Source organism: Pogona vitticeps, chromosome 8 (assembly GCF_051106095.1).
Source record: "Pogona vitticeps strain Pit_001003342236 chromosome 8, PviZW2.1, whole genome shotgun sequence".
NCBI lineage: Eukaryota > Metazoa > Chordata > Lepidosauria > Squamata > Agamidae > Pogona > Pogona vitticeps.
Window position 1 is genome coordinate 432,015 of NC_135790.1, and position 132,251 is coordinate 564,265.

The 132,251-nt window shown below is 55.1% G+C and overlaps 10 protein-coding genes and 1 long non-coding RNA gene across 27 annotated transcripts in view; 4 read left to right on the plus strand and 7 right to left on the minus strand.

The window, feature by feature from the left end:
• Nucleotides 1–2,475: 2,475 nt before the first annotated feature.
• On the minus strand, nt 2,476–5,773 carry LOC144584172 (uncharacterized). Its single transcript, XR_013538265.1, has 2 exons — nt 5,549–5,773; nt 2,476–2,831 (listed from the first exon to the last, which is right to left on the minus strand). It is a non-coding gene; the product is annotated as an uncharacterized LOC144584172 (long non-coding RNA).
• A 6,956-nt stretch (nt 5,774–12,729) lies between these two features.
• DOK2 (docking protein 2) lies at nt 12,730–20,101 on the minus strand. The gene is made up of 5 exons (XM_020780098.3): nt 19,855–20,101; nt 17,878–18,177; nt 17,005–17,110; nt 14,853–15,031; nt 12,730–13,708 (listed from the first exon to the last, which is right to left on the minus strand). The coding sequence occupies exons 1-5, from the start codon at nt 19,915–19,917 to the stop codon at nt 12,869–12,871; spliced, it is 1,488 nt and encodes a 495-aa protein (XP_020635757.3). The 5' UTR covers nt 19,918–20,101; the 3' UTR covers nt 12,730–12,868.
• Nucleotides 20,102–22,830: 2,729 nt separating this feature from the next.
• Nucleotides 22,831–56,944, plus strand: XPO7 (exportin 7). Of its 3 annotated transcripts, none has more exons than XR_012080875.2 (28): nt 22,831–22,968; nt 29,933–30,079; nt 31,946–32,039; nt 32,940–33,106; nt 33,917–34,009; nt 36,548–36,652; nt 37,461–37,626; nt 39,458–39,531; nt 39,843–39,962; nt 41,229–41,375; nt 41,972–42,144; nt 42,268–42,461; nt 42,768–42,873; nt 43,468–43,603; nt 44,367–44,440; nt 45,410–45,490; nt 46,300–46,363; nt 47,511–47,619; nt 47,962–48,068; nt 48,546–48,634; nt 49,235–49,342; nt 50,264–50,346; nt 51,049–51,263; nt 51,971–52,109; nt 54,017–54,112; nt 54,371–54,469; nt 54,613–54,740; nt 55,588–56,944. XR_012080875.2 is itself a non-coding variant. In XM_072979118.2 (28 exons), the coding sequence occupies exons 1-28, from the start codon at nt 22,951–22,953 to the stop codon at nt 55,679–55,681; spliced, it is 3,291 nt and encodes a 1,096-aa protein (XP_072835219.1). In that variant the 5' UTR covers nt 22,831–22,950; the 3' UTR covers nt 55,682–56,944. The 3 variants fall into 3 exon arrangements, 2 of the variants coding, with proteins under 2 accessions (XP_072835219.1, XP_072835220.1); XM_072979118.2 differs by having other exon boundaries at nt 53,952–54,112; XM_072979119.2 differs by having other exon boundaries at nt 33,917–33,982; nt 53,952–54,112.
• Nucleotides 56,945–57,455: 511 nt separating this feature from the next.
• PBDC1 (polysaccharide biosynthesis domain containing 1) lies at nt 57,456–60,242 on the minus strand. The gene is made up of 6 exons (XM_020780099.3): nt 60,110–60,242; nt 59,943–60,008; nt 59,683–59,742; nt 59,223–59,363; nt 59,008–59,119; nt 57,456–58,548 (listed from the first exon to the last, which is right to left on the minus strand). Exons 1-6 carry the CDS (start codon nt 60,146–60,148, stop codon nt 58,430–58,432), a joined length of 537 nt encoding a protein of 178 aa, XP_020635758.2. The 5' UTR covers nt 60,149–60,242; the 3' UTR covers nt 57,456–58,429.
• A 3,370-nt stretch (nt 60,243–63,612) lies between these two features.
• DMTN (dematin actin binding protein) lies at nt 63,613–87,727 on the plus strand. Of its 13 annotated transcripts, XM_072979133.2 has the most exons (17): nt 63,613–63,750; nt 76,295–76,353; nt 77,546–77,602; nt 81,329–81,403; nt 81,612–81,767; nt 82,094–82,138; nt 82,597–82,705; nt 83,417–83,473; nt 83,562–83,732; nt 84,328–84,437; nt 84,651–84,756; nt 85,805–85,872; nt 86,352–86,400; nt 86,612–86,619; nt 86,882–86,941; nt 87,110–87,190; nt 87,341–87,727. In XM_072979133.2, the coding sequence occupies exons 3-17, from the start codon at nt 77,585–77,587 to the stop codon at nt 87,452–87,454; spliced, it is 1,227 nt and encodes a 408-aa protein (XP_072835234.1). In that variant the 5' UTR covers nt 63,613–63,750; nt 76,295–76,353; nt 77,546–77,584; the 3' UTR covers nt 87,455–87,727. The 13 variants fall into 13 exon arrangements, with proteins under 13 accessions (XP_072835234.1, XP_072835225.1, XP_078235843.1 ...); XM_072979124.2 differs by lacking the exons at nt 86,352–86,400; nt 86,612–86,619; XM_072979128.2 differs by lacking the exons at nt 63,613–63,750; nt 86,352–86,400; nt 86,612–86,619 and adding an exon at nt 64,984–65,060.
• Nucleotides 87,728–90,224: 2,497 nt separating this feature from the next.
• On the minus strand, nt 90,225–98,444 carry NDUFA10 (NADH:ubiquinone oxidoreductase subunit A10). Its single transcript, XM_072979134.2, has 10 exons — nt 98,287–98,444; nt 97,345–97,507; nt 96,535–96,750; nt 95,583–95,669; nt 94,206–94,327; nt 93,485–93,564; nt 92,798–92,852; nt 92,324–92,409; nt 91,276–91,384; nt 90,225–90,558 (listed from the first exon to the last, which is right to left on the minus strand). The coding sequence occupies exons 1-10, from the start codon at nt 98,356–98,358 to the stop codon at nt 90,490–90,492; spliced, it is 1,059 nt and encodes a 352-aa protein (XP_072835235.2). The 5' UTR covers nt 98,359–98,444; the 3' UTR covers nt 90,225–90,489.
• A 70-nt stretch (nt 98,445–98,514) lies between these two features.
• Nucleotides 98,515–107,302, plus strand: FHIP2B (FHF complex subunit HOOK interacting protein 2B). 2 transcript variants are annotated; one of them, XM_072979120.2, is made up of 17 exons: nt 98,515–98,716; nt 99,046–99,124; nt 99,501–99,670; nt 100,357–100,461; nt 100,847–100,969; nt 101,374–101,550; nt 101,742–101,938; nt 102,179–102,290; nt 102,476–102,552; nt 102,703–102,895; nt 103,838–104,010; nt 104,283–104,423; nt 104,717–104,807; nt 104,981–105,127; nt 105,378–105,518; nt 105,698–105,801; nt 106,526–107,302. In XM_072979120.2, the coding sequence occupies exons 1-17, from the start codon at nt 98,666–98,668 to the stop codon at nt 106,629–106,631; spliced, it is 2,187 nt and encodes a 728-aa protein (XP_072835221.2). In that variant the 5' UTR covers nt 98,515–98,665; the 3' UTR covers nt 106,632–107,302. The 2 variants fall into 2 exon arrangements, with proteins under 2 accessions (XP_072835221.2, XP_072835222.2); XM_072979121.2 differs by having other exon boundaries at nt 98,516–98,716; nt 104,286–104,423.
• Nucleotides 107,303–107,571: 269 nt separating this feature from the next.
• Nucleotides 107,572–110,503, minus strand: NUDT18 (nudix hydrolase 18). The gene is made up of 3 exons (XM_072979136.2): nt 110,015–110,503; nt 109,648–109,861; nt 107,572–109,162 (listed from the first exon to the last, which is right to left on the minus strand). The coding sequence occupies exons 1-3, from the start codon at nt 110,423–110,425 to the stop codon at nt 108,552–108,554; spliced, it is 1,236 nt and encodes a 411-aa protein (XP_072835237.2). The 5' UTR covers nt 110,426–110,503; the 3' UTR covers nt 107,572–108,551.
• An 814-nt stretch (nt 110,504–111,317) lies between these two features.
• REEP4 (receptor accessory protein 4) lies at nt 111,318–116,101 on the minus strand. Of its 2 annotated transcripts, none has more exons than XM_078379718.1 (8): nt 115,849–116,101; nt 115,127–115,199; nt 114,866–114,942; nt 114,390–114,510; nt 113,981–114,094; nt 113,229–113,385; nt 112,773–112,945; nt 111,318–112,564 (listed from the first exon to the last, which is right to left on the minus strand). In XM_078379718.1, the coding sequence occupies exons 1-8, from the start codon at nt 115,878–115,880 to the stop codon at nt 112,283–112,285; spliced, it is 1,029 nt and encodes a 342-aa protein (XP_078235844.1). In that variant the 5' UTR covers nt 115,881–116,101; the 3' UTR covers nt 111,318–112,282. The 2 variants fall into 2 exon arrangements, with proteins under 2 accessions (XP_078235844.1, XP_072835236.1); XM_072979135.2 differs by having other exon boundaries at nt 112,347–112,539; nt 115,849–116,097.
• Nucleotides 116,102–121,004: 4,903 nt separating this feature from the next.
• SFTPB (surfactant protein B) lies at nt 121,005–128,984 on the plus strand. Its single transcript, XM_072979123.2, has 11 exons — nt 121,005–121,141; nt 122,341–122,474; nt 122,737–122,808; nt 123,450–123,575; nt 124,008–124,160; nt 124,687–124,776; nt 126,267–126,450; nt 127,072–127,250; nt 127,425–127,505; nt 128,207–128,314; nt 128,839–128,984. The coding sequence occupies exons 1-11, from the start codon at nt 121,099–121,101 to the stop codon at nt 128,872–128,874; spliced, it is 1,206 nt and encodes a 401-aa protein (XP_072835224.2). The 5' UTR covers nt 121,005–121,098; the 3' UTR covers nt 128,875–128,984.
• Nucleotides 128,985–129,845: 861 nt separating this feature from the next.
• Nucleotides 129,846–132,251, minus strand: part of USP39 (ubiquitin specific peptidase 39) — a 9,852-nt gene continuing 7,446 nt past the window's right edge. Inside the window, exons 10-13 of the mRNA XM_020780105.3 lie at nt 132,107–132,249; nt 131,026–131,161; nt 130,640–130,726; nt 129,846–130,305 (exon numbers count right to left, since the gene is read on the minus strand). Coding sequence (XP_020635764.3) covers nt 130,255–130,305; nt 130,640–130,726; nt 131,026–131,161; nt 132,107–132,249 — 417 coding nt within the window. The 3' untranslated portion in view covers nt 129,846–130,254. The remainder of the gene's footprint in view (nt 130,306–130,639; nt 130,727–131,025; nt 131,162–132,106; nt 132,250–132,251) is intronic.

Genomic DNA, 132,251 nt, shown 5'->3' on the forward strand with positions numbered 1-132,251 from the left:
CAGGGAGCAACGGGGGGGGGGGGAGTTGGGGGTTAGGGAGGGAGGGAGGGAGAGAGGATGCCTCACACACACACACCATGAAGAAAGAGCTGCAAAATCCCACCAGGGACCAGAGGAGACCTGCTCAGATCAATCAGCGTTGGGGGCAGCGTCTAACGAACTCTAAGAGGTGTTAAACGAGCAGAAAAGGCCAGGAGATCAATGCACAGAGAAGGCAGCACAGCTGGGTCTTGGCAGCAGCCTTGGCAGGAAAAGCCTGGCCCGGGTGTTTATGGACCTCTGGTAATTGCCAATTAATTCCATTCAAGGCACGATAAAGCAGGGGGAGGAAATGGCTGCTTTCAGCAAAGACCCGGGCAGGAGACACCCCCCCCCCCGAAAGAGCCAAGGTAGCAGCAGAGAAGTTTCCCTCCACTCACCAACAAGTGTGTGTGGGGAGGGGGGGGAGAGGGAGGTCCAGGCTTTCTAGAGATACACAGAATTTGGCTTCTAGAAGGTTTGGGGGGGGGCAAAAGAGAACCCTTGGCCCCATGACTGCTACAAAAAGGGAAGGGAATGGATAGGAAAGGAAGGCGGGGATGCAGCATCTAAAAATGCAGTGAGTCCACAGAAATCTTAAGTGGGGAGGGGCGAGATGACCAAGCCCTGTTTTGGCCTGGGCTGACCGTCCCCATGCCTGAGACCCTCGGGTAGCCCCCCCCCCCCGCGTGCCTGCCTGCTCCTTTACTGGTGCTGTCCAGGGACTGGGATCAGGTCCCTCCCCTCCCTTGGAGAAGGAAGGGCCTTGCAGACCATGGAACCCGACACCCAATAAAACTTCCCATTTACCCACCAGGTTCCACAAGACGCTTTGGTTTCACTGCAACTGACTAACGATGCAGCCGGCTGGCCACCTCGAGTGCAAGGGCCACTTTGCTGGTCAAGCACAGGGGTGGACCGTTCTTCTTTTCGAAGCTCTTCCCCTGTGATCTCAGGCTGACCGGGGGTGGGGGTGGCCCAAGGTCCCTGGCCAGAGAGAGGAGGAGGAGGGACCTCCTGGAGGCAGGCTGCCGAAAGCGGGCAGCGAGGACAGGGAGCACCTCTTGCAAACGGGGAGAGCAGCACAGGCCAAGCAAGCAAGGAAGTCCTGGGTGTCCCTGCGCTCGGTGCCCTCTTGTCTTGGTCCCCAGCAGGTGCGGCACCAGAAGCAGCAGCAGGAGGAGGAGGAGGACCTGCCGAATTCTCTGCCAGACTGCTGTAGTTCCTGGACTCTCTCTCTCTCTCTCTCTCTCGATCTCAATCCTTCTTCATCCACAGAGAACTCAAGCCAAGAAAATGTGTCAGTGGGAGACAAGAAGACAAAAACCAGGCCTCCCCAGTTGCCCCATTCTGGGCACGGAGGCCTCCGCAACCCCTCAGATGGTCAGGTTGACTGACATAAATCCCAGCGTCAGGGAGGAGCCTTGTCATTTAGCACCTCTAATACTTCCTGGGTAATGTCATTACTCCCTCCTCATCGAGCCACTAATGTGGTTTGGAGCTGCACTGTGGCTGCGCTCAAGACTTGGCGGCGGCCGCCCAGAGAGCGTGTGTGTGGTAAAGGAGGAGACGCTTAATCTGAGGAGACAGCAGGAGGAGGAGGAGGAGGAGGAGGAGGAGAAGGGGAGCTACACCTTGTGGAAGTGCAGGCAACATGCTCCCACACAAGACTGGACCAAGATGGTGGTTGCCTCTCCCAACAACAACACACACACACATCCCACACACACACACCTTACAAAAGAAGGCGCACCGTTCCCTAAAGCTACGGGGAAAGTCAAGGAACAGTTTCAAAACACCTTAAAAGACCAAAGCCAGGATTTGGCCAGATTTTCCTGTGTGCGCAAGAGCAATTGCACAAGTGATGTTCAGATTTTGTGAGCTGCCTGTTGCATGAGCAGCCAGGAGAGGTCAGCTGTGCAGACGGGACACAACCAGCCACACAATGGACAACCTCCCAAATGGCTTGACGGTTGGCTCTTAGCTGCTTCTGTGGGAACGACTCCCACCCAACATTGGCCTAATATTGTGACCTAAGCGTTCCCAAATCCAAGTCCACCTGCTCAAGGGCACAAGGAAGGCTTGGGAGTCTTGGGATGCCAAACATGTGCTAGTTAGGGCTGCAATCCTAGACACACTTGCATGGGAATGAGGCCCCTGGTTTAGGATTCAGTTGCGTACCTCAAGCCCAGCAGAGGAAAAATACAGTATGTGTGTAATATAGGGACCCATTCTGGCTAGAAGGAGTGGGAGAGAAACTTACTTTGAAAGATAAATCTTCATTAAGTATTCAGATTATAGAAATTTTATCAGCGAAGCACATGTTTCTCATGGCATCCTCTTTGTTATTCTTCTAGTTATTTTGTCCAACAAACCACAGTCTGAGATAACAGCAATTTGACCAAATCTAATCACACAGTTTCCCAAGCGAAGGAAAAGCTTGAGTCCAAGAAGGCGTAGGTTTCAATATCAAACATTTCGAAATGTTGCATAACCACAGAGAATGCATATTAAGCAGCTTTCTTTGCTGCACATGTTATAAATAGTGGATGATGTTGTTAAATAAGCAAGGAACACCTCTAGATAAGGATGGAAACCGAGTCTCCACACAGAGAGCGCTTGGGGCAACTTTTTTGCAAAATGCTCCAGAGTGTCTTCGCCCAGAAACGAGTCCCGCTGGGTCTTGTACCCTTGCTTGCCTAGTTAAACGCGCTTGGTATGTTCCCTGGGCAGGTCATCCCTTCTGCGTTATTCTTCTTGCGCCAGGAATCAAAGGAAGAGCAGACCGACACAGTGGGGTGCAGAAGCGGCATCTGCAGGAGGCGACAGACAGGGCCACATTTCCATTTCATAAACAACAACCACCTTGCCCCCCCTCCACTACTTGCAGTAAAAGTAAGAGCTCCAGATGAAGGAAAGCAGGAGCGAGACAGAAGTCTTCCATTTGCAGGAGAAACAGGCTTCTAAACCTGGAGCCCTGCACCAGCTTGCTGAGGAGTAAGATCGCCAGTATTCAGCAGAGACATACTTTGTACATTTGTGACATGATGGTTGGTTGGTTATTGTCAGGGGTTGGTTTGTCAAAGTGCTGAAGCTCCCTAGGGGCACAGAGGTTAGACACTGACGGGGCAGGGGGAAGGGATCAGAGTAACTCAGACACACACACACACACACACACACACACACACACACACACACACACACACAGAGAGAGAGAGAGAGAGAGAGAGAGAGAGAGAGAGAGAGAGAGAGAAACCATGAACTAGAATGGAATTTTTACTCTAAATTCGTGGGTGTAAGGTTCCAGTGTGCAGGTTGCGCATCCCTCTCCATCAGCATCACACCTCATCCTTCTATTCCAACCCCCTCCAAGTTCTGTGGTCTGGACTTCCCTGATGCCCCTTCATCTGAGCCGCTGTTTGGAACCAACCCAGCCCTTGGAGACGCCCTGAGGATGAATCCAGCCCTTCAGGGCTCCTGCTGAAGGAGGTCCTTCCTTCGGCAACAGAGGCAGGAACAGGAGAAGCTGCCCCCCCCCGCCAAAGCCGCCCCCCCCCAAGCCCTTGCTTTTGCTCTTGTCTTCCCGGCTGAGCCACTCGGCTGACAAATAGCAGTGCAGGGCGTGGAGCTGAGCTAAATCTGTGTTTGGATTAGCCAGGCTCCAAAATGCATTAATCAGGGTAACACAATAACGGTGGGAACTCTCTAATCAGGTTAGTCCCCCCCTCCTTGGAGGGCAGGCAGGCAGGCAGGCAGGCAGCTCCTGTTTGTTCCCCCCCCCCCCCAGGGTCGGTCGGTGGGTCTGTCAGCCTGGTGGCTTCCTTCCCGGCAGCCAGCCAGATGGGCGGCCTTCACAAGGCGGCTAATCAGCCTGGTGGGGCCCTGAGGCCATAAGCATCTGTGGCCCAGGAAACCCTCCTGCTTGCCAAGGTTGCCGGGCCAGGAGCAGTGCGATTGGAGGGGCCAAACCTAAGGGGGGGTCTGGGTGGGGGAATGGGGGGGCCCTTTGTGAGGTCTCGGAGGTGAGACGGTTCCCAAAAGGGGCCTGTCAGCAGCAGCATTCAGGACACGGGGGGGGGGGGCACCAAGGCAGATCCTATCTCCCCCCCCCTTCATCCCTGGCAGAACTAGTGCCCTCTCCCCTCTGGGGAGCACCTGGATGGGGCTTGAGCCCCTCGGCCACCCCCCACATCCTTCCTGCGTCCGTGGCCGAGGGGTCCACAGAACGTCTGGCGTTTGAGGAGGGCCGTTCCCTGGCATGGCTCGGCAGAGCCTGGCTGGCTTGAGGGAACGCTCCCCAGCGCCTGCAGGGTTTTTCCATGTGGGAAAACAACGTTCCTCCTGCTGCTGACAAAGAAGAAGAACACTGGCAGGCGCCACGGAGGGGGTCGGGGGGGTGTTAGAGAGCCCACTTCAGGAGGGGGGGCAAAGCTGAGCTGGGGGGGGAGACAGGAGGACCTGTGGAGAAAGAGCTGCAAGGAGAAGCTCCAAGTGGATAGCAACTCCTTACTGGCAGTAATTAACGACTGACGATGTGTCTGGCATAGATGGTCTTTGGGGCTGAGCCACACGGGGTTTTGGGGGGGGGTCTGTTTTGAGGCAGCAGAATTATCTCTTCCACAGGGTTGTTTCGCTGGTAATTGTTGTAAACCGTGCTGAACATTGCAAACACCCTGGAAGGGTAGGGGATATGGCTTCTTAATGAATTGATTGGTTAATTATTGATAACAAGATCACAGGTTGACTCCATTCATAATTCATGATTAACCATGAAAACACAGAAACCAGGCTTTTTGTCAGAAAGCTGGCAGGGCCAGATGCCGGGGGGGCAAGGGGAGGTTTGCCCCTTCCCACAAGTGACAACCTGCTGGCCCTGAGGGACTGGCCTGCACCTCTTTGGCATCACACAGACACACACACACACACACACTCAAAGTCTGAGCGTGACTGGTTCTGTGTGGGTTGGGACTGCTGCCCCCCTTCTCAGCCCACCTGCCTAGTGTCCTTGGCACCCCCCTTTCCCCGAGCGGCCCCTCTGGGGCACAGCCTTTTCCCCCCTCACCTCACAAGGACCTGCCCCCCCATCACCCCACCCCTCCCTACAGCAGCACCTGCTGCCTCTGAGCTTTCTTGATGGGTGGGGCGGGGGGGGGGGAAGGAAGGATGCAAACCCGAAAAGCCAGGACCTGCTTCTAGCTGCCCCACCTCTCTCGGACGCCCCTCCCGCCCCTCTCCCCCCCCCCCCCAGCCTGGAGTGCTGGTTGCAGCTGGAGCTCCCACCTCTCCCTGGAGCACAGCGGATCAGGCCCCTTCTGCCACTCCAAGTGGAAGTGGGTGAGGGAGCCGGCCAAGGCAGGGAGGGCTGCCTCTTGATCCTTTCACGTGCAAGCCAGCCAGCCAGGCACCCAGCGAAGGACCACCAGTGAGCAAGCCAAGGGCGGCTGTCCCTTGGAGCAGAGGACCCCTCCCAGGCCTGCCCCCCTCCCTCCCCTGCACCTCCCTCCCTCCCTCCGAGGGCACTTCTTCCTACCTGCCAGGACATCAGGGGCCAAAAACCTCTTCACCCTGTGACTTCTGGGCAGATGAGAGGGGGCCCAGCAGCACAACTGGGAGGGCCAGGGGTGGGGTGCAGGGCACTTCAGGAGCCCACCTTCTCTCCCACCAGTGGCCCCCCACTCCCCCCCCCCCATGCCTTGAGCTGGTTCCCTTGCATGGGGATTTCTGCCTCCTTTCTCCACCCATCTGCCACCTCTTCTGTTCAGCCCTAGCAGGTAAGGCATGCCTGAGATGTAAAACTGTCATTTTTTAAAAAATGTACCTGGCCTATAGAATAATCTGGGGGGATAATTAGCATGGATTAACCATGTTGCTATAGAAACAGAATCATTTAACTGGAGCATTTGGGGGGGCATTTCAGGAAGGGGGAAAATCTTTTTCAACACTGGCCTCCTATATTCAAACAACAGGCCCGCCTCTCCCGAAACACACCCTGGCAAGACTCTTCCTCACTCTCTCTCTCTCTCTCTCTCTCTCTCTCTCTCACACACACACACACACACACACACACACACACACAAACACACACACACACACACACCACCGAGATCACGAGAGACCAGTCTCCTGATCGCCCTCCCTTGCATCTGGCCTTTGGAGGGAACTTCCTTCTAAGCCTGGAGATTGTACATCCCCATCAGGGCTTGTCAGCTATGACGCCTTTTCCTCCTGAAATCTGTCCAATCACCTTTTAAAGACATCTAGGCCACATCCTGTGGCAAGGAGTTCCACAGACTAACACCACGCTGGGTAAAGAAGTGGAGGGGTATCAGGAGACAGGGATCTCATGGTCTCTTGTGTGCTCCCAGAGGCATCTGGTGGGGCCCCTGTGAGATACAGGGAGTTGGACTTGAGGGGCCCTTGGCCTGATCCAGCACAGGGCTCTTCGGATATTCTTATGTTCTTGTGTGGCCCCGTTCCACCCACTGCAAAAGCAAAGCAAACAAAAGAAAAGAACAGGGAATGTTTTCACTTCTGTATTGTTTTGTTTCCAACTCAGCCAGGACACTCAGGAATATTTCCTTGTCATCTCCATCCCTCACTGCTGTTCGAGATGAATTAGCCATAGTGGGAATTTTTGGAGAACTTTTCCTGGGGGTGTGGGAGGAAATGCGAAGAAGCAATGATGGTAGCTGGTTGCACAGGAGAAACAAGAGTCTTTGGGCACCTGAAAACCTGCCATGTTTTATTGAGCATGCACCTATGTGAGCTGGTATTGTAGCCACAAGCTACAATATAATCTGACATATGTTGGGAGTTTGATTTTACGCTGTGCTTCCAGGGAGAAAGAGCCAGCCTGTGCAGCCATGAGCAAGCTGCACCGTCCCAGAAGAAGGGAAGGGGAAACCACTTCTGAAGACCCTCTACTAAGAAAACCCTGGAAAGACTTGCCATAAGTTGGAATCGACTTGACGGCACACAATCATTATTGTTATTCTAGCCACAGGAATCTCTGTGGTTTCAGCTGCAGCAGGAGAGCAGGTGTCGTGACTGCTTTGCCATGTGAAGAAATGGCAAAGGTAAATTAGAGAAGGAACTCCTAAGTGGAAGTCGGCATCAGGTGCCACATGGCAGGTGTTCACTGTCTTATCGGCTGCCAGGATAATTTGTCTCTTGTCTTCAGCTGTCCTGTGAATGGCCGGGGCTCATTGCCTGCACTTCCTCTGCATCTCCATTGACTCTGGTCTCAGTAGACACGGTCAGGGCTGGGCTGTAAGCCACCTAGCAAAGGAGTGCATTTGTGAGTCACAATACCTCCGGCCCAGGCTCAAAACAAAGGAGAACTGAATGGGGGCAGGGATCCAGGAACCCCCTGCACAGAAACCTTTCCCCCAGACCTTTCAGGGCTGCAGGAACTGGTTTGGTGGCCAGGGCTCCCCTGTTCCAGTCACCTGCCACAGCATGGATGGGGTAGGAGAGCTGATACCAGCTGCTTTTCCAGCCACAGCAAAACCCCAAATCCCGCAAGGGTTGTTGCATTTTATAGCCAAAGCTTCTGGCTGCAGGAAGGAAACTCAAGATCTCAGCACGACCGAAGTCCCAGCCTCAGTAGGGCTGCTTTAATTGATGAAACAAAAAAATCCACTCAAATGCTGCAGACCCGACTTAAAAGTGGGATGTGGGGGGAGACAATCCTGCTTCTGCACCAGCCCTTGATGCTGAGCTGCCTGGCCTAGAAAGAGCCCCCTGGCTCCCCTTCTCCATGAAGGAAGCCACTGAACTCATGATGATCATAAAGCAAAGTGTTTCATTTATAATTCAGAGGCAGCTGGAAAGTGGTTTTTAAAAAAATGGCTGAGGTGGGCAAAGCAGAGCCTCTTGACATGGATATGCTCTCCAGCAGAGGACAGACAGACAGTCTCTCTCTCTCTCTCTCTCTCTCTCTCTCTCTCTCTCTCTCTCTCTCTCTCACACACACACACACACACACACACACACACACACACACACACACACACACACACTCACTCACTCACTCACTCACTCACTCACTCACTCACTCACTCACTCACTCACTTGCCAAGTGCTGGTCCATGCACAGTCCTCCACCCCAAAGCCCGGTCCCCAGACGGCCTTGCTCAGCTGGAGATTCAATACAGGATGTCTTGTTTATTTGTTTGTTTGTTTATGAATAAATCAATGTATTTGCATTGAGTCGTATGTTTATAAATGCTGAGATCTCAAGAGTTTAAAATGGTGAATTCAGCCTAGGTTGAAAAGAGGTAATAGTGTCATGGGAACATATGAAACGGGCCACCCCGTGGGAGGCTGTGGGGCCCTGACACGACTTGACACGGCTTACGGCCAACGGTCAAGGAAAACTTCTCCCCAAATGGGCTGTTCTTGCTCCCCTTCGCAGCAGGAGCACACCCAGGGTACGTGGTTGGGACTGGAAAGACCCCCACCCCCACCCCACGCTTTAAACCATTTCCTTTTCCTTCCTAGCTTGAAAAAAATCTAGTCAGTGGCATAGGCTGAAAACATAAACTCTGGATTGCAAAACAAAGGTGGAAAAAGACACATTTTGCCCAAACACCATCTCTTTTTGTTTTGTTTGTGAACTTTCCCACATCCCTGCATGGCCTTCTGCATGCACACGTGAAGAGTTCTGGAAGAGTGCCTTCCGAGGAGACGGTGCGAAACGCTTCCAGCACTCAAGAACTGAGATCAATTACTCGGTGATGGGGGAGAGGAGGGCCTGCCCACCTTGTGATCTTAACTCAGGCCAGTTTTCTCCAGATATCGGTTTTACAAATTGTATATTCTATCCACCGGAGACTTTTAAAAACATTTTTAAAAGAAAAAAGAAACAACATGTGGCTTTTGCTATCTGAAGAATGACTTCTTGGCCACTTCCAAGACCTGTGGGCCCAGCCCCCCCCCCACGGTGTCTGCACCCACCAAGAAGGCCCAGCAAGGTCAGCGGGACTCCTGCCGAATACACACGTAAGAGTTCAACCCTAGTTTTGCTGGAAATGTGTGAAGAGACAATCAGAGACCAGAGCTGGCCTTTTAGGCTCCCTCTTTCTCTCCTCTCTCTGGTCTGTTGGTTCCCTGTTGCAAGACAGATGCCCTTTGGGCCACCCGACCTTAGTGCCCCCCCCGGTGAAGCGGCTGCCTCAGCTGGCAGTGCCAGGGAGAGGAGGAGGTGGGGAGCTCTCTGCTCTGGAGCCCTTGGTGCTTCCACAGCCCGTCTGCTTCTCGGGCCGCCTCTCTCAGCCATGCCTGCCTCTAAGAGGACCATGCCCCCAGCATGGCTACCCATGACCACCCACCCACCCTCCCTCTGCCCTCAGGCTCTTTCTGTCTTACTCAGCTCAGGCAAAGTTGTCTGTTAATAATTCTAAAAACAGCAACAACAACTTCTACACAGGCGAACTATTTAAATATCTGTAAGCCAAGGAAAGAGCGAAGGGAAATTTAAATCTATCAGTCCAGGAGTCGGTCCCCTGGTCCTCCCGTCCCCCGATCTAAATGCTGCGGTTCTTGTGTGCCATCAAGCCATTTCCATCTGGTGGTGGGTGACCTAATGAATGAGTGATGTGCAAAATCTCCTGTCATTAACAGCCCTGCTCAGGTCTGGCAAAGCGAAGGCTATGCTTCCCATTATTTAGTCAATCCATCTCATGTTTGGTCTTCCTCTCTTCCTGCTGCCTTCCACTTTTCCAGCATTGTTGTCTTTTACACTGAGGCACTTTTACACAAACAAAGTTATCGAAGATATTAAAGAAACAGAGCCTTTCTGTACAGGTCTCCTCAGCTGCAGTCTGAGAAACCTGGCTCCGAGTAAATTTTGATCACCTCTGAGAAGCCACCGCTTGCTTCCCCTGCAAAAGATGCACATAACTATCCCCACTGGGAAGTGTGAGGCCACAGAGATGGGACCGGCCAGGATGGGGAGGGAAGCCAGCCCAAGAGACATGCAAGCCCCCTCCTGCTGAGCCAGGAAGCCCTGAGGAGGCCCTCTGCTTCTCTCTCTCTCTCTCTCAGCACACGGACTCCCAGCGCCTGGAGACCTGCCAGGTCCAGTTTTTCTCAGCCCTGCTTCTGGTCAGAGCCGGTTCTGGAATGCAGTTCAGTCCGAGCCAGCTAAGGGTCCTGGGCGCTCCACCAGATCCCTAAGGGGGGGGGGGGGAAGCCGCTTTTAATGTCCCGGGGGGGGGGGAGGGAGTAGAGATGGCACCTTGACCTCAGACTTCTTTCTGAGAAATGTTCCCAGCTTGGCTCCTTCCAGGAACTGGGGGATGCCGGGCTGGGATGGGGCCACTTCCTCCCGTCTCTGCCCGTGAAAGGCGGTCAGGGGAGAGTGAGCTGAGAGTGGGACTATGCTGCCCTCCAGTGGCGCTGAGCACCACCGGGCCCAACTTCCCAGCTCTGCTTGACCAACCAAGGCCGCCTCTGATGTCACAGTCCGGCCCCCCTCAGACACACCTGCCGGCACGGAGGCCACCGGGAAGCCGTTGCTGGGGCAGGCGATCTGGGTTCGAATTCCCGCTTGCCCATGGCACTCTTTGGGTGACCTTGGGCCAGTCACACGCCCTTGGCCCCTCCTCCTTGACAGGGTTACCGTGATGGTAAAACTGGGAAAGAGGAGAATCACACAAACCACATAAGCCTCACTGGGAGGGAAATGGGATAAAAATGTAAGCAACCAAATCACTAGGGTAACAGACAAAGTAAGGCAACCCCCCGCAAGGCCTGATGAAAATAGTTGGGGCTCCGTAGACCAGGTTCCAGGAGGAGCCTTTCCCCCACACCCATGTGCATGTCCCAGCTATTCTGCCAATGGCAGCACAGGAACTGAGTAAGTCACACATGAAGCACAAAACACAAGGGGCTGCAGCACCAAGGTGAGCCCCCCTTCTCTCCCCCCCCCCGGGCAACCCACAGCCCCACTAGAGTTCGGGGACTCTCCTCCTCCACGGGAAGGACCGTTTCCAAGCATGGCGCTGGGCAGCAGCTGTCCCAGAGCCAAGCAGGGAGGAGGGCATGGATTGGCTTACCCAGGCGGGAGAAGGTCTCGGGCTGGCCTGGCACCTTGATGAGTTCTTTCTTCTCCTCTTGTTTCCTGCCTTGTTTGCAGGTTCTCTGAAGGAAGAAGTGGGTGATTCTCTCTGTCTGTTTGTGTGTGTGTAAGCATATCTTTTTGTGAGGGCTTCCAGCTCTGGTCATGTTCCCTGTGTCTATGTGCTTCAAAAGCATGCACATATGCTCACACATGCACACGCAAAGTTCTCAAGATGCTCAGTGGAATGCAAATTATTTGCGAAGTACGTAGGGGAAAATGTTTGCTTGTGTGTGTATGTTTTCCTCCACTGTTTTAAATCAGAATGTGGGGACCTGCACAGATTTCATGCGTGAATTCAGTGTCGTAGGCATAGATGGACTCACTGTGGCTTGCTAGTCCCTTCACAGTCTTGATCTGGCCCTGTCTGGGGTGATCCTGGTGGCCCATCTTTTTCTCTGCCCCAGTTTCCTCTCCCACACTGCACTCCACTCACTAATTGCTGTGGCTTTCTTCTGATTCCACCTTTCCCTTCCCATACCCATATCAAGTGGTTAAGGATGCACACACCCTAACTTTGCATTTTCAACACACTTTTTGGAAAAACTCAGGTATTATATAGGCTCACAATTGGACGTTGCTCTGTTCCCTGGAGCAATAAACCAGGCAGAAGCTATTCTTAAAGTAAACTGATTATTATGAACAGCCTGTCCTAGATGCGGTAGAGGACCATTTCTCAGGGGCCAAAGAGAGGAGGGCATAGCCCAACTTCAAGAGGTAGTAATACCTGAAAGTCAGAATTGTCTGGGGGTAAGAAGGCAGGAGGTGGCAAACCTCCAGTTTTTCACAGGGCAAGAGGACAGCCACTGAAAAGGCAGACACAGCCTGCTCTTACTTCCAGATTGCTCCATGAGACATTCATGGGGGGAGGTGCAGCTTCTCAAAGTCTTCCAACACAAGGTACTTGGGGTGAGAAAAGCTCTTCCAGTGTACTCAGACACTTTAAGCAGCTAAAGCACACCCTCCTCTAATGTTGGATCATCTGTAACTTACGTCTCTGATTTAACATACTGCCACATTTTGTGACTGGATAGAGGGCCCCTCTCCACAAAAAAGGTGAAAGGTAGGAGTGAAGACCAAAAAAAGGTAGGAGTGAAGACCACACTCCATGGCTCAGCATTTATTTATTTTGGAAAGGCACAGCCCAACTGCATGAAGTGAATGAAGGCAGAGATCTCCGCATTCAATATGGGCAGATCCAGCACAAACTGGCCTCACCACAGACCCACATCTCAAGGAGGAGCAGGGGCCTTGTTGTCTTGCAGAATAAAAAGAACCGGCAGGGGCCACATGAGGAGGAGGGGAGAAGGTCGCTCCTCCTTCTACAGCTCACCATCGGTCGGACAAGGCAGGAGAGATAATGCTATGCATAATTACAGAATGACAACTTACATCCCTCTTTAAATAAATGACGTCTCAAAAAGAGAGCAGAACAAATGCATCATCTATGATTTAGCGCCTCTTTTTCAAACCTTCAGCAAGCTCTGTGGTCTCCATGAAAGGGAACTCCCAGGCGGGGCTGCTCGGCTGCTGCAGGAAGGGTGGCCCCAAAGCTTCCTCAATGCACCTGAAAGGAGAGCCAGAGCCAGGAGTATCCCGGCATCTTCCAAGGCCAGGTAAGCCACGGCTTCTCCAGCCTGCCTCCTTCCCTCCTGACTCTCTCTCTCTCTCTCTCTCATTCTCCATGTCTGTTCTTCTGATTCACGACCCTCGGGATCCTCTCATCAGTCAGCTTCTCCAAGGCCATTTTCGGTCTGCCCGGGGGGCAGCTATAGGGGATGCCACCATCCTGGGCACAGAGTAGTCATCCAGGCTTGGGTTGTAGGGGTACTCATAGCCCACGGGGTCCTCGGCAGTCGCTTGCAGCTTCCAGGCCTCCCCGTTGTACTCCTGGGGCTCATCATAAATAGCAGGGATGAGACTTTCTGGGTCATCGTAGACGTGATCCAGTCCAGCAGGGCCTGACCTGTGAGTTCTCCCGCAAGAGGCCGTTGGGCTGGGTGCCTCTTCGCCTCTGGGCAAGGGGTAGCTGCCACCCTCAGCGTTCCCAAAGGCCCCGGAGAGGGCATCAAAGGGTCGGGAATACTCCGATTCAGGGGCCGCTTTAGCCAGAGGGCCAGAGGCCTTCCGTGACCCCCCCTCAGCCCTCAGTTCAAGCTGGGGGCCTCGCTTGGGGAGGGACCCGGACAATTGCAGGGAGGGGTCCTTGGCACTGGTAGGCTTGGCCAGGCAGGCCCTCGCCGGCATCATTTTCCAGACGGGCTCTGAGGAGAGGGTTTTGCTCAGCGTGGTTTGGGAGGGGTTCTCCTGCTCCCGGGCTGGGCCTTGGTCTCCCTGGACACCGGCATCAAAGCTGGCCTGGCTGGCGGTGACTCCAGCAGAAAGGGTGGCAGCTCTTGAGGATGGGTCAGGAGAGCCAGCCGGCGGGGGCTCCTTCATCCCGGAGTCCCTCTGCACTTGGATGGCCTCTTCAATGACTCGGATGATCTCACTTCCCTGCTTGGTGGCAAACTCAAAGCTGCCTTCCCCAGAGTCGCACCTCCGCCCAGCTTCAAAGGAGAAGATGACCTGGTGGAAGAGAGACCAGCAGGCCGGAGCTTTGATCCAGGGGATCCGGTGGACCAAGCGCTCGAGCCCACAAGGGCCAGCAGAGGACAGGTGGGGGGGTGGGGGGGAAGGGACCTCCCGCCCACCTGCAGAGATCCAGGGCCGGGATGGAGTGGGGGCTACAGGAAAAGACCAGGGCACGCCTGTCCCTTGGCGAGCAAATCCTTGTTTGCCTCGGCCGCACCCCTGCAGACCAGGAACCATGGCTTTCCTGGGGAGGGGCGACAGGAAGGTGTGGAATAAAGGCAGGCCTGGGATGCAGGGGCCCCCTCCCTCTTGGATCTCAGGCCTGGCTGGGCACCTGGCTTGTTATTCCATAGACCTTTACATCCAGGCTGCACAAACAAGTTCCTCTCAGGTACCCAGGCAGGCAGGCAGGCAGGCAGGGAGGCACCACCAGGCCCTGGGTGTGGCTGACCCCCAAGCTCCCCGCTCTCTCTAACCCACCTGCTCCCCACCCCTCCCAACACAGGGGCCTCCAGGGCAACTTGGGAAGAGCTCCGGCCAAGCAACAGAAGTGGGGCCAAGCAAAGAGAGGGTGCGGCTAAGGGTGTGGGAGTGCAGGAAAGGTATTCACAAGGAGGACGACACACAACAGCCACCCCTGATGCAGAGGAATCTGTGGATTCGGCACCCGGGTGAAGCAAGCAGGAGCTGGACCTGCCTCCTCCATGTGGTCTCTCACACCCTGGAGGTGACCAGGACACAATGTGGCTGACAGAGCAGGGGTGGTCTTTGGCCATCCGGCTGCAAAACTCTGGATCCATCTGCCTGGTCGATTCCTTCCATGGAGGTGGTGGGTCAAATATGCCAGCCCCCCCCCAAGCAAGTAGGAGCCACTGCGACAGGGAGGCCCTTGAGCAAAGATGCCCACCCACCCCACCCCCAACTTTACCCATTTGTGGCAAGATTCTGCCGGCACACCACGGCTGTCCGAAATGGCTGCACCTTTGCTTTGCTTTGGTACTCAGCACCAAGGGCCCCCAACTGGGACAGACGGCCTCGTTCTCCCCCCTCCAGTCCTACTCCCTGTAAAGCTGACTATGGGTGGACAGGTGCAACAGCACTGGAAGGTAAATGATGGAGGAGGAGGAAGCACTGGTACCTTGTCGTGACCGAACCTCCGCAAGAACCTGTACGGCCAGGTGTAGAGCACGGCTCCCCCCGTCATGCCACGCAGCTCCAGGACATCCGGTCTGACCACAAGAAAAAACCTGCCCCACAGGCGGATACGCTCGGAGGCGGGCGTCGCCCTCACCACCACGGGAAACTCCGTCTTGTCGCCTGCAGGGGAACAGCACACCATCGGGCAGCAGAACAAGGCCTGGCCAACGGAAGGCTGGGGTTGCCCTCCTGCTACCGGCACCGACCGGAGTCCCGACCAGTCAACAGCCCACGCAGGAAATGGTCACCACCAGCAGCAGGAAGACTCTTGTGACAACTGCCAACAAAAGGGGCTTGGCTGAGGTCCCCCCCCCCACGCAAACATGTCATGACCGGTGGTTTCTTGCACATCATGCAGAAACCAGACCCAGATTCTAGCGGTGGGCGGGAGGATGCCCAAAGGAAAGCAAGCAAGTGGGAAAGGACCGAGCGGAAGAGGCATCGCTGGTCCCTCTTGAACAAAGCACACCCAGGAACCAAGCCGTGCCTGATCCTGGGGGGGGGGGCACTCCCTCTATCCTTCTCCCCCCCCCCCCATACAGAAGGCAGGTCAGGCCAGGCCTGGGTTGCTTGCAGAGTAAAAGGCCAGTAGAAGCAGGCGACAGGGAGGAAACCGGCCGGCCTGATAAGCAGCCGGGGGCACATCAGGCCGCAGAGAGCTGCCGTTTATCTGCGCAGGGCCTGGGCCTCCAAAACCACAAGGCAGGAAGGCAGCCGACGGGCTCCTGCGGAGGCGAACTTTCCATCCTGCTTTGGTCAGAACAGAGAGCAAAGCTTGTGCCGTGGCCTTTGTGGAGGAAGAGGCTCAGCTCCAAGGGCCTTCCTTTGCAGCCTGGCTCCCAAGGCGCAGGGGACGTGCACCCAGCTCATATCCAGGTCCCCGATGGGAGAGAAGACCCAGGCGTAGCTCTCTGCTGGAGAAGCGCTCTCCAGCTGGATTTGGGCAAGTTGCCCTGAGAGCTGGAAGGCCTGGAGGCCGGTCCTTTCTCCTTGTCTTTCAGGCCTTGGGCAAGGGAGCCATAGGTATGTCCCCCCAAGGAACAAGAATACTGTGTTTTCCCTCCCTTTAGCCAAACCAAGCTTCCTGCTTCCTCCTCCTCTAGAACATATGCACACTACACAGTTCTATCTCTTTGGGAGCACATCCAGGGCTGTGGCCCCAACCCACGCAATCCTGGGGTTTAGAGTTTAACAAGGGCCTTTCCATTCCCTGTCATGGTTCTGGGGAGTGGGCACTAAGAGCGCTCTAGCAGGCCATTCCAAGTCTCCCACTAGACTACAAATCCCAGGATTCCATAGGGCAGAGGCAGGGCAGGGAACATGCTATCAAACTGCTCTCAATGCATAGCAGAGGTACACTCGTGGCCTGAACAGCTGAGGGGCAGCGAGAGTTGATCTGCATTTTGCTCCCCTTTCCCGGCTGACCCAAACCCACAGGGAAAAAAAGCAGGTGGGTGCATGATCCTCCTGATGCGTCCATCTGGGTCTCCCTCTTTGCAGGTGGCACCTCCACCCCCTCCCCGGGAGGCCTCGCCTTCATGTGGACAGCTAAGAAGCCGGCCTGGACTAAAGCTCCCCCCGGGAGGCTCCGGGCTCTCCTCCTGCTGAAAGCCTTTTGGAGTGAGCTGTGCCTAGAACTCCAGTACGTTTAGTAAGCTAAAAGAGGGTGTGTTTGCTAATGTTCTTAAAACATCTGGCACTTTTAAAAGCAGCTGGAAACGCCTGAATCTCCCTCTCTTTAGGCCTTCAACACATGCATCACATTGGACATGGAAGTGAAGGTCCTCTCTGGACGTCGGCTTCACCTACATGCTGATTGGTGAGCAGTGCCAAGGAGGCTCTGAGAAGAGAACAGCCGTGTCCCCACCACTGAGCGTGCCTGGCTCACCGGACGTCTCCAGGAGGGAAGGGCCGACCCCTCAGTGCTTTTCCGAAGCTGGCCAGGGCACCTGCCTCTCTTGCCTCTCTTAAAAGCCCGGGCCATGAAGTCTTTTGGTCGGTCTGCCCACCCTGTCCTCCACCCACAGGTGGGGGAGATGGACGTGGCCTCTCCTCGCCTGCCCGGCCTAGGGTCGCTTTTGCTTTCCTCTTACCTGTGCGGGTGGAGCTGTACAGGGGATTCTCTGCCATGTCCAAAGGCGGCGGCTGGCCTTTCAGGAGATCCTTCCCCAGCATCCCTTGCCAGACTTTATCATCCTTCTAGAAACCAAAGGGGAGAGGATCCGTCGTGAGCAGAAAGCCAGCGGGGAGGGCCTGCATTCAGCTCGGAGAGCTCGCTTTGAGCCCCTCGCTGCCTGGCATAAGGACCTGTAGAGAAGAGACTCGCGACAGACCGCCCTGCGGGGTTGCAGGGAGAGTCCCAGCTGGTTGGGAGGCTGCCCTGCTCTTCTCAAAGCCTGAGTCCTGTTTAACAGGGAAGGGGCCAACTCAGGGAAAGAGCTTGAAGACGCTCCTTCTTAAGACTGACACCCCAAATCCTGCAGCTGGCATGGCCAGGAGTTCTGGGTCAAAAACCTGGTCCAGTTCCCCCACTCTGGTCTCAGGGGTCTCTGTGAGGCTGTCCCACCCAACAGGAACAATTCCAGACCAGTGGTTGGGGGCGGGGGAGTCCTCTGCCCTGCAGAGCGTACCTCACTTCTGTGGGATCCTGAGCAGGCCCTCTCTCCAAATGTTTTGCATATTTCGAGCATTTATCCCATTCCACTCCTCTCTACCCTCTTCACAATCCGGAGAACAATGGCACACAGTAGCCTACCCTCCATCTGTGGGTTGTGTGTGAAGTTTCTCTCCCTTTCAAAGAGATTGTTCATTTTACCCACAGGGGCTGCTTTTCTCCTCAACCTTCTAGGGCTGATACCTTCACCCTGAGCAGTGACAGTGTTTGCTGATATTCCACGACACCACAACAGCTCGTATCCTCATGAGAAGCACCCTCTATGGGATCAAGTGGCCTGTCAGATCCTCACCGCAAAGGCATGTTTGCACAGCTCCAGGATCCAGTCAGCCACGTCATCCGTCTGGGCTGCCAGCAGGTAACACTTCTCCGTGGTCTCAAGGAGGAAGGGAGTGGTCTCCTTAGGGCCGCTGACTTCGCCACAGGCCTTCTCCACATGCACACAGTCAAGGAGGCCAATGAGATGCCTCCTGCTCTTCTCTGCTTTCTTGGCTTTCTCTGCGGATGCAGGCCGAGAGCCCTCAAGGAGCTCCAGGTATGCTGAGGCACCAGTGCTCTCCTCATGCAACACACCCCAGAACTTCCTCCATTTCTAAAAAGAAAGAAGGCAAGCAAATGTTCATCAGTGCCATGGCCCCTTTACTTATTTATTTAAAATATTTTTACCCCACCTTTGTCCTTGAAAGGACCCCAGGCAGCTCCAGCATTGCATACTCTGCTCACTCTGCGCCTGTTGCTCCATTCATTGAACTACTACAGTAAGTGATATTAAGCGACAATCCATTGGGAATCTTCTCTTCCCTTTTGACCTTGGAAGCCCACATTTTCAAATGAGGTAATCAGGAATGGCTCCAAGGAATATACATTTACTTAAAATGCGGTCCACTGATGTTTTCATTGGGACGATTTGATGCAAAAGATTTTGCTCATGCTAAGGTTGGGAAGGAAGGAAGGAAGGAAGGAAGGAAGGAAGGAAGGAAGGAAGGAAGGAAGGAAGGAAGGAAGGAAGGAAGGAAGGAAGGAAGGAAGGAAGGAAGGAAGGAAGGAAGGTGGGCAGCAGAATTCTGTCTCCAGCAATGCCCATTCTCTAGACCCCATAAGCAAGCCGACTAGTCATAAAGGCAGGAGCTCTTAGTGCTGCATTTTGCCCATTTGCCCCCAGGGTTCCAGAGGTGGACTGTTTTGAGCAAGGAAATACTATTCTTTGTTACCACAGCTCTGACGTATCTGAACTTATTTAACCCACTTTGAAATATACCTTTGGAGTAGCTATCGTAATCTCCTCTGTTAATCAATACCTTACACTTCATGAAGCACAAAAGATACCACTCTCCTCTTTGCACACTGATTTAGAACTGATCTGTCAGGTTTTGCTCCACTTTTCTGCCAGTACAACCAAAGCAGCATAATATAGCAAAATCATTTTTATGGAAACAATGGCCAAAATCCTCTTATGTAGTCCCAAAGGATCCGACACCTTCCTACCGGGTACAACTTCCCGGCTGCTGCATGGTGTGGTTAAAGCCACTAAAAGTAAGTGGAAGCTATTGTTTACCATCTTTGGCAATGTGGCTGAGCAGGTTTAGAAGAATGAACGTAGCTAAACTTTGTCATTGAAGTGACGGACATGAATTTGACCCAACTCCGGGAGGCAGTTGAAGACAGGAGGGCCTGGCGTGCTCTGGTCCATGGGGTCATGACGAGTCGGACATGACTTAATGACTAAACAACAACAAACTTTGCCATTCAGGACATATGAAAAATAATTTATCTATTAAAGAAAGCACTGCAGCAAGGCCAGTTCTAAAATGTGATAAAAGCAGGGTTCTCTTGTGGAGGTGCAATTGGATGCTTTGAGCCAAAGATAGAACTCTGAAAATGTTTTTGAGGCATCTCCAAAAAGGGAGGCAGCAAATTAGAGGTGAGCCCCCCTGAGCTAAATGAAGTCCCCCATGCCAGATCACCAGCAAAAGGTGGAGTTCAAGCAATAATTCTCACAGCCCCCTCTTTGTTTTGTTTTTACTCTTCTTATTGTTGTTGCTAAAGTCAGTTCTGACCTTTCCACAGTTTTCTAGGTCTAGAGAATTCAGAAATGATTCACCACTCCCTTCTCCTGAGGTTGCTCTGGGGCAACGGACAGTGCTGCTTGCCCAAGGCTACTCTGGTTGGCTCTTCTGGGATGCACAGTGGGGGACTGAACTCCCAACCTCTGACTCCACAGCCAGGTACCCAACTCAACTGACCTACCCAGACAGTCGTTGAGCCTTACCTTCCCAAAAGTCTGCTGCTGCTGCAGGTAGAGGAAGCCTTCCTTCACCACGGCCCCTTCCATCTTCCTGCAGGAGGCTGAATGTCCCCACTGTCGCTCTACAGCCCTCTTTCTCCAGTCTTGTCTCTCTCTCTTCTTGTCTCCCTGTCTCTCTGTGTGCACTCACACTGCCTCTCCACAACCTCTCTTCTTTCTTCCCCCCTGCCCCCACCTTTCCTGTCTTTCAGCAAAGCATGCTTCACATCTCAGCTTCCTGGAGCTGCGGTATTGCCCAGAAACTAAAAAAGAGAGACATATGTGCAAGCAGACGCCCACTCCATGGGTATATGGAAGCAACCAACAGGCAAAGGGGGCTGGCCCTCTGGAAGGAGGTCCCATCGCCAACAGAAGGCAACTGATCTCCCTCTGTGATTACAGGCCTTGCGGCCTGCTGCTCCTGGCTGCCTCACCCCCTCTCAACATCAACCACCTGGCCTAGGGGGACAGAGAGCTTTCAGGCCGGAGCTGCTCCTGGGACCGCACCAGACCATCGTGCCTACACCCAGAAGGAGCCAAAGACCTGCCGGCCATTAAGAGCCTCGTGGCGCAGTGGTTAAAACGCTGTACTGCAGCTAAAACTGTGCTCACGACCTGGGGTTCAAATCCCAGGTAGCCGGCTCAAGGTTGACTCAGCCTTCCATCCTTCCGAGGTCGGTAAAATGAGTACCCAGCTTGCTGGGGGGGGGCAATGTGTAGCCTTTATAATTAAAATTGTAAACCGCCCGGAGAGTGCTTGTAGCACTATGGGGCGGTATATAAGTCCAATAAATAAATAAATAAACTTATACTGCAAGACAATACTAAAGGTAAAGGCAAAAATCCTTGAGGGTTGAATTCAGACTCTGATAAGGCGTCTGACAAATAATCAGCAGTGCTCTTGGCCACATCAACTTGGGCCCTGAACCTCTGCCTGCCACTATCATGGGAAACAAGAAAAAGGCTGCAACTTTTCATCTCCTTTTCCGCACAGAATAGTGTTAGGATGTGGTGCAACCCTTTCAGAAAGTATTACAAAGGCTAAATTGTAAATAGATATGTAGGTAAAGGATGTTTCATGCTATACACCTTTGGTGCTTTGCAAATGGACCTGCTTGCAAGCTTCTGACAGCAGAACTGGAAAGAATTTGCAGGCTTTGGGGGTCTCTCTTGTGAACAAGTTTGTGAAGCTGCAGATGAATACATGTAGAACTTCTTGTGTAAGAGAAGTCTTTCCATTTGACTGTCATCCCCTATGAAAATGGCAGCAAACATATAAAACACTCAAACTTTCAGGTTAGATGCTGCAGTTTCTGTGAAAGGAAAACCCAAATTAAGAGGAGAAGAATTCACTTCCGTTTTCTCCTCCCTGTTGCTTGGAGATCTGGGGCAATCTGAAAGCAAATGGGCCAATCTGAAGTGTTCCTAGCCCAGCCAACTAGAGAGAGCCAGAATAATAGGCGAACGGATTACGGAGTTAAGCTACAGTATTTGGATTCCAGGTAAAGGATTATTTTAAATAATACATCAAAATGGTGTTATGGAGAAGGCAACTGTCAAAGTCATGATTCCTTCCCTGGAGCACATCAGTTGGATTGTCATTAAGTCGGGTCCGACTCTTCGTGACCCCATGGACCACAGCACGCCAGGCCCTCCTGTCTTCTACTGCCTCTCAGAGTTGGGTCAAATTCATGTTGGAGAGCCTGTCCTAAATCACGTCTCAGGATCAAAACGCTGACATCTCCCTCCCTCCCTGTCCCTAATGTAGCTTGTTTTGCAGAGAAAAGGTAGTAATTTGGGGAGCTGACTCGCTCTCTTTTCCACCAGTGAAGCTTGAGTTGTTGTATATCAATAGCTCTGCCAGCTTTACCAAAATGCTCTCCTTTCAGAAAAGATCTGCGTAGAAGAAGGAAGGGCACTCTCCACCTTTCCAAAGGACCAGGTTTTGGAAAGATGGTATCCTTCCCTCCCCATCCATGGGCGCACCTGTGGCTCTTGCCGGTCTTCATGGCTGAGAGCCGGAGCCCAGGCCTTGGGAGAAGGCCAAGGGAGGGGGTGCCGCTGCCAGCTGGGTGGCTCTGAGAGAGAGAGAGAACGGGGCCATGGAGGGTGGCGGCTGCCCTCCCCCCCCCCACAGCCTGCCGCCTGCCCTTCCTGGCATTCCACCTTGCTTGGTGGCGGGTTAGGGTTAGGCGCTGCCCTGCAGCTGCCAAGGGCTCAGCTCCTGCACCCAACAGCTCCATTACTGGGGGGAGGGGGTCCCTTTGGCTGCCCCGGCCGCCCCGGAGGGGGTGCCAGGATTAATGGCTGGGCGAGGGGCCTGGGAAGGCTTTCTTCAAGAGCCACCTCCCCTGATGTACAGCAGAGAAGGCCAAGGGTCACCTCCCAAGCACAGGCCTTGGCACAGAGAGGGGACCAGGGGGCTGCGGCTCTGCCTCTGCTCCTGCAGCTGGAGAGTCCTGGGGAAGGGACCCCGCCCGGGGCCACCCTGGACGAGTCCTCCCCCTCCCCAGTAACTCCCCCGTCTCTTGGGAGGGAGGGACAGAAAAGGCCCTGCCAGTGCAACGGCCGTGCCAAGGTCGAGGCACTCGAAGCCTTTCGCCCCCACCCTCCCACCCTGATTCTCAGACCACCAGCTCTTGTCTCAGGGCGCGCGCGAGGGGGATCTCCGGCAGAGGCAGCCCTCGAACACGGCCAGCGCAGCCTCCGGGCCCTCTCGTGCCCCGCCTGTACAGGTAGACTGCTCCTGGCCCCGGGAGCCCCCTTTCCCCGAGGCGCGGCCCCTTTAAGAGCCATGTAAACAAAGCCGGGCTCCCCCTCCCGCGCGCGTGCCGACGTCGCTCCTGCGCGACCGCCTGGCTTACGCCGCCGGAGCGGGCGGCGCCATTCTCCAAAGCCATGCGGCGCCGTGGCCTCCCAGCTCCGGCCCGACCTGGCGAGGCGCCTACGCCGAGTGCGTAAGGGGGCCGGCGCTGGTGCGCAGGCGCGGCAGCCCTGCCTGGGTCGCCAGGGGGAGGGAGAGGGGGAGGCGGCGGCAGCAGCAGCAGAAGCGGCGGCGGAGAACATGAATGGAGGCGCAAAATGGCGGATCATGTGCAGGTGAGGAGCCGCGGGGGCCCCGCCGGACGCCGCCGGGGGCTCGGGCAGCGCGCGGGCCAGGCCTCCGACGGGGCGGGACAGGCCGCGCCGGGCCGGGCCGTGGGGCGCTCGCCTCCTGAGGGAAGGAGGCCCGGCCGGCCGACCGACCGACCGAGGGCTCGCCCAGGCCCTCCTGGCGCCCGGAGCTCGCCCGCCCTTCCCGCCGCCAGAGCGGGCCCCAGTGGGGAAGGAAGGCCTCGCGGCCTGCTCGCCCGCCGGCCCGCCGGCCGGGGCCCAGGTGTCTGGAGGGCGCCCCACCGCGCGGGCTCCCTCGTGCGCGGCCTGCCTGGGCCGGAGGGCGGCCCCCGCCGTGCGCCGGAGGCAGGGCGGAGAGGGAGCCCGGCCCGTCCCGGCCCGGCCCCGGCGGGGAAGGAGCCCCCTGCGGGCTTCTCTTGGGCGCTGCGAGCGGGGGGCCGGCAAAAGCTCCGTCCCCTTCCCTCCCTCGCGGGGTGGCGGCGTTGAAGTTGGCATCGGAGGGAGGCCTTTCGGGCCGAGAGTCCTTCGGAGCTCCCCTCGCTTGGAGGACTGGGCTCTTCATCAGAGGTCTCTGGGCTGGAGAGGGATTACAAAGCAGCTCGTGGCTTCCCCTGAGGTTTGCTCCCAAGGTGAGGGAAATCGCCTGAACCCCCGGTTCAGGGATGCGTCCTGCAGCCTCCGTGCTCACCAGCAGAAGGGTTACTGGGCCGGTACTGACTCCGTCCCTAACTGCCCGTTGAAGTTGGAGTGCCCAGAATGAGAACCGGGGTCATCATCCTCTTCTATACAAAGGAATTGCTCTGCTGCTGCTGCTCAGGTCCTTCCCAGGCTCAGGTCCTTCCCATTGGGATGATGCTACCGGCAAGGAGGTGGGGTTGGGGCTCAGATTCACTCTTGAGTAAAACAACAAGCCTGTTGATATATTTCAGGAAAAAGATGCTCACCTTGAGCAAAGCAGAATCTGATTGTCTAAATGATATTAGTTGAGTATGAGCAGCATCTCTTGCACTGGCTGACATAAGTAACGTTAGCTGCTTGGTGTCCTGAAAGAAAAAAAAAAAGAAAATTACCTTTCTCTTTTTAAAATGGCTTTCAAGCTTGAAGATCGGTTTTATTTGCCACTGGTGAGCATGCAGGCGATCCTTGGCAGGGCTGGCAGATGGGGTTCACTTAACCTCTCATCCACATCAGTGCCCCAGTGGGTCCTTTTGCATGGGGAAAAAAGTCATTATAGAATGTGTGGATGACTCTTAAGTCTGAAGGCCAGTCTTGAACTGGATACAGTAATAGGAAGGAAGTTACAGATCAGAGGTGATGCCCTGTGTATGTGTTTTACCACATTTCCCTTCTAGATGTAATGCTGACTTAGGACGAATGAATAAATAATGCAAATGTGTCTTTCACTTCTGTTTTTAGTCCATTTAGTATGTGAATGCAGCACAGAGCAGATACTGATTAATTTAACTAGTGACGAACTAGTGGCTGTTTCAGTAGCATATTCCTTTTCTTCTTCATGGGATGTCATAACGTAAGCATTTTATAAGGGGTTTCTCCTTTTTTTAAGGAGAGATTTTGTTATCTTCAGCAGGATGTAGGCTGGTTTAAACTTATTCCTCAATAAAATGCTGTTTGGAATAGCTCCTGTATGTGTTTGGGTTGGATGGTGATGTTGAGATTCTTGCTCCTTTCATTGGTATGTAGCTTGATGTCTGTAATGTTTGTTTTGTGGATACGTGCCAATTTGTGTCATACCACCATGATACAGCTTGGACATCAGCTAGTTGATGGCAATGGTAATGACGATCTGATGGTGGAGGGCCATGCAGTACAGGAGCACACTGGGCTAGACAGTGTTTTGGCATCTTTCGTTTCTGATCTACAGAAGTTTTCCTTTAATGCAACCATGCACAGCTTTTGAGCCATGAAACGGACTGCAGCCAGCTAGCCCAGGCTTTTGTCAACAGGAGGTCAAAGTGGACCACAAGGTGCACAAGATCCAGAGAAAGGTGGTGGTGCATGGAAGAAGGACCCCTGCTTGCTGCCACCCTTGTGTTCCTGGGCTAGGATTGCAGCAGGCAAACAGAAACAAAAAGGCCTGGCAGCACAACCATAGTGTGTTCTGCTCCTCTCCTACCAGCTTCTGTGCTCCATGCTCTTCAGAAGCACAACAGGCTGGCAAAGGATGCCGGGGATTCCGTGCCTCCTTTACTCCTGGCTTTCCAGACAACATAGCACTTTATGAACGCGTGTTTGGTTTTTTATTTGGGAGGTCTAACAAAGGAGCTTCATCTGTCCTCCATCCCATTATGAGGAAAAGGTGGGCTGGCTGTGAAGTAAAAGTTGCCACAGCATGTGGAGAAAAGTTTGATGTATTTTCTGGTAGCCCTTACAAACTGTGCTTTGGATGTGAAGCTTATGTAATGCACATGCACAGTATGGCTTGATGCAGCCATGCTTGGAAAGTGTGGCTGTTGAGTCTTGTCTTGTTGTGCTGCTTGACCATTCCAGTTCCCCAATGCAAAGTTTTCTTCCAGAGCCAGATCGTATGTCAGTCGGTGTAGTCTTAGGTGCTGATGAGCTGACACTTCTCCTCATTTTGTCACACTTCTGTTCAACTTTGGGCAGCAGTACAGTAGCTTTTTAAAATCATGCTGTATTGCCCTCTGAGCACCGCAGGCTTGACAGAGTAGTAACCCTGTCCATATCACTGCTGCATCTACACAGCAACACAAGCAGCATCATGAGGGCTGGTGGTTATCACACAAGTAGTCAGTGATGTGCTCCTTTCTTTCATTGTCACTAGAGTTTTGGAGAAAAGAATAAACAAAACCTCCTCAATTATTTCAGCAGTTTCCTAAGAAATTCTCAAGTTTCCTAAAGGTTTGTCTATTTCCTCATGTATAACAAGGTCAAACAAAAATAAAGCCAAAAATATTTTGGCACCTTGAAGACATAATAAATTTATTTCTGTGAGATTAGGTGAATTTTGGAGAAAGGGATAGCAATCTATAAAAGCTCAGACTGAAATAAACCTGTCAGACTTCAAGGTATCACAGACTACGTAACTTTTGTTTCTGTGTTTGTTATATAGCAAGTTAATAACATTTGTAATGAAATGACGTCTTCCTCCGTTGCATCTTTGGACATGAAGGATCTTGCATATCTCCTTCCATGTCGTTTCTGAGATGGCTGATCTAAGAGAAAGTAACTTGCCAATAGCTATTGATCCAATAGAGATTTCTGCCAGGGCCTGTCACTTCAAAGTCCACTTTACAGACCACAGTGGTGTAGTTAGTATGTAGATCAGCTGCTGCTGCCCACTTGGTAATGAATGCCAGATGATGCATTTGGGTTAACATTTGTATTTTCCAGTACTTTTGAGACTAACCTAATCAGTGGGGAATTCCTAGTGATTGCTTCCTATCAGTTGTTGGCAGGGTGGGTTTGATTTAAATCTAAAAATAATTTGTGATTTAAATCAATTAGATTTTTTTAAAAACAACATTGATTTTTATCTACCTTGATTGTTGGTCATCTTTCAGCAGAGAACTCTAGACTTCATATTTTTGGTGTAAACCTCTCATTCTTCAGGGGAACCTCTGAGCTGTTATGTAGTTTGCCCATCTTTCTGGCTTCAGGTGTCTTTTCTGAGCTATTCTTATCCTCTCTGTTTGTGGAAATAATTTTTTAGAAACTGAGTTGGCCCTTTGAGAATACATTTGAGGTTTGAAAACAAGGCTTCCATCATCTAGCTGTAGGAAGTTACATCATGTGATATGCCATCAAGTCAGAACCTATGTATAATGGCTCTAGTAGGGCTTTTAGGATAGGTGAGATATTTAACCAGTGGTTTTAACAGTTCCACACACACACACCATCAGTGAGCTTCCTTGGCCACAAGGGGATTTGAACCCAAAGTCTGTTTCCCTATTCACTACACACTGGCAGCAAGGAGACCTAGGGTACCTTAGAACCTAAAAGGACATGGATAGGAAATTTTCAAATTCTGCATTATGCCAGCACGAAGTTATGGCAACAGGATTTTCCAAGGCATCTGCTATAGAACAAGGATGAGCAGAATGTGACCCTCCAGCCGTTGCTGCCTGGCCACCCTTGGCACTCCTCACCACCAGTTGAGGCTAATGGGAGCTCCAGTCCATTAACTTTTGCTTGTCCCTCACCTAGAAGAAGGATGGGACTGTCTCAGCCCTGGAGCAGAGAGCCATGTGGATGGGCCCTCGAATTACACTTGCACGACTCAAGAAAAAAGTAGCTGCGGGTTCCATCAATTAAAAAAAAACTAACCCTGAAGTAAGACCTCTAAAATATTATGGAAATTGGCACAAAGGTGGAATAAGCTTTTGAGTTCTGAAGAACTATTGAAGACATTGAAAGTTCATGGCACTTTTATAATATTTTAGCAGCTGTAATCACCAGCAGTGCTTATAAATCTTGCTCCTCTCAGTGTTTTCAAGAAAGATCTCTTTGTAGGTCTTCTGGGGAGTTAAGCCTGTCCTCCTGTACTCAGTTGAGATACTCATACAGACACAAATGTTTGTAGGCTGTCCATCAGCATCTGGGGTGGAGGTCACTGGTATCCAACTAGAAGGTTGGTGTCATGAGTCCCCAGCAGACTTGATTGTGCCTCGTCAAAGAGGCCTCTTGGGCCTTCCTTCAACACCAGGGATGGATAGGATTCTGCTCTTGGCTTTTCCATGAGAATCTGCTGCTGACTCTGTAAGGCTTTGAGAGGGTAGGAGCTCCTGCACACAAAGCACTGTATGAGGTAGATTCTGTGACTTGGTAAGAGGAGAGCAAGTACTGTACCTGGTCCATCTTATTTTGGAATGTTTGTGTAGGCATCTTCGACAGGCACTTCACAGCTTTCGTGCTGTCTCGTGGCCATTAGGCCTTATCTGTGATACACAGGGCTCTTCGCCTGCATAGCTGCTGCGCTCAGGACTCTTTTTATCTTTGTTCGAGGAACTTATATTGTTCAGCCATAGTTAGGAGCAATTGCCTCCCTTTCTTTGCCTCAACGGTGTGCCTTCATTAATTGGCCATTTGGAAATGGGCATGTCAACCCTCTCCAGTGCTGACCAGTTGTTGGGTGGAAAGCCTAGAACACAAAACGAGTTAAATTGTTCTGTTTTTTTTTAAAGAACTGTTGTTAATTGGAAAAATTTGCTAGCGGTAAGAATATGCAAAGTGATCAAGAGGGTTATGTAATTAAGAATATGATTACTGGGAAGTCCCCAGGACCACCAGGTGGGCTTCTTACTGAAAAGTATGAGGCTTAAACTGATCCACTGATTCCAAAGCCATTTTTTTTGTAGAAAGATATTTTTGAGTCTAGTTCTGTGCATTCTTCATTGAACGAGGCTTATTTTACCAACATCTCCAAAACTAACAGGGGACACACTCAACGTCCACATTTTAGATACTCAAATATTAGCGTCCAGTCTTGCTAATAGGCTTCAAGAGATGATTATGCTCCTTTCATGTAGACCAACTCAAATTTTCAAAGGTCTGACCATGTTTGACTGGTTGTTGTCCTGTTCGCTTGCATAAAGAGATCAGGCAGATAGGCCTTCACTGAGTACTGAAAAAACCTAACCAGCAGATGTTGGCATTGGCCTTCATGATGGATGGAGGTACGTACGTACGTATTCATTCATTCATTCATTCAATTTCTGTAGTGCCCATCTGGCTACAAGACCACTCTGAGCGATTATATCCAGATTTTAAACCATGAATTGTACATTGACAGCTTGTATCATGTTTATTAGACTGCACAGCATTCATTCAGTAAAAGTTTGAGCACAGCAGCTAATTGTTAGCAGATTTAATTCATGCCCTGAGATAGATTACCTTCAGTTTTCTTTTGAGTCTTCGATTTCTACAGACTTGCTTGTTCCTGTGTCAATGTTTTGTCTGCAGAATTGGATTCTCATTCCCTTTTGGTATCTAAAAGATTTAGGAGGCAGCGCTGGAAAGGCAGATGTCTGCTCACTATTCCTGAGTGGGCTGAGAACCTCCTCATGTTCTTCACCTTTGCACATACAGTATATAGAGGCCAGGTCTACAACAATACCTGGCTGAATCTTGGGCTATATTTCCTTGAAGTTTATTACAGTCAGTTTCTCACTGCTATAGCTCCAGTTTGTGTGTCTTTCTAAACATATTTCTTCTTAAAAACACTTTTCCTAGCCCAATATATTTTAAAAATGCAAAAATACAGTCCTAAAATAAGTTTTGGCTGATTTGAACTCTTGACTGTCCATCTGTTTTTCTCTCTGTAGGGATTTCCAAGTTCATCAAAGGCACTCCAGGTTTCCTTGCCTCCATGGGGCTGTGGTTTCTTGTTTGTCTGTTCCTTAGAATCTTTTTGTGTGGTGTGACCTGACTCAGGAACTGCAGTGCCTCATACTGGGGTGTCCCTGCAAGCAGGTATTTGTGGCGAGGGGCAGGGAATTTTTCCTGCCTTGCTCAGAGGCACTGATTCTGAGCAGCGCTGGCCCCAAGAATGACTTGTGTTTTCAGAGGTGCTATCAATGTTGGGTCCTCTGCTATTCAGTCCTTTTCTCATACCGTACTTTCTCTCTAAAAGTGAGTGGGTGGCAACCCATTTAAGGAAGCAGCACATTTCATGGACATTAAAACATCAAAAAGTGTAACATTCAGACTGCTAGGAATTCGTAATGAGAATGAATATTAGTGGATGAAGAGGAACCAAGGTTTTCCTGGATCTATCGTATTAAAAATCTTGTTTCGTCATATCTGAGCTTTCCAGAAACACTATAGTCAACTACTGATAATACTTGACACTTTTGATGTTAAGGCTTGAATTCTGTTTGAAACTGCATAATGTAGCATCCTGTGCCAACAGTAAGAGAGCCCCCTCAAAAAAAAAAATCCTAACAGAGTTCTTCTCTTTGGTTTGTTCCAGAGTCTAGCCCAGCTAGAGAATCTGTGCAAGCAGCTCTATGAGACAACTGACACCACAACGCGGATCCAGGCGGAGAAGGCCTTGGTTGAGTTTACCAATAGCCCAGACTGCTTGAACAAGTGCCAGCTTCTTCTGGAAAGAGGGAGTGTACGTAGGCAAACAACCCTCCCTATGCGCTTTCAGAACACCTCGAGGTTCTCTCTCTATTTGAGGTTCTGTGCTTGTGACAGCACAGGAAGGCTCTGGGGTCTAGAAAGTCTGCCAGGTGCTCTGTAAGCATGCCCTCTTTGCAGCAGTAAACTGGGAGGTCAGCATCACCACAGTGGTGCTTCCTGGGATCTGTTCCCTCTTCGGGTAATGTTGGGTGATACTCCTTGACCCTCAACCTAAAGGCGTAGTTGGAAATGGAGCCAGACAGGCCTACCCTCCGCTTTCCTTTCAAAAATGAACTTGATGTCTAAGGGCCAGGCTACATATTTGTGTGACATTAACCAGAGTGGAGTGTTTTGCAATAGAGATCTGGCATGGGGGTGGATGGGGAACTAGTTGTTCTCCCATCCAAAACAATATTTCCCTGCTACTTTTGAGCTGGGGTGGCAGGCCCAGGCTGGCAGGAACAACAGGCAGGGGCAGAATTCCTTGGGGAGGCTTTTGAGGGGGGGAGTGGCACAGTTAGGATGCCCTGCCTGTCCCACTGCAGAGCTCTTCCCTTGCACACAGTTTCAGTGACAGGTAGTTTGTATTCTGGGATGGTGGGTAAACTTGAGGATGCCAATGTGGAACAAAGAGTCACAAAACCCACACTTGTGTACTTACTGTTGTATGAGGGAGAGGGAGGCCTTGACTTTTCGTGGGGTTGAATGAGGGGGGTGTTGCTCATATGAGGCAGGACGTTGGTTTCCATGATGTAACAGATTGAGACAGGCATGTTCATGGTCCTCTGCAAGCCATGTGCAAATGCAGCAGGATGTCTTCCTCATTTGGCTGCTCAGATGGGGCTCTTGCTGCCGCTCATGTGACCTGTTGTGCCCGACAGCCTCAGGGCAGGCCACGCTCATCCTGGAGGCTTCTCCCTTGGCCTCGGGAGCGTTTGGATGAAAGCTCTTGACAAAATTCTTGGCTTGAGGTCTGATAACTGTGTTCATACGAATGAGTTATTTCAGGCTGGCCCAGTTAATTAATTAATTATATCTTGCCTTTCTCCTCAAGAGAACTCAAGGTGGCTAACTGGTTTTTCTATGTTACCTGTCCAGACACAGTTTTAGGAGACTGTTGGTCCACATAGACTGGATTTAAATCATTATTTGGTTTGATTAATAGTTACTTGAAAAGCATCACAATGCAAAGTCCACCAATTAGTTGTTTTGCCAGTTCTGTTTTATGCAGTCTTTTTCTTCAATTGACTGTCATTCATAATTATGTAGCTGTCCCTAATACTTTTAGGCGATGATTCTTTGAGGCCCTAGAAGAGATGAAATGGTAGGTATGGAGCAATTCACACTCAGACACAATTTGAATTTAGGAGCATTTTTTGTTGTTGTTGTTGAGGGTGGTCTGGAGAGGCCACACGTGGTCCTACAGGCAGCATTTTATCTGCCTCTGCCTTGATTAAGCTCGGATGGTTGCCAGCCAACATTGAGATAACGTCCTTAGCCTGTTCACAGATGAGATCTTTAGGCAAAAGCAACAGAACCAAACCCTTCTCTCTCTCTTTGGGGACAAAACAGTTCAAAGTGGTGAATGCTGCAGCAAGAATGGCAACACAGGGATCCCCAGCAGACTCCCTGAATCTTGCTTCCTTTCCTTACCTTTGGGGAACTCTCCTATTCTTCCATGCGGTTTGTTCCTAGAGTCTTGCCTCCACTAGCTATAAATCCTGGTGAGGAGCAGACCGGCCAGCCTCATGGAGAACTGTGATCAGAATGACATCCTTTCCCTCAACAGTCAGTTTGGAGGTTGACCTTTGCCGGCCAGTGGCTGAACCCTTTGCCTTTTCTTTGCTTCTTTTCATAGTCATCTTACTCCCAATTATTGGCAGCTACATGCCTTACGAAACTGGTGTCGCGCACAAACAACCCTTTGCCCTTGGAACAGCGGATAGATATACGTAAGTAAAAACTAAACCCTCTCCTGTTGTTTGGCTCCAGCCTGCCCAGGGTTAAAATAGTTGCCAGAGGAGCTTATAAGATGCAAAGACCATATGAGGAATTCGGCCCAGCAGCTCAGCACCTGGATCAGAAGTCAGAACTGTGCAGATGTGTGGTTTTGGACTACGGTTCCCATTGTCCCCTAAGCAGCATAGGATTTTGGGAGCTATAGTCCAAAACTACTCACCTGCATACCTTTACTAGTGAGTTGTTTAATTGCAAAGCCTCTAAATTGTGACTCTTTTGGTTTTCCCAGCACAGTCCTTCAGGATATTTGTGTTGAAACATTAATTGCCTCTAATTTTATTTGTAAACAGTTCTAAAATGATAACTTAAGTGTGCTGGCAAAGTAAAGGAGGAGGGGAAGGAAGAAAAGGCAAAATACTGTGGGACTTTAAAGACTAATGTTTATTTCACTAGGAGCTCTCTGCAGAGGTCAGAAGAAATGGATTTTGATCCATGAAGGCTGGCACTGATGGCCTTTAAAATGTCACAATATTTTGAATTTTCTTTCTCTTTTTTCCTTTTCCCTCTTTAATTTTGCCAGCATGCTTGAAAAAAAGTTACCTGACAGATTGAGAAGAATGGGGTCTGTTTCATCTCCTGTATTCCCTGTTTTTCTTTCCCAATTCAAGTCAGCCAATTCAGGTCTTCCCCAGTTCAACTCAGCCAACAGTGCAGGCCAAAAGGATAACTTAAGCATACACATGAAGTTTAATAGCAAGAAATACAGTTGAGCAACCACAAAATGCACTAAAATAGCAATTTGATAACTTGATAACAAGCAGCTACAGAGCAATAAAATCCTGAGGAGACCTCCCTTGTTTTCAGTGAGATGTTGTGTGTGTTTTGTCTTTCAGGAAACTATGTGCTCAACTATCTGGCTACCAGGCCTAAGCTGGCGACGTTTGTGACGCAAGCACTAATTCAGTTGTATGCTAGGATCACAAAGCTGGGCTGGTTTGATTGTCAGAAGGATGAATATGTCTTCAGAAATGTCATCACTGACGTCACAAGGTTTTTACAGGTGGGCTGTCTCCTGCTTTTGTTACTCCTTCACCCCAAAGACAATTTGTGCAATGCCCAGAGCTTGGAACATTGCTTGGAAATGAATGAAAAGTCATGTGTTGTGTCACTTACCTTGGAGACATGTTTAGGAATTCACTGTCATTGCTGAAGCAAAGATGGTAATGTTAAATATGCTAATAGTGGAGAGCCATAAGTCCCCCTGCTCCCCCCTTTCAGCCTGGCCAGCTAAAGGTGTCTCCTCACCTCAGGACAATCCCTGGTTGCCTAGGAAATGTCAGGCCTGAAACTGAAGCGTGTGTGCTTGCTGCTGGCAGCTGACCTTTAGCTGACCGAGCTTTTCCCAAGGAACTATGCAAGTTTCAGGTTTGCAACTTCTGTTGGAAATGTCTTGCTGTTGTCACAGCGGAAGGTCTGGGAGTTAACATCCACAGTATTTGTGTGTGTGTGTCCGTCCACCATTGGAACCTTTACTCATCCAGGACTGTTAGCTTTGTTTAAGATATTATTTTGCCTCTCAGGGTGATTCACAACAAGAAATTAGAAATTTTTCTTAATTTGCTTATTTAAAATACTTTGACCCTGACTTCTTCCTTTTAAAAAAGGACCCAAGGCATATATCTTTAAAAGCACAATATTAAAAGCTTTAAATACGACTCCCAAAATGTATCCAAGCGCAGCGCCCCTGCATCTCTGCGCAAGGGGTGCTTTTCCTGCTCCCCCTCTCTGGCGGGGGTGGCCTTTGTCCTCTCTGCGCCTGGCTCAGCCCATACTATGTAACTCAGGCTGCCTCTGCCCCTTCCTTCTCCAGGATAGTGTGGAGCACTGTATCATCGGAGTGACAATCCTGTCTCAGCTAACCAATGAAATTAACCAAGTAAGTGCTTCAGCCTTCCTCAGTGAAGTAAGTGTCAACTTTTCTCATTCATTTTGCTGTGTGTCTGTGCCTTGTCTTTTGTCTATAGAGTCGTGTTCTTTGGTGGTAAGAAATTGACCCCCACCCCACCCTGTTCCTCTGGAGTTTAGTCTTTGTCCTCTCTGGTCTTCCCTTGTCCCCCAGTCCTTTAGAAACAGCTTTAGTGACAGTGGTCTAATAGAGTTTCACCAGCAAGGTTCACTATTTCTTCAGGGCCGGGGGTTGGATTCCCATGTTCAGAATTGCAAGCTCGTCAAGTTCGTGTACCTGCTGCTGCTTTTCAAAGGTGGAATAAACCTTCTTACTCTTGACAATGAGTGTCGTGAAAGCTCAGAGGCTAGGAAGGAATCAGCAGATAAAAGGAAACTAGTAGGTTAACAGTTCACTCTTAGCTGCCACGTGGGATCGGCCGTGGAGACTTCTAGTGTAAGCTGGAAGTGAATTCTAAAAGCAGCAAAGGAGAGAAAGAGTTTCAAACAAGGAAGGCTGTGTTTTCTTCAGGGCAGTCTTGTGCAGTTGAGGGCAGGCCTTCCTGTAGCCTGTACAGGGACAGGAACGTTTTCACGTGAGAGGCCTTTGGGTGGTGCAGCTCATGAGATACAGCATCAGACCAGACTTTGTTTTGCTAACACATGGGCAGCCCTTTCAGCCCCCTCACCCTTAGGGTGTTGGGGGGCAAAGAACACGGGGGGGGGGTCTTCTGGGTTCTGGTCTCAAATGGTGTTGTCTGTAACCTCGCATGCTGCTGTGTACTGAATGCTTGAGGACAAACATCTGCAAAGCACATCCAGGCACTCGTTGCTGCACACCTTCTGGCTGCGGGTGTTATAGTGGCGTCCTGTCAGAATCACAGGGTCCTTTTCCCAGCAGGGAAGCTGGGTGGAGAGAGCATGGTGGTTCTGCCCGTCTCCCTCACTGCCAGCCCTTGGAATTGGTGGGTGGGTGGGCGGGTGGGTTGTGCGCACTTGCAGCTATCTCTGTGCTCTTTTCCCACAAAAATAGCATGTCACCAATTGGACTGGACTGGTCTATGTTACAGTGCACAGATGAACTCCTCTGTTGTGGCTAGTTCATCAAGCTTAGACAGTGGCTTTCAGGGGTCAGGCAGGGGAGTGAAGTGGAGGGCAGGCAGATCTCTTCTGGAGTGAGCTTCTCTGGAACAAGTTCATGATCCAGTGCTGGCGCTGACCTTGTGCAGAAAGTCCTCGGGCAGTGCAACAGAAATGCAGGGACCAGACGGCACAGGGACCACCTAACTCGATAAGCAGGTCCCAAAGTGCATTGAATGTTCTACTCCAGGCAGCAAAATTGCATGTGAATGTCTTCAACTTGATTGTTACATGCTGCCAAAGTACTTCCAGCTTAGAGCCGCACGATGAGTTCATGGCTTCCCAAAGAGCGTATGGTTAAGAGCACTGTTTGGGGCTTACAAATGGAGGACCCTGGCTTCATTGTTTTAAAAACCATGTTTTCTTGTCTTTACTGTTTTAATGCCATCTATCAGTTCCTGCATGGTGCTTGCTTTGCCTGCCTTTAGATTCTAGAAGCCCTGATGTATCGAGTGGTCCCTTTGTGCTTCTGTTGTTGGTCTCAATTCATTGTCACCTGTCATTCCACTAAAGAGCAAAGGTGGGGCTCATCCCTTGTGATTGCTGGGTTCCCAGGTAGGGCTGGAATGGGGATGACCTTCTTTATGGGTGGTGGATTGACTGACTCTCTTCCCTTTGCAGAGGTCATCATCCTGTGACAAAGCTTCCCCTGTAGGTCAGAAAGACTTGGAGGGCTGCAGACATGCCTGTTCACAGTTCTGTTCAGCAGTGGAGACAGATGGTAGCCGTTAACCACTTTCACAAATTGCAGATCTAGGCAGTTAAGCACGGCGTTTATTGGCAATTCAAGAGAAATTTAACAGCGGTAGAGAGACCACTATCCTAGAGTCATGCAGAACAAGAGAGTCATCTCTGTGTAACTCATGAGAGAAGCAAAGCACAGGATGCCCTGCTGGGCCACTGTTATCTTCATTGGCATGTTCCCCTGGGGCACCTAGCCTTCGTTCGCTTAACACACACTTGAGTTCCCTTTCTTTATTCATATCAGAGTGTTGCACAGTTTAAAAATACGAAGTCATATGAAACATAGGTATAATTTAGAACAAATGAAAATGTTAAGATAATTAGATGTTTTTTGATCCGAAGTGGGCTACTTCAATGGCGTTATCTCAGCCATTTGCTGGATCTTCTTTTGTACACATTGTGGGGCATAAATCACACACACCCAAGTGCTGCTTTAATTGAACTTCTCCACAGTCCTGTGTGCAAGTTGAGCCATTTTGCTGGATTATCCTTTGATCTGCCTACTTTGCTTCAGAGTCTGTGAAGGGGCTTCCAGAGGGTCCAGCCAGAGTCTTGTCCTGGTTGGGGACCCTCTTTGGCATCCATCCCTTCAAAAAGGTGTGCTTTTTTTGCTCTCCTATTCCAATGACGGTCACTCTTTCTTTTCCTTCCCACCTGCTCCCTTCCTCTTCAGGCAGACACTACACACCCTCTGACCAAGCACAGGAAGATTGCGTCTTCATTCCGCGATTCCTCTTTGTTTGATATTTTCACGCTCTCGTGCAATTTACTGAAACAGGTAAGGAAGCCACAAGAACGGCTTCTGGAAATTTAGACGCATGTTGACATTCCTAATTCTTTGGATGTGAAACAGCCATTTTCTGGCTACAGAAAGAGCATTGTAGATTTAGGGCTCAGAAACTGTCTGTGCAACTTGGGACATTGGAAACATCTATGCCAAATTAAGTTTAATCAGTTAGGCTGGGTTGACTGCAAGATTTGATCCTGTTCCAAAAACAAGCTGTTGAAAACAAAGAGGTGGTCCTGGAATGTATCTGTGAGAAATCGGAAAGGCAGTTCCTCTTTGTTTGTCTGTCGTGGTTATTGGTTTGGGACGGCAAACCAGGAAGCTGGAAGTACACAGTCTGTTAGGGTAACCATCATGGCTTCGTCATCCCAGCCCGTTCCGCTGTTGAGGCGACTGTGCTGTGTTTAGTTTTACTCAGAGCTTCCAGTAAATTAGCACTAGATGGGGGAGGCTTTGCCCTAGAAGAGTGGTTCCCAGCCTGAGTGTTCTTGGACTACAACTCCCAGAAGGCCTCATTTGTCACAGTGACACAGGCTGCCTTCACTCAGCCGGCAGGGATTAGAACAACCAGAAGCATTGCCTGGCAGGTATTGGGGAGAACTTTGGGTAAAACTGAATTCTGACTATGCTGTTCTCCGCCAAGAGAAAGCAAAGTTTATTATGGGAAGAGTGTAGCATGTGGGAGCTTCTGGCAGAGGGGCTCTGAGATGAGGCCACTCACCTTCCACCCTGAAACCTTTTCTTTCGCTCTAAACTTAGCTTGATGGTTCACTTTGGTCACATGTCCCCCTTTTTATAGGCCTCGGGGAAAACCCTGAACTTGAACGACGAGAGCCAGCACGGCCTCCTCATGCAGCTCCTCAAGCTGACTCATAATTGCCTGAACTTTGACTTCATTGGTACCTCCACGGACGAGTCCTCTGATGATCTCTGCACTGTGCAGATCCCCACCAGCTGGAGATCGGGTGAGGAGCCGGCCTTGCCCTCGCTTTCAGACTTGGCAAACAAACGGAATCTGCCAGGGCACTGGGGGTCACTTGCAGGCAACCGCGTTGGTGTACGCCATGGAGTGCGCATGCTCTGCCCCGTGGCTTTTGAGATGCCTGAACCTCCAAGCTTAAAGATGGTGCACAAGCAAAGGCATGGCTCCTGGGGGCCTGGCCTCAGGAAACTGCTTGGTGTCTTGTTTTGTTTTAATATTACAGGGAAGCTCAAAAGGCCACCATCCTGCTCTCTCTGAGGGGTAGATATTGCTCAGTGTCAGTGAGTGTTGGCCTTAAGGCAGCACTTCAGAGATTTTTCTTAAACATGTTTGAGCTAAATTTCACAGAACATGAAAGCTCCAATAATAGATCTCGCCTTGGAGTGTGTGTGTGTGTGGGGGGGTTGTTTATAGACTGCATAAAGAATAACAGAACAAGGTTTAGTTTTGGAAGAGGCGGCCATGTTAGTCTGTGCAAGCATATCAGGCAAAATCCAAAGAAATAAAACAAGACAGGACAAAAACGTGGCACCTTCAAGACTAACTATTATATTGCAATGTGAAATTTTGTGCATCGTGTCCGCTTCATCCCCCCTCCCCCCCCCCTATGTCTGAAGTGGACGTGATCCACAAAAGCTCCCATTCCAAGATAATAGTTAGTCTTTAAAGTCCCATATGCTTTTTTTTTTTAAGTTTGGTTTGGTTGGTTCTTTGGATTTTGCCAGAAAAAGTTTAGAAACATAATACAATGAGAAAATGCATGCATAAGCCTCAGTAAACAGCGTCCAAAGATCTAGATAAATATCTATCTGATGTTATCATCTGTATGCTCTGTTTTCAATCACTGGAAGAGTTGCAAGGCTTGTCGGGTCATAGAAGGCGGACACTAGTCTTTCTTCTGTTGCAATGTCAGTTATTTTGTTCTTCACTAGGAATCCATGTGCCTTGACAGTTGGTTAGCTTCCAGGAAAAAAGAGGAGGTAGATAGTTTAAGAGCTCTTGTAGTGATGCCAAACGTAAAGATTGCCCCAATGCAAATTTAATATTGGCAGTTGCTATCAAGCAGTTGCTATCACGAAGAATCGGACACAACTAAACAACTAAACGAAACGAATCAAGCAAAAGGGAAGCTGTGACTGGACCCAGCAAGATGACCCACGTGCATCGGGGCCCTTCCCAGCATCAGCAGGTGGTCAGCTTCCTTGAAGCTTTCATTGGAAAAGGCCACTGGGGTAGACAGAGCTTATTTTCACAGAGAGTAAGGCACCGCTTGAGAGGCAAAGCTGATACGGAAGCCCAAGGCACTGATCTGTCAGAACAGGGCAGTCCAGCTCTTCATTCATTACCTTCTGAAACTTTGTATACCATATTCATTAACCAAAACCAAACATTTATAAACAACTACTGTACTGTGGTTTTCTCTTTTTGTTACCAATTCAATAAGCATTTCCAAAAAAAGGAACTTTTAAAAAAACAGCAGAGGAGAATGGGGTCTGCACTGGGGCAGGGTATCTTCGGGTACAGAAAGGCTTCTTCTGAGGCTTAAAGACGTTCACCTGTCCTGCATCCTGTCCTATGTATTATGTCCTCAGAACAGCACAAGGCACAGGGAGGCTGTGTAAAGGAGGCATGAAGGTGGGGTTATGGTAGGTGGGGGCGATGCCTGGGATCTCTTGCAGGGGAACTGCTCTGTGCTGCTGAGATGCCAGGGCTGCTTCAGGTTGCCCTGGGCTCAGCCGCCTTGCCAGAGAGTTGTTTTGCAATGTGCTAACTTTGGGGGCTCCATAGTAAGGTGATGTTGGTCTCTCTCCTAGCTTTTCTGGATTCCTCAACGTTGCAGCTGTTTTTTGACCTGTACCATTCCATCCCTCCTACGTTTTCACCTCTGGTGAGTGTGGCCTCCCTGGCGGTTGGGGGCACGGGCATTTCTGTAACATTTCCTTGGAGGAAGGGGGACTGGCAGAGGTCCTCCCTGTCTTGGAGGTCAAGAAGAAGCTCTTCTCTCCTCCCTGCTCCCACACTGAAAGGCTGCCGCCTTGTTTCTGTCGACTTCCTGCCGCCTTTGCCCTGACAGAGTTGTGTGTGTGCCAGCACAGGGACCAGCCATCTCCCTGGCTGTTTTTTTCTGGGCAACACAACATGATTCTCCGTTTCTCTCTCCTCCCTGCCCCCCCCCGGCCCCTTCTTGTTTCTTTTCAGGTCTTATCGTGTCTAGTACAAATAGCTTCTGTCCGTAGGTCCCTATTTAACAATGCAGAAAGAGCGAAGTTCCTTTCTCACCTCGTCGATGGTGTCAAGCGAATACTGGAAAACCCCCAGGTCTGTCCGTCCAAACTTTGGGTGGGAACAAGCTTCTGTGCATACGGTCATGATGACCCGCCTTGGAAGATGGGGCGTGGGTTCTCTGAAAACCAGCAAAATGCAGGCGTTTTTGAGAGAGCCGCTAGAAAGCAGAACACTACTGGTGCCTGATGAACAAGCTAACCATCCAGACAGGGAGAGGCAAAGAAGGGACATACATTTTGCACAAAGTCTGCAGGTGTTAAACGATGGCTTGAAACATTCATCTCCCTTGTTCTTCTTTGTTATGATGGCTCTTATTGTTGTCTTTGTCCCCTTCTAAGAAATAGCTCAGGCACTGGCATTATTATCCTGCCACTGAATGTGTAGAAAACAACCCTCTTCCAGTCCCTCCCAGGGCCAGTTCCAGTGTTGCTGTCTCTGCTCTTGCCCCTCAAGGGCATCACTGTCCTTGCCACTCCCTCCTAGGAAAGAAGGGTCTTCCCATGCTTGTTATGATCAAACATGTCAGAAAGAATTCTGTGCGTGCTTAACTGTAAGGAGAGGCTTCTAAATACACCGGGGCTTAATTCTGCAAAGGCAGGTAGGGCTGTAATTGAGCAAAGCACGGTTCAGCACAAATTTTTAAAAGCTTTCATTTCTACAACATGCAGAAATTTCAGGTTTTGGCTTCCATGGGACTGAGGTAGCCTAAGGTTCAGCCAGATGCAGCTCGATTTCTCTCACAGTTAAAAGAACAGCAGCTCTCAGACATACATGGTTTCTGTATTCATTTTCCAAATGTAACCATTGACTGGCCTCTCCTGCACACAAAGCTAAATCCTAAAAAGTCCACACTTTCTAACCCAGGAGGTAAACTCTGAAACCCATCTGTAAGACATATGGGTGCCATTTGCTTTGCTCAGGAGCAAATATTCCAAAGTTGACTCATCTAACTGCTGAATAGGCTAGAATTCATCTTTGTAGCTGAAAATAAATTAGAGGAGAAATTCTCAAGCAACTTCTTACACCATAAAATTGATGGTTTAATACTGTAACAACACAAACCTGGAAAGGCTGAGGAAAGTGCTGCACCAGTAAGTAAGGTCTCCTCGAGCAGCAGGCAGTTCTGGGCCATAGCTGGCCTACCATGTGTGCGCAGAAGGTGGGCCAAGCAATGAGCAAGATAAACCGAGCAGTCTCCTCGTTGCATGGGACCTGCTGCCAGCTTTGGGGGGGGGGGGCGTGCGTGCCGATTCCTTGGGCCTGGTGGCCTGACTGCAGCTCCACCACTTTCTTTCTCAGAGCTTGTCGGATCCAAACAACTACCATGAGTTTTGTCGTCTTCTTGCTCGGCTGAAAAGCAATTACCAGCTGGGGGAGCTGGTGAAAGTGGAGAACTATCCGGAGGTGATCCGACTTATTGCCAACTTCACAGTGACCAGCTTGCAGGTAGAAGCTTGTTTTGCTCTTGGCGTGGGGGTCAGAGTTGATTGGGCAGCGGCTGCGGCCTGAGGCAGCCGGGCCCCTCGTGCGCTGCTGCCGACCTGGACCCAGTGGTGCTCAGCCGGGGTGGGTCGGTCGGGCTGCCCTCATGTCTCGGAGGAGCCGGAGCCGCCAGCGTGGCCCATGGCGGTCCTTGTAGGGATGGCATCCTTAAGCCATAGGGGCCACGCAGCAAGGGACCGGGGCAGGGGACGTAGCATACACAGTGAGAACAAGGAAGAGCATGCCTTTCATTACGGCTGCCGGGTTGTGGGAGACACTTTTTCCCTGTCAGGGGCCTTGTCAAGAACAACCACTCCGCGCAGAAAGGAAGGAGAGCGAAGAGGCTTTGTTCGCACATGGTAGAGACGGAAAGGGGGTTCACAGCTACAGAGCCTGGTCTTGGGCTCCCATGTAGAAAGACGGGCATTGTCTTCAGCGGTCTCTTGGAGACCCTGAATTGATGTGCCGTGTGTTCGAGTGGCAGTGCCCCAGGCAGTTCCCATTCCACCCCTCCAAGTGTGAAAATGGCAACCAGTTTCCTTTCCTTTCTTCATATCCAGCACTGGGAGTTTGCGCCAAACAGCGTACACTACTTGTTGAGTTTATGGCAGCGGCTCGCCGCCTCTGTTCCTTACGTCAAAGCCACAGAGCCACACATGCTGGAGACCTACACACCGGAAGTCACCAAAGCTTACATCACGTCCAGACTGGAGTCGGTGCACATCATCCTGAGGTAAAGAGGGCCGTGGGCAGCCCACCTGTCCTTGGGCCCTGGAAGGAGATGATTTGCACTTCGGGGCCCTTCTTGTCAAACTCTGGCAAACACAATGGTTTTATCTGCTTCCTCCGTGTGCAGAGACGGCCTGGAGGATCCCCTGGATGACACGGGTCTGGTTCAGCAGCAGCTTGACCAGCTGTCCACCATTGGGCGTTGTGAATACGAGAAGACGTGTGCCCTCCTGGTGCAGCTCTTTGACCAGTCGGCCCAGTCCTACCAGGAGCTGCTGCAGAGCGCGACGGCCATTCCAGTGGACATAGCAGTCCAGGAGGGTACGGGCTTGGAGGGCTGCGGAATCTCCTCTCTCTCTCTCTCTCTCTCTCTCTCTCTCTCTCTCTCTCTCTCTCTCTCTCTCTCTCCCTCTCCTCCCACCACCCCCAGTTGTTTTTAAAAGGAGAGGGGGGTCATGTTTCAGGGTGGATTATAGACGGAAAAGGATCCTGCCTCCTGCTGCAGCCAGTCGGTTCTGATCTTGGAGCCCTTCCCAGCGTAACAGCAGCGAAGCCTCCCAGGTCTTCGTCGGAGCTTTTGGGGGAGGTGTTTCTGTGGCTCAAGGTGCAAGTCTCTTCTGGTTTCAGGACGCCTGACATGGCTGGTCTACATCATTGGGGCTGTGATCGGGGGCCGAGTTTCCTTTGCCAGCACGGATGAGCAGGACGCGATGGACGGTGAATTGGTTTGTCGGTAGGAACTGTTGTATTCCTAAGCCTTTAAAAACCAGTCCTGTAGTGATGGGATGTTGGTAACAGCCAGCCTCCATGCACCTCTGCTGTCGCACCATCTCTCATCTCATGTTGACATCAGTAGTACCAGGAAGAGCTGGAAGGAATATTTCCTGGATGGCTCAGGGTGAGGCCCTGGATGAACATGGGGAGATCGTACAGGAGATCCCCATGTAGGATCTCCTGTACGAGGTCCAACTCTGGTGTTCTGCACACAGGCCATGTCATTTTGAGAGTTCTGCTTGGGGTAGTGAAGCAGCCCTTGGAAGTCAGTGCCCGGGTACAACAATTTTTCTAAGAGTGACAGGAGCCACCTGCTCTTCTGTCCCATGAATCAGAAGAAGAAATACATGATGCCCAGGAAGCTGGAGATTTGTAATAAGACCTGAAAGTTGCAGAACCTCAGGTTTTCCTTGCACTTTTTAAAAATATAAATGTAACCCCAGAGTCAAGCTGGAGAAGGTTGGCTCTGGGTGTGTTCTGCTTGTCACGTTGCTTGGTCCGTCATTTCCGTGGGATGAGACTCTGATGGAAGTCTGCCTTGCTGCCCCCCTAGGGTTCTTCAGCTTATGAACCTGACAGATTCACGCCTGGCCCAGGCAGGCAACGAGAAGCTGGAGCTGGCCATGCTGAGCTTCTTTGAGCAGTTTCGGAAAATCTACATCGGAGACCAGGTGCAGAAATCCTCAAAGGTAAACTGCCTGTTCCGGTGGCCTCTCTTACTTATTCTCCCTGTAGGATGTGAGCCGTGCTTCCATTGGTCTGGCCTCGCTGTCCTCTGGCCACAGATTCCCAAGCCTGCAACCATTTGTGTGTGAATTTCTGCCGGATGGAACCTGTCCCGCCCTGATCCTCAAAAACACCTTAGACGTGAAGGTGTTTGGTGATGTGGCTCCTCCCCACCTCACCCCTGCCCCCCCCCCCAAAACAAAAACTTGCTAATTTGGACTTAAATCGCTTTGTTAGTCCCAGCTTACTAAATCCAGTAGGTAAACTGGCCAGTCGCCACTGATAAATCCCCCCCCCCAATTCCAGGGGTGGGGCTGCCGCGGTGTCTCCTCGATGGATTCGGGCGGTGGGAGCTGCCATGTTCAGAGCCATCTCCCTTGAGAGGCATTCCTTGAAGCACACGCCCCCCTTGAGTAGAGTTGGAGGCAGCCCCCTCAAGCCAAGAATGCAAAGTTGACAGGATCGAGGCTCTGGGTGACATTGTGCTGATGCCACACATCTGTCAGGAGGGGTGCCTGAACTCTCTTGCCTGCCAACGAAGGTCCCCAGCAGTGACAAGAAGTACCTCCTCCGAGCGCTGCAGGAATGCAGGTCCTGCTTTTGACCGCCAAGAGACTGGCAGGGTGATGCCAGTTGCCTGGGCTTCCCTTGCCTCCGGGTGTCTCCTTTCAGGAGAGGTTGCAAATTCTGCTCCAGCCTCTAAGCTTGACTCTTTTCCACTCCTAGCTGTATCGCCGGCTCTCAGAGGTCCTGGGGCTCAACGACGAGACCATGGTCCTCAGTGTTTTCATAGGGAAAATGTAAGTGTTCCCATGTGGCGCCCCGTGAGCTTCTCTGGCCAATGACAGCAGGAGAGAGACCCTGCCAGAACAGAGCCTCTTGGCTTACAGGGGGGGGGCAGGGGGAGGACCTGATAGGGTGCCTGAGTTCCTGCCAAGCATATTGGCTGGGGGGCTCTGAAGACATGCCCACACCCAGCACTCTCTTCCCCCTCCCCCTCCCCATGTAGAAGACCCCCTCCTAGGGTTGCCGCGCCCTTCTTAGGAAGCTGAAGGGTAACAAGCTGCTAAGGCGCAAAAAGGAGCTTGTGGCCAAACCAGATCCTACCTAAGTGATGCCGCCTTCCAGGCACCTCTGGGAGGCATGGCGAGCAGCCAGATGCCGGTCTTGGGCACTCTGTGCACGCCTTGCCCAAAGGGTCAGTCGGGGAGGGAGAAGCTCTGGCTTCTTTTCAGGCGGTCACGTGTCCTGGGCCAGCCTGACCAGCAGCATGGCTTCCCTTCGAACTGTCGATGTCGTCTTTTTTGGAGGTAGGGCTGGCGGCGCTGAGTGCCCCTGGGGCTCCCCGAGGGGCTAACAGCTCTCTGCCTCATGGTGGATCTTTGGAACCTTCTCCCCACCTGCCCACCCCCGATCTCCTGGGATTCTGCAGCTGGTGGTGGGGAGTGAAGGGGTGGCACGACGTACGGCATACGGGATTGTCTTGCCCTCCCAGCGGAAAACAGGGCAAGCCCCTAAGTGTGGCCCGGGGTCGTTTGCGGTCCAGGCAGGGAAAGGGCATCTGAAGGAGAGAACTTTCTGTGCTCAGCCCAGTGTGAGTAGAGCATTGATGCTTTGGTGGTCTCTCTCCGGCTTCTGTCGCCCATGTCTCTCCAGGAGGAGGAACGTGGGTGCCGTCAAGTCCCTTCTGACTTGGGGCGCCTCTTTTCTGGATGGAGGGAATACCCGGGAGCGGCTTTTATCTCAAGTGCCCTTTTCTGTCCTTGCAGCATCACCAACTTGAAGTACTGGGGCCGGTGTGAGCCCATCACCTCCAAGACGCTGCAGCTCCTCAATGACCTTTCCATTGGATATCCTTTGCAGCCAGCGTGTCTTGGTTGGGGCCGTGGCAGCAGCAGGGCCGCGCCAACCCAGGGCCGCAGAGTGTCACGGGAAGCGTGCCGCTCTGTGCGGCAGAGCCAGGCGGCTTTCCTCGGATGCCACTTCCCCACTGCCAGACCCTTTGCAGCTTTGCTTTGTCTCTGAGTCCCCTTGCTTGCTCCCTTTCTCTTCGTCCTGACAAAAATGAGCTCTCTTCCATCTTTGCTGCTGAGCGATCTAGGCTGTTCCAGGATGGCCAAGCTACAGATCCCCAAGGGAATGCCAGGAAATCACCTTCTAGCAGGGAAGGTGGGTTATCTTGACTGACTCTGTGTTCATGCATGAAGGTAAAGTGAAGCCGGGGGAGTTTCCCCAACATGAGTCGGACAGGAAGCAAACCATGAACTGCAGCCTTGGAAGGGGGCTGGCAGGTTCCCTGCTCCACCTCCTTGCTTAACAGACTAGATGATCTCCACGAGCACAGATACGTTCTCTACGTCCCGCTGGCCCACATCAAGGAGATGCCTGCAGAGCGTGTGCTTGGGAGAGCTTACTAGCTGACCGGCCCAGACTGAAGATGGTGGTGTAGCCAGAAATCTCACAATAGGTCTGCTGTCTTTCAGAACCTAACCCTTAACACCTCCCCTCCTCTGAAAGGAATGCAGGCAAGTGCTTGCTATTCCCCATGCCACAAGTTTTGCAGCTGCAGAAATCTTAGGACCCATTTCCTGAATATTTGTCCACCTCCTGCTTAAAGGGTGAATGACTTCCTGGGCTGTTTCCTTAACATCCTTTCTACCTACAGCAGTGTTAGGAAACTGGTGAAACTGAGCGCCGTGCAGTTCATGCTGAACAATCACACAGTAAGTTGGCAACACTCGCATTTTTGGTGCTGTTGAGGTGTGTCCCTGAGTGTTTTGTTTGTGAAAGCGGTTCCCAAAAGGGCCCCTCTGGGGAACTGCCACTTCAGAGGGGAGGGGGCTTGTGCACATGGCCTTCCCTGAACACTGACAGACCTCAGGGTCTCCCCCTGAGAGCCCTGGTGTCCTGCCGTCTCTTGGTTGCTTTTCTGCAAAACACACAGGGCATCATCCCATGGCCCCTGGCGCGGGGCTCTTGAATGCGTGCTCTTGGACATGTTTCACTCTCCGCTCCCTTGGGATGGCTTTGGACTTCTAAGTCCGCTCCCTTGGGAGGTTCACAAACATGACGCACCTTCAGAAAGTTTATTTGGTCCCTCTGCCCCCGTGTTAATTGCGTGTGGGATGTCAGTAGCCTGGAAAGAGAGAGAGAGAGCTGCCTTTGCTCCCACCTTGTAAAAAAGTGGCCAGCCTCCCTGCCGAGTTGTGATTTCCGTGCCCAGAGGTGAAGCCGAATAGCAGTCGTTGGTCCAAAACGGCCCCTTTCCTCTCCACACCGAAGTCCCATGAACCTTAACCCCAGCCACCATGAACCGCTGGTCTGCAGGCTCCCTCATGATTTTATTTATTTATTCATTTAACTTATATGCCGCCCACACTACCCGAAGGTCTCTGGTCTCTGATTCTGGCCTGTTCTCTCTTCTTTATGTGTCTCCATATCTCTTGAACCTGGACTTCAGCACAACTGAAGTACGATAGATAAGACGGAACAAGCATAGTTGTCTGGCAACTAAAATTGCTTTTAGTGCAAAGAGTGAGTGTGTGCGTGTGCTTGGGATTAAAAAAACCCCTCTAGAGCAGCGGTTCCCAGCCTTGGGTAACCCAGGTGTTCTTGGACTGCAACTCCCAGAAGCCTTTACCACCAGCTGTGCTGGCCAGAGTTTCTGGGAGTTGCAGTCCAAGGACACTGGGCTGACCCAGGGTTGGCAACCATTAATCTGTAGGACTAGAGAGCTTCCATCTCCAAAACCATGCCCTGTTCCTAAACTCGTGGCGAAGAGAGCCTAGGTTCTGCCTGGCCCATGTTTCGGTGTGCCCTCCTCTGCCCGACGAAGGGCTCCTGGCTAACGCGGGTTCTCTTCTTGTGCAGAGTGAGCACTTTTCCTTCTTGGGCATCAACAATCAGTCCAACCTGAGTGACATGAGATGCCGGACAACTTTCTACACTGCACTGGGGCGTCTCCTCATGGTGGACCTAGGTATGGCACCCCCTTCTTGCAGACCCCGAGAACAGGACGCCGCACCTTCCCTGTTCTGATCATGACTGAAGGATGAATTAGGGGCCATGAGGGTAGCTCACGGCTGATCTCTCTGTAGAACTGACGGGTCTCGGGGAAAGAGTCACCCCTTGCCTTGCTGTGATGTTCTCCATCCATCCCGAGAGCTGGCTTTTCTCTCCTTGGAGATGCTTTTATTGGCCAAAGACTGGCGAGAAGGATCAGCCGGGGGGGGGGGGGGGTCGGTGCTGCTGCCGCCGGTGGCCCCAGATGGGTAGAGGGTGTTGCAGAGCAGAAGGCTATAGAAGGTGCTCTTTCTTCCAGGGGAGGATGAGGATCAGTACGAGCAGTTCATGCTGCCCCTCACAGCTGCCTTTGAGACTGTGGCCCAGATGTTTAGCACCAACACCTTCAACGAGCAAGAGGCAAAAGTAAGGAAGGTCCCAGCTTTCTCCCTGTGCCCAGTCAGCCCCTCCCATGGCTTCGTGCAGCAGACGGCCACCTCGTGTCCCAAATGTATTGGGGGCCTGGCTTACGTACATAGCTCTCTGCCACACACGATACGGGCACCTCTGGTGATGAGAAGTGCCCAGAACTGGGAACAGGGACCCTGTCTTGGGAGCAGGGTTGTCTCCCCAAGGCACACTCAAAGTAGGGCTTATATAAACTGCGCAGGCTGGCACGACGACGGGCTTCCCTCTAGCCTGCTCCTGAGCGGTTCTCTGCTCCCCCAGATGCAACTGCATTTTTAATAAGGTGAAAAGAAAGCCTGCCTTGAACCGTTCCTGGGCCCCAAGATATTTCTGTTCCTTGGGGTTATTCTTAATGGGAACGTGCTCTGTGGATACAGGAGAGAGGAGGGGCTAGTAATGCTTCTCTTCCCTGGCCGGCCTCTTTCCCTCTTCCAGAGAACGCTGGTTGGCCTGGTGAGAGACCTGAGGGGAATCGCCTTTGCCTTCAACGCCAAGACCAGCTTTATGATGCTCTTCGAGTGGATGTATCCTTCATCACCTTTGTGCATCCCCTCCCCCCCAGCCCCGCTTTGGTCACCAGAGAGAGAGGGAGGGAGGGGTTCCCTGGGCCTGCAAGTGGGTTCTGAAGTCTGCTCCTGCCTTCCAGGAGCCACCTTGAGACTGCTCCGTTCAGGCACCGGCTGCTGGGATGCCCCTCCTGGAGGCTTTCTCCTGTTCCCCCCGGGGTGGTGGTGGTGGTGGTGCGTTGGCCAAGGACCTGTGGGTAGGCAACACGGAGCCCCTGGTAGAATGCCTCCTGTTCCCTCTCCCAGTTAACCCATAGAGAACGCCTGCAGGGAGTGCGTGGTTGGAACACGCCGCTGAAGGAACGTCTGCTAAAATGCCTTGAGGGCGGCATTAGCAAGGCTTGTAAGAAGCCTACCCAGAACTTGATCTCTTCAATCAAATCGATCTCCTGCCCTCTCCTTGAGCTTGTGACCAGCAACCTGCGCTGGGAATGCCAAAGGTCTGCTGGAGGTGGGCGCTCCTGCAGCGGACTGCCCTGTTTGGTGTTTGGGGGGGGGGGGGGCTTGTCTAAAGGGACATCCGGGAAGCCATGCCGCTCCTTAGCTTCTCCTCCACAGCTATCCTTCCTACATGCCTATCTTGCAGCGGGCCGTTGAGCTCTGGTACCACGACCCAGCCTGCACCACCCCTGTGCTCAAGCTGATGGCTGAGCTGGTGCACAACAGGTGGGTAGGAAGGAGGTGCTTGGACCCGTGGGTGGCAGGCATCTCGGGCGCAGGGAGATACATCACCGGTTTCCCTCCCAGGGGCAGGGAGCGGGGAGGGGGATATGTAGAAGAAAGGGAACTGGCTTTTGGTTTCTTTCCAAACAGTACTGTTCCTGGTGTGTGCGGTATTTTTCTAAATGTGTAGTGTAGTAGCAGCCTTCAGCGAAACATGTCCAGAATGCCACTCCAGTACCTCACACTGCTAAAAACCATTTCAATAGGAATTAAAATTTTTAAAAAGCATCCAAAGCCTGAGGCTGTTAAAAAACAGCCTGGCGCCTGAAGAGCTTTTGTGCCAGTCTGGCCTCCCTTGCCCAAGTGGACAGTCGCCCCCCCCCCCAAAAGAGCCTGGTGGAGACAATGGCAGGATGCTTCTGGGTCAGGTGACCCCTGGGGTCCCAGCGTTAAGCACTAGAGGTGGGGATCTCTGGAGAAGCACCAGCCCTTCACTTGGTGGGGGAGCGCCTGTTTCCCTCCTGGGGTGATGCACTGATGCCCCCCCTCCTCCCTCCACCCTCCCGTGGGTGGGTCCCAGAGGCCAAGCTGCTTGGCTGCCCCGGTGGGTCTGTGAGTGGTGGTTTGTGAACAGACACAGCCCACCTGCCTTCCCCTCAGGCTGGGCAGGTCATCTGACTTGTAACTGAGCAGACGTGCAGAGGCAGGCGCCTCGGGAGATGGGGTGGGACTCCTGGCAAAGGCTGCTCTAGAATGTGCAGGCGGAAGGCCCACGGGGGTGTGAGTTCCCAGAGGAGAACGGAGCGGGGGGGGGTTCTCCTACGAGGGTGCCCTCTCTAGCAGTGGAAGAGCATAAGGGGGGGGGGCTTTTTCTCGTCTGCTTCAGCCATGGGGCAATGGGGTTGCTTGCCTTCTTCCTTTCAGGTCCCAGAGGCTCCAGTTCGATGTCTCCTCACCCAACGGCATCCTGCTTTTCCGGGAGACCAGCAAAATGATAACTACCTATGGTAGGTATTGGGGGGGTGGGGGGGGAAGGGAAGGGATAGCCGTCCCCTTTTCCTGCAGGGTTGTGTGTGAGGTGAAGGATTGCCCTGCTTGGCAGCTGTTCTGGCCTTGAATTGGGCGGGTGAGGACGGGCTCCCAAGCTCAGCTCCTCTCCCCTGAAACCCACATGGGCCGGGGGGGGGGGGGAGCTCAGAGTCCAGCCGCTTCTCTGCTTTCAGCTGAACAGATAACCCCACTCGGATTATGCCGTGGTTGTGTGCCTTGAGTTCATATATTACAGTGTATCAAACGCAAAGGAGCAAAACATACTTGGCAGATTATGCTAATTTATCTGCTGTAATTAAAGAGACACAAAATGAAAAACAAGCATTTACTAAAAACAACAAATGCTTTCGTAAAAATGTGCCCCTGCTTGGCCACCTGGTGCTTTGTCTTTGTGGTCTTACAAGGGAGGACAAAGGCAACTGCCTCGCAGGGTGGCTCTTCCAAATCTTATCCAGGGGGTTGTGTTATTTGGGGGTCCTTAAGGGAGATCCCTCTTCACTTATTTTCAGAGACCACATCTTAGGGGTAGGAGGACTGCCTCCTGCCCCCTCTGACCTCAGACTGAAGCATCTTGAGGATCACAGTCTTCAGCGCAAGGGGTAAAGGGGGCATGCCCTGGGCCGTGTTGGGACATCAGCTCCTTTTCTGTGCCTTTGCAGGGAACCGCATCCTGACCCTGGGGGAGGTCCCAAAGGACCAGGTGTACGCCTTGAAGCTCAAAGGGATCTCCATCTGCTTCTCCATGCTCAAGGCGGCTCTGAGTGGCAGCTACGTCAACTTTGGCGTTTTCCGTCTCTATGGAGATGATGCCCTTGATAATGCCTTGCAAACCTTCGTCAAGCTCCTCCTCTCCATCCCACACAGTGACCTTCTGGTAAGCCAGGATCCCACCCAAGCCCACCCTGTTCTCCTAGGGGGTGCCTCAGAGCCTCAACTTGCAAAGCTCCCCTCCTAGCCAGCATGGTTCCATTAAGATATCCTCTGTGTGAGAGAATACACAACCATTGGCATGCACTTATCCGTTGCAGTCCCGACAGGGGTCTCGGAATGGGCGGCCAGAGAAGATCTGCTTGGTTCTCTTTCTCCCCCCCCCCCACTCTCCAAAGGCAATCCAAAGTAGAGAAAACCAGACACACGCACACCCCTCTTGATTGCATTGCAGGGTCTCAGTGGGGTGATCTTCTTTCTTCCTGGAGGGCCTCCCCCCCCCCGGGACACCTACACAGTTTCTGAGCCATGGGCAGTTGCTGTCGTCTGCTCCTTGGGTGCAGCCAGTGAGGAGGGACGGATGCTTCCTTTAGGAGGAGGAGGAGGAGCAAGCAGCCGGCCAGCTGTCTGAGGGTTGGTTCATGAGAGGTCATCGCAGGGCCTCTGTGTCAACCCTTCAGCAAGCTGAAGACTGTCTGTCATGGGGGTGCTTTGAAAACAGCTGTCCTCTGAAACTTGGGCAAGCAAGGCAGGGAGGGGTTGCACTGGAAGGGGGGCAGGGGTGGTTCCCGGGGCTGTACCCACCTCAGATCGCCCTGCACACCGAAGGGCTCTGGATTCTCTCTCATGCTCCCTCTTCTGTCTTTGTGGCAGGATTACCCGAAGCTCAGCCAGTCCTATTATTCTTTACTGGAAGTCCTTACCCAGGATCACATGAATTTTATAGCTAGCCTGGAGCCCCACGTCATCATGTATATTCTTTCCTCCATCTCAGAGGGCCTCACAGCACTAGGTGAGTGCGCACTTCCTTGGACCCTACATGTCTCACCGAGCAGAGCAGGATCCTGAAGCAGGGGGTGGGGTTATGTAGCCCCCAGGCGATGGGAGTGCAGCTCCCCTCAGGTCTCGCCCGTGCAGCCGTGGATAAGGGCCAGCAGGCACTGGAGGAGAAATCATAGGGGGAGATTGCAGTGGGATGGCACACCTCTGGATGGCAAAGGCTGCTCTGGGACATGGAACTGCAGCACAGTGACAGAGACTGGGGGTGCCTTTTGGGTCTCTGCAGCCCTGCGTTATTCAGACAGGTCCCCCCCCCCATTCCTCCTGGCCAGCAGTGCAGCTGAAGCTTTGTTAACGCGTCCGTGAGAAACATTCTCAGCAGCCATCAAACGTTGTCTTCTTGTTCCAATGAAGGCCCCTGGGCCTCAGCCTGGCATCTTCCTGTTGCTGTAGGGATGTCGTTTCTGGGAAGAATGGTGCCTGCCTGGTCCCTCAGCAGAATGGCCGTAGCATCCACCTGGCTTTTTCAGGCACTCTTGGCTGTCTCTGGACGATTCATTCCTGCTGGCCGGCTCTTGGTGCAACTTGGTGTAGGACACAGAAGGGGGAATGGGAGCCCCGAGGAGGATTCCAAAACCCCAGGGCTCTTGACTGTCTTGCATATGGAACACCAAGCTAGCTTGTCTTTTTTTGTGTGTGCCTCGGAAGATACCCGAGGTGGCCATTTGGCCGTGGTGTCCTGCCCTGAGTGAAGGATGGTCCTTTGCCATCTGAAGCCAATACTCTCCATATTTTGGTTGGGTACACCACCCAAACTTGTTTCCACTGGATGGAAAAGCCATCTAGTTTCTTTCCAGTTGTGTTCTCCAACCGTGAAGAGACTCTGCCTGTTTTGCTGGGAGCTGGTTCCAAATAGACATGGTCTTGTGGCCCAAAAGAGATGCTGTGCCTTTAGTGGCTTCTGCACTGCCTAAGGCACAGCCTGAAATTCCTGCAGCCCTTGGGGGAGCCAAACAATGAAGACACGGAAGTTCATCCTTTCTTCAGATGAGAATTGAAGGCACCTCTTTTTTCCCCTCTTTTTTCTTGGTTTATCAACTTATCCAGGAGATAAAGATCTTACCCCAGTATGCGTTATGGAACGGAGCTACCAAATGGTGCACAGAATAAGTAATGCAGTCACGAGCCATCGCTATGTGCGGCTCTGACGTCCAGCTCTTCCAGTTTTACAACTAAAATTAATACCTAACTGAAATATAAGGACAGGACGTTTCTGGAGATTGTTCATTTATAGGGTCATCATAAGATGGAGGCAGCTTGATAGTACTGAACATCAGCAACTGAAATATCTCTTCACCCCTCAAGCTAGACTAACTCCTTTGTAGCTCTTTCCATCACCTTCACCCTAAGGTTTCTGTAGACTTTAGATCTGTTCACTAGTAAATTCCTCTTCAGTTTCTGCCACTTATAACATACAGACGTAACCTGGTTGGTCCTGGTGGTCTTGGATTATAAGCAGTCATGTCAGAGGGAAGTATCCTCCTAACCGGCTGTTTGCTAATATGCCAGTCCTCAAGGCGCATCCCCCAGCTGAAGGAGTGGCAGATGAGAAGATAGGGAGTTCCCACCTTCTCAGAGCTTGTTCCACAGAGGTGTCCGAGACATCAGGAATTGGTCCTTGGGTCATCCTGGGCGGTGGCGGCAGCAGAAGTCTATCGTTTCAAGTCCCACTTTAGTGGTCCCTGCAAGAAGACTGGAGGGCTGCTGCCGCCCTGGGGTTGGTGGGCTCTGAGCGTGCCACGCCTCGTGTCGAGCTAGAGTCCAGCCACTCAGCCCCTTTTTCCTGTCCTTCTAGACACCATGGTTTGCACAGGCTGCTGCTCCTGCCTGGACCACATTGTCACCTATCTCTTCAAGCAGCTGTCACGCAGCACCAAGAAGAGGACAGCCCCTTTGGTCCAGGAGAGCGACCGATTCCTGCACATCATGCAGCAGCATCCTGAGATGATCCAGCAGGTGAGAGCTGTTGGCAAAAAGGCTGTTTGGCCTTCAGGATACAGGTGGCCGTGTCAGTTCCCAAGACTCAGCCAATCAAAGGAGGAGCACACACGCCACTAGATGCAGATCCCTGTCCCGTCAGTCGTGATGGGTTTGAGACCTTTATCTTTCTAAAACAGATCTTACTCTTTAAACTGTTCAATGACACATTTCAAACACGCACTGTGAGCGGTGAAAAATGGTGGCACTTGGCTTAATCTTCTTCATTCCTTCTAGATGCTGTCAACGGTGCTGAATATCATCATCTTTGAGGACTGTAGGAATCAGTGGTCCATGTCCCGGCCTCTCCTTGGCTTGATACTGCTCAATGAAAAGGTAAGGCAGTCCCACAGGTATTGTGCAGATACTGTGGGCCAGGATACTGTTGGAAACAAGTGCTCTGGGTCCCTTTAAGCACACAGGTCCCTAAAGTCATCTCCTGCTTCCTTCTCTACCTCTCCTGTGCTCCCACCCCCCAGTACTTCTCGGACCTAAGGAACAGTATCGTGAACAGCCAGCCCCCAGAGAAGCAGCAAGCGATGCACCTCTGCTTTGAAAACCTCATGGAAGGCATTGAGCGGAATTTGCTCACCAAGAATCGGGATAGGTCAGTATCTCAACTGGGAGCAGCCTGTGAGAAGCACTCCTGTCAGGGGACCATTACCAGCTCTTGAACATAACATGTCTTGAGAGGGCCTGTTCTTAGCTTCCATTGTACAGCAGCATCAGTAGACAAGTAAAAGAACTGGTTGAGCAGTTCCATCTTCTGCTGTGGGGAGGGAATTTTCTACAGACAAGAAAGGGAGGACATTAGGAGTGTTTTCCAACCTGGAAAAAACAATACAGCAGTGAGACAGACTCCGGAGGACACATCTGGAACTTCTAGGAACATTTCAAAATAAATCTAGGCAGGTTGTCAGATGGCTATATATTCAAATGCTAGTATGTTCAGTTTATCAGGCTGGTTAAAGTTTATGTGATTCGTTGTACAAAAATTTACTGTCAAAGAACTGAAGATTTTCTAGTAGTGTATGTGGGACAGATGGGAAAAACTGGGATAAGACGTGAAATGCAGAGGCAGAGAGAAGTATTGGTGTGGGAAAAGACTATTAACTCTTCAGGAAACCAGAGCCACAAAGCCCGAATCTTGAAAAGCCCTGCCCCACACTGACTGCCATGTTGCCAAAGCTCTCCTCCAGGAAAGATTAGACATTCAAGTGGGCGGGTTTGTTTTTGCTTAGACATAACTAGAAATGGAGGGCCTAAGCCTGCTTCTACCACCAGACTCCCATTTTAAGTGACCGTCTGGGAAAGCTTGTTGCCATTCGAAGCTGGCATTTTAAAAGTTGGCCAAAATATCACACGGATGCTTCAGGGCCACTTGTAGGCTGTGCCATAGCTAACCGGGGTTTTTTTCCCCTTCCTAACACAGTTTTGGTTTGCATCTTTGGCAGATTTACACAAAACCTGTCTGCATTCCGGCGGGAGGTGAACGACTCTATGAAGAACTCCACCTACGGGGTAAACAGCAACGACATGATGAGCTGACGTCTCGTGAGAAGCCTCTCTCTGGCATAGGCCAGGGAGGTTAACTTTTCCGATGGAAAGACAAAAGGGCATTTCTGATCCCTGCTGGTCCCTGGGGCAAGGCTGCAGGAGGAGGGGTGTGAAAAGTTCACCAGGGCAGGGGGCTTTTTTCCTTGCGAAAGAGTGGTGGCAGATCAGCGTCTCCCTGAGTGAATGTCAGAGAGAAACCCCTGTGTCCTGCCGCAGCCTGCCTTGTATAAACATGTACATTTTTTCATAACATTTTGAACAAGGTTTATATTGACTCAAGTTTAAAAAAAAGTGTGACTGAAATTTTTACAGAGTTTAGTGCACCAATGCTGACGTGAGGGTTGTATGCAAGTACGGAAGCTGTGTGTCTCCTGGCCACCTGCCATGTTACTGGGTGAGGGGTGTGTGAAAGTACAGAGTTATATTTAGTAACAAGTGTAGAGAGAGGCACAAGAAGTGTGAAGTTCCAAATGTATATTTTTCTTATACATCCCCTGTAATCTGTACCATCCTGCCCTGATCCTCCCCTCTTGTTAGGAACTCAAAGCCATGCTCCGTGCTGTTCCATGAGTGTATGTTCCTTGCCCTGTCTGTCAGCACTTCCTTTCTAGCCTGGTCCCAGAGGCCAGCCACAGAAAGTCTGTGCTGTATGTCTGCACCTCTTCCTTAGCGCATTGCACCGGGCTCCTTCCTTCCTTCCTGCGTGAATCTCCTTGCTTCCCAGCTACCGGGAAAAGTGTGGAGAGGCACTGGCGACTCATGGGCCCCACACCCTCTTCTTCTCAAAACACAGCTGCAGGGAGCAGCCTTGCCTCTTCTCCCCCAGTTCCCACTCTTCGTAGGTGGCTGCTGGCATTGACAAGTGGATGTGGGGAGGTTCTTAGAGACACAGCAAGCTGTGCAACACAACCCATTGTGTCTAGGTTTCCTCCTACTGCTGCAACAACTTTGTGGAAGGTTAAATTTACTTTTGAGAAAATTGGGGGGGGGGGAGAACCTGTTTGCCTTGTACTTTCCCACTCTTCTTGCTGCTAATTCTGAGCACCCCGTAGCCCAGCTCTTACCGGTCTTGGTTTCTCTTCCCAGATAGCACCACCTCAGTTTTATTTTTTGTTTTTCCCCCTCTGGCGATTGTGTGTTGGGTCCTTTTTGTGTGAGCAGATTGCTGGATGACTTGTAAGGGTGTTTGCTGCATACAGTGTAAGCATTGTGGCTGCAAATAAACTTCAGTGGTTTCTACTGAGCTGTGTGCAACCAGGGCAGAGTGTTACTCTTGTGTGATGCAAAGGAGGGTGTTTGAAAAGTACAGACACTGAGTGGAAGGCTGGAGACAAGTGCCATCAATTCAGTTTTAACTAATAGAAGAATAAGATGGTAAGTAAAGTGTATTTTCAATCTCCTCTAGCTTCTTTGTGGTTTACAAGCACAGGTTTTTCTGGGGCTTTACGGACTGCATCTGAAACTCTGGCTTAAAGTAGAAGCTAAGGAGCTAGCTTCAGATTTCCTTATCCTCCCTCCATCTGGGGAAGGCAGGCTGCTTAATAAAGGAAGCAGCAGTGGAGCTGGATGATGGTGATGGTTCAAGACTGGGCTCACCTTTCCACCAGGTAATGGCTCCCGTTCACATCAGAGGAGGCAAAAGATTTGAAGGAGACTAAGGTTTATGTACTACTTTAAGCCCAAAGAGAAAAGGCATACATGGACTGAGATTAGCAGCACTAAATCCACAAGCAGTTATTTCAGACAAAGGCTGTAAAGAGAAGGATGACAGGTTGTAGCAGTATTTTATTTAAGCAATCTCATTACCAGCCTTGGAAAAAGCACATCGTTTTTAAAAAGAATCAGCTAGTTATAAGGCTCAGCAAAGTAGCCATCTACAGTTAACTGTCTCATTTGTCAAAGTAACTGATATAGTTACTCTCTGGATTCTAAAAACACTGGCTGAAATTATTCTGCTTTGTATAGTAAGTCACACTAGAGTAGGCCCATTGAATCAGTGAGGGTGGGTGAGTCAGCCCCTCCATAAATCCCACTGACTCAACTAGGCCAACTTTAGTTGCAACTTCAGCCATTATGTAGACAGAACCTAAGCCAAACCACTTTAACCAGGAAAGTAACCAAAACAGTGACTGTTGCATTAGGTAAAGCTATCCTTTGCTAAGTTACAGTTACAGTGTGGTTACTGTACTTTTGTTAGAAAAAGGAATTTGATCCCATATGTTTACTTGGAAGTAAATCATCCTGAGGAAAGTCTTCTTGTGCCTGCATGATTGAGGCTTAGTTGCAGAGAGTTGCTTGCTTTGTCTTGACAAATGCCAGCTAGAGTCCTGCAGGTAGCTTTAATGTTTACCTTAGACTCTACAGAAAGTCTCAACATTCATACTGGAAGAAGCTGTATTAATTCCAGTATTTTGTGTGCTACTGAAAGAGGGTAGGAAAATCAGGTTCCATTAGAACTCACTTCTACTGCCAATTTTCATGGGTTATTTTTTATTGGCACTGTGCTCAGTCACTTAAAGTTACAGGAGCCAGTTGCTGCAGTTGAGCCCCCAAAATACATAATTCTGTCCACCATGGAGGTCATTTTGGCACTGAACAGGATTCCAGCAGCAGTTGTACTTTTGCATTTGGCTAGAAACAGGAACAGTCAGTTGCTCAGCTAGAGCCGACCCTGCAGCAAAGCTAAGACCCCTTTTTCTTTTGAACGAATGGCCTTGACTGGAAAAGCAGACGGTCTTGTCACCCAGAGCTGGACACTCCTGTGTGTGAGCTGGCTTTCTTCGCACTGTCATAAACAACGCTGTTGTAGCCCTCTCGGTTACGGGCTATTTCAACGGCAAAGAACTGGATCCTGGTGGCTGAGAAGAGACGTTTCTTTAAGGCGGGCACAACCCTAAGCATCACACTCAGTTTATTTATTTTTATTTATTTATTTGATTTATACCCCGCCCATCTGGTCTAAAAGACCACTCTAGGCGGCTTCCAATATAGTAAAAACAGTGAAATAATATAATAATATAATATAATAATAATATAATACTCATCATCCCTCTTGTCACACAAAAATGTTCAAAAAAAGATGGCAGGGAGAAGATGCACTGCTTGTGAAAAGGCTGCTCCTCTAGAAAGGCCATGGTCTGTCTTTGTGCAAGAGTTACATATCCCAAGGCTAGCAAAGCAGCACACACAGAACATGTATCATTTTGCCTGAGGGGAGTTCATCTTCACCAGAAAAACTATGACAGGCAGGCAGCCATTTCCATCTGCCCCCAGAGCAGGTCTCCCCAAACCAGGCATAGGACACACAGGTTTCTTACCAAATATTGTATTCTCCTCTGTGTATCCTTGACTGCAGTTCAACCTTAGGAGAGTGCCGTAATTAAAGTCTTCGACTATCCCATCAAACTGCAAGCAAAATGGGCGCCACTTCTACATACAGGAAAGACAAAGAGTGATTTTTCTGCCCAGAAAACCTGGAGTACGGAGCCAGAAGTTGAAACTAACACCTCCCTACCTCCCACCCAGCACCAACCTCTTTGGCAGGTTCAGATTTAAGGTCCTCTGGGTCAAGCACACCAATTCCAAGGTCCTTAAAGGTCTTCCTGAATTCGGCATAGATCTGGTCATCGACTTTGGTAAGCTTCAGGAATTTGGGGTCAACAGAAGAAATCAGCTACAAAAGGAAAAGATGGAAGAGTAAAACCAGCTAGGAAATGGGACTGGGTTTGCAGAGAGCAGGTTTTCCAAATCAGGTTCCCCAAATGACAAGATAGGCGAAGGGTCGGGAACAAGCCGTGCTTCTGCGCACCTGCCACAGGAAGCAGAGCTGGCTGGCCTTTCAAGAGCAACTGGCCAGGCAAGGGAAACGGACACGGAGCCGAGGGCTGCGCCTCTGACCCTGCCTGTCGAGGCCAGGAAGGCCGGCGCCCCATTTCTCTCAAGAGTAGAGCTCCCTGGGTGTCCCCGGGCCCCCTTTCTTCGGCGGCACTCACGTTGAAGTAGACCTCGGCGTGCTGGAAGGCCTTCATGGCCCACACCATCTCCACGCTGGGCTGCACAGAGAGAGAGAGAGAGAGAGGACGGGGCCGTCAGCAGCGGGGCCCGGAAGGGGACTGACGGAGGCAGAAACACACACCCACACCGGCCAGTGTGTGTGTGTGTGTAAAGGGTGACCTGCCGGCTTGCCTCCTCCCTCCCTTCCCCTCCTCAGCCCAGCCCCGGCAACCTTTCCCGGAGGACGGGCGGCACTCACGTCGTTCCCGAAGGCCTCGGCCGGCAGCGAGAGCGCCTGGGCGGCGGCGGCGGCTTCCCGGGCACCCTGCAGGGGAAAAGAGAAGCGGAGAAGGAGGTCAGCGGGGGGGGAGGCGCCGCCAAAGCGGAGGGAAACCCCTCGCTCGCCCCAATCCCTCTCGGGCTCACCAGCGCAGCCAAACCTCCTGCTTCCGTGGGCGCCGCCATCTTGCCCCATCCCGCGCATGCGCTGCTCCGGCCGAGGCTCAGGAGGCGCCGCCGCTTTCGTCACCCGGAGGCTCCGCCCCCAAAACGCGACGAGGGCAGGCGGGGGGAAGGCCTACTCCTTGATTTGCCCTCCGTGTTTTTATTGCTAAGGCAGTGCTGGCGTTTTGGCCTCCCTGCCCCTGTTTTGTGGTTGCTATGGTTACGTACTGGAAGGACACATCCTGAAGTGGAGGCTCCCATACTTTGGCCATCTCGTGAGAAGAGAAGACTCCCTGGAAAACCCCCCAATGTTGGGAAAGTGTGGAGGCAGGAGGAGAAAGGGGACGACAGAGGACGAGATGGATGGACAGGGTCATCAAAGCGACCAACATGACTTTGGCCAAACTCCGGGAGGCAGTGGAAGACAGGACGGCCTGGCGTGCTCTGGTCCACGGGGTCACCAAGAGTCGGACACGGCTTAACAACTAAACAAAATGGCTACTTACCAGTCGGTCCTCCTCCTCCTTCCCTGAACCCAGGGCAAGACACGTGGCTGTCCGGCCTGCCTTCTCACAGCAAACCTGTGAGGTAGGCCCCCTTAGGGGGTGAGAGCAATGGCGGACGAATAGACACGTTGAATGCAGTCAGAAGTGCAAACAGACGCCGGGTCCTTCAGGCCTTTCCTCCTTGAAGCTGACAGCCTCAAAGACTTAGGCAGCAGAAAGACATCCCCGGTTTCTTTTTGGCACTGGCAACAGGGAGGGGAAAATCCACCAGGGAGAGGCAGAGAGAAGAGAGTGACTGACAAGTCAACTTTCTAATCCTGAATTAACAACCAGCCAAGCTGGTAGCATAAATCATCACTTCAGCGTCCCACGTGACAGCTAAAGCCTCTTTAAAGCATTGCTATCCTGCACTGGGAGACAGATTTATGCTTTAGGAATGAAACACAGCTCACAATAAGCACTAGAAGGCAAAACAACCTTGTGTTTTACACTTTAAAAAATTCTTAAAACTTCAGGCCGACTTGACAGTTAAGCATGCAAACAGTCGCATTTGGGCAGCTTAACACACCAAGGAAGCTAAGGATGACCCCCCCCCCCACACACACACACACACACACACCCCTCTGCATCTCTGGACTGAGCTTCAAGCAGAGTGGGTAACAGCTCTCCCTGCATTTGACACAAAAACTAACCTGTTTTTGGAAAGGGGCCAGTGTTGAGAGCCCAGCTAAGGAAATGCTGCAAATGAGTGTAACTGGCACCTTTATTAACACAGTTTGAAGGCCTGACACTTCCCTTACAAATTAAGGTGGAGATCTCATGAACTAAAAGCTAGGCTTCTTTCTGTTTCACTGCAGAGGAAGAAGAAGCCTGTAATATTTTTATTTTCTAAGGAAAAAAGCTCTTGTGATCTTAGAAAAGGATACATCCAATATCCTACGGACATCCTTTTCAGGCTTCTGGTGCCATGAAGAGAAGCCCTCCCTCAAACCACAGGATCCCTGGCAGTGGCACAACATGAAGCCCTAGTTATTCCAGTTCCTGTCAATACAGAGGTACTTGCTGCTAGATCAAGTGACTCTTTACGTGGAAGGTGGTTAGCACGAAGAAAAAGAATCACATAATGTAAGGACCAAAAGAGGATTTTCATCATAATTCTATGAGAGATGGACAGTCTGGCTTTTGGTTAAGGCATCATTTATTTTTTAAAAAATAGGTGGGGGCAGTAAGCCAAGCTGTGAGGTCTCATGAACAGATGGTAGTCAGTGGTTTAGGCATATTATTATTATAGGCCTAGCCTCTTCAGGAACGTTTTGGAGTGGGGGGGGGGTCCTTGGCTCCCATGAGGATGCTTCCCGAGGCACACGCAGCCTGGGAAAGTGGTGAGCTTTCCTCTCTGGGCATCTGGCAAGCGGAGGTGGGTCGGCCAGAGGCAACGCCCATGCGAGCGAGGGGAATTTCTCCACGTACAATACCTGCTGTTCCAGCAAAAGCTCCCCAAAGGGTGTTGAGGCCAATCCCCTGGGGCAAGGGGGCTTCTTTCCTGAGGGCACCAAGCCTTTCAGGGTGCAGGAGTGAAACAGGTCTCCCCATATGATTTCTGGCACGGGGGGGGGGGGGGGAGAGGGAGACAGAGAGTTTAGGTTATACCTTTGGGAAACCCAGCAGCGCCTTCTATGATGAGACAGCCTGGTGAGACCAGCCTCGATGAAAGACAATAATGCTAGGAAAGGTTGAAGGCAGCAAGAACGGGGGAAGCACGTGCCTGAGACAGGCGGACTCCAAATAGGAAGCCCCGACCTTCGTTTTGCAAGACCTGAGCAGGGCAGGATTAGCGACGCAGGAGATCAATGGTTCCCGTTAAGTCGGAAGCGGTAACAGCGGCCGAGTACTGTACAGTCTGCATTGCTGCTCGGCGGTGCCAGAGGGCGCCAGCGCCCCTCAGTCTGGGCGGCAGAAGGGCACGTCTGGCTGGAGGCGGCTCGCAGGGCGTGGATGATGGGGGCCGGGCCGGGCCGGGGAAAAAGCCACCCGTCCTGCGGGAGCGCTGGTGGCGGCGCAACGGCTCGCGCGGCTTGACGAGGGCCTGCAGGTGTCTGAGCGTTGATCTGCCGGAGTCAGGGCGCGCCACGGCTCCCCTTCCTCAATCGCCCGGGCGGTGCCCGAGGTTGAAGTTCAACCTACACCCAGTGTGCATCCACACGTACACGAGCTGGGGTGCAGCCAATCCCCCCCTGCCGCCTCCCTGGCCACAAGGAAAGGGCAGCCCGGGGGCGGGGGGGGGGAAAGAGAGGCTCCGGCAGATGTTAGCGGAGGGGAGGGGAGGGCAGGGTCGGCCTCTTGGGCCCTCCCCCTTAAGGCTCCGCAGGTGCGTGCGTGCGTGCGGGGGGGGCAAGCGCACCTGCGGCCGGTGCCCTGGGCGGCGGCGACCCGAGGCTGGGCGGAAGGGCCTGCGCGTCAGGGGGCGGGGGGGGGCGCACGTGCCGGCGCCGGGGGTGGTGGTGGTGGTGGCTGTGGCTGTGCTTCCTTGCCTGCTGTCCCTTGAGGCTGGCCGGCGTGACATCAGCAATCCGGCCTGCCCCCCCCCCCCGCTGCCTGGCCCGGGCTGCCCTCCGCCCGATCGAAGGTGGTGGTGCCGCCGCGAGAGGAGGGAAGCGGGCGAGCGGGATTGCACGCTCACAGGCGAAAGCAAGCCAGGTGTGGCTGCCTTGCGGAGGCGCCTCCTCGGCCGGCGGACGGAGGCTCGGCAGGAGGCCGGGGGAGAAGGGGGGCCGCGCTGGTCCGCCTCCCCGCGCCCTGGGGCTCCCCGTCAGGCAGCCCGCCCGCCCGCGAGGGAGAGAAAACGCGGGGCGGCTCCGAATTGCTGCGGGCTGCTCCCTGGCTTGAAACGCTGCTGCTGCTGCTGCTGCTGCTATTCCTATTCCCGCCGCCGCCGCCTCCTCCATCCTCCTCCTGCTCTCCAGGTTGCTGTGGGAGACGGAGGGAGGAAGCGGGAGAGGGAGAGACGCTCCGTCGCCCGGTCGCGGGGGCAACGCGCCGCGGCAAGGAAGAGATGCTGGCGGCGCCCCCCGGGAGGACTGGCCTGCCGCCCCTCGGCCCGGGTGGCCGCCGCTGAAGGTAGGCCTGCGGGCAGCAGACGGGGCGCCTTCCTCCGCCCAGGGCAGCGAGAGGCCAGACCGTGTGAGAGAGAGAGAGAGAGAAAGCGCCTCTGCCCTCCTTCCCTCCCGCGCCTCTCGCCCTCTCGCAGGCAGGCAGGCAGGCACCCCTCACGGCCGGGCAGCGGTGCAGGCGAGCGAGGGAGCCAGCGAGCCAGCGAGGCCGGCGCAGGATTTGGTGCACGCGCGCGGTGGCGGCGGCGGTCGGGAGGGAGGAGGTCATACTCGGAAGGAGGCCCGAGGCTGCGGTTTGGGGGCTGCCTTCCCTCTCCCTTCCCCAAGGAGGGTCGACCGGTGAGAGGAGGCCGGCCGGCCGGTTTCCCTCCTCCCCTCTTGGGCCTGTCTTCTGCACTTACTTAGAGGGCATCCTGGCCAGGGCCGCGGCGCTCCCCGGGGAGGCCTGGGCTGGCCTTAGGGAAGCAGGCCACCGCCCTGCAGGCTGCCCCGGGGTAATTCCCCTGCCTCCTCCTTGGCCCCAGCCTCTCCTCCCTCCCCCCCCCCCAGTGCTTGGTCCCATGCTCGCAGGGCAGGTGAAAGCTGCAGGGTGGTCTGCCTTGTCCAGCATCGGGAGACTGGGCTCCAGCACCTCAGTCAGAGGAACCCTTTGCTTCCTCCAGGCCTGATCTTCCCCCACTTCCTCTTGGGGGGCCAGGAGGGCTTTTGCTGACGGTTGCCCAGCCGGGAGGGGGGGGGAGGTCAGATCCGGCTCCTGCTTTTCTTCTAATGCTTGGCACAGGGTGGGAAGTGTGTCCCTCACACCTCGAGCATCAGGGACAGCTGGTTGTGGCTTCCACCCCACAACCCGCACCCGGGAGCCATTCATTCTTCCTAGCTGAAGATTCGGGCCCTCTCCCAGTTCTGAACGGCGTGTTGGCTTAGGAAGGGGTTGCGAATCATCTCTTTGTGAAAAGTGTGTTGATTCTGGAAACATGCAAGCCCCACTGGCCACGCCCAAGCAGTTTCCATGGCTTGATGTGGAAAAACAGACAGGCTTGTTTTGGGTTGAAGGCAGGAGATATTTCAAGCTTTAAAAAGGATGTAAGAACCGTTTAGTTTAACACGTAGATTTGGGCAAACGGGTAGAGGAGCTGAGGCCTCGCCTGGTTCTTGGTGGTAGCAGGAGAGCTCCGAGTTGGAGGAACCTCCTTGCCGTGCAATTAAGAAGCCAACCAGCTGAGCTGTTCCCTAGCGGAAGATTTTGCAACAACTGAGCAAGCATCGTCAACAACCAAATCATCCCAGAGGAGAAAGTGGTCCTCTCTGCCTGGAATGGTAGGCTCCCCCTCCCCCCCCCCAGTGCAGGAAGGACCAGCTGAAAAGGAGCTCCTGTTTCCAGTGTTCTGGCCCGGCGAGGGCCGAGTTGCCAGGTGACCTGCTGTGCTGCCCGAAGAATGGAGGAGGGCCGGCCTTGAGGGCCAGCAGGTGGCTGCAGACGCCCTTTATGGAGCTGGTGGGGCAGAGTGTGCTCAGGGGACAGGCCAGTTCGCCGCCTTTCGCCACTGATGGGGAGGCATGCTGGGGCTCCGGTGGGCTTCGCTCCATCCACCCAGATCAGGGGGGACTCGCTCTGGAGGATTTTCCATTCAAGGTGAATGGCGATCAGGGAAGGAAGGAGGGGGTTCCCTCGTGGCTGCCTGCGGGGACCAGACCTGTGCCGGAAGGGTACCACCGGTGGAGCTTCCTTTGAGCCCCCGAACCGATCCTGACCGGCGCGGCTCAGGCTCCAGACATACAGGAAGGAAGGAAGGAAGGAAGGAAGGAAGGAAGGAAGGAAGGAAGGAAGGAAGGAAGGAAGGAAGGAAGGAAGGCCTCGCCGGGACAAGAGGTGTGCCTTGAGCCCCGGCACCTTCCCTAAGGGCCTGAGAGCCAGAGTCTGCGGCCGGCTGGAGGGAGCGGCGGATGCCTGGGCCCGATCCTCAGTCCCCGAGCAGCGGGAGCGGCAAAAGCCTCCGCCTCTGCCGGTCTCCGGCGGGCGCGCCCTCCTCCCGCCGCCGCCACCGCCGCCGCTCGCCCGAACCAGCCCCACGGAGCCTCCCCTCTGCCCGCCCCTTAGGCCGGCGCCGCGGGGCTGGCTGGCTCGCCCGCTCTTTCCCTTCGCCCAGACGCCCCTGCCTGCCTGCCGGCCTGCCTGCCGGCCGGCCTGCCCACCCGCCCGCGCACCCTTGGTGGAGCCGGAGCCTGCCTGCGTCCCTCCCGCCCGCCTGCCCGCCCGGCGCAGCAGCGAAGGGGGGGGCTTTTGGGCGGCCTCGCCCTCCCGGCAGCTCCAGCCGCGGCTCGGTGAGTAGAGGCGCCGAGACAGGGACGGGCGGAGGGTTGCGCGCTTCTGGGCCGGCAGGCGGGCGAGGCCGGGAGGGGGGGGTCGTCCCTTTTTTGGACTGGGTGTGTATCGGGGGGGGGGTGTTGATGGGCGACGTGGTCTCCCAAAGGTGGTAGCTTCGCCTGGCTGCCGGGCGGGCGGGTGGCAAGAGCGGCACCTGCCAGGTCGCCCCGCTCGCCCGCCCGCCCGCTCTCGGGGGACCAGAGCGAGGCTCCGGCGCGGTGCTTCTTCTCCTTGGCAGGTACAACAGGCCGGCCAGGGCGGCGGCAGCGGGGCTGGGGGCTCACCAGGCGGGGCCCGGCTTAGGGACGAGCGCGCTGGGGCTTGGGGAGGGGGGGGAGCGGTGGTTGGCGGAGGTTTCCTCCGGCCGCCGGAGCCTCGTGAGGGGAGAATCTGGGCACGGCGCCCCCGGTGCTTGCGGGGCTCGTTGACGGAGGAGGTGCTTGGGCCTTTCCAAAGCGCCCGCAGCCCTCCTCGCTGCCGGGGCTCTTTCGAAACCGAGTTGCCAACTTCGGCGGCGGGCAAGGCGCCTGTGCCATTAATGGCAAAGCTGGATGTGAAACGGGAGACGAACTTTCGCTGGGACCGCAGACAAGCTAGCCAAGGGGGCTGGGAGGAAGAAAAGGAAGCCCTGGTCCAGGAGGATTGGGGCGGCGGGGGCGGGGGGGGGGAACGACGGTTGGCCAATTGGGTGCTGAAACAGGGCTCGCCCATCCCTTTTTGACCCCTGTGGGGCAGGTGGGGGCGCAGAATAGGCTCCTCCTTGGGCAACCGCCTGTCTGGGTGGCTGGCTGGCTTCCCTCCGCACTCCTCCTGCCCCCTATGCCACCCTCCTGCCTTGTAAGCGGGCCAGAAACTGCTCGAATGAGTCCGAAGCTGCTTCTGCCCAAGCTGCAGCAGGATGGCAAGGGCGGGTAAGAGTGGGGTGGGGTGGGGGGCTCCAAGCCTCTCCCCAAAAGGACAAGAATCCTCTGCCCGCCCCCTACCCCACCCCCCTCCTCTGGGCCAGGTCGGGAGGTGCTTGAGTTCCTGAGGAGGGTCTGGCCCAGCAGTGGCGAAACCCGGGAAGGGGAAGGAAAACTGGGAGAGGAGAGCCCCAGCAGGAGGTGGTTTGGGCACTTCGTAGCCCGAAACCGGACAGCGGGTTGCCTATCCGTGGACTGGCCTCTGGGTGGGCCTGATCCACAGTCTCCCTTGGCAGTGGCCTCTACAGCTTTCCTGAGTATCTCTAGGTGGCTGCCCAGCTTGGTCCCTGGCATGGCCTCCGTATCCCTTGCCGACACTCCACCACCGTGGGGCCCAGGTGGGGGCTGCCCCCTCTGCCCCCAACCGCAGGGCCACTGCTGGCCACATGGTAGCTGAGGGAGCCAACCCTGCCCCTCTTCTCTGGGCAGCCTTTGCCTGGCCAGGGGGAGCCCACTGGGGGGGGTGTCGGGCGAGACATGGCCTCTGCCATTCCTTCCCAGGCCACAGAAGGCCTCTCAAGCGCAGGAACAGTCTTCTGGAGGGGAGGGGAGGCCTGTGTAGCCCCCCCCCCCGTTGTGGAGCTGATGGGACAAATAAGTGAGGGTGGCTTTCCAACTGGAGGGAAACCATGGCTGACGGCAGGGGGGCGGAGGGGGGGAAAACAACCTGGTTCCTATGGGCCTCCCAGTGGGGGAGGATCTCTCCATGCAAAGGGCCTTCCTGCCCATCCTCAACCCTTTGGCCCCGTTTCCGCCATTGCCTCACCACAAAGGCAGTTAGTGAAGATCGCCCCATGTTCTGCTCTTCCGTGTTCCGGACATTCAGATAGAGTTTTGGGACAGCAACGCAGCCTGTGGCTTTGCCAGGAGGCTGGCAGGAAGGTGGAAAGGTCTGTTCTTTCCCACCCGGCAGGCCTCCCGGCAGCAGGCCCCCCTCCCCACCCCCAGCCAGCCACACACTGGATCCCTCTACGTACAGAGGGCAGAGCAGGCCCCGTGTTGTTGCTCCGGCTGCTGCTGCTGATAATGCTGTGCCAGAAAGTGCTTGGGGAGGGAGCAGGGAGGGCCTTCTGGAAGACGGGAGTTGCTGTCATAGTGGAAAGCACTTGAAAGCCGTTTCTGCCCTGCTTATGGGTTACCACATTTGGGTGCCCTCTAAGCTCCAGAGAAGAAGGCAGTTGGTGCAGAATCGCCACCAGCGGTGGGCCGGACTGCTCTGATCCGTCTCCTCCAGCTTGCTGCTCTTCCTGTAGTTCAGCCCCACCGGGCGCTGCCTTCCTCTGCAGTGGGCTCTTTGCCCCTCTGGCCCTGCCACCTCTCCCACGAATGGGTGCTTGGTGTGGTGGAAGAAAAGAGAGAGTGGGTGGGCTACGATGTGAATCAGGCCACAGCCTCTGACCCCTGGGACACTGTTGGCTGGGCACATCCACTGCCGCCACCATCAGCCCCTGTCCCCCTTCCTGGCTGAGTTTGCTTGATCCCTTGAGATCTCCATGGTCAAACTATGTGAAGTGAGAGATCCATGAGCAGGTCCTGAGAAAGCAAATTACAGAAGCAGAGATGTGGTGGTGGTGCCTTTAAGGCCAATCAGAGAGATTTGACAGTGGTCAGTTCTCCATCCCTTGCTTGCAGTCAGTTTCCTTGAAGCCAAAAACTCACCTGAAACCAGTCTGCTCATCTTCAGTGTGCTGAGAGGCTCCTCCTTTTGGTTTTGTTTTCCTTTTGTTCTACCTGTTGAAACAGGCAGAGGGCTGCCTGCCTCTCTGGAAACAAATCACTTTCTCCTGAAGTATCCACCTGCCAGAGAGGGCTGCCAGACTTGGGTTGCTGCTTCCCTTTGGGGTCCCCTTGGTCACCCCAGCCCACCTCCCCTAGAATCATTGCCTGCGCCTGTGCTGGGAGGACTCGGATCATGCAGAGACGCAGCGGCTTGCAGGGCTCCGTTGCCCCTCTCTCTTGCCCCTCTCTCTCCAGTCATTGGCACATTAGATTGTTTTGCTTGGTGGTTGGTGTTCAAGATTTAAGTACGAGATTCCCCTGGAGTCATATTTCTCAGGAGGCCTGCCTGAGTCATGTCTTTCCAACACTAAGATGCTTTCTCCTCTATTCCGGGGCCATCTGTTAAGTCTATTTCTACCCAAAGAGTTATTCCTGTGTTTGGTCCAAGGTGACTGCGTGGATTCCCTTTTGTATGAACAGGGAGGTGCCTCTCCCTGCCAGGGGGTGGGGCTTCCTGGAGGTGATGTGAGGACCCCACCTGCTGCCCAAGTGGGCTGGATTAGGGCTGCCGGCCTGGTTCTCCTGAGGCTCTTCTTCAAGGCTCCTTGCTAAGGAAAATCTGCTCAGGGGGACCAGAGGAGAGCCAGGGCCAGGCCAGGCCCCAGCTTGAAGCTCTTTCCACTCGGCTTAGCCTTGCCAGCCACCGTTGTGCTCCATCCGTTCAGCTGCACCGGCTCCCGGAGCTGTTCGATCCTTGGGATGTTGTGAGGCTTTGGTAGCGAGTGCTGACCTTCTGTTCAACTTGTTCTGCTGTCTTGATTGAGCATTGGTCTGTAGGGATGAAAGTATTTATCGTTAAATACAGTATCATGTTGCCCTTCCAAAGACAAAGGCCTGCAGCAGGTTGAGATCAAGGCGAGCGATGGCCAGCGTTAAACTCTTAAGCAGCCACTCTGTGAGGCCTGGCAACGTGGCTGCCTTCGACTCTTCCACCCGGCCTGCCTGCGGCTTCTTGAGGGGGTGACTTGAGAGATCACAGGGAGGTAGAGGAGCCCTTCCGAGAGGGCGCTGGCAAGAGGGAGCAGACGGCCCAGCTTCAGAGGAGTTGGTGGCTGTGGTGGCCGCTGGCAAGCCAGGAGGAAAGAGTGAGGAGACCTGCTGGCAGGGTCTAGCCAGCTTCTTTCCCCTGGCCTGCCGGAAGGCCCACCCAGAGCGAGAGCGAGGCCTGGTCTGGCGGGCAGCTCCTCTTGTGTCTCCCAGTCACCTCTTCCTGTCCTCTTCTGCCAGTAAGGGAGTCTCTCTCTCTCTCTCTCTCTCTCTCACGCACAGAATGAGCAGGCTAATCCGGCTTTTAATCGCAGATTACGCCTCTCGTGACCCTCCTGCTTGTCAGCCGAAGCCAAGAGTGGTTTTCTTTCAGCAAAGCACTGACCCTCCAGGCCCACAGGTACAGAGGGTCCGTGATGCTGCTGGAAACCTTGGCGAATGTAGCTGCATCCATCCCAGCGAGCCAACCCTGCCAGCAATTGCCAATCCCAACAAAGGGGGGGGGGGGGATGGGGAATTGGCACAGGCCCCAATCCACTCTGGGGTTCTCAGGTGGTGGGCAAATCCTCCATCCATCCATTTTTGACCTAGTCTCAAGGAAGCGCTCTCCCTGCAGTGCTGGACACAATTTGGGGTGGACCATGTACAGCAAATAGTTGTACATTGTCCAGCCCCCTCGGGGGGGGGGAATGTTTAAGACCTCGGAGGTCTTAAACTTCCTCCCCCCACCCCAGGGTGGACTGTGCCCAGTGCGATGCCCACAACTGGTGGTGCTTTGTTGGGTTTTTTTTAAAGGTTGCTGCACAAAAAACCCCACCAGAGGAGGGTCTTTGAGAGGGACTGGCCTGCTCTTTCTTATATGATTCAAAACAGAGGGGGCCGGGGAGGGGGCCGGCAGAGCCCTGGCTGGTTAACCCTGGTTTCACAGCATGGAAAGGTCACTACAAATCTCAGGTTTATGGCTGCCATGTTGGGAGGTGCTCTGACTTCTTAAGAGTGGCTGCCAACTTTGGCAACTGGCTCTCCGGAGTCTGGCCCTCCCACCTGTTTTGGAGACATGTACGAAATGGATCCAAGGGGTGCAGCTGACCCATTCCGCGTGTGTGTGTGTGTGTGTGTGTGTGTGTTTGTTTGTTTGTTTGTTTGTTTGTTTGTTTGTTTAGGGAGGCGGGGTCAGGGTCACTTCTGATGTCCCTGTCCAGGTCAAAGGCGAATCCGATGGTCTCACCAGGCCAGGGGGGTGGGGGTGGAGGGCAGGCCGCCCTCATGGCTGCCCCAGCCGGTCTCGTGAAAGCTCCTGCTTGGGTCAGGCTGATCCCCTCAGGAGAGGGGATGGAGGCCATGTGTGGACAGGCCTGGGGCTGAGGGTGGGGGAACTGCCTGTGCTTTGCCGTCTCTCTGTCTCCCTTTCTCTTTCTGCATGGCGGCTTCCACGCCAGGAGTGCTGGCAGCTAATGGGCTCGGCGGAAGGCGGGAGGGAGGCAGCGCCCGGCCAGTCTCTTCACCCGCTGGTGGGCTGAAGCTGGCCACCGCCTGTGATCAATACCAGCTTTGCGAATGGAGCGCCGCCGCCGCCGCCGCTGTGATGTCGCTCCCTGGATGGCCGCTTCTTGCTGGGCGCGGTGGGTTGAGCAGGGGCGCTTCTGAGATGCGGACCCGCTGGCCTTCGCGCCATCCGAGTGCGCTCCGCGGGACCACGGGGATGGCGCTCCGAGCAAGCAGCTTGTGTGCCCGGAGCTGATGAGCTTCCAGCGAGTGGGTCCCGCGGGAACCTCCCCCCCCCCCCGCGGTGGTTTGGATGGAGCCGCGGGGGGGGGGGCAGGGTTGCGTGGAGCCCCCAAGAGGGCCCTCGCAGCGAGATTTGGGGCTCCAAGAGGACACAAGGCCGAGCTAAGAGCCGACCCTGCCCCCCCCCCCGACACCCACACCGCGCCCTCATTGGGGCACAACCGCTCCGGCGTCGCTGCCGCCGCTCCCCGGCCTGGGCGGCTTGGAATGCAGGCGGTGGAGCCCGAGAGCCGGCCGGGGCTGAGCCGGGCGAGGGCTCTCGCCGGCGCCGCTTCCCGCGGGAGTCCGGCCCGCTGCCGCCACCCCAAACCGGCCGGCCCTCCCTCCCTGCCTCGCCCGCCCGCCCCGTCTGCTTCTGGAACTTGTGACCCGGCCGCGTCCCTTCTGGCACCGTCGGCGAGTTTTCCAGGGCAGCTGCCTCCTGACCCGGCCAACCTGTGCGCCGAGGCTGGGAAGCGGGCAGGGCGGGAGCGCGAGGCAGCCGAGGAAGGGCCGGCGGGCGCGGGCGAGGCGAGGCGTGACCGGGCCAGGCGGCCGAGGAGCGACCTCCGGCATCCGGGCGTTCCTCCGCTCCGGGGACCACCGGCTGGGAAGCGAGGTAGATCAGCCAGTTCCTTCCCGCGGGGACGCGCCGGAGGCCGGAGGAGCGAGCGCAGGCCCGGCTCCGGCTGGACGGGCGAGCCCAGCAGACGGGGCCGCGCTTCGTCCTTTCCCTGCGGGCTGCTGCGGTCGGGGCCGGAGAGGGGCGATGGGGAGGCCGGCGATGGGGCTCCTTTCCCTCCGCGGAGGAGGGAAAGGCGCTCTGCACGCGCTCAGTGGCGCGCCGGGCAGGCTGGCCCCGTCGGTCCTTATCTGCGGCTGCAGACGAGCGAGCGTCCCAAGGGGCCCGCCCGGGGGGGGGGGGGGGGGGACGGGGCTGCGCGTGGCTGATTGCGGCCGGGCCTCTCGCGGGGCGCTCCAGATAAGCCGGCCGGAGCTGGCGCTTGGTCGGTCGGTCGGTCGGTCGGTCGGTCGGGGACCCGGCGCCTGCCCGGAGGGGAGGGGAGGGGAGGGGAGGGAGGGCGAGGAGGAGGATGAAGACAACGCCACGGGGGCCCCAGGAGCCGGTGGGGTGGGAGGGGGCAGGTCGTAGATCGGTTGGCGGGCGGGCGGGCGGGGTCGTCGGAAGAGCCCGCCAGCTTCTCAGAGTCAGCCCGCAAAGATACCACAATGCAAATCAAACCTTCCCCACCTGGGCCACCTTCACCCTCGGGACTAGGTAACCAATAATATCATTCTACATATGTTCACCCCATTCCTCTCCAGAAATAGTTTGATTCTTCTGCTGGCTATAGCCTTTCCCCTCTGAAAGACATATTCCAAGTTTAAATTCCATACATCTTTGTATCAATTTAATTAGCCTGTTCACCCCCAGGGAGGGAGGGAGGGAGGCAGGCAGGCAGGCAGGCAGCCTTGTCCCCATCGGGGCTCCCGAGATGGGAAAGCCACCCAGGGCCAGCTCCCTGCAAGCACCTCCGTCGGTCCGCCTGCTCCTTCTGGACCAAAGAACAAAGAACGGAGCTGGAGCTGAAGGCCTGCTGAGCTCCCCTCTGAGCCTCCTCAAGAACCAGGAGAGGTCGGGTCACCCACCCCAGAGTAGTCAGCTGGACTCACACACACACACACACACACACATACACACCCCACCATTGTACAAGCAGTGCCGCCTATGGAAAATCTGAGCTCAGGGCTGGCGCGCTGCTGCCAGGCCAGGCCTGGGTGGCTGCCCTGTGCAGCGCATTCACAATGCCTCCTTATCCGGTGCCCTTCGTGCTCCTTGGCTGCCATGCGGCCGAACACAGAACACGCTTTCAGGCAAGAGGGACGGAAGACGCCCCCTCCTTCCCTCTGGGAGATGCCTGTCACCTCTTCACACGGGCTACCCCACCCCACCCCAAATCCTGGAGAAAGTTCAGTGGAATCCCAAGGAATGGGACACAAGGCAACGGGGGGGGGGAATCCTCTTTCCCCCCCCCTTCCATGAGTGGCTCCGTCTTGGGATTGCCTGCTTCTTCCACTCTCCCAGACGAATGCCAGAAGGGCAGGAGAAGCCACTCTCCCTTCTCCACAAAGGGCCCTGTTTGGACATTTTAGGTCGAAAGAGCGGGGCACAGAGGTGGAGGCAGAGTCTCTAGAAGACCCTCCAGATAACAGGGCCTCTTGCGTGTGTGAGTTTTCAGGCTGCCACAAAAGTCTTCCTTTGCACACAAGCCAACCAGCCAAAGGAAAACAGAAGTAGAGTCTTGTGGCTCCTTGGCAACGAAGAGGCGTATTTCAGGGAAAGCTTTGATGGTTTGGTCTCCCCTTCCTCAGATGTGCAGAGCGTAAGATTCAAACCACAGTCTCGGAATGCCAGTAGTGATGATTATTTGGGGGGGGGGGTGGAATCAGAGTGCAGTGTGACACAGAAGGTGGCAAGTGTATTATGAACAACAGCCACAGAATCTCAAAGGACTGATTAACACCCTGACAATAGGAAGGCGAATTGTATACATCAGTTGTCTCCAGAGGTGTTAAAAGCAATGGTTTCTGCTTTCAGGAAAGTGTCTGAAGCCAAGAACCTGCTGGGCCTTGAAATCAGCCTCTTTTAAGCAGCCACTTTGAGATCAGGGACAGAGACTCCCAGGAGACTGAAATGTTCTGATCACTGGGTCTGATTCTGTCCTGTCCCCTGTTTCCAAATAAGTGCTCTTCTTTTTCAATTCAGGCATCAGATTCCTTGTGGACACTTCAAAGGTTTGTGAGGTGACAGACCATCCAACGCTGCCACATTTGAAATCTGAGTATCTGAGGCTAAACTCAGTTGGCAGAGGTGGAAGAAGGCCTGGAGTGCTGTTTTAAGAATGGAGCCCTACCCCTTTCTGGATCGATCATGCCTGGAATCAGATCCCTGTGTGTGTGTGCGCATGTGTGTGTGTGTGTGTGTGTGTGTGTGTGTGTGTGTGTGTGTGTGTGTGTGTGTGTGTGTGTGTGTGTGTGAGAGAGAGAGAGAGAGAGAGAGAGGCCCAGAGCGAGCATCCAAAGGAGCTCCTTGCTGGTCCCCCCTCTGGGTCTTTCTCCTCTTGAAAAGGCTCCTTCTGTTTCATGCTTCGATTTTCTTCTTCTAAAACTGCTGCACTGCTTTTTTGAGATTAGAAATTCCCCAGGTAGGCGAGGCGATCTCAAGAGACCTCAAGAGCGAAGGCAGCAGTAAATGGGGTCTGTGCCCTGCCTTTTTGAGGGTTTTTCCTTTTTAATTCTATTACTTGGTGCCACCTCTTTCAAAGGTGGAAGCGCAAAAAGTAAATAAATAAGTGGTTCATTTAAAATACTCTTGGGGAGAGCCCAATGCCAGACTTGACTGGGGGCACGTCTCCGTCTTCTGGCCGGCCACCGTCAAGGCCGGCCATGATGGGCCAAGCCTAGTTTCACGGGCTTGAGTGATTCCTACATAGCAGTGGTTTGTATCTGAATCTTAATAAGACTCTTGGAGGGTCAGGGTGGGTAGAAATACACTATTTAAATCTAAGGCATTATTTATTCATTTGTGCTTTCTTCCTCCTCCTGTTTTCCGTTAGCTTTCAGATGACTGACTTTAGTCTGTGATTCCCTTCTCTTGGCGAGGCCGTCTTTTCAAGTGGTGGTTGTTTGCTCTTCACCTTTTTAAAGAGGGTTTTTAAATGGATGGTTGCCTGCCTTCCAGCTTTGAACATGCTTTGGCTGTTGCTTTTGTTTACCAGTTTTTAGTGTGGTATTTGGTCCTTCTTAGTAGATGTATATTGATTGTCTTTTAATGAGGTCAGCTGCCTTGGGTCCTTTTTGAGGGGAAAGGTGGGGTAAATCTATTTTGAATAAATACGAATAAGTTTTCCTATTTGCTTCCTCCTCCCTGTGAAGACAAATGTGGATGAAAGCCAAAACCTTGGCCAGGACTCCCCCCCCCCCCCATCCCAAGCCGCCCTCCTGCCTGCCTGGTGCGCAGCCGCGGCCTCTGCCTCCCTCCCTCCCTCCCTCCCTCCCTCCCTCTCTCTCTCTCTGTCTCTCCAGAGAGCAGGGGAGGTTTGTTCAGGGCTGGGCCTGCTGGTTCATTGGGAGCGGTTGCCAGGCCGTGCTCCCTCTCTGGAGCTTTCCCTGGCACGTGCCGCCTCTGACAAAAGTGCGCATGAACTCTTGTCAGTCTGTGAGCCTCTGCCCGCCTGGCAGCTGGAGGACCAGGCTCTGGAGGGAGGCCCACCGAGGCCACCGGCTGCCGGGCAGGGCGGAGGTCTGCCATCCTCCAGGGAGCTCAGAGGGGCCTGTGAAGTGGCCTTGCAGGGGCTGTGCGGGCCAGTTGGAGACAGCTGTTCTCCCCTGCCCGGATGTGTCTGTGTGTCCAGAGATGGAGACCCTGGCTGTAAATCTGTGAGATCCTGGCCACTGTTCTGGTTGGCTGGGTAGATCTGGAGCGTAAGACTGGCCACCGCCCAGAGTCGACAGTGGGTCAGAACTGTGGCTTTCGGTTCAGCCTCCGTTCACACTGCCACCCGCCAGACTGGAAGTCCACCAGCTTCTGGGGGTGTCTGCTCCTTGCTCCCAGTTGCTCATTTGCGCACTTCCCCTCTGCAGTGGGGCTGACTGGGAAGATGCTCCATGCCCTCTCTTTCACTTTGCAGGAGGAGCTCCCGTCTGAGTCCCAGTCAGTCCAGAGGGATGTGGAGGACCAGAGGAGCAGGTAGGTGCCCCCCCCCGGCCACCTCCCCGACGCCACCTCCCACCTGTCTTTCTCCAGTGAATGAGGAAGAGTCTGTCTGGCAGCCATCTGAGCTTTCTCCTCCACAAACCAGACTCCTGAGGGAAATGTCCCGCGATGCCTCCCTCTTGTTGCATTAGGTTTCTGCATCCCTAACCCCCCACCCCCACCCCCTGTCCCTGCATGGTGGGCTGAGCCGCCAACAGGGAAGAAAGAGCAAGACCCTTGAGCGTAGCAGGGCTTTGCCTCTCTGCAGGGGGTCTCCTTCGTCGGGTGCCACCCTACAATCGGTGGGTCCTAATCATCTCCCGGGCACCCCGTCTGCAACCACCTTTGGGGAGGCCGTGCTCTGGGCGGGCAGAGAAGGAGGAATGGAACTGCAGGCAGGAGAGGTTCAGGTGCAGAGGAAGGTGTCCTTGAGCCCGTGTGTCCGAGACCCTGGCTGATCATCCTCCCCATGCAGAAGAAGGCCAAGGTCTCGGCAGGGCCCCCTGAGGCTGGTTGGCAAGCCGGGCCGCTGGGTGACCGTCAAGCCTCCCCTTGGGTGTGTGCGACCCCTCCTGAGAGGGATGGACCTCCCCCTTCTCCCCTCCCCACCACCTCCCCTGATGAAGAGCCCGGAAGGCACTTCCACGAAGCATTTCAGCGCCAGGAAACCAGGGGAGGTCTGGCCGCGTGGCCCCTGTGGTCATCTGGCCCACCAAGTGAACCTGGTCCCACTTACTCTTGGATTACGTGGTCAAAGAAGCAAATGCTCCCAACTGTGGCGATGAGGCTTGTGCCATGGGCCACATTCTGGCTCGCTGGCATTCGATACCAGAATTAAAATACAGTCTTGGAGCAGGATTTAGCCAAAGGCCCCAAAGGAGCTGAGCCACGGAGAGGGGCAAGAAGGTGCCCTTGGGTGGCTCGGCAAGCTTCACTTCTGGGTCCGTGGCAACCAGGGTCGTGGTTTGCCATGCGGGAGTTCTCAGCTCATCATGACAGGGTCACTACCGAGGTCTCGTCCCTTCCCTTCCCTTCCCCTGGCAGGAGGAGGCAGGGTGATGTGGGGGTGGGTCAGTCCCTGAGTCCCCCTCCCCATCTCTTGCCAGTCCTCTGGCCGCAGAGCGCAGGGATCCACCCCACAGATCCCCAACCCCCAGTGACTTCTTCCCCTCTCCTCCCCACACAGGACTTGATGAATGAGCCAAACCCTCACGTGGGGCACTGAATGGAAAAGTTACCAAAGGTAAGAGCTGTCAGCCTCGGAGGAGCCCCTGCCCTGGGAGCCCCTCTTTCTTCCCTGTTTCCCGCACACAGAAGATCTTGGCGAGAACGGTGGGGCAGGATGGTGGGAGGTTCCTCCAGGAAATGGCCTGCCTTGGAGTCCAGCCGCAAGACCTCCAGGCATAACTAGGCAGAGAACTGGCACTGCCACACACCCGAGGAGTCCCAGAGCTAGAATGTGGAGGGGTGGACGTTGGAGTCCTGTCCCCCCCCCAGCTCTGCCGGGAGGGGCAGGCATGAAATCCTCTGAGCCATCCTTATTCAGAGGCATTGAACAGGGAGACTTCTCTGGGGAGGGACTCTTTCTGGGCCCAGAGCTGCTCCGGAAGGCTGTCGTTTCCGCCCTCTTGCCCAGGACTCCGAAAGGCAGCCTTTTTTTGAAGAAGGGTTGGAAATGAGGAAATATCACACCTGTTGCCCCCAACCCCATCCCTCACTCTAAGCCTCCTGCTGACCTCCAGCATGCTGGAATTCTTAGGAAGTCAGAAAATGCCCCCAATAGAGATTTTTTTTTAAAGAAAAAATTTATCTAGAAAGGATATGAAGGTAGGACAGCACACTGTTGAAACATCCTGAAAGGGCAGAAAATAAAGAGTCTGAGTGTGTGTGTGTGTTTATTGTGTGGAGAGGTTGCTCTGCCAGAGAACAGAGATAATATATTCAGCAGCAGCAGCATGGGATATTTTAAGCCATGTGCCAGAGAGGGTGTTTAATGGGCTTATGGTCTCATTGTAAGAGACAAAAAGAACAGCAGATTCTTCTAGTAGCACAAAGCTGGAATCGTTACACAAACGGAAGAATGATCAAAGGCTGGAGGCAGCTCAGACAAGTTTGGGCAATTTCAGGAAAAAATTCTGGAAACAAGATTAATTGAGGAAAATAGTAATTTTTAATGGGACTGCATTTTGATGCTGCAGCGAAAACAGGAATTGACATCAGATGTTGACATCTTTAAGCAAAAACAGGGAGATGTTTGTTCTTTGGGAATAAAGACAGCAGTAAGAGAAATGTAAAATTAACTGCAAAGCAATAAGAGAAATGTGAAATGGGCACTTTGGGTCCTTTCAAGGAAAAAACTGGGGTATAAATAAATAAATAAACAAACAGACAGATCGATCAATCAATCGATAGTCTCTGTTTAAGTCCTGTGTGGGCAGTAGAGTTAAAGTGAGAAATCTGCTTTTTCCTTCTTTCTTTGCTCCTCTTGGAAAAGCAAACAAGAGAAATCCAGCCTATTGAAAAGTTTGCTTACAACTATAAGGCTCTTTCTGTCAAGAAGCAAACAAAACAATTTCCAGGGCTGAAGACATCCTCTGAAACCCACTGAATTTTGCTAGTGGATACTTCTCTCTCTCTCTTTGTCTTTGTCTCTCTCTCTCTCTCTCTCTCTGTGTGTGTGTGTGTCTCAGCCAGTGTAATTTATTGGAACAACCACAACAAATGTCCCATGCCTTTTTTGAGCAAGCCTGGCTTTGAGACACTGAAGCAAAGTGTTCTGATCATCTGTAGGTTGGTATAAACAGTGGCCTTTTACTGGGGAGAGGCAGGAATTCAATGAGGTTGCAAAAGACCCCCACATCAGCAGGGACTGGCTTTTCCCCTTTACCTGTTTTGCTTAGGTATCCTGTGTTTTCTGAGTGGAAGGGACACTGGATTCTCCAAGTGAAAACAGTTACTGAGTTTGGGGGCATGTTTATATCCTGTAGCGTGATGGCTTTCTGGTTAGAGTTGGAAAAATCCCCCATGATATACAGAGTGGGAGGGGGTTTTTTAGTGTAAACCTACTGCAAAAATGCAAGCCAAGGCAAAGAGGTTGTCCCAGGGAGCTGGACAGGGGACAGACTGTATTTGTCTTCAGTGTGGAAGGGATGGTCACTCTCAAATTGGCCTTCTCAGCCACACGAGACGCGGTTCCAAGACCTCCATACAGGGCATGTTACCATAAGTCGTATCGAAACTGAAGGATGCCTACACACTGCAAAAATGAAGTATCGTACAAGGCTGCCTGTCCTTGCACCAACATCTTCCTCTTCATGATGTCACATCCCATCTTTCCTCTCATGATCTCAAAGAGGCACAGCTGGCAGGCCTGGGGGGATGAGACTGAGAGAGGGGGCCTGGCCGGGGGGGTCGTGCACGGAGCTTCACCACCACGGACAGACTGGAAGCCGGGTCTGCCCCTGAGCCCTTCCAACGTCCCGTCCCCTCCCCCCCCCCCGCTCATCATCCTCTCCCAACCTCTTTTCCTTTTGTTGAAAGGCAGGCTTTAGAACTTGATCACAAGCTCCCCGCAGGCTTGCCATATTGAATGGGTCAGATGAAGAGATTCAAAGAGAGGACTGGATAGCTCAGTGGTTTAGGTCTTTGGCTGCAGACCCAGAGGTTGGGAGTTCGATTCCCTCCATGGGGCCTCCTGGAAACAAAGTCAGCGTCCCAGGGCAGCCTCCCCAGAAGAAGGGGAATACTCCTGAGTATTCTCTACCAGGAAAACCCTGGGGCGCGCGGGGGGGGGGGGAAGGGGTTGTCCTAAATCGGAATTGACCTGGTGGCACCTGTTAATGATTATGATGAAATTGTGTTTTTGTGTTTGTGCAGGAGAAATGTAATTCCACATGACATTTGGATGTATTTTGTTGCGTGTGGGTTTTTTTTTGGGGGGGGGATGTTCTAGAGTGATCGGCCATCCCTTGAAAAGGCTTGCCCTGCTCGGCTGGGGCCCCTCCCTTCCCTGGTGCAGGCAGCCCTATGGGAGCCCCCCCCCCCCGCCATCCTCCCCTTGATCTTTGGGAAGCCAGCGCCCCCTGGCGGTCATTGAGAGGGAGGGTTTTGCCCTCCACCGGCATCCGCCCTGGCGTCTCCCCAGGCCCTTCTAAACCTTGCGACGCTCCTACAGCTTCTCTAGAGTCTGGAGCCCGCAGCCCCTGTGGCGATTCCTGGCCTGGATCCCTGTCATTTCAGAAGGAGCAGAGGCAGGTCCTGGCCTCGGGAGGGGGCTGCCTGTCCAGCATCCTGGCTGGTGCAGCTCCCTCTCGGATGATGGGGGGTGGGGGGCTAAGAAGCAGGGGTCTGGCTCCCTCCCTCCCTTTCCAGAAGAAGCAAAAGCAAAGCTGCCTTGTGTTGTGCCAAAGCCAGCAGCAGAAGAGCAAACCTCGCCTCCCTCTGAATCTGTGTGTGCGCATGCGCGTGGGCGCATGGCCTGATGCTTTTCCCTGTTGCTTTCTCGGTCTGTCCAGCCTTGTGCACTTCTCTTAAGCTGAGGCTTGCCTTGTGTTGGGTTTTCCCCTCATCCCTCCTTTAAAACACCCCCTGCCTCTGCAAAGTAGGACTGCCCAGCCACTTCCTTCCTTCCTTCCTTCCTTCCTTCCTTCCTTCCTTCCTTCCTTCCTTCCTTCCTTCCTTCCTTCCTTCCTTCCTTCCTTCCTACCTACCTACCTACCTACCTACCTACCTACCTACCTACCTACCTACCTACCTACCTACCTACCTACCTACCTACCTACCTACCTACCTACCTACCTACCTACCTGTGCTTTGTTTTCCTCCAAAATAAATAGAGTTTAAGGCAGCCAGTGACAGGATGCACATATAAAATGATAACAGGACAGTGAAAACCCACCCATTAAAAGAATTTCCCGTTCAAACACCAAGTCAACCCACCCACTGACTTTCCGCCTTCCCTCCTTTCCAGCCGCCACTGACTTCCCCGGGGAGTGTCAGCTCGTCGCGGGGGTCCAGCGTCCCGGGGTCACCCTCAAACATTGTGGTGAGTGCCATCTGCTGGTCAAGAGCTGCAGGCCGGGGGGCCGGCCAGCCAGTTCCCAGGAGAGCCCTCTTGTCAGGCAGCGTCCTTCCTGCAGAAGAGGTCCCGGATTCGGCCATGGCTGCTGGTCGGGGACTCCGGGGCCCTGAAGCAAGAGAAGGTAGCTTCCTCTTTCTCTCTCTCTCTCTCTCTCCTCCCTCCCCCCCCAAAGGCCAAAATGGACAACGAGGTCCTCGGCTACAAGGACTTGGCCGCCCTCCCGAAGGACAAGGCCATCCTGGACATTGAGCGCCCGGACCTGATGATCTACGAACCTCACTTCACCTACTCCCTCCTGGACCACGTGGAGAGGCCACGGAGTCGTGAGGTGAGGGAGGCCGGGACCCCTTGGGTGCCCCCGGGCTGGGGCTTCTCTCGGCCCCCTCCAAGGCACCTCGGCTCTGCCTGTGGCTGCAGGGTGGCAAGCAGACCGGGGGGGGGGGCTCCCGACCAGCAGCAGCTCCCAGGAAACGGCCGCGCGACCCCGCTGTGATGTGATGTTGTCGTGCTGTGCCGTATTTGTGTCCGCTTGGCTTCCTTGAGCAGTGGCAACGTGTCTGTGGTGGCAGGCGAGACGGCAGGTGGAGGGAAGAGGTGGCGGGCCGGTCGTGGCACCCGGTAACGCCCGCCTTTCTCCGCTCCTTCTTTCTGCAGCGCTCTCTCTCCCCCAAATCTCTCTCTCCTCCTCCTTCTCCGGAAGTAAGTGCTTCTTCTCAGAGTTGCCTCGGAAATGAGTAACCAGGAAGGGGACGCAAAGCGCCAGACCCCCAAGGGGGGGGCCTTGAAGGGCCCATGGATCCAGGGCGGGCCCGGCCGTGCTTCTGTTGCTGTCTCGTGTCTGCCTCTGTGTGCACGCGCCCCTGTGTTGTGTGTGAAGGGGGCTCCCCCGTGGCCTTCCACGGCTCCAGCCTCAGGAGATCTCGAACTTCCCGGCCCGAAGGGATGGCCGTGGCTCTTGCTCTGGAAGGCGGTGCTTCTGCAGCCCGTCAAGGTGGTCCCAGACTGGGCGAGAGAGGCTTGCCCAGGCCTGTCCCCCCCCCCCGAGAGGAAGGGAAGGGGGAAGAGGTGGCGGTGGCGGGGGGGGGAGTAGGGGCCTGAAATGGAGGATCCAGGCAAGGCCTTTGCCCTGGTGTCTCAATGGCCACCTTTGACCACAGGTCACCCGAGACTGGGCGGAGAACAAATCCCCGGGAACAGCCTCTCAAGCAGCCAGCCGACGCACCAGCAGCACCAGCCGCTCGGGAGTCCATCATTTCCACCGTCCCGGTAGGAAAAAAAAACCAAACGCACACACATACACGCACGCATGCACGCATGCCTGCCCTCCTTTCCTCTGATCAGAAGCTCCGCTCAGGATCCCCGGCCCTCCTGCCTTCTGGGGGACTGGACAGAGGGGGTCTCCTCCCAGTCCGGCCTTTGTCAGTTATTATGGCATCGGGATCATGAGGATGCTTTAATGGTGGGAGTTTCAACCGGTGGGATCCTGGGATGGGCAGGGGGAGGCTTCCACCTTCCCTGCGGCCGTTTGCAAAAGCTCCCTAGCCGGGGATTCTCAGCCCTTCACCAAACGTCGCCTCCCTGGATTGCGTGGAGCCGTCTCCAAAAGCTGCCCCGCGTAGAGGCACTCCAGGAGCATGCCCACGGTGGTGCACCGCGGCCATTTCACCCCACATGTGCTGTTGGGGATCCCCCCCCAAAAAAAGAATCGTGGGAATGGGCGTTGGGGAGAGAATCCTCTCCCGGAACTCCCTGTGGCCCCCCTGCAGCAGCCAGTCTCATAAAGCAGCCGCTCCCTGAGAGGAGTTCCTACTGAACGGCTGGAGGTGTGCGCTCTCCAATGCAGGGCTCAGCTGGGGACAGGACTGGCCCTCTCGACTCCAGGAGGGGGGAGGCAGCCACACCAGGGCAGGGGGTGTGTGTTTGCTGCTGCTGCTGCTGGAGCCGGCGCCTGACAGCAGCCTCTTTTCCTTCCCGCAGACATCAACGCAACAGAGACGAACATCTACAAGAAGCCTCCCATATACAAGCAGAGGGGTAGGTGCTGAGTTTCGGGAGGGTCTGCGTGTGTGGGGGGGTGGAAGGGGGTGTCTCAAAGCCCACACTCTCTTTTTGTCCCTTCCAGAGCCCACAATGACGACGACCACAACGCCGCCGCCGCCACCCAGCAAACACCTGATCGAGGACTTGATCATTGAGTCCTCCAAGTTCCCGGCCGCCCAGCCGCCGGATCCCAACCAGCCAGCCAAGATCGAGACGGACTACTGGCCCTGCCCCCCCTCCCTGGCCGTTGTGGGTAGGTGGCCTTCCCTGTGGCCTTCTGTGGGCAGCGGTGCCAGTGGGCCCGGCCCTTGGGTGTTACAAGCAGGGGTGAACCCTGGGCAGGGAAGCGGCTTGTTGGGGCCCTTTCCTTGTGGAAGGGGATCCATGGGTGGGCACCTTGCCTCTCGAGAGAGGAACGCGTTTGCCCCCTTGCTCTGCCCCGCTTTCGAAAATGGCCACTGGCGCCACCCTCCTGAGACCCAGCTGAGTCCTGGGTCCTCCTGCCCTCTTCTCCTTGGGGGGTGGGGTAGGAGGGAGATCTGTGCTGTCCCCGCCCACCCAAAGTCTGACCACAGCGGTCCAGGGCATGGGATGTGTGCCCCCCACCCAAGCAGAGGTGCTTGGAGTTTAGTCCTGTTGAAGTCAGTGGATGTTGCTTTCAGTGGGTCTGAGACCCTCCAGGGGATGAGCCTCCCGACCATTGCACCCCTTCCATGCCTGGGCAGTTCCTACCCGAGGGTCTGCCTTGGCACTCCAGCGGGTGGTCTTCCTCCCTTCCCCTCCCTCCCAGCTCCATCTTGCTGCCCGTTCAGCATCAAGCCTTCTCTCCACCCTCTTGGCCCCCACAGAGACGGAGTGGCGGCAGCGGCGGATGGCTTCCAAGGGCAGGGAGGGGGAGGAGGAAGAAGACCCCTCGGAGGAGAGCCTGCGTGAGCTGCAGAAACAAGAACTGAGCAAGGTGAGAAGAGGAGGGGGCACCATCTGGGGGGCCAGGGGGAGGCTAGGCCTTGCACACACACACGCTGTTGGAGGCCCACTGGCCTTGGCTGGCACAGCCCAAGAGGAGCCGGGGGCCTTGTGGAGGGCCGCCGGTTGCCCACCTCTGGGCCAGGGCCTGCTGGTTGGTCCTTGTGCTCTTGAGCACTGGTCATTCCCCCTTCCCTACCCGCAGGTTGCCTCCAACCTCGGCAAGCTCATCCTGAAAGAGGAGATGGAGAAGTCAGTCCCAATCCGGAGGAAAACACGCTCCCTCCCAGACAGAACGCCCTTCCACTCTTGTGAGTCCATGTGCCCACCTCAATCCCACGGCCAGGCAGAGAGAGCGATAGAGCAGGGGGAGAAAACAAGCCATAGCCATTTGGGTCACTATCCATCGTGCCCACAGACTGAAAATATTAAAATACCGTATTAAAAGAAAAAAAAATTCCAGAAAAATTATTTTCACATGTATTTCTAGAATCCACCACTAGAGGTAGCCAGAGACCTTGCTATGAATACTTGCTAGTGAAGAACACATAGCATGATCTCCTGGCCAATTCTGGTCATGCACATATAATGCATGTTTTATCCCCTCCTTTCTCCCTACTATATATAGAAAGCTCACTGTTATCCTTTGTTTTCAGTACCCACAGAGGGGTGTGGAACCCACCCCCAGTGGATACATGGGGGTCCTACTGTATAAACATTGGGGATGGCGGGAGGGAGAGTGGAGGGAAGGGGTGGGAGGGAAGGGGTGAATGGGAGGGCCTTGCTTTCCATAGGGGAACTCCTGGGCAGCTGGTCCACGTCAGACCATGGCCCCGATTCCCCCCCCCCACACACACACACACACAGGTGACTAGAAAGGGCAGCACAAGGCCACCCCCCTCCCCTCTCTGCCTTCCTTCGCAAAGAGTCGGGCACAGGAGCCCCAGAGCTGCACCACGATCCCTCGCTCTTCTTCCGCTCAGGGAGCAGAGGTGCAGAAGGGGTCCCCTCCAGCCCCGCCGGGGAGGAGGGTGGCAGGGAGATGAGGATCAGGCCAAGGGGGCCCCTCTGGCCTCTAGGGCTCACTCCTCTCCCAGCCCCCCAGCCCACCCCCCAGGACTTGGTTCCCGGCACTGAGAGAAAAGCTAGATAGAAGTTAAATAAATACAACAAACAAGCAAACGAAGAGACGAATGAACAAACCAATGAGAGAGATTTCAGCCTCTTGGGGCCCAATCCCTCCAGGCGCGTGGCCCTGCATTCTGCCCCTTGACTTGGGAAAGGACTTCCGTGGATCGCAACCCCTTCCCAGCGCGGTTTCCCTCCGTCCACCATTGATCGGTGGTTGTTTTTTCCTAGCTTTGCCCGTCGTCGGGAGCTCTAAGTCAGCTTCCCTTCCAGCCTATGGGAGGAGTCCGCTCACCAGGGTAAGAGGGCAGCCGGGGGTGGGTCTGGGGGGGGGCGCTGGGGTGTGTGTGTGTCTGAGCCGAAGTGCCTGTGAGCAAAGAAGATGCCCTTCTCTCTGGCCCAGAGCTTGGTTTCCGGAAGGGCTTTTGCCTTTGCCTGTAGAGGGGAGGGGGGCAGGAGAAAGCCCCCACCGCCCGATAATGCTGCTCCTTGCTAGGGTTGCTCTGGTGATGCTGCCCTTCTGGAAGGCTGCCAGGAAAACTGGGCACTTTTCCACAGCTATGGGGGCTCTTCCCCCCGCTCCCAATGAGCCCCCTCACCCAGGGGTGGGAGCCAACCACGCTGAGAGCAGCCAGTGCTGACGGCTCAAACTTCCCAGTCACCCAACTGGCCTCAGTCTCCATCCACGAGCCAGAAACCTGGACCGAGGCCCAATAAAAGCCCCCCCCCCAGCCCCCGGGCGACTGGACCTCTCTCCCTTTCTCTCTCCCTTCTGCAGCTGCAGTCGACAGAGTTCAGCCCTGCGGGGAGTGAAAAAGGCAGCCCAGGTCAGAGGAAGCCCCAAGCCCTGCGGGCAAGGCTGGTTTTTTCTGTGTGGGGGGTGGTGGTGGTGGTGGTGGAGCAGCTGCACTTGTGCCTGTGCTCTGGGGCTGCCTTAAGAGAGCCCTTGGGGTTCCTCAGAGCGCCTGCCCCCCACCCTCCCGTCCCGGCCCCGAGAGAGGATCCGCCTCAGCCACCCTTTCCCTTTCTCTCTTGCAGGCCTGCAGGTGAGGGAGCCTCCAGCGGCAGGCACAACAGAGCCACCAGGGCTGGCGCCACGGCCGGCAGGGAGAGTGGGGCAGTGGGGGGGGGGAAGCAAGGGGAAAGAGAGACATGTGGTGGTGGGAGGGAGCTGGGCTAAGTCCCCTCCCTCCCTGGTTTGAGTCCTGTGGGGTGGAAGGGAGTCGGGCCAGCTGGGGAAGGAAGCCATGTCCTCACGTTGCCTGTTGTGTGTGTGTGTGTGGCGGGGGGCACTTTTCCTCTTTGCAGAACGGCCAGCGAGGGCGTATGGACAGAGGGAACTCCCTCCCCAGTATGCTGGAGCAGAAGGTGAGCACACAAACTGGGACAATGGGGGGAGAGAGGGAGGGGGATGTTCGGCTGCTGGAGGGGGTGGTGGCACAGTGCTTCCCCCCCCCAGACACACCCCAGAAATCCTCTCCTGGTCCTCGCCTGTGGCCCCTGACGGATCCGTTGTTCTCTTTCCATCTTCTCAAGATCTACCCGTACGAGATGCTGATGGTGACGAACCGAGGCAGGATAAAACTTCCTCCAGGAGTGGACAGGACTCGGCTAGAGGTAGGCAAGCCAGCCGGCTGGACCGCTGGGCTCTGGGAATTGGAGGCGGGAGCCAGATCCAGGCCAAGCGAAGAGAACACCCCCTGAAAGACCCACATGCACACCCTGTTCCTTTTGCTCCCTTCTCTTCTCCCCCCCCCCCCCCCGCAGAGGCATCTCTCCCCAGAGGATTTCCAGCGGGTCTTTGAAATGTCGCCGGAGGAGTTTGGCAAACTGGCCCTGTGGAAGCGGAACGAGCTGAAAAAGAAAGCCTTCCTCTTCTAAGCCCGGGTCCCGCTCCAAGCCGGCTGGCCCACCTGCGTGAGCTCCTCCGTGTGTGTCGATCCGTCTTGCATCACAGACGCTTTAGGGCTACTTTTGAGCTGGTTCAACAGAACATTCCTACCCCGTCCCCAACCCTGGTTGCTGGGGAGACTGCCGGCCCACGCCAGGCGTGGCACGGTGTGGCAGAGAAGCGCAGCCCCCCCCCCCGGGTTGCAGAAAGAGGAGTAGCCACCCTGTTCTGGATGGAGCACCCACTTCCTCCTCAGCCCCACAGCTGCTGGACGGGGGGGGGGGCACTATCCTGCAGTTGTCAGGTGAGAAGTGGCCATGATAGCCACCATGGCTGGCGGTCCTGCTCCCCGCCCCCACCCACCCCCGCTGGAGCCGACTGGGGTTTGGAGGCTGGCTTTGCATGCAGACACACCCTTCCCACCCCTTGGCATACAGCCCCCCTCCCCCCCCCCCGCTTCCAGTCAGTCTGAGCCAGGAGAGGAAGCAGGTGGTGGGCAGAAGTGAGCACAACCTCCCCCCCCCCCGGTCCTCTCTCTCTCCCCCTCCACCCTGTGGCCATCCTTCCTGCCTGGGCAGGACAAAGAAACAGGGCCCCTTCTCCAGACAACAGCCAGTGGATCCCCAGGACGCTGTTCCCAAACCTTCCGGCCTTTGCTGGCTCCTGCCCCTTTTGTGCTCCATAAAATGGGCCCCTGCCCACTCTTTTCTTTTCTTTTCTTTCCTTTTCTCTTCCTTCCTTTTCTCTTCCTTCCTTCCTTCCTTCCTTCCTTCCTTCCTTCCTTCCTTCCTTCCTTCCTTCCTTCCTTCCTTCCTTCCTTCCTTCCTTCCTTCCTTCCTTCCTTCCTTCCTTCCTTCCTTCCTTCCTTCCTTCCTTCCTTCCTTCCTTCCTTCCTTCCTTCCTTCCTTCCTTCCTTCCTTCCTTCCTTCCTTCCTTCCTTCCTTCCTTCCTTCCTTCCTTCCTTCCTTCCTTCCTTCCTTCCTTCCTTCCTTCCTTCCTTCCTTCCTTCCTTCCTTCCTTCCTTCCTTCCTTCCTTCCTTCCTTCCTTCCTTCCTTCCTTCCTTCCTTCCTTCCTTCCTTCCTTCCTTCCTTCCTTCCTTCCTTCCTTCCTTCCTTCATTCATTCACCTGGGACTTGTGTCCCACACTGGGTCTGCCCCAGCTTCCTCCTCCTCCCAGCCCTCTCTGGCCTCCCAACGCCCCTTGGGTGAGTCTTGCCCATTGCCACGGTCACCAGGCAGGAGGGAAGGGGTGTCCAGCCTGAAATGGTGGCCCTGTGTGTCCTGGCTCCCTCCCGAGCAGCCTCTGCAGGCGCTCAGGCCTCCCTCCTGGTGCTGGCCGAGGGCGGGTGGAGGCCCAGACCCGGCCGGCTCCCCTGGGACCCTCGCCCTGCCTTGGGTGGCCTGCTCTGGCTGGCCAATCTTCAGTCCACCCCTTCCTCTTTCTGGGCCGTGGGAGGCACCAGGGACAGAAAGGAGCCTGACACAAACGGCAGGGGTCTTGGGCGGCCCCCATCCTGCCAGGGCCAAGGCGCCTCTTCGGACATCAACCAGACAACTCCCTGACAGGCAAACGGCTCAGCACATCTGGGCAACAAAACAAGCAGCTGGGAGGGAGAGGATGGGGGGGCTTGTCTGGTTTTCTGAGGCTGGAGGGGACAGAACAGCAGCTTTTATAAGTTAATGGGAAAGAGGAGTGTCCTGGGACCCCGGCCACCTCCTTCCTCCCACTGGCAAGGGTGGCACAAGCTGGCTCTCCCACGGGATGGCCACTTCTTTCCGACTCCAGGCAAGAGGGGCGAGGCACTTGGCCACCTCACCCCCCCCCCCCTTTCTTCTCCATGTCCCCAAGTATCTCAGGCCTGGGCGGGGATGGGCACTGCAGTACAGAAGAGCCTGTAAAGCAGAGGAGGAGGGGGAGGGCCCTTGAGGGGGAAGCATGACCTGAGCGGCCCCTTCCAAGCAAGATCCCCGGAGGCAGGCCAGTGCTAGCTAGAGGGCGGCAGGCCACAGGAGGGTTTGCTCATCCGCCCGCCTGCGGCCATCTCCACTCAGTGAGGGCACCCGTCGCTGCTCAAGATCAAGGGCGAGGCGCTCTCCTGCCTGGCCAGCCAACCCCGCAGCCTCCAAACCAAGGGCTGTGGAAGGTGGCCCTTCCTGGCCCCAGGCCGAAGGCTCCTGCTTCCTCCACGCCCCTGCCATTCCCTCCTCAACTGATCCACTTTGTGCAAATGTAAAGAAAGTGTTATTTATCAGAAGTCACTTGCCTAGACCTGCTTTTCACGGCTACTTCTGTGAACATATCTATAAATATATAAATACGGACTTCTCCGAATGACGAGTGGCCCGCTATTTCCCAACCCACTTCTGCTGACTTGTGTGAAGATGATACCCAACCTCCAACCCCTTTTGATTAAATGTGAAGTGGCTTTATCCAAATGGCTTCGTTCTTGGTTTGTTCTTGCATCGAGTCAGGGCTGCTGTGCCCCCACACCTCCTCCTCATTGCCCCATCCTTGCCAAATCGTCCTCTGGATGAAATCCTGCCTCCGACTCTGGATCCAGACCAAGAGGGCTGGCCTTCATGCACACCCTTCCCTGCGGAGGCCACTTCCTCTTGGGGGGCCGAAGCCAGGCTGATGGCCCCGGCCCTTTCTGGAGAGAACACTACAAGCTGGGAGAGAGCCTCCGGGGGCCACAGGGATGGGCTGGCTGCAGGCGGACATCTAGCGAGCCACACACAAAGACACTCGCCAGGCAAAGCAACGTGCATGAAGGTATTTATTTCCTCCAAGAACCTTCAATGTTCTGGCCTATATTAAGAAATGATGAGATCCCCCTACCTCCCATTTTCATCTCTATTCCTCTTCTCTAATGGGATGTGCTTCGGAAAGATCTCGAACGACCGTGTAATTCACCTTGGATGCAACACACGGGCACTCAGAGGACCCACCCGAGGGGGGCTAGCGGATTCGTGGGAGCGTCATCACCCCATTTTGCCATCAGCTGAGCACCGACATGTGGGGAGCTATTTCAGCCAGATCCATTTGTCTCCAGCATCAGCATTGTAGCCGCGGGCGTACCTGTGCCCAGGAAACTGTAGTAAGCAAAAAGGTTGCAACAGGATTAAGTCAAAACACATCCTTTGACCATCATCTTCCTTTCTGACCAGACCTACCCCAAACACTGGGACCCTTTCCTCTCCTCTCTGCCATCTCGGACTCTGAGAAAGTCCCTGGACCTTCTGCCAAATTCTCAGCTCCCACTCCTGGGTTGGGGCAAGGCAGAGGAGTAAAGAGTGGCAGGTTTAAAACCAGCCTATGTCTGTAGTGCAGAATACGGATCCTCTTTTAAGCACAATCCTAAATGCCCAGCTGCCCCCAAGGTCACATGATGTCACCCCAAACGGCCAGAAACGGGCACTGTGTCAGCACAAAACACCTACCAAAAGTTGCGGAGTCAGATGGCGAACTCACTGACCCCTCCAGGCCACAGGGCTCAAAAACATCATCTGCTCGTTAAAACCTGCTGGTCTTTAAGATGCCACAAGACTCCCTTGTTCCTTTTGGACTACATGGATGACTATGGTGGCTAACTAAGTTTTTATTTCTCTTCCTTTGATTTGATTTTCAAGAAGCCACTGGCTGCAATCTCCAAATAACCTGGAGAAGGCGCTGCCTGCAGCGTAAAGTACAAAGAGCTCCAGCCTCCTTTCAGCCTGGTGGTCCTCAAGCCCACCGGCAGGGCTGCTCACCTCCACAGCCCAAGGAGAGTCAGAGCTCCGTCTGCATGCTAACACCCCGGAACCTCTTACCGACTTCCATGCAAAGTAGATCTGGTCAGCAAGTGTGCCGCTCATGGTGAGCTCCTTGATGTGGAAAGGGAGGGAGGTGGGGATCAGCACTTGCATCTTGTTTTCAACTCTAATGTGTAAAAAACAAACACCCAGTTAGACGCTTCGACCAAGGAAAACTGAGCATCAGTCCTGCAATTCAGACCTCTGCCCTTCCTTGGAAGGAAGAAGGAAAAACGGAACCATAGGCCAAGTCCCTGGTTTACCAGCCACTCAACCAGAAAAGAGGGCAGGCTGCTTCACAGAGAGAGCAGAGCAAATGTCTTCTGTCCGGCCTCTCTCTTTCTGGGTCCTACAACCTTGCTACCTCTTCCTAGTGGGCTGCAAATTCCATCACATCTTCCCCAGGTTGTGCCTCTTCCTAGGGCCTTGCTCATGATGCAGGGCGGGGAGAGAGAAATCAGAGCACCAGATACAGGTATCATAGGGTCCTTATCCAGGCTAAGGAAGCAGAGCCTCTGGATACCAGGACAGGTGCCCAAGAATGGGCGTGGCAAGGGAGGGGAGGGGGCTCCTGCCTCCAAGCCCAGCATCCACCTGCTGGCCACTGGCTAAAGAAGCACAAGAGGACTTCCCACTTTTGACTGTTCCCCCACCCCACTCCTGCCAAGGCTTGATTTCCCAAAATTATGCTGGGGAGGTAGGGCACCGTGACCTTTCCCCTCTCCGAGGAATGCTGTAGCAAGATGTATGTATCTGGGCCAGATTCACCATGGCATTGCACAACCTGCTCCAGCTTAGGTGGGAAAGGGCGTTTGAAAGACAGATCAAAAGGCCACAAAGAAAGCCCAGAGGGCAAAGTTCTATTTTGGGGCGGGGGGGGGGCAGGAATCTCAGAGTACACCTCCACTGAGAGCTGATTGGAAAATCCTGCTGCAGAGCTGGGACAGAATGACCATTGCCTCCTTCTGCAGGACAAACAGAGTAGGTCTGAGCAATTTTGGGGGGGATTTTGGGCACCAAGGGAGTGAGAAACAACAGGGGGTGATTTATAAGGGGTCACTCTTACAACATCCTCAAATCATGAAGACTGCCGTCAGTCTGATCCGGCCACGGCCCCTTTTTAAACTCCAGGAGCTCAATCTCTTCAAGGACCTGTATGGGGGGGGGGAAAGGGATAACCTGAACATCTGAAATGCTGGAGGAGGAGGATCAGAGCCTGCCTCCTCCTCAAGAACCCTGCTGGTGCTTTGCAAACACAAAGGACACAGAGAGAGGATTGAGAGAGAGAGAGCAAAGGACACAGCCGAGACCTCTCCATCTGGAGATTTAAAAACAAACCAGTAAGCCAAGAAAAAAACCTTCAATCTTCAATCTGACAAGCCATGCTCTCCCCTGAGTCTTCTTAGCTCCTCTCCTTCACGCATGCCCCAATTTCAATCTTATGCTTCCTGCCAATGGGCTGTTACTTTCACCCTTTGCCTCATCAGCACAACAGATCCCCCTGCCCCTGCAGTGGGCGAGGGCAGCTGCAGCTACTTACAATTTCCAGATCCTCTGCTCTGCTCGCCGTGTACTGCAGGACCTCAGAGACTTCACTAGAAAGAAAAAACACCAACATGAAGTTGTTTGCTGTATACAACACAAGAAAATCAACTTAAGACTCTACACTGTCTCCTCTTCAGGCTCAGCTCTGCAGGATGGCTGTTTAGGCACCCTAGAAGAAGAGGGCCAGAGAGGTGGGGGAAGCGATTTTGCCTGTACCTGGGGAGGTCCCTGGCTGAACCCGGCACACCTTGGAAATATATGGCCTGCAGTGCAGGATGGAGAAGAATTAGAGAGGTCACAGATCAATAAGACCTATCCAATTCTAACAAAAATAAGGATGATCAGGAGAAGGAGCTGATCCAGAACAGCTGGAAGAGAATGGAGGTCAGAGCAGATGGGCCTCTTGTTTACAACGGAATCACAGACGCATCCACACAGTAGACAATCCTCTTTAGTCCAAGAGAGGTTTTTCTCCAGGAAGTTTACTTAGGGCTTTAAAGAGAAGTCACCTTCTGGAACCTTCAAATCATGGAGTTGAAAGAAAAGAGAAGTTCTGCTTTTTAATGTCAGTGTTCCAAGACCGACAGCTACTGAGACCCACAGCACCATCATTTAAATTTTACAGCACAGAGGTGTTAAAATACAGATTTTTGTAAAACTTTCCATGTTCACTCTTACTAACCTAATCTGTGGCAAGAAGGACTTCTTATAGACATCTTCAATGCTCTGAAGATAAGCGGGCGATACCTTTTTTTCATACGGCTGAAAAGAAAAAAAAGTTCCTTGGTTACCACCCGATTCAGACACCATTCCTGCGTTAAAGCAATATAAACACAGGAAGGTGAGGCAGAACCTATGAAGAACTGATCATCCTGCCCTCTCAGTGGCAACCCACTTGCCAGCCACATGCCCTGGGCACATCATGGGGACCTCAGCCTGAAGAAGGTCCACCTTGTTGGCATCGCAGGGTTCTGTTCTCCAGGCCGGGCGACTGGACTGGCCAAGATCCCCCCCCCCGGGTGGAGACCCCTCAGCCTTGCTCAGCCAGAGCTGGTCAACCATCAGTTCTGGAGGATGGTCAGCACAAGCTTTCTCAAGAGCCGATTGGACAGGCCAGTCCAGGGAGAGAAAGAGGAGCCAGCCAGGGAGGTCCTGCCCCCCGAGAGCCCCTGAAAGAATGGGGCCTGGGATGGAAAACAAGGACTCTTCACCACTGAAGTCAAGGCCGAAGACAGAGCCAGCTGCGAGGAGGCTGAGCAGACACGGGAAGGGCCACATCCCGTGAGAGTGGCAGTGCAGCCTCTCCGACAAGAGAGCTGGCATCTCCCACCCGGAGGAGGCAACGCTCCCTGGGCCAAGAGAGGGGACCAGTTCCTGCCATGAACTCCTCAGCCTTCGCTTACCTCTCCCTTTTCTTCAATCCTCTTCAGGACTTCTGAGACAGGTACGTCAATGTAGAAGACCAAGTGAGGAGGCAAAAAGCGATAAATACTGTACTCCTTGATTTTATTGTAGTGGCTGACACCTGCGGAGAAAGCCGGCAGACCCTGAGGAAGGCTTGGACCAGCTGAAAAGGACTCATGGTCCAGCAAAAGCAAGGAGAACGTTACACGTTCCAGACTGGCCTATCCACACCATACTGCCGTAGCAGCCACACACAGAGACCCTCGGGCATGCCTGCTCCCTTTCACATGGCCTTTGTGGAGTTCGGGATTGCCTCCTGAGGGCCCACCTGCCCCCTCCCCCCACAACTTCAGACGGCAGGAGCTTTATGGAGGAAAAGCTCAAGAATCCTGTGGAAGAATGGAGAGGAAAAGCTCAGCAAGTGGGGAGGCCCATTCTCTCTGGCCAGCTGATCCATTAGAAAACAAAGCACGTGTGTCGTTACTCTGAGGGAAAGCTGGAGGGAGTCGGAGGGAGTATTTTCAAAGTACCTCCCTTTGCCCCCAGAACGATACACCGTGTGTGGCTTAACTCAAGCATTAAAGATTTGTTCTTTAATCTTCTGTTGTTCAAGACAGCAGCCTCACTTTCTAAGGAACAGACTGAGATGAGAACGAGAGGCAGTGGGGTGGGCCAGGAAGGGTGCCCCTGTGGGCTAACCAGCGTCTCCTCAGCTGATTCTGGTACTTAAAAAGAGGTTGGTGAGCAGCCCAGTGGCTCTGCTTCAAGGCCGTCATGGCTGAGCTGTCAGGGTTCCCCCAGAACAGGCCATGCCCTGGTTCTAATCCCAACAAAGCCGTGGAGGTCCTTGGGTGACAAAGAGGCAGCCACTTCCCCACCCCCTCGGCTGCCCCACAGAACTTGGGGGGGGGAGAGAATGCCTTTGGCTCCTTGGAGGGAGAAATAAATACAGGGTTCAGAGGCACCTCATGGAGATCAACTCCAGTTCTTCATTGACAGATCGGCCACAATAATGCCAGCTCTCTCCTAATGACAGGCAGCGGCCCTGGCACAGCTGTTCTTCTGATTTAACCAAGTCAACCCATCACCAGCATTCCCCTTTGCCCAGGAAAGGAATCTCTTGCCTCATCCCAAGATTCCAGTGCAAAAGAATCCCAGAGGTGGAAAAGAGGTTCCACAGAAGGCCTTCCCCAGGAAGGGAAAACGCACAGGCTCAGCAGAGGGACCAAACACCCTCTGGCATTATGCAGCCACGCAGGGTATTAATAATAATGCAGAGGGCTCCGTCGGAAAGGCCTCAGCCTTTCACCCAAATCCTTAACATGCTCCTTGCTGGCTGCTAGCACCCCAGCACTTCTGTAAAAAAGACTGCTTACATTCCTTGCGGATATAACCTTGCTGAGACATCGCCTCTAAGAAGACAAAGTCACTGAAGGGGGAGCGTTCCAGTATTACTCCTTGCCCTGGAAACAAACAAAGAATTAGAGCCCTAACAGTTCAGGACAAGAAGACACCACTAACTACAGTTTGCCACAGAGGTTACTTGGAAGTGTCTGGCTGGTCTTTTACTCGGCCAGCACTTTAAAATATGCCATTACTTTGACTTTGTTATTGTACTCAAAAACAATTTTAAAAATTCACAAGGACCTTCCCCTAGACCCACTTCTGGAATCAGAGGACAGAAAAAAGTGGCGCAGCACAGATCTTTTTGGCTGTCCCTAAGAGGCAGAACACCCACCCAACTGAACAGTAAAATATGTGAATCTAGCATAAGCAAAGAAGGCACAGGAAGAAGAAACACACGTTTCTTCAGAAACGCTGTTCATTCCAAAACACCACTAACAGTAAATCTCAAGAAAATGGCATCGCCTGTTATGGCTAACACCTCCCATTTTTCCTCTTTTCCTTGTGATTTTTGTTTGATCATGTATTTGTAAAATGTGTAACCTTGAACAATCAGAGAAACCCAATAAAAATACCTCTCTCTTCCAGTCTTGTTTCCTGCCCAACCACCCGTCATGTGCAAAGTCTGCCAATGCTCTCCTGCTGGAAGAGCACAGGAGAACCCGCTGGTGTGCCTTGAGCTGCCTGGCCACTCAGACCTCTTTAGCCATGAACCTCTCTGACCGTTCGCTCCTACAGACCACACCTCTGGTCTCCCACCCTGCTTTTTCAAAATGTGTGATGAATTTGCTCTACATTCATTCGGAGCCATTACACTTAGGAGGCATCTCCTGCTCCCTGCTCTTTCTCAAGGAGGAGTTTTAGTTGTGGTTTCACATATGTCTGTCTACAAGCAAAATTCAAGATGCCACCAAACTGAATTACCTGTATTAAAGAGATGTTCCAGAGCATCAGCGTACTGCAGGACGCGGCAGGTAAACAGATAGGCTTGAAGCCGGTAAGCGTTTCCATCTGGATTTTTAGGGTTGTCATAAAAGGCCTCTAGACTACAATTGCCAATAAATACAGGGTCCAGGCATGTCCCATACCCGCTGACCTTGTCCACGTAATGAAGATCTACTTCCGGGAAGTATCGCAAACCTGGAGAGGGCAAAGGTTTAAAAGAAAGGTCTGGATTCAAGTGGGCACACCTAGAGGGTCAGGGGCCACCTCTCAGGTTTGCCCACAACCTGAGGGATGAACCCATGGAGGGCAAGGCCAAAGGCTACAGACCCTATTTTGTAGGTTTAGGGGTTTTTCTTCCCCTTAATTCCTAGGATTAGGGGTTTTTCTTCCCTTAATCCCTGGCATCTACACAGATCCATTCATTTCATATACACCCCATATAGATTACTGCAATATACTATACATGGGGCTGCCTTTGAAGATGGTCCGGCGACTGCAACTGAGCCTGGGTTTTTCAGGTCATTCCCAGGAGTTATAGTGGTCATTGACCACAACAGGAGCAGCCAGCAGCCTGTGCCAAACGTGTTCCCAATAACAAGGGAAGGAAAAAAGAGGAGGTGCCGGTTTCCTCACAAATCAGGTATCAAGCAGACTGGAAACAGACGCCTCCAACAGCAGGAGAGTCTTGCTCTTGCTCGCCTCAGGACCCTCGCTGACCCCGCCGCACAAGGGTTTAGCCACGCTGGCTCAGCCCGGAAGGTCACGGGCGCACAGACCCTGTTTACCTACCCAGCTGCTCTGCGATCTGCTGTGCAAATTTGCCTTTGTTGACGCACAGGTTGCCATCCACGGTAAAGACTTTGCTGTATTTGGTGAACCGCTTGGTAGCCCAGTCTCCCAGCAGGAAAGACAGCCAGCTATACTTCCTGATGGGGCTGGTGTGGAACCTGGCCTGGAAGGAGACAAAAAAGGGCCTCTTGTCAAAGGAACATCGCGTTGCCTGAAAGGGGCGACTTCCCGTAAGGAGAACAGCCCCGACCTCGGCCGCCTTCCACAAGTCCCTTTGCCGGCAGAGAAGGCAGGCAGACGCCAGGATCCAGTTTCTAGGGGTGTCCTCGGAGAGCCTCCGGGGCGCTGCAGGTGTCGGGGGAGGGGGGTCCTCCACCAGAGAATTTGCCCCCCCTCCTGATCCCCTTCCCACGGAACCAAGGACCCCCCACCGCCCCCTTCCAGGGCCAAGGCAGAGCCGCCCCCTCCTCCTCCTCCTCCTCCTCGCTCAGGAGCTGAAAGGGACCCCCGACGCTGACCAGGCCAGCAACGCTCCCACGGCGGGTGGGGGGGCCGCGAAGGGCGCGTTTCCCGTCTCGGTCGAGACCCTCGCCCCCCCCCGCCCCGCCCGTTTAAAAAGCGCCCCCATCTCGCCGGGCATCGCCGGAGCAACGAGGGCTCCGCGCGGGCAGCCCAGCGGGGGTCCCTGGGGGAGGAGGAGGAGGGTGACCTTGGCGGGGGAGAGCCGGAGAGCCAGGCCGCTCGCTAGCCGGGAGCTGTCCTTCCTTCCTTCCTTCCTTCCCTCCCTCCGCCTGTCCCACCCGGCAGGGCTGTCGTGAGGCCCAGGGCGGGAGGGCCCGAGGAGGCCCCTCCTCCAAAGAGTGGGCAAAGGGCGGCCAAAAAAGGGGACCCCTCCTCCTCCCGCCGCCCCCGCCTTCGCCGCGCCTCCCCCCCCTCACTCACCACGCGGAGGGCGCGGCCTCCGACCCGGGCCCCGCCGGCCCCGAGGAGCGGAACGAGCGCCGCCAAGGACATGGCGCCCGCCTCGGACGGAGCAGCCCCGGCCGGAAGTCAGCCGCGAGGCCCCGCCCCTGCGCCGCCGCCGCCCCGCCCCGGAAGGGCCCGCGTCGCCCGTCGAGGGCCAGTGACGTCCCGGAGAAGGGCCCGCCCCCTCCTCCCTCTCATTGGCCCCCGCCCCCTGACTGGCGTGGCGCCCCCTCGGGAAGGCGGAAGCGGCCGGGGCCGGGCGAGGTGGTCGCCGAGGCTGCCCGTCGGAGGGCCGCGATCCCGGGGAGCCCCGCGGAAGGGCCGGTGCAGGGCCCCCTCCTGCCCCGGGGAAGCCATGGCCCTGCTCGGCCGCCTGGGCGCCCTCCTCCAGCGGGCGGTGGATGCGGTGAGAGCGGGAGGGGGGGGTCAAGGGGAGGGAGGGGGGAGGAGGAGGAGGGAGGGGGGCTCCTCTCTCTCGGGGGAGGGACCCCTCTTGCGGGGGGGGGGAGAAGGGCAGGCAGGCAGGCAGGCGCCGCCTGGAGGCGTTGCTCTTTCGGACTACAACTCCCATCGCAGCTGCCCGTGGGGTGGGGTGGGCCTTGTAGTCCGAGGCGGGGACGCGGGCGGTGGGGCCGGTCCCCGTCCCCGTTCTCCGGGCGCTCACCCTCCTTCCTCCCTTCCCTCCTTCCTTTCCTCCCTTCCTTCCTTCCTTCCTTCCCGCTCTCCGGCCTGCAGGAGGAGCCCCGCCTGGACCTGCCCGCCGCCTTCACCGAGCACTGGAAGGGCATCACCCACTATTACCTGGAGGCCACAGGTAGGCAGCCAGAGCCGGTGCCTTCCCCGGGGCAGGGATCCAAGCGAGAGGGGGAGGGGGAGTCCGGGCGCCTCACTTTGTTTTTTCCACACCATAAGTACGTGTGAAGTCCACATTTTAAATCTTTGCTTTCTAGTATTAATATTTTTTTCATCCTCCCAGTCTTATCCACTCTCTGAGCCCTTGTAGTGCTGCCGCCTCACAATATAATTGGAGGTTTGGCAGACCCCCATCCTCCTCTCTTCTTGTCGTCTTGCACGTATTTCAGTTTTATTTTTGGTTTTCTCCCTTGCCAAGTAAAATTTTGAGAGCTGTTTTCTTCACAAATGAAATGGCTTGTTATTTATTATTATCGGGACCTTTCTCACTTCTCAAGATGAAAGCAAGCCTGCGAAGCAGACGGACATTCCCTGGCACCTGAAACAGATGCTGGACATCCTGGTGTACGAGGAGAAGCAGCAGCCGGTGGGGGAGACGGGACCCTGCTTGGAGTACTTGCTTCAACACAAAGTCTTGGAGACCCTCGGCGCCCTGGGGAAAGCTGAGGTAGCCTTGCCTCCTGCTCCCGAGCTGCCTTCCCTGTGCCACGGTGGCCACCTCGGCTGCCGCGCGTTGGTCGGCAGCTGTTGAAAGTGTCCTCCCTTTGCAGAGGAGACTTGCTCGTGGCCTCTGTGGAGGCCCCTTTTCTTGCAAGAGGAACAGCGGCACCGTCGTGTCGCAACTTGCCTTGGGATGGGCAACTTGGCCGTGCCAGCCCCGTGACTTGATGGGTTTGGGCTGCCATTCCCCACAGCAGGGCCTTTTAAGGTCTGGCGCTGTCATGAGGGAACTCCCAGAAGAAACATACCTACTCTTTTCCTACTTAAGAAACACATCCATTTATTTATTCTCCGGCTGTGCTTTTATTCTGTGTTCCTTCTTAGGGGTCCATGGGTGCTATGCGCCTGCATTTAGATCTAGCAAAGGAACCACATCCCATATAGTGAGATTGGAGTGGTTTGTCTTTGTTTGTGTCAGTACAATTAATATGCTATCCGATTGCCCAGTCCAAGGGTCCAATGGCTGGGCGGGAGTTCTAGAGACACTGATAGACCTCTAGGGAAAAATCAGAAGCCTGTCTTCCTCGGAAGACTGTTTCCGCCCAATGAGGGACACTGACAGTAGAGCAGGCGCCAGCATTTGGATAGGCTGTCTTCTCCTGAGTGATTCTTGCCTGTCTTCCTGTCTCCCAGTATCCTCCAGGGATGAGATCCCAGGTGCTCCTTTTCTTCAGCCGCCTGTTGGGACAAATGCAATGCCCTTTGCTGCATTACCTGAACGTCTACAGGCCTGTCCAGGTGAGTGCGATCTGGGTGAGTCAGCTGGGCTTTCTCTGGACCTTCCCTGCAAAAGGAGGCACAGTCACCACCTTGTTGGTAACTTTCCACCAGCTCTTTCTGCCCAAAAGCCTCCTGCAAGTTGGCGCCCATGCTGTTGTGTATGCTTTAAACATTGTGTCAAAGTGACATGAGTTTGGGAATAGAAGCAAGATCTTGCAGCCTGGGGCTGTTTTGAAAACAGACTAGACTTGCATGCTTTGACTCTGTTCTTCCTGATTGTCAGGATTGTTCAGAGCCCCAGTGGGTGTCCCTAGGGCGCCTTGCTGCTCTCTTCACCTTGGATCTATCGCTGATTCTTGTTTTCTCCCATTCTGCTCCTCCACCTCCCATGGGTCTTCTACAGAAGCTCCTTCAGGTCGGTAGTGACACACTAGGCCCTGATCCTGAGAAGGAAGTGATCCAGTTTGTTGCTGTGCTGTGCACCAAGATCAGACAGGACCCTTCTCTGCTCCCTTGCACTCTGGAGGTGAGGAGTGGATTCCTTCTAGGGGGTGAGGAACACTGCACGGGGCTGCTGTGGGCCTCTGTGCGGTGGGTGCTGACAGGCTGGAGGAAAATCGGGCTGCAGCGGCAGACTCTGAGAGGCCAAGGGAGGCACCTCGGGAGAGGGGAAGAAACCAGGTCTACCTATGTGATGTGAGTTTGTCCACCTGACTGTTGTCTACCTTTGTTCCTTTCCGGTCAAACCACAAGCAGGGCAGCTCCTGGGAAGACGTTTCCATTTTAACTGAATGGATTCAAGCCGTTTTTAAATGGCGACTGTGGAAGGCCTGGAATCCGGGTGCCCCCCCTCCATTCCTTTGGCCAGTGCAAATCCAGGACGTTTCAGGGGCCAACCGGCACTGCAGCTGCCCTGCTCTTGCCTTCCAGGACAAGCCAGCGTGCCAGCCGTTCCGCCCGGGAGGAGCATCGTTTGGGGCCAATGCGGCCCCTGCCAGGCCTCTGCCCTCAGGTCTCGAGGAGGCTCCTGATGGAGTGTCGCCAGCGAGACCGACCTCTCCTGCGCAGAACCTGGTCACCTCTCTGGTCAGCCTGTGCAAGAGCAAGGTATGGAGCCGCTGGACTGGGAGGTCGAGAGCCCACGGGAGCCCTTGCCTCTGGCTCTGGGAGACTCATGCGCCTCTCCCTCCCCTCCCCTCCTTTGGCTGCCTTAGAAGCAGCTCTTTGTGAGTGTGTGTGTGGGGGGGGGAGGACCCTTCCCAAGAGGCTGCAGGAGGGCCCCTTTCTCACCCCTGCAGAAGAGGAAGGTGGCTCTGAAGGCGCAGGAGCTGCTGCTGCTGCTCACCAGCATGGACCACCAAGCAGCCGCCCTGGCCTTGACGCGAGAGGGCAGGCTGGGCCCCCTCCTGGCTGACCGCCTCTGCGCCCTGCTTGAGGCCATCCCAGCGACCCTCAGCCCTGCTGACCTTCTCACCCTGCCGCCCGTCAGCTGGAGGTAAAGGAGAGCGCCCTCCGGGGTCATCCTGAGACCAGCCAGTCTCAGCAGTCCGTCTGGGCTGGTCCCTGTCGCTCTCAGAGAGTGGGGGGGGGGAGGCCAGAGTCCGGGTGGCCGGAGAGGCAGAAGAGAAGGGTGGGGGCTTTCCTGTGCTGAAGGAGGGGATGAGGTGAGCCAAGCCCTCCATGCTGACCTGGCCCTGGCGTTTGGGCCGCCTCCCGCCCTCTCCCCGCCTTGCAGGCTTGTGGGCAGCTCGGCCGAGGACGGGGGTGCCTTCCCAGGACAGCGGGACCTGGAGGCCTTCTTTGGCTGGTTGGATTTTTGCGACTGCCTCACGAAAGAGGCGCATCCGGTAAGAAACTTTCCCTCCCGCCCCCCTTAGTGTCCTCTTCTTCCCATCACTCTCTGCATCTTGGCCTTTTCTTCCACCCCCTCGGCCCCCTTTCCGTGGCGGGCAGGCGGGCGGGCAGGGCTGGGGAGCGGCAGGATTGTGAGCCACTTTGACGGAGCGAACCCCCTCCCCTCCCGTATGCGCAGGCTGTTGCAGGAGCTGTCAGTGAAGCCGTGGGCCAGAGCCTTTTCCTGGGGATGTTCCAGCCGCAGCTCTTGCAGATGTGAGTCTGGGGCAACTTGGAAGCAGGGAGGAGGGGAGGGGGAGGGGGAGGTGGGGAGGAGCTCCCCACCTGTGGCTGCCCCTCAGCTGCCTGTCCCCCAACCCTCAGCCAGGGACAGCTCCTCTCATTCAGCTTGGCCTTCCCTGCCAGGGCAGAAGATGGCATTCTCCTCTCGACGGCTCTCCTGACCAGCCTGGCAAGGCACATTAGGGCTCCTGCCCTTCTCCGGGAACTGGTTGTCTTTGTGTTGGGGGACGTGGAGGAGCCCGAGGGCCCCGATCAGCAGCACCGGCACCTTCTGCGTTCCCACCTGATTGAGCGCTGTAACCATCTGTCAGACGAGGCAAGTTGGATGTTGCTGGGAGAGGGTGGTTGGCCTGCTCCTGGGCCCCGGATCAGAAACTACAGCAGAAGCAGGGGAGGTCAAAGGCGCGACCGGTGGGCAGGCTGTCAGAGGAGTGGCCCTTCACCCTTCCGGCTAACTCGGGACCTTTTTGGAATGCCTGGGATGCTGAGCCTATGAAAATAGTTCCTTGCTCATCATCTCCAGGTCACGAAGGCCTGTTGGCTTTTCCCAAAGCTTCTAGAGTGAGGGGCCACAATGTCTTTTGGCAGGGGGAGCTGGCTGGAACTCACCACCTCCTGCCTTCCGGGGTGGCTGCTGCTTGAAGGGCCCTGCGGGCAGAGAGCCCCATCAGGGCAGCCCTTTCCCTGTGCCCAGCCTGGTCTGTGTCACCAGCCCCTAGGCTACGTGCAGCAGGGATCCCAAATAAGAGCGAGCAGCGCCTCCAGGCAGAGGATCAGCGTATTCATGGGGTAGCCGTCAGGTCAGCCGCTCGCCCCCACCTCCTGAGCAGGACAGAGAAGGCCCACCTGCCACCAGGCCTTCTGCTTGGCCCAAGGGAAGGAGCTGCTGAAGATCAAGGCCCACTGAGGTTTCCCGTCAGCCACAGGAAGACAGAGCTGCTTTCCATGGATTGGCTTCCAGGCGGTGCTTTTCCCTAGACAGCCTGGAGTGGACGAGTCGCCCAGATAGGCGGGGTATAAATCAAATAAATAAATAAATAGGCCACCTGGAGCTCTTGAAGGCCTCCAAGGAGAGGCCGCGGGTGGTTCTGTTCGGGCGCTCCTATTTTAATAAGGCAGGATTTGGGTCTCTTTCACACACACACCCCGGGCAGTTCCTGGCTCCCCCTTAAGCTCCTGCTTCCTGCTTGGAGTGAGATGCCCTGGTGTGGCCTCCGCTTTTGGGGGCCTTCTGCTCACCCGTTCCTCCTTTCTGCAGATCAGCAGAGCCAGCTTAAGGCTCTTTGAGGAGCTGCTTCGGCTTCCGGATCCACACGTGGTGCAGGCCCTGGTGCTGTGCCACTTGGAGGAGCGCAGCTACGTCCTGAGAAGCCCCTCTGGGCAGGAAGAGCCTCCTGGCCCCCGAGAGGCAGAGCCCTCCGAGGATGGGCTGTAAGTGGGTTGGGCGGCCCCCCGTGCCTGGAGGGTGGTGCTCTTTTTCCAGCCTCTGGCTAGAACCTTTCTGGTTCCCCTGAGGTTTTAAATTGAAATTTGCTTTTTCTAGGGCATTGACCATCTTGTGTCCTCCTCCTGTAGCATGGCGTTGAATTGTTTATGTTAAATCCTGATCCTTTTTTGGGTGGCAGCGTCATGTCTCCTATCGGGTTCAATATAAACCAAACAAAATGAAACCGCTGATGCTCGGTGCTTTTCCTTTGTCCCAGCAGAGACCTGGAGGAGGATCCCTATTTCATGGATGGGTTCCCAAGTGTCACCTTCCCGGCCTCCACCAAGCCGGCTCTTCCTGTTCTCAAGCCGCGGGCTCCGTCCGAAGGGCGTACGGACGTCAAAGAGGTGGTCAGCAGGTAGCTCTCTCCAAAGCTCACGCTCCCTCCATGGGCCAAACCTACCCCCGCCCCCTCGGCACGGTGCCCTGCAGGTCTGACCGACCGCTGGCATGGTGGGTGGGGTGCTCCCCTTGGGCTCAAGGGTGAAACCTTCTGGCTGGGATGAGTGAAAGGACGCAGCGGCCGTCAGCATTCAGGCTGGCTTTCAGTGCACCCCTCCTCATCTCTGCGGGGGTTCGTTTGCTCTGCTCTTGCCCACGGGCGTTGTTTTCACTGCTCCTTGCCTCCTGCCGGCTGCTTTCCTCCTGCAGCTTCCTTTGCCTCGTTCCCAGCGAAGCCAAAACCTCTGCCTACCTGGAGGAGGCAGGATACGACGCCTACGTCCATGACGCGAACACCCTGGTGAGTCGGCGCCTGCCCCGGCCCTCCACCTGCCCTCCCCCCACCCCCGATGAAGGCACCCCCGCCCTCAAGGAGTGTATGCAGAGCGGGTGCCGTCCCTGGGAGGGCCTCCCTGGCTCCTCTCCGTCCCGCTCTCTGCTTGGGCTGCCATGATCTGTTTCTTCTTCCCTCAGTTTCGGGAATGCCGCTCTCATGCTGTCCAGTGGAACTGGCCTCCGGCTCCTCGGCCCCTGGGGAGCTGCACCCTGGGAGGACCCAGCTTCTACGAGGGCCATTTCCTGAAGGTCCTCTTTGACCGGCTGACGCGGATCCTCGACCAGGTGAGGCAGACAGAACCGTCCGGGGCTTTGACTGGCCTCCGGCCGGCATGAGCAGCCCTGGGGTTTGGGTTGGAAGCCGCAGGGAGGAGGGAGGGGAGGAACGGTCACGATGGGGAGGAGGCACCTTCTCCTGTGCCGTGTCAAGCACAGGCTGTGGTGGAGGAGGAGGCCCCTTCCTTTCTGCTCTCTGCCTCTCCCCCCCACACCCACACCCATACCCCCTTTCTCCATGGTGGCTCTTTCCCTGCAGCCCTATGCAGTGAACCTGCAGGTGACGTCCGTGCTCTCCCGCCTGGCGCTCTTCCCTCACCCCCACCTCCACGAGTACCTGCTGGACCCTTACCTTCCACTCACTCCCGGCTGCAGGAACCTCTTCTCAGTGCTCATCAGGGTAACGTCCGGCCTTGCCTGGAGGAGACGGTGGGGACTGTGCAAGTGGTGGGAAGCCGGGGGGGGGGGGGAGCAGCATCCAGAGAGGTCACCAAGAGGGGAGGGGCCAAGAGTTGCTCTTGCACCATGCCTTTCCCTCGGCCTCTGGTCCAGCGCCCTGACGGCAGCCTCTCCCTCTAGGTCATTGGGGACCTGATGCAGAGGATCCATCGAGTGCCCGACTTCCCTGCGAATCTGCTGCTGGTCCGGAGGCGGCTGATGGGGCTGGTCCCTGAAGAGCAGCGGTGAGCGTTGGGCAGAGGCCCGGCCCACGGGGAGGGGGCGCTCGGGCAGGCCTGCCTCTCTGCGTCAGGACAGAGCGTATCTCAGACCACACAAGCATGGAGTTTGGCCCTGCCTTCTCCAAATTGCTGTCGGTGCGGGGGTGGTTGTGCCGACAGACTGAGATGGGCTCTCCAGGCAGCGTTCCAACTCCCCTCTGCGTCTTCCCCCCCTCCCCCCAAAAATGACTTTGGTTGGTGCACCTTCAGGGTGACCTGGGTTTTGTGGACATCTGGTCATACGAGAAGGAAAAACAGAGGAAAGGTTTGATGAGCCATGTTTTTGGGAAGTGGCGGGGGGGTGGATTCTCTTGCAGCCGAGTGAGCGCATGGCAGCATCTCCGGCAGGACGAGGCTCCTCTTATTTGCTGCCTTGCGCACGCTGGTCCTGCCTGCCCTTCCCTTGGGACCACTAGGGCCATCCTGATGGGCCAAAGAGTGCCCACGCCAGGGGCCCCAGCTGCAGCAGAAGAGGGCCCCCTCCCGCTTTAAACCTCACTTGCCACAAGAGCACTCTGTGGCCTTTGCCAAGCTTCCGTTCCCTCCTTGGCTCGGGTGGGGTGGGAAGTTACATACCCCTTGACGCGTCTACAAAGAAGGGCCTTGTCTGTGCCAGGGGGTGAGGAAAGGGCAGCAAGGGAGGAAAGGGAAGCCCCCTTCCCTCCACTGACCTCTGGCTCCTTTGCAGGATCAGCCACCAGACGCTCTTGGAAGGGGTGGTGGTGCTTGAGGAGTTCTGCAAGGAGCTGGCCGCCATCGTCTTTGTCAAGTCCATGACGGAGGGGCCCCCTTGACCTCCCGTCTGCGGGACGAAGCCAGCGGTGCACACTGTCAGAACAACGGCCGGAGCCTGGGAATTTCCTGGCCTCTCCAGGGGCTTGGGTGTGCCCCCAGAGGCCCTTCGCGCTCAGGATCTTGACCGTCACTTCAGAACTGGGCAACCACCACTGGTGCTTCCCTCTCTCTGCAAGAGGAAAGAAGGCCAAACAGCCCTCCCTCCGGTACTCGGATCGCTTTCCACAAGCCTCGCGCCTCCTTTCCTTAAAAGACAGAAACCTGGCTTGGGGTAACAGGAGTCCAGAGTAAGGAGGGCTCGCTCAACATCCTCAGAGACACCCTCCCCCCCGGGCACTTTCACTCTGGATGACCTGCATCGTGTCTCCTCTCTGTGGGACCTCATTTGAGTGGGACTAATCTTGTACAAGCAAGGCCACGGATGAGGGCAGCCGTGGTGATCTCTCCCCCACCACACCACACACACACACCGCGTCTGAGGAACGGGGTGGACGCTCCGTCGGCCGCGTTGGGGGGTCTACAAGCGCCCTTGTCAGAAACGGAGGAAGCACATTAAGGGACCCTCCGGAATTCCTCGGATTTTGCCCGCTGCCATCAAGGGCGGGCCCAGGGGAGGGGGTGCTTTTGGGAACTGGGATCTTTTTAATCAACAATGTTTTCCAATGAGAAATCAGCTGCTTCCGCTTCTTGGGCGGCGGTGGGGGGGGGGGAGGAATCAGCCAGAACCTGACCTGCTGCTGCTTCTCTCAGGCTTTTTGCATCTCAGACTGGGCTGCGGCCCTCTTTCTCTGCAGATGATGGGCAGAAGGGCTGGGGCAGTAAGGACAGCTATTCATCACTCAAATGCTGCCAGCAGCTAGGGATTCTGGAGGTAACTGAATGCCCTCACTTGCTCTTTTTGCACAGTTAACCTTCCTAATCACAATGACTTGGGAAGAATTTTTTAATTTTTTGGCATTTGTTTTTATTTGTACGTTAAACAAAATGCCACTCTTGGCATCAGGCGTAGCATCTAGAGATCAACAGGGTTAGGGCTGACTGAATAGATGTGTGAGCACACACATACACCACACATCTGAGCCTTTTCCATCCCGTTGAGCAGATTCTTGTCTGAACAGCCTGAGAACGCAGAGGGCCACAGCAGCGAAGCCAGCACGGAGTTGAGTCCACACATTTCTCCCATCTTCTCCAGGCTGCTTTCAGTTTCCTTGCTTTTACGGTGGAGGCTCACTTGTTTCTCATGTGTGCCTGGAATAAATCACGCCATGATGGTAAACCTGCTGGGCTCCTCCCTTGTGCTGCCAATAACAAACCTGGGAGAATTCTCATGCAAAGGGCTGAGACTCATTCCAGCCAAAAAACGTACTGGAAGCCAGAAACAAACCCATCTTTTTTAATTTCTTGCCGAGACGGAACACCTGCCATGGGCTGTTATAAAGCCGGGGCTGAGGGGAGGTTGCCCTGAAAATACAGGAGGGGCAGGCATCTGAATCGGTGCGTTGCAGCAGTTGGGTGCTTCTTGCAGGCCATGCATCTGCCATTACATTGAGAGACCCACTACTTAGAAGCAAGAGTTGGCAAGGCTTGGCTTTCCCCTGTGCCTGCGAACAGGCTGGGAGCAGCCGGTGCCTGATGTCCGGGCAGGAAAAAAAAAACTCTCCCCATGTCTAGTTTCATGCAAAAGCCTAAATGCCCGGAGAGGCATTCAGTTTGGGTCCGGGCATCCTTCCGGCCACAGCTGAGACTTAAGCACTATTCGGGTCATTTGGGGTGTGAGGCGGTTGAAGGATCTTCTGGCAGGGAGGTTCCAGCAGCTTCACCGCCTCGGGGCCCATTGCTGAGCAGAGCCAGGGGCCAGTCAACCAAGCCCTCTTCCTCGGCCGCAGCCCCCTCGTCCTCACAAGACCCCCATCTGTGGCTCAGGGGTAACTGTGGAGAGGGAGGAAGGCATCGGTGTGGAGCGCGTGGAGGGCTCTGCTTCTCAGGGCCTCGTTCTCCACCTTCCACCAGGTGAACGCCTGGCTCTGCAAGGCCGGAGGGCTCTCCTGTCGCGGGTGGCCTGGGTCCCCAACCGCGGCCACCACATTGAAGCAGATGCCGTCACTGTGCCCGGGTCCTCGACCCAGATGCTGCAGCCCCAGCAGGCCACGGACACGGACGGCGGCCTGGGCTTGGGGCAGGCATTTCTGTAAAAGGCGCTGCACAGCCACCAGCAGCCTGTGGCTCTGTTGCGCGCGAGACAAGCCGCTGGCTGCCACAGGCAGGTGCGGAGCCCCCGTCGTGCCCAGGAGCACCCACAGGGCGTTGCCGGGGCCCACAAACACCAGCAGGAGGCGCTGGCAGATGAGCGAGCAAGGCAGCTCAACAGGCAGGGTGGGCGGGTGGGGGGCCTTGGCCCGATACTGCAGCGCCAGCTCCATCAGAGGCAAGATGTCCCGGGCACGTAGCGGGAGAGTGGGCGTCTCCCTGTTCCACCACCGAGCCTGCAGGGATTCTGCATCCGCCTCCTGCAAGGTCTTTAGGGTGCCGCCTGGAAGAAGAGAAGCCCATGTCAGGTTAAGGGTGTCACACATGGCGGCAGACCAGATGCCCTGACACCACCACCACCACCCACCACCCCCGGAACTGCTAACAGTCCTTGTGCATTAGTCTCGGACGTTTATGTAGTCCGGACTCCAGAAATTCATCACGGCTCTACTGGTCATGCCATGCACAGACCTGCGGCCTCAGTCCTATACTCTTGTCTCTGGAAGAGGGTGGGTGGCCATTCCCAAAGGGTCAGGCTAACATATCCCTGCTGGCTTAGGGGGGCAATCTCCCCCCCCCCGGGGAAGGAGGAGGGACCCGAAAGCAGAGGGATGCAGGAAGCCAGCCAGCATCCCCTTCCAAGGGAGGCCCCGCCGCCAGGGACGAGGGGGGGTTCCCCCTTTGCAAGATGATTGGGGGGGGGGAAGAAAGGCCTCTCCCGCCCCCCCCCGCCCCGCCGGAGGGCAGCGGCAGCAGCAGGGGCAGCACCGTCGGGCCGCGCGAGGAAGACGAATCGGATCCAGGCGGGGCCGCGCTCCTCGACGGCCAGGAGGGTGACCGGCTGGCAGAGGAGGCCCGTCTCCTCCTGGACCTCCCGGCGCAGGGCCTCCAGCACCGTCTCGCCGGGCTCCATCCGGCCGGCCGGCAGGTACCACCTCCCGGAGCACTCGGGCTTGGCCTCCTGGGTCATCAGCACCTCCTCCTGCGGGGGGGGGGGGGGAGAAGAAGAAGGAAGAGTGGCGGGAGGGAAGGAGGGAGGGAAGGGGCCCCTCCCGGCCGGGCCAACCCCCCCCCCTTTGCCCTGCCCCTCCCCTCCCGGCCCCCCTCCCCGCCCCTCCCCCACACCTCCGCCCACCTGCTCGTTAAAGACGACGGCCAGGACCACGAAGCAGGTGTTCCGGCGGAGGCGCGCGGGTTCGGGGCTGCCCGGCGGCCCCGCGTCCAGCCCTCCCTCGGCGGGCACCGGCCAGCCCTGCCCGCCCAGCACCGCCTCCAGCTCTTCCTCCGCCGCCGAGGCCATCCCGGAGACGGGGAAGGCGCTCTGCGCGCGCCCAGAGGCTCGTTGCCCGGGGAGGGGGCGCCGCCGCCGCCTACCGCCGCCTCGCCGCTCCCAGGGAGGGGGGAAATCGGCACATGCCCAGAAGCACCCCCGCCCGCCCTTCCTTCCGCTCCGCGGCTTCCTCGGTCGGGACTCTCCGCGGATCCGGACCTTCCCCCCCCCTCGCCCGCCTGATTGGCCCCGGCCCGCGCCGCCCTCGCTTGCCATTGGGCGCCGGCGACGCTTGGGGGCGTCCCCTGGGCGGGGCGCCGCGTGCCTGACCTGACGCCTCAGCGAGTGACGTCACGGGTCTCGCCCCGGGGCTGCCGCTACCTTCCCACGTGCAGCCGTGCAGAGGCGGGCGCGGGCGGGATACCCACGTCCCGGAGCGGCTGCACCCGGGACCGGGCCGGCGACGGTAGCAAAACAGGGAGGGAGGGGAGTCGGTGGGTGGCCTCAGGGAACCCCCCTCCCCCCGCCGCCACGGATCCCTCCCGGCCTTTGTAGGGAGAGCTCCTGTTTTTTTCACTATCAGGCTAGAAGCTCCTGCATTTTCAGAAAGCAGTTTTAAAGCATTCTTTTTCAGTTGTTGGCTGCATTTTTTTTATCCTTCTGCATTTTGGAGTGAATTCTGATGTAAGTATTTTTACCTGTGACACAAGTTTAGTTTTCATATACTTTTTAAGTATTTGTGGCTACAGTTTTTCTTCTGAATGTTTCAAAACTTTGCTTCTATGTTGCATAGGCACAAAATATGTTGTTAAAACAAAAACTTCTAGAATTAAACAAGCTGTTGTTGTCTGGAATTACTGTATTGCAACATTGGCAAGGCATTCACACCCTGACACTGGGATGGGATGATATTGATGAAATTGGGGAAGACCATCTGGTTTCATCCTGAATTTAACCCTCAATTGGGGTGAATGCCAGCTGTGGCTTCTGCAATTTCCCTAGAGGTCTGTAACGTTCTGTACTTTGGAGAGAGATTGAAGTGTCAGGATCTCTGACCTTACCTGGAGTCCTGGCCTTGTGTGAATGGCTTCCTCTGCAGCTCTCTGACGCCCTCCTCTCCCTCATTCAGAAGGTGTTTTTTTTAAAAAAATAAACAATTACAAAGCCATGCTAGAAGAAAGATGCTTTTATTTAAAAATATACTAAAATGAACAAATGCACTTAAGGTCCTAGCCAGTGATGGTCTTCAAGTAGCCAAAAGTTAGTGTATTCACAGCAGGGTGAGACTGATTGGATAACCAATCCAAGGCATCCTAAGTGAGGTTTGGGTCACGGTCAGAAACTCAGAGGTTTTCTTTGGTTTCCTATTCCTGCACCCCAAACCCACCATGGAAAGCGTCCAACTCCAGGTGGTCCTCGGCAGCTGTTCAGAGCAGCCAGGAGCAAACCAAGGGCCTGGCTTCTTCTGAACAGCGATCTCTGCAGACCTGCTGTCTTGAAAAGGCAGGTCAGGATGTGGCACAGTGAATGTGGGTCAGCAAAGGCACGCGGTGGGAGGGGAGGACCCTGTGTACGTGAGCCCAACGGGGGGGGGGGGAATCATTTGACACCTGTCTGCTCCAAGGCACCATTTGGAGGCGGGCAGAGGAGCTATGGCACAGGAGAGGTTCCCAGGGCGGCTTCCACCAGGGGTATTGACCAGAGAAGCCTCAGAAAGGCATCGGCAGCCAGGGCTGGGATGTCCACTCCCAGAATCCACCCAGAACCCCTCCCCTCCCCACAGGCAGACCGGTGAGAGTGAAAGCCCTCCAGCCCAAAGGATATTGGGTTTCCTCTGCAGATCCTGCTCTGAACTGCAAGAAAACCTGCCCGCTGCATGGTGGGAGCCGCAAGGCACAGGTGCCTAGGAAGGCGAGTCCCCACCACTGCTAGGCTGTAGAGGGGCCGCCCCCAACGGAACCCCCTCTCCTGGGCACCTCTGTCAGCCACAGAGAGCCTTGAGGCTCCCATGGTGCAGCAGGGAAGTTTTTGTGTGGTTCAGAGCGGGAGCAGCCCAGGAAGAGCTGGTTTAACCCCGGTTAAGCCTTGGGGGCTGCCAGTCCCACCCTTCTGCCTAGGGGGCTCTGGGTGAATTTAGGGAGCAGACATCCTGAACACACAACAGCTCCATCCTTGTTCACAGCCATCGCCCCCCCCCCCACCCCTCCAAGGAAACAATGCAAGCTGCCAAGCCCTTCGGCACTCCCCGCATCCAGCCGTGCCCTGTGCGGGCTCAGGCCGCTGGTCCCACATGTGCCAGGGCTGCTGCAGCTGCTGCTCCCGCAGGCAGCTTAGCTCTCCTGATCGTCCGCCCTCTTTCTGGGCCGACTTCGCACCAGCCGAGCGGAGCCCTGTGGGGAGGGAAAGCAGAAGAGTCTTTGGGAAGGGAGGGCCCCTTTCCCTCCTGCCTCAGCAGAGCGTGCATAGCCTTTGCTCCCAGACATCAGGACGGGTGGCCTTGGGGGAAGGATCAAGTCCCGCGCTGGACGGCCCCCTCCCAAGGCCACGCAGCTTCCCCAGCTGTGCTGGCAGCTGCTCGCCAGGCGGGTCGACGCGGGGGCTGCCCATCCCGCCCAAGCCGTACCTCCTTGATCGGCGGCTTCCTCTTCACCACGCGGAGGCTCTGGCTCCTCGCCAGCGGCTTCAAGGGCACAGGGTCCTTCTTGCGAGTGCGCGGGCCTGCAGAGAGCTCAGAGTCTGACCAGCAGTCCTCCTCATGGCTGTCTGACCCCAAGGGCTGGGCAACCGTCCTGTGTCCTGCGGGAGGGAACAGCTGCTGACTCTCTGGCCTGCGACCGACAAGCCTCACCAGGGAGCCGAGAGCCTCTCGCTATCAAGCCAGGTTGGGCACCCTCTCTTGGCCTTGTGTTGAGCGGCAGGGGAGGAGCGGCACAGTCCACTCCCACCCCCACCCCACTCCCTGCCCGCAAACCCCCCCTCTCGGCAGCTGCTGTGGGCAAAGAACCGAGGGACCCCTCCTCCTGCTCCACGGGGGGCTGTCCCAAGCGGGAAGAGCGCTGCTCCCAGGGGGACGACCCACCTCTTCCGCCAGCCCTCTGACCAATGGGACGTCGGCAGAGCTCCTGCTCCTCCTCCAGGTACAGCGGGTCGGAGTAATGCACGGGCTCCGTGTCCGGGATGGAGCTCAAATCCTGCATGCTGAAGCTACGCAGGCGGCCAGCCAGGGCGCCCTGACCCTGCCCAGGGGAGGAAGGAGGAGAGAAAGGAGGGGGCAGGACAAGGCTGCTTTGATGATCGGAACCCATTTCCCAGAGGCAAGAACGGGGTGGCCTCAGGACACTGGAGAGGCCTGCAAACCAGGCTTTAAAGCATCACAAGTGTCAAGAAGATTAAGCACAGCAGAATGAGGCCGTCAGGGGAAGGGAGACACATCAAAAGAGGCAGGAAAAGGTCATCTGTTGTGGCCCTCGGTGACAGCAGAGAACACACAACCGTGTTTGTCATTCAAGAATACCACCCGTCGGAGCCCTGCTGGATAGACATCAAGGGAAGGGCCCACCCACTTCCGGAGGCGTAATCCAGCTGCCAGCCCTGAGCGCCACAGTCTCAACCAGAGGCCTGACATGTCCTTCCTCTCCCTGTTAGCAACTCCTAACAAGCAGGACACCTGCCCGCCTTCTCTCCCGGGTGATGAAACGTCTCACGAGTGGCATCTAGGCAAACAGGAACGGCCACTGTGTCCTAGTTAAAAACCACCCACCTTCTGGCTGGGTGCTGGCAAGGCCTTTCAAGCTAGGTTTTTTTTTGGGGGGGGTGTATGAGTTTGCTTACCCTCGTGGCCGCCTGGACCGCAGCGGTGGCCGCTACATTGAGGCTCTTCTTCCCAAAGTTCACGAGGGTCTCGTAGCTCTGCTCCTTTGCCTGGAGGATGAACATGTCAATTTCCTGCAGAGAAAGAGGGAGGCGGACCATGTGAAATCCCCAACATGCTTATGGAGCAGGCAGCAGACAAGGGGACCCACCCACTGGGGCTCCCTCTGCCCCCGAGGCCAAGTGGGGGTCTCTGCCCTCAGCCTCATCCCAGCAGGATCCGGCTCCGACTCAGAACGGGGCCGAAAGCAGCTGCTTCCAGGTCGTCTTCCCTGGAAGGGAAGCCGAAGGGCCTCCACTGGACACGGACTTGGCCCTGGTGGCCCCTACTCTCCCCTGAGCTGGACAAGAAGAAAAGAGGGGCCTTTACCTTCTCTTTACGGGACAATGTGGGATGCACAAAATTGCGGTAGAGGAGGCTGGCCCCCCGGGTGTATGGAGACAGCAGCCACACCACAAAGGCCATCTTGATCTCGTAGTAGAAGGGGAACCTGCTCAACAGAAGATGGAGCCATGAGACTGAGGAAGGCCGGGGGGGGGGGAGGGGGGGTTTTCCCGGAAGCCCCCAGCAGGCATAACTAGCCGCAGATAACTTGGGAAATACAGTGAGTTATAAGTTACAAGAGCTAGGTGCAACAGAAGTTACGTTATAGCACACCAAGTACAGGGTTTAGACCAGAGGGTCATGGGTGGGGGGCCTTTACACCAGCCTCTGACCTCAGAATTGTACGGCATGCGTCCAGAGAGGGGGCAGCTCACCCTCGCCAGCCTAGGAGGTTGCCGGCCGGCCCGTGGCCTCCGGGCGGTGCCCTGTGCCATGGGGGGGGGGGGGGCTGCCACACTCACCAAGAAAGGAAGGCTTCCGCCACGGCCTCCGTTGCCATAAAGAGCGCAAACACGATCCAGTACATCATCCAGCGCACCTGCGGAAGAGCGGGAGAAGCGTTAGGCGGGTTTTGCCCCCTCCACCTGGGTCACCCTGGAAAAGGCAGTCCCGCTGTGGGGCAGCGACCCCCTACGTCGGGGTCTCTAGGGAGGGACCCTAAAGCCTCGTCTGCCCCCGTCCAGCCCCTTCTTCTCCCCCCCCCCAGCCCTCCTGCCACTTACATATTCCCGGATGTTCTTGGTCTTCACGGCCTTGTAGGAGGCGTAGGCCGGGTAGAGCATCCCCAAGACCAGCCTGTAACGGAGCGGAGGGGTCAGGGCGGCCGGCCAGCACCGGTAGAGGCCCGCCAGGAACCAGAGGCAGCCCCGCCGCCCCCAGTGCCGGGCCTGGGCCTTCAGGGCTTCCAGGACCATGGCGGCCCCGCCGGGAGAAGGAAGGAAGGAAGGAAGGAGCGCCTCTCCCGTCTCCCGACCCAAAACAGCCCCGGCGGGCGGCCCAACGGTTGCTCCACCCCGGGCAGGGCAGGGCAGGCTCGGGCCGGCTCAACCGGCTCCTCCGGTCAGCCCCGGCCGGGGAGGGGGGGAGCTCCTTCCTTCCTTCCTTCCTTCCTGGAGGCCGGGCGGGGCGAGGGGGTGCGGGGCCCCCGCTGGGGCCTCCACCGGGCAACCCCCGAGGGCGCGGAGCTCCCGGCAGACCCTGGGCCGCCAAAGGAGAGACCCCGGCCAGCCAGCCGGCCAGCCCGGGGAGGGAGGGAGGGAGCGGCCGCAGCCCCCGGGGAGGCGGGGAGGGGGGGCTGAGCGGGACCTCCGCCGGGCGGGGAGGCGAGCTGGCTTCTTCCCCCCCCCACCCCACCCCGAGCAACCTCCTCCTCTCCCACTCCCACTCCCCCAGACCGGGGGACCCTCGCCGCCGCCGCCGCCCTTCCCCTTCCCTTCCCACTCACTCCACGGCGCGGCACAGGATCCAGGACACCATGATGGCGGCGGCGGCGGCGGCGGCCCGTTGCCCTGTCCGGCGGGAGACCAGTTGCTGCTGCTGCTGCTGCCCCCCCTCCCCTCCCCTCCCCTCCGCTCCCCTCCGGGCGGGAGGCGGGCAGGCGGCGGGTCTCCCTCGCCGGCCCCGCGCGCGCCCCTTTCCGCCCCGAAGCCCCGGCAGGCACCGAGGAGGAGCGCCCCGGCGTCTGCACTGCGCATGCGGAGGCGCCTTCCTCCCAACGGCCGGGGGGTCTGGGCCGCCCTCCGATTGGCTGCCTCTCTCCCCGCCCACGCCCGACGGGCTAATGGGAAGCGGGTCCAGCCCCGCCCCCTCCCGGCCAGCTGTTCGGTTTGAAAAACGGGCCCCGGCGCCGAGGAAGGCAGGGACCGAAGGGCCGCCGGATCGAGGCCCGGGCAGAGCGGGAGGGGGAGGGGGGAAGGAGTGCTTTTATTTATGTACTTAAAACCATTTTACCCCACCTTTGTCCTTAAAAAGGACCCAAGGCAGCTGACATGCCTGAGAGACAGGATTTAAAGCAGAAAACAATGAGTGTGGGACAGTGGTTTATATAATTAAAAGACAGCATTTACAGCTAACTCAAGAACTGTGCAAGCACTATAAAGGAACAAACAAACACCCCTCTGAGAGATGGGAAACGCAAGTCGTTCTTTGTCCCCCTGAGAGAGAAGCCCGATGCAGGCTTGCCCATAAGGAGCCCCGGCTCCTCCCTCAAAGCCTCTCCGGGCATCAGGGTGGCTCCCAGCCATGCGGGCACACGGTGGCCGGGCAGGTGGGTGGGTGCCCTGCTGGCTGGGCAGCGCTGCCTGGGGGCTCGTGGCGGCAGGGAAGGCTCTGGTCAAACTATTCCTTTGGCTTAAAAAAAAAAAAAACCAAAACCTGTCATGGTCACTGCAAGCTGGAACTGACTGGAGGGCACACAGAAATATTGGCCAAGTCTCAGCCTCTTCCCCAAAGGGTTTCAGATTATCCTTACTCTCCTGGATACCTGGCCGAACACCTCCTTCCCAACCTGCTTGACCATCCCCGGCTGGACGGTGGAGGTCATTGACCCCAAGAGAGGCCCAGAAAGAGAAGACCAGGAAGAAGCGGGGCCTGCTCGGCAATTGCGCCACATCCTTGGGACAGTCTCCGGCCCAAGAATTCATCCGCCCCCTTTGCTGGCGACTTTTAAGAGACTCTTGAAAACCTGGCTATTCCGAAAGGCATTTCAAGATCCTACATCAGCAGAGTGCAAGGATTCTTGCAGCCTTTAAGTTACCAGGTGTGCCATCTTGCTTTTATTAACAGTTTTCTGTGTTGTTTGTTTCTTGTTAAGTTTAATTGATTGATAGATTTTTATTCTGATTTTTATGTTGTTATGTTTTTTAAATTTTATTAAAGAAAAACAATAATAAAGCTAACATAAATGTGTGTACATGCATACCATACAATACTACTAAAATCCTGCCCCCCACCCCCGTGCCACCATCATCCTTGGGACCAGATAACCAAATATATACTTTTGATCTCTTTTCACCCCATTCCACTCCAAAAATACATTAATTCTTCTGCTGACTTATGCCCTCTCCCTTTTACAAAGACATAGTTCAAATATGGAAATATTGTTATGTTTATGTGGATATTACTTAATGTGCTATTGCTGTTTATTTTGTTGTGAACTGCCCAGAGTGGTCTGAATAGTGATGCATATAAACAGCAGATGTCAAGTAAAATAAACATTTACATTCCAAATGGAAAGGAATAACCTGTAGCTCTCCACCGAAGCCAGCAACCACTCCACTCCACTCCTCCTGTCTGTGGGAACGGAGGGATGAGATGCCCCGTTTGTAGGGATGCTCCCGGTGCAAGGGCTCATCCTGTGTGAAAGACATGTCGTGGCAAAGCAATTCTGCCTCCATCGCTGCTGAGAGGGCAGGTTTTTATCTGTGCCAAGTCACCCAGACACAGAGCTCATGAAAATCAGTGGGGCACGTTAGCATTTCATGGCGCTGCTTCATGTGAGAAATTTGGTCAGCTATGGCAAGCTGGGAGCCAACACACGCAGTCTGCCACCCTCGTATACCTTTTCAAAAGCTGAATATTTGAAATATCTGTTTAAAAACGCCTCCCTTCTGATACTCTGCCTGCCCTGCTCCTTTTCTCTTTCTAGGCTGTGCCTTGCTGGCATTGGAGGGTCCGTGTCTGTCTTTTGTGCTGAGGTATACACAATTTGACCAAACTCTGGGAGGCCGTGGAAGACAGGAGGGCCTGGTGTGCTCTGGTCTGTGGGGTCACGAAGAGTAGGACACGATTAAACAATACACAATGTCCATTTGTTTTAGAAATTAATCCTGGAAAATGTCTTCAGATGCAGATGGCTCAAGAGGGTGCCATTTTAAGTCGAAATGTATTGGACAGCCTGGCGAAAGGAAGCCGCCCTCACTGGAGTGTCCCTGAATGTCCTGGCAAAGAGCCCATCCTAGCCTGCTCCTCCCAGGAGTGAGTGGGGAGAGAAAGAAGGAGAGAAGGAGAAGGACAGGGTGCCAATGGCCCTCCAAGGCCTCACCCACCGGGGGAGTGCTGAATGGCTCCATTCAGGTCCTGTTTGCTCAGCTGCATGAGCCCATTTCAAGAGTCCCACTCATCTGGAGGAGCAGCTGAGCCAAGGACCGAGGCTGACATTCATCCTCGTGGGAGACAATCTGTCCTACGACGCACGGCTTTTGCCCATCCCCTGCTCTGGAATGCACGGCTTCTGCTGTCCCCCCCCTCCAATACCTGTTCTCTCAGCCTCACCACCACCACCACCATTGGCTTCTGCAACTTGAGGGGGTTGGCGCCAGCATCCCAGGAGCAAACACTCAACTTGGGTGAGAAATTGTGTGGCACCAGGGGAAAAAAACAGAATTAGCTCTGCAGACCCTCAGTCCTCAGAGGTGCGTAGCTTCAGTGGTGCTGGCGGTGGTCAGAATTGACCCAGCCAACCTCTGGTCCAGGCGTTGCTCCCAACATGGCCTGGCATGACTCCCTCTGCTTCATCCAAATAATACACTGTTTGAATTTTTTAAAAAGGCCAGATACCAAGGTGTATAAAAAGGATGATACCAGCAGTATCAATATTCAGGTCGTTGTTTAGCAGCAGTAACAAGTCTTTTATAGCACATTACCCATTGAAGTCAATGAAGAAATATTCATTATTTCCTGGTAGCCAATCAACTGGTTTCCATTTTGAGAAATGTCAGGTGGCGTCTTCATTCCATCTTTCATAATCTGATCGTTTAGACAAAGAAGCACCCTTGTGCATTTCGGCCCCACACTTCCACAGCTGGAGGCTACCTTGGCGTATGTATGATGATGGAGGTGTTTATTTCTCCGTCTGTGGATCAGCTTCAGAGGCATGAAAGACATTCTCTTTCAGTGAAACACCTCTCAGCCTTGTTGGCAGCAACATACGACACCAGCACAGTTAGCAAACTGGACTGAATGGAACGGCACCCCAGCTAAAATGTTGGGCGTGGTAGTGGTTACCTTGAGAGCAGAGATGGGGGTCAGCTCACCCTTTGAAGCCTAAAGCCTTAAATAATTTGGGTTTATGTGGCCTGAGTTTCTACCCTCACCGACAAGTTTCATCCCCTTTGCTTGGGCCACAGTCGAGAGCTCCGCTCGTGTGCCCACCACTGACAGCCCGGCAAGACTTTACCAGGGATGGGCCCTTCCCTTCTGCCCCTCGCTCCCTCAACACGGGATCCTCGGCTTCTCTTTCTGCCTCTTCCTCCGCTTCCTGCTGGAGACTGGAGTGCCTCAGGGTGACTTGGACTCTGGATCCATCAGCTATAGAAAAGGCTGAGGTGTTGCATCCAAACCTTTTTCTCATTTTCTTCCACTCATCCAGTCCTGTCCTTCCTGCATTTCTTCGTTTATTTTACCCAGTAAAACAAACCTTCTGCAATCCTTGTTTCTCGTTAGGCGGCCAAAGTATTCTAACCTTCTGCTTTTTATCTTGAATCCCTTGGTCTTTAACTCATTTTGCCTTCCTTGGTTACCCCACCACCTCTCTCTCTCTCTCTCTCTCTCTCTCTCTCTCTCTCTCTCTCTCTCTCTCTCTCACACACACACACACACACACACACACACACACACACACACACACACGTTGTAAAGCAGGTTTCCTCAAACTGGCCTCTCCAAAGTAGGTGGTTAATGGACATCTTCTGGTCCCAAGAGTCTCAACTTTGGTCTTGACTTTCCTCAATTTTCACAGTGCTGTTATCGTACATGTCTGCGTGTCCTGTGTCTTCTGGAATCAAAAAAGATAAAAGTAAGTGACTTCTCTGGGGAGGGATTTGTCAAAGGTGGGCTGCTGTCCCTGGAAAGGTCTCCTCCTTCCTCATTTCCCACCTGCTCCCCCTGAGAGCGCGAGGGGAGACGCCAGAGGGTCGATAGAGAAGCAGAGGCCCTTTCAGCTACGTAGGCCTGGCAAGGCGACCACATTCATGACCTGAGAGGATATATGTGATGTTCTTTGAACGTCGAGAAGTTCCACATAAGCACAAGGCATTTTTGATCTGTGGACCTTGAGCAGAGGGGCCCGTGGCTGTCGTAACCACATCCCGGAAATGTCACCTGCTAAGACTAAAACTCCCGGAACCTCCCACCAGCATCTCCAGAGAGAGTGAGAAGGATGGAGATGGGGAGAGAGTGATGCTCTGTGAAAGATGAGCGCAGGGATGGCCCATTCCAGGCTCAACAGCTGGCGCAGAAGCACCAAAGGAAAACAGCCGGTGTTGAGTGAGGGGCGAGGGATTTCCAGGGCCGGCAGGGCTGTGAATGCAAACGGGGCACCAGGCGTTAGCAAATCCCAACCCACACTGCGGTGCTTTGCCCAAGCCCCGACATGGGCCAGCAGGATTTTATTTATTTATTTTATTTATTTATTTATGAGCGAGCAGGCCGCCTTGTTCCCAGGGAAGGCTCCCTGCCTTCGATCTCCAAGGTGGCCCCTCTTCCGAGGAGGAAAACAAGCTTGAGTCAGACCGAAACTCAAGAGGCGAGTCACTTGATGCTTGGGGCTGGGAGGGGTGCCCAGAGGCCTCCCCCATTGGCTGGGCTCCACTGCCCCTCTTCCACGTCCTTCTGGCCAGCCCAAGGATAAAAAGGGCCCCTCCGAAGCCCTTGGCATATCCCCATCCAGCCCTGTCCCTCAACGCCTCCCTCCGCCATGTGGCAGCTGCTCCTGCTCGCCCTGCTGTGCGGCACCCCAGGTGAGCCCCCTCCGGGGTAGCGTTTAGCGTCAGCCAGGATGCTCAGAGAAACCGGGAGGTTTGTCCCACGGATCAGGCAGGTGAACGAGGAGCCTCTCCGGGGATTTTCGCCACATCCCGACTTGATGTGGAGGACAGTCTTTCATTCTCTCCCTCGCGGGAACCTTTATCTCCTAGACATTACAGATAGAATTCGCATTTCGCGTGCCTCTGAAGCAAATGAAGGGCACCAGTCATTGGCCTGGGGTGTTTCTATGGGTGTGTGTGTGAAGGGAGGCTGTAGCTCTGGGTGGGGTGTGGCGAACCGCCTGCCTCAGTTCCCCCGGTTGTGCAGGGTCCCGCAGGCTCTGAGCCTGGGGAAGGGAGGCAGGTCCCTTGGCTCCAGTTTGGAACCACACCCTCCTTCAAGAGGACTAGGAGATCTTGCTTTGTGGTGTGTGTCTCGGGCGGGCGTGCACGCGTGTTTAAACAAAGCTCCTGCTAGAACCCCTGGAGGGCCCCAATGGCCAGCTGGGCTGGACTCAGAGTCTGGCCCTGGGATAACCCTTTTCCTAGTGCCTTTTCCACCCTAAAACTTACCTCTAATTCCCCCGTTTTCTAGAAAGCCTTTGTCTACTGAAGAGCAGTGCTCCTGATAAATGGGCAGACTATCTCCCGACAGCAAAAGTAGCTGCCTTTGTTCATTCCTGGGTTCGTTCCTGATCCTAACAATTCATAGACCCCAAAATGCCAGCCCTAAAATACTCGAGATTGGTGCAGGGGTTGTGAATGTTTCTGCTGGCCGTACGGAAAGGGCAGGTTCTTTGCGAATTCCTCCAAAGTGCAGCCTGGCAGACTACGCTCACCCCAAGTGACAGTATGAGCTCTGTCCCCCTTCCGCGGGACTCAGCTCCCCTCCTTGCCCGCGTGGGCAACAGGGAGGCAGCAGATGACGGGGCCGTGCAAAGATGGTCTGTGCAAAGCGCTCTACAAGTACACAGAGCAGGAATTAGCTGCTGCTGGTGCGGTGCCGGACTGGATCTGGCTGGGCAGATGGGGGTTCAAACCTTGTGTGTGAGAAAGGGGGGGTGTTGCCTGTGTCCTGCCGAGGAGGCACCAGCCTGCCCCCTGAGGCCCTGGGCAGCGTATCTCCCTCCCAGACGTCCTTCTGTCCATCTGGCAGCTGTGTCCATACCAAAGGTTTTCCCCTTCCTTTCTAGCCTTGGCCAGGAAGATCCCTGGGGAGGACGGATGTGCCGAGGGCCCCACATACTGGTGCAGGAGTCTGGTGACGGCTATCCAGTGTGGTGCTTTGGACCACTGCATGCAGAAAGGATGGGGCCCTGCCATCAATGTAGGTGTCTATCCCCGTTTGCCCCCACCCTCGCCCAACCCAGGTTTCTCCCTGTGCCCTTTTCGTGTGTGGCAGCCGGGAGGAAGGACGGGGGGGGGGAGTGGCCCTGGCGGTGGGAGACGGGAGACCTGGGGACAAGGCAGCTGCAGGGCCTGCACGAGGTGAGAAGAGCTTGGGGAGAGGCGGGCAGGGTCTCAGCCGTTGGGCCAAGGCCCCCGGACCCCCACCCCTTGCCTGATGGACCACCTCGCCTTTCCCCCAGGAGGACACCTGTGCAGACTGTAAACAGATCGTCACCCTTTTCATCCGCATCGCCAAGGAGTCCAGCTTCAAGGTGATTCTGGGAGAGGAAGAGTTTGGAGGTCTCTGGAGCTATTCTTGGGGTTCCCCAAAGCTCAGGGGCGGTGGAGTTTGCTCCTTTCTCATGGGGGGGGCACTCAAGGAAAAAGGGCCTGTTCTCTCGTGCGAGCAGCTTCCTTGGGTTTCCCAGTCTGATAGCTGACTAATCACCCACGGGTCTGAACGGAGCAAACAAATCCTGTGCTTATCCAAATGAAACCGTCGTTTCGAAGGTGCTTGTACCCCACCTCCTGCCCCTTGCACAGCAGCAGGCACCTTATCTGAAAAGGAGCAGGTGTGCCACACTCCCCGCCCCCCGGGTGTGAGAGAAAGGGGGCAAGGAAGGAAAAACACCTCTTGCAGAAGGGCAAGGCTCCTGGGGTTTGTATGTACTTCAATTCAACATCCGTGATTAAATCATTGGTTTCCTGCAAACCCCCACCCCACCCCCTCTGCTTCCAAATCCACCGGGTGTCCTCTTTTTAGACAAACAAAGAGATTTTAATTGATTCTCATTGCCCCCGGGTGCAGAAGTCAGGCTGACAACCCTGAAGGCAGATCTTGGCATCCGGGAGAAGGCTCTGCCCCTCCCCTGGCAGCCCCTCTCCACTGCTCACGTTCCCCTGTTCTGTGCAGAAAGAAATCCAGAAGTATTTGGAGAACGAATGCACCACCTTGCCACTGCAGACGCTGGTCCCCCGCTGCCAGGCCCTGGTGGACACCTACTACGGGCTCTTAATTGCCAGCCTGGAAGAACAGATGGTAAGCTGTGACTTCCCGGATGCAGGCCAAGCAGTTGCTTCACCCCCAGGATGGAGTCGACTCTGGAAGCGGGGGAGGTAGACAAGGAAGCAAGGGGGAGCCCATCCTGCTCTGGAGTGGCCCCACACTCCCCAGCTGTTGGTGGGGCAGGATCCTTGACTGGAGGGCCATCCGACGGGAAGAGCAAGAGCCCAAAGAACAGTCCAAGGGAGGGAGACCAGAGACCCTCAAGCCGCCGCTCGGCGCCCCCTGTGAGCAGCACCAGGAGAGTGCCCCGGCGGGAAGCACACCTGGGCAAGCCTTCTGGCTCATTTCCCGCACCCCCCTCCCCTCTTTCACAGGGAACAGACCTCCAATGTGGCCCCCCCACACGCCTTTCCCCAGGATAGGGCAGCCGGTCATGGTTTATTTCTCCACCTTTCCTATCTTCAGAAACCAGAGGCCGTCTGTGCCCAGGTGAGCCTCTGCCCCTCGGACCCGCTGGGGAAGAAGGACACCTCCCGCCCCCGGAGCCCAGAACTCTGGCGCCTCCCTTGGCCCCCACGGCAAGGCAAAGGTCTCATCCTGCACAACAGCCAGGCCCAGGTGATGAGCCCTCCACTCCGGTTAAGGGAAGGGGCTCTCGGGAAAGGGGTGAGCCCGTGGCAGCTGCCGAGGGAGGCATCAGGCCCAAGGAGGCCCTGGGGTGGCCCGGGAGGCTTCTGAGGATCTGCCCCCCCCCGAGAAGGCGCTGCTCTCTCAAGTCTGCTGAGCAGGCGAGGTGGGGGACCGCCGGGCAGAGACGCAGCGTGACGGAGGGTCAGCGAGGATGGGAGCCTGGCAATGAGTCCCGAGCCCCTGGCTGGGGAGGACGAAGGCTCGGGTTGGGCTTTAAGCGGGGGGGTGCCATGGGGGGGCAGGCAGCCCTGCAGGAGGCCCAGGTGGAGGCTGTCCGGTGTGGGAAGGCGCCCAAAGCCCCTGTGTCCCTGCGCGGGCAGAGCACCCCCCCCCATACACACCCCGTGGCTTGGCCAGATCTGCTGAGATGGGGCTCCTGCCCTCGCCTCCTGTTGCTGCCCCCCCTCCTGGGACCGTGCGTGTCTCGCACTCACCCCTCCCCCTTTCTCCCCAGGGGAGCCCCGGCGAGCAACTGCCCATCCCTCTGCCGGTGTGCTGGCTCTGCAGGAACTTTATGGGGAAGGTGGAATCCATCATCCCAAAGGTAAGGTCGCCCCCATCCCCACCCCCGTCCCCTCATTCATGCCGCAAGCCGTTCTCTCTCTCTCTCTCTCTCACACACACACACACACACACAACACACACAACACACACAACACACACAACACACACACCAGAAGCTCTTCTGAGCTAAAGGTTTTTCCGTGCAGCAGCCAGCGTGAGAACGGGAGCCGAGAGCACCCGGTCACTTCTGCATTGGCTCCCTGTTTCTTCTTGGTTGGCTACTTCAAAGCATTAAATTCATTTCCTCATTTTTGCCTTTGTTTCTGATCTTCAAGTGCCCCTCAAATAAGAACAAACCATTAGGCAGGATGGTCGCCCCGTGTGACCATCACTCCATCCCATCCATGTTCTGGTGACAGGTTCACTTTTAAGCAGTTCCCTTCCCGGAGGAATATTGGAACTCATCCCATCGTTTCCAGTTGTTATTTAGTATTTTTTTATTTACTTACTGCATCCTCTGCAAACAGATTTATGTCATCTGTTGTTTCATGACTTTTTGTGGTGCAATAACACCTCTTTAGACCATCTAAACCTTGACCCGTGCTTTATAATTTTTTTTTAAAATATTTTCCTGTGGCAGTACTTGGGGATGAGTCTTGTTTAATGCAATCCATTCTTTTGTAGGTAATCCTGAGTCTTATGTGTACCCTATATGGCTGTGGAACATAAGGCAGAGAAGAGAATTTCAAATTCTGCACCTCTTTCCTCTGTTTTCAAGATAAGCCTCCCTATTTCCTTTTGATGTTTTGTATTCTGTTTCTCTGTCTTTGAAAAAAATTAAGAACTGTTATCAAATTCATAGTACTTTCTACTCCACCACCCATTTCTGCTTTGACGCCATGCATGTGATATTTTTTGGGACTCTGTTAACTGTAAAAGGACACTAATGGCAGAATGGTGTCTGAGCTGTTGATCTTTCGACCAAGCGCTAGACCTGAAAGAGCAGGAGACGATGGGGGTCTGAGAGACTCAAACATCGCCAGCTTGTGGACACATTTCCTGCTCTGGAGAATCGGTCATGTGCAAGTTCCTCTTCTCCCCCGTGGACTCATTTCTATGCATCTATTAAATTCATGTTTTGCAAAAGACGGCCCCGTTCATTACTGGCAGGCTTAAAGTTGCATACAGTGCACAGTCTTTCTGTCCTCCTTAACATCCTGCGGCCACTTAAAGGGAGAATCCTGCGGATGTGACCCAGGCGGCAACACTTTGCAGGTGGATGGTCTCCAGGTTGGCCGTTATGCTGGCCGGGGATCGTTCCTTCCGAAGGGATGGGTCTGCCTTTGGCACAAGGAAGGGGCGAGCACCTCCTTGTGCGACGCCACCTGCCTGCAAGGGGCCAGCAGAAACAGAGAGGATCCTGCCCCAGGCCTCTCCTTGTTATTTCCCTGCCCTGTGTGCCTGGAAGGCAGGAAAGCCCCAAATTCGCTTCTCCCTTCTCCCTCCCATCCCCCTTTGCTGTTTCCTCAGGCGACCATCAGCAAAAGCATGTCCCAGCTGTGCCGGGCTCTGCCCTTAGCGGCTACAGGAATGTGCGAGTGCATGATGGAAAAATATTCCGTGATCCTGGTGGACATGCTGCTGGAGAAGCTGGGGCCGCAGCTGATGTGCCAGATGATCCGCATGTGTGTGGCAGAGGAGGCCTCTGGTCAAGGTACACAAGCGAGCTCCCCGGGGCCTTCTCTCAAGGCTGTTCCAGAAGCAGGCACACGGCGGCCGCCCCGGCTTCTTTGCCAGCTGGGCTGCCCCAGGCGGAACGCCCCCCCCCACCAGCCAGGCCTCCCACCGCCTGCCAGCCTCCCAAGGGTGCTCAGAGGAGGGAGGGGGGTTTGGCAGGTGAGACAAGGAGCCCTCCTCCGAGAAAGGGGGTGTGTGAGGGCTCCCGTATGGCAGAGGCCGGAGGGGGGGGCAGGCTTGTGTCAGAGTTCACTGCCACGTAAGGGTCAAGGGTGCTTTAGTGGTGCCTGCCCTGCGTTGTCAGGGGTTGGGCTGGATGACCCCTGGAGCCCCTTCCAGCCCCTCCAATGCCCAGGGAGGCTCCTCTTCCTGGCTGGCAAGGAGGGGGCAAGGCGGCCGGCAGGCTGGGGCTCCTCCTGGCTGGGTGGGGCGGGAGGGCAGAGGAGGCCGAGAGGAGACCAGCAGCCGTGGGGAACCGGGAGAGGAAACGGGGGAGGGGGCGTCCTTCAGGCCAGAGGGGCCATTTCATCCCGTCCCAGAGACAGGAACCGCCTGGGCTGCCCTTTTCTCACCCCAGCGTTGTTCTTCCCTGCCACAGAGATGCCTCGAGGGGCACCTCCAGCCCCTGCGGGCAGATGCCAGGTCTGCCTGGCCCTCAGCGAGCGGGCAAAGGCAGCTCTCCAGGCTAACAACCGCACCACCACCCCAACCCCCCAGGCAGAGATGGAGGCGGCCGTCCTCATGGCCTGTGCCGACAGTTTCCTGGACTGGCAAGAGGTGAGAGAGAGAGAGAGAGAGAGAGAGAGAGAGAGAGAGACGCTCCTTCTTAGCAGGGGTGGCCAGACAGCAGGGGGAGACGGGGCAGGCCACTTCTGGGCCCAGGAGGGTTAAGGGCACAAAGGGGGGCCCAGGAAGGACCTAGACAGCCCTTCTCTCCCTACTCCTTTGCAGTGCAAGAGTTTCCTCCACCAGCACCAACCAAAGTTATTCACGCTGCTCGCAAAACCATGGAATTCAAAGACAACATGCCAGGTAGGATGGTTCACAAGAGCCCAGCTCTCCAGGTGAATAAAAGACACCCACACCCAAACCCACAACCCCCATATCACCCACGAGGGCCTGTGGCTGAGTATCACACGATGAAGAGCTGGCCAGGCATCCATAACATTGCAGCACCCCATCAGGGACGGGCAATTAGCAGAACCAAAGAAATGGACAGAAGAGACACCTGGGCACTCGGTGGAACTTTGCTTCGGAAGCACCGACGCGCAGCCCAGCCCAGCCCAGCCGAGGAGAGAGAAGCTGGCTGGAATTACCTTCTTCCTTCAGCTCTCGGCTGAAGAAGGAAGGCAATGGCTTCTGCTCAAGCAGGCTAACACATTTATCCCCTGGGAAATTCGAGATGCGCAGGAGTGACGCACATGCGGCGCCTCCCGAAGGGGTTGTGGAGCCGCCCCTGCGGGAGGGAAGCGACCGCACCTCGACAGTTACTCGTTCCTGCCCAGGCCTCGGTTCCTGCCCAGCTAAAAAGCCAGGAAGGGGACCCGGCAGTGGAGACCTGGGCCTCCCTTGGGGCATCCCTTCCAGACCCCACCCCACCCGCGCCAGGGGCTGTCCAGGCCGAACACACGCATCAGCATCGCAGGCACCCGAGAGAAGCACACAGAAAGCCAGGGGTGGGGGTGGGCCGCCTCCCTCCCCCTGATTCTGTTCCTCTTTGGCCTTGCCAACAGGAGTTGGGCGCCTGTACGGCTGAAGAGGAGCCTTCGGTCGGGGACCCAGCTTGCGCCCGGGGCCCCATTTATTGGTGCTCCAGTTTGGGGGCGGCCGAACAATGCAAGGTGAGACGGGTTGATCGGTCGAGTCCAACTTTGTGCTTCTTCTCCACCCCTCCCCCTGCCGGGCACGGAAGGGGCCCATCGGTTGCCCACCAGCCAGAAAGGACTGCAACACATTTCCCTCTTCCTCACAATTCCCCCACCCCTATCTGTCTTCAGGGGCACAGAACACCCCCAAGACTCATCGCCCCTGATAGCTCTCTGATCCAAAACCGAGGAGAGGGGGCCTCCCTGTCACCTTGCAGAGCTGCTGCATTTCAGCCCAAGCGTCACAAAGCTGGTTGCAAAATGCCTGCCCCCACCCCACAGGAAGCAGCCAGGCCTGCTCTGCTGCTTTCAGGCGCCGAGTGCAAAAGCAAAAGCCAAGGGTGCGGCCGATCTCCTGCTCCAGAAGAGCACTCCTCTCTGGGTGGTTCTCAGCTCTTAGTTCTGCAGGGCCACACACTGCTGTGAGGTCCCACCGAGCCTTGCCCTCTGCGGGGTGAGCCCAGCCTCACGTCTCCCTTCTTTTCCTCCTCCTCCTCCAGGCCCTGCACCATTGCCAGGCTCACGTGTGGCTGTAGCCCATCAAGGAGGGCCCTGCTTTCTTCCAAGTGAAGTCCTGCTCCCTTTACGCCACTGGCTTGGATTTGTCCTTGTGGACTGACTGGGGTGGGCTGGGCTGTGCAGGGGATCCTAATGGGACTGGGGGGGCAGGCGTTCATATTTTCAGCTACTAAAGTTAATCCCAAAATTACATCCTATGGAGTCTCTTCCTTGCATAAAGCTCACGTTTCTTTGACGCTCATGGTCTGTGACATAAGAGACACTTTTTGCAGGGGTCAGCCTTTGGCCAGGCCAGGCGAGGCCCCTTGCCCATCTGGGCCAGAACTGCCAGTGCCAAGTGACCACAATGGCTCTTTGGGGGCTCCGGCCAGATCCCTTCCTAACCTTCCAAGCAGGTGTCTCTGGAACCCCCTGGAGGGGATGTCCTCCCCAGGACAAGCCAGGCCTGAGGTCCAGCAGCCCCTCCTCCCGGCCTATCCAGAGGGAGGGGGTGGCTTGAGAGAGGAACGTGACGTGGAAGAATCATTCTGAGTGGCCCATGGACCCTCTTGGGCCAAACCCACGAGTGCCAAGGACTGGCAGAATGCCAGGCACACCAAGGAGGGAGTGGGGTGGTGATGACGGAGGGGTTGGCTCTCTCTTGCATCCACCTCGCTCACGAGGCAGAAAGGCAATGGCAGCGGGGGGGGGGGGAGAGAGAGCAGGACTTGGATGCACTCCTGTGGCAACTGAGCTGCTAATAACAGAGATGGCCAGAAAGCCCAACGAGGGCAAGTCCCACCCTTGTCAGTGTTTGTTGCCCCGTCCTTCAGTCCCTGAGGCCGTCCACTTTTGAGGGATCTGAGCAATTAACACCACGAGACGAATGTGGAGCCCTTACACAACCCTGTGGAACTCGGCAAGTGGCAATCTGAATCTGCCTGCCGCTCTTCCAGTACGAGGGCAGGGCTGTGTTTGGGGCGGAGGCAGAGGGAAGACAGAAGGTACGTACAAAACCAAGTGCACACGTTTAATGCAGAAACGGGGGTGGATGCAGCAGCACCCCACACAAGACACCCGGCTCCTCCCGCCCCACAGCCCTGGAGGCTGCCTGAACAGAAGGTTTCTACAGGCAGAAGGCAAGCGGCGGCCAGAGAGGCCTCAGCAAGTCCCTCGCTTGGCCATCTTGCACACTCTGTGTCGACTAAAGTGGCAGCGAGGAGGGCCTATTGATCCGGATGGTCTGAAGAAGGGGCGGACGAACCACACTGGGGAAGGCAGTCTTCTCAAAGGGAGGTCAAGTTCCCTGCACGGCCCCAGCTGCCCCACGGCTGGAACCCTCCAGAATATGCAGGAGAGGTGTTGGGGGCCCGACCGCCCCTGCCCTCTCGAGTCCTCCGCAGCTCCCGCTCTCCCTTTTATGCCCCTTGTTGGTTAGTCTCTTCTTTGCCATCTCGCCTCTTCCAGATCTACAGAAATAAACCAAACCCCTTAGGAGTCAAGAGCACTTTTTCTTTGCCTTATTCGTTCCCCCTGCAATGGCGCTGAGAGGCCCCAGGATGGACCTGAAGGAGGCCTTTCAGCTTATCTGCTCAGTCTGTCTACTTGGCCTCAAGGGGCCAATGTGCAAGGCCTCCACGTCAAGGGGGCCCCCCAGGAAGGAAGGCTGGAAGCAACTCCCTGCACTGACATTCCCTAGGAGCCAGAGGGTCTCTCAGCACCTCCTCTCCCCACCCCAAAATATCTGGGATGGACTCCACCCGCAGAGCCACCAGGCCGGCTCTGAACAACCTCAGCACTCACCTGGATGTAAGCCTCAGAAAGCGTGATCATCTGGGGGAGAATGTCGGTCACCTGCAAATCCTGCAGCTCATACCACTTGCCCGTTCCCTGCCGGAGGGGAGGGGGGTCACAAAGGGGGAAGCAACATCAGAGGAGAGGCTAGACAGGAGAGCACCAGAGGGCCTACGGGGCCAGGCGAGGTTGGCTTTTGGCAAGCACAATACCCTGTTCAAGGTGTCCTTCCATAAAAGAGGCTGTAAGTCCTATAGCAGAGCTGCCAAGAACCACAGGGGTGCCCGAGAAGCAGCAGGGCAAGAACACGGTCATGACAGGACAGCCCAGCCCAGCCCACACACACACACACACACACACACACACACACACAGAGTGCCCCGCTGAGGACTCACATGATGCAGCACGTGGATCCTGTAGGCTCCTTCCGCAGGTTTCCCATCGTGCACAATATTCGCAATGAGATCGTAGGTCGTGTTCTCGTGCACCGCCTGCACTTCCTCGGACAGGTACTCTCGCAGGTCCACATTCCTGCAAGAGAAAAGACAGCACTAAATCGACTTGCAGGTGGCTAGCTTCCTGCCCAAAACACCCCACACAAGGATCGCCCTCCAGACAGACATCCGCAAGGAGCCCATGGCGGCGCCTCGAGCAGAAAGCTCGGCCCAAAAGGGAGCCCATTGGCCTTCACTCGGATCCTGGTTCAAGCCAGCTTGTGACTGTACAACTACTAATTCCCAGAATGTGACCCTCTTCTCTCTGTGGTTCTAAGAACCATCATCCACTTCTGAGCACAAACATGGGCCATCCTCAGGGCTGTGGCCAAGACTCAACGGGGTCCCTGCAAGAAGCCAAGAGACGGCAGCAGCTACAGCCAACTGGGCAGCCCTCATCATAGATGGTTTTTAGAGGAAGGCCGCTTTGCAGAGGGGAGAGAGGGTGCTTCCAGGACCACCATTCTCAAGCAACTGCTGGGCCACGCCTCTGAACTGGGAGACCTCTCAGGAAGTGAAGGAAGCGCAGGGCCCTTGAAGGTGGCTCCAGTGGGGAAGATCTATGCTGATCCATTGAGCTAAGAATGTGTAGTTTTTTGGCCATTTCACTCTGGACATCAGCTCAGAAGCCCAAAGTCAGAGGCAGAGCACTTGCTAGACACAGCAGGATGTCTTGGCTCCTAGGACCCACCAGGGCTGGCAATAACCCATTTCTGCCTGGAATCCTGGAAGAATCCTGAGCTAGATGGGCCACAGATCTGACTCTACAAAAAAAAAATTCTCTGCTCCTTGAAAAAGCCTAGAGGCCAAAAGAGCCTATCACGGTGAAACTAAGAGGAAGCTAACCACCCATCATCAATCCAGAAGTGACTTGAGAAATCACATCAGCTACGAGGCTCGTTCCTAGTTCAGTTTTCACACCAGGAAGCCATTGGTTGAACCAGGTTTCAGAGCTGTCACCACTCCCACAGAGGGCACTTACGTGATGGGGAAGTTGACAATGGTGGGGTTCTTCTCCACAAAAAAATTGTTCTTGGTAAACCTCTTGATGCAGAAGATGAGGTAAGGTGGCAACTTGGTGAGCTGAAAGCGCTTCAGGAAGTTCTCCTTGTAGGTTTTGTATTCCT

What these genes read in the sequence shown, in the direction of transcription:
- NUDT18 (XM_072979136.2), bottom strand. Translation starts at nt 110,425, where the DNA reads ATGGCAAGCGAGGGCGGCGCGGGCCGGGGCCAATCAGGCGGGCGAGGG. An exon ending in CCGTCGTCTTTAACGAGCAG is followed by an intron (nt 109,862 to 110,014) that starts GTGGGCGGAGGT and finishes CCCCCCCCGCAG; the next exon opens with GAGGAGGTGCTGATGACCCA. An exon ending in CTTCCTCGCGCGGCCCGACG is followed by an intron (nt 109,163 to 109,647) that starts GTGCTGCCCCTG and finishes CTCTTCTTCCAG; the next exon opens with GCGGCACCCTAAAGACCTTG.
- REEP4 (XM_078379718.1), bottom strand. Translation starts at nt 115,880, where the DNA reads ATGGTGTCCTGGATCCTGTGCCGCGCCGTGGA. An exon ending in CCAAGAACATCCGGGAATAT is followed by an intron (nt 114,943 to 115,126) that starts GTAAGTGGCAGG and finishes GCTCTTCCGCAG; the next exon opens with GTGCGCTGGATGATGTACTG. An exon ending in TCAGAGGGCTGGCGGAAGAG is followed by an intron (nt 112,946 to 113,228) that starts GTGGGTCGTCCC and finishes TCCCTCCCGCAG; the next exon opens with GACACAGGACGGTTGCCCAG.
- PBDC1 (XM_020780099.3), bottom strand. Translation starts at nt 60,148, where the DNA reads ATGGCGGCGCCCACGGAAGCAGGAGGTTTGGCTGCGCTG. An exon ending in ACGCCGAGGTCTACTTCAAC is followed by an intron (nt 59,364 to 59,682) that starts GTGAGTGCCGCC and finishes TTCCTTTTGTAG; the next exon opens with CTGATTTCTTCTGTTGACCC. An exon ending in AGAGGAGAATACAATATTTG is followed by an intron (nt 58,549 to 59,007) that starts GTAAGAAACCTG and finishes GTCTCTTCTCAG; the next exon opens with CCACCAGGATCCAGTTCTTT.
- DMTN (XM_078379712.1), top strand. Translation starts at nt 65,688, where the DNA reads ATGCCTGGGCCCGATCCTCAGTCCCCGAGCAGCGGGAGCGGCAAAAGC. An exon ending in AGAAACAAGAACTGAGCAAG is followed by an intron (nt 84,438 to 84,650) that starts GTGAGAAGAGGA and finishes CCCTACCCGCAG; the next exon opens with GTTGCCTCCAACCTCGGCAA. An exon ending in TGGACAGGACTCGGCTAGAG is followed by an intron (nt 87,191 to 87,340) that starts GTAGGCAAGCCA and finishes CCCCCCCCGCAG; the next exon opens with AGGCATCTCTCCCCAGAGGA.
- NDUFA10 (XM_072979134.2), bottom strand. Translation starts at nt 98,358, where the DNA reads ATGTCCTTGGCGGCGCTCGTTCCGCTCCTCGGGGCCGGCGGGGCCCGG. An exon ending in GGAACATCTCTTTAATACAG is followed by an intron (nt 95,670 to 96,534) that starts GTAATTCAGTTT and finishes GTTTGTTTCCAG; the next exon opens with GGCAAGGAGTAATACTGGAA. An exon ending in CTTCATGATTTGAGGATGTT is followed by an intron (nt 91,385 to 92,323) that starts GTAAGAGTGACC and finishes TTTACACATTAG; the next exon opens with AGTTGAAAACAAGATGCAAG.
- DOK2 (XM_020780098.3), bottom strand. Translation starts at nt 19,917, where the DNA reads ATGGAAGGGGCCGTGGTGAAGGAAGGCTTCCTCTACCTGCAGCAGCAG. An exon ending in GTACAGCTCCACCCGCACAG is followed by an intron (nt 15,032 to 17,004) that starts GTAAGAGGAAAG and finishes GTTCCCCTGCAG; the next exon opens with GCGACAAGACGGAGTTTCCC. An exon ending in GGAGGTTCGGTCACGACAAG is followed by an intron (nt 13,709 to 14,852) that starts GTACCAGTGCTT and finishes CTCTTCCACCAG; the next exon opens with GTCATCTTCTCCTTTGAAGC.
- XPO7 (XM_072979118.2), top strand. An exon ending in CGTGCAATTTACTGAAACAG is followed by an intron (nt 36,653 to 37,460) that starts GTAAGGAAGCCA and finishes CCCTTTTTATAG; the next exon opens with GCCTCGGGGAAAACCCTGAA. An exon ending in GGACATAGCAGTCCAGGAGG is followed by an intron (nt 42,462 to 42,767) that starts GTACGGGCTTGG and finishes TTCTGGTTTCAG; the next exon opens with GACGCCTGACATGGCTGGTC.
- SFTPB (XM_072979123.2), top strand. Translation starts at nt 121,099, where the DNA reads ATGTGGCAGCTGCTCCTGCTCGCCCTGCTGTGCGGCACCCCAG. An exon ending in CCAAGGAGTCCAGCTTCAAG is followed by an intron (nt 122,809 to 123,449) that starts GTGATTCTGGGA and finishes TGTTCTGTGCAG; the next exon opens with AAAGAAATCCAGAAGTATTT. An exon ending in TGCACAACAGCCAGGCCCAG is followed by an intron (nt 124,161 to 124,686) that starts GTGATGAGCCCT and finishes CTTTCTCCCCAG; the next exon opens with GGGAGCCCCGGCGAGCAACT.
- FHIP2B (XM_072979120.2), top strand. Translation starts at nt 98,666, where the DNA reads ATGGCCCTGCTCGGCCGCCTGGGCGCCCTCCTCCAGCGGGCGGTGGAT. An exon ending in CTGCCGCCCGTCAGCTGGAG is followed by an intron (nt 101,939 to 102,178) that starts GTAAAGGAGAGC and finishes CCCGCCTTGCAG; the next exon opens with GCTTGTGGGCAGCTCGGCCG. An exon ending in TCTTCTCAGTGCTCATCAGG is followed by an intron (nt 105,519 to 105,697) that starts GTAACGTCCGGC and finishes CTCTCCCTCTAG; the next exon opens with GTCATTGGGGACCTGATGCA.